At 40.8% G+C, this 144179-nt stretch overlaps 4 protein-coding genes across 4 annotated transcripts; 2 read left to right on the forward strand and 2 right to left on the reverse strand.

The window, feature by feature from the left end:
• Window positions 1-7909: 7909 nt before the first annotated feature.
• ndufs4 (NADH:ubiquinone oxidoreductase subunit S4) lies at window positions 7910-68990 on the forward strand. The gene is given in 7 exon segments (XM_060906678.1): window positions 7910-7961; window positions 7964-8017; window positions 8020-8107; window positions 20124-20199; window positions 66498-66670; window positions 68521-68594; window positions 68780-68990. Coding segments are annotated over 7 exon segments (621 nt in total). The 3' UTR covers window positions 68884-68990.
• Window positions 68991-71680: 2690 nt separating this feature from the next.
• Window positions 71681-79163, reverse strand: fsta (follistatin a). Its single transcript, XM_060907269.1, has 6 exons — window positions 78948-79163; window positions 77156-77347; window positions 75838-76056; window positions 75017-75241; window positions 74379-74612; window positions 71681-72783 (listed from the first exon to the last, which is right to left on the reverse strand). The coding sequence occupies exons 1-6, from the start codon at window positions 79039-79041 to the stop codon at window positions 72644-72646; spliced, it is 1104 nt and encodes a 367-aa protein (XP_060763252.1). The 5' UTR covers window positions 79042-79163; the 3' UTR covers window positions 71681-72643.
• Window positions 79164-94926: 15763 nt separating this feature from the next.
• On the reverse strand, window positions 94927-98647 carry LOC132872446 (uncharacterized). Its single transcript, XM_060907270.1, has 2 exons — window positions 98278-98647; window positions 94927-97908 (listed from the first exon to the last, which is right to left on the reverse strand). The coding sequence occupies exons 1-2, from the start codon at window positions 98420-98422 to the stop codon at window positions 95276-95278; spliced, it is 2778 nt and encodes a 925-aa protein (XP_060763253.1). The 5' UTR covers window positions 98423-98647; the 3' UTR covers window positions 94927-95275.
• A 5870-nt stretch (window positions 98648-104517) lies between these two features.
• LOC132872447 (DNA translocase FtsK-like) lies at window positions 104518-107718 on the forward strand. Its single transcript, XM_060907271.1, has 3 exons — window positions 104518-105450; window positions 105692-106006; window positions 107376-107718. The coding sequence occupies exons 1-3, from the start codon at window positions 104520-104522 to the stop codon at window positions 107480-107482; spliced, it is 1353 nt and encodes a 450-aa protein (XP_060763254.1). The 5' UTR covers window positions 104518-104519; the 3' UTR covers window positions 107483-107718.
• Window positions 107719-144179: the final 36461 nt, after the last annotated feature.

The following is a 144179-nucleotide window of genomic DNA, read 5'->3' on the forward strand; positions in this document are numbered from 1 at the left end:
GGGTACACCCTGGACAAGTCGCCAGGTCATCACAGGGCTGACACATAGACACAGACAACCATTCACACTCACATTCACACCTACGGTCAATTTAGAGTCACCAGTTAACCTAACCTGCATGTCTTTGGACTGTGGGGGAAACCGGAGCACCCGGAGGAAACCCACGCGGACACGGGGAGAACATGCAAACTCCGCACAGAAAGGCCCTCGCCGGCCACGGGGCTCGAACCCGGACCTTCTTGCTGTGAGGCGACAGCGCTAACCACTACACCACCGTGCCGCCCCCTGGATAAAATCAAGTTGACTTATTTCTTAGCAGCATTATTTAACACGATCAGTTGATGGCCGAATGGAAGGAGGCATTCTGAGGAATGCACGCACCCGTGGCTTTACCTGGAACCCATGTTTCAGTTTTCTGAAAGGATTAAAGATTTGTTTTGTTTTAAATGTTTGCTTTGTTTGCCGAAAACGCATCACATCATGGCCTACAAAAACTTGCTATGCAACCTGTGGAAGCATATTGAGGTATATAAATGTTTTATTCTAAGAGAAAGCTTGCAATGAAGCTGTCTGTGCTTTAGAGCTAGTGATAATGTTGCAAAAGTAGCTATGCAGTCTGGTTAGTCAAATGACTTTTTATGGATTTACCCACCAAGTTGCCATCGCCTTGTCCACGACTAACGTTAACACACATCTAGTTAACTTGGACACTGTTAGTTAGCATGTAAACACGGAGTTACGCTAACATGAATAACGTTAACTTATCTGAAGTCCTTTCAGAAATATGTTTTAGCATAATCTTGCCAAATAAACAGAATGTAGAAATCCTTCTTTTCTAGTCGCGTTAGCTACTCAATATTATTTTGAGTTTGAAAAGAGTTTGCTAGCATGTCAGGTGGAGCTTCATTGACTAGCTAGCTTAAAGTGCATATCACAGGTAAATTCAGGAGCAAGATCAATGGAATTCTCCTATTTTATGTTAAACTTGGGTCAAATATCTGTCACATTTTGCATTTTGTGCAATTTTTTTACCTTGCGCAATACCAGAAAAATTCAGTTGAAATCAAGCCATTTGAGGCAAATTGGTCCACCTCTGAAAAAACTTGGCATTTGAATTTCCCGGCAAACATTGATTTTCGTGATGTCGCGTGCGGGACGCCTCCTTCTGAATCCTACGTCAGCGCTGGTTTGTTTATGAGAAAACGACCTGGTGGTTTTCTGCAAATTTCTTCAACGTTATCATGTAATTATTAAAATGGTTAACAGATGTATCGTAGGAGGGTGTAGCAACACCAATCTTGATGGGATTAGTACTCATCGTTTCCCAAAAGACCGGACAACGAGAGAGAAATGGGAGCGCTTGGTCTACACAGGCTGTGCACTGAAACCGTGCAAAGCTCTCGCAGCCTGCTGGCGCTTCCGCAGATAACGTCACGAATCTGGCTCCAGACTCCCTTGGGATTTTTCCAGACGCATTTTGTTATTTTAATTTTTTCTGCTGTAGACAGATGGCCTTGTGCAAAATTACCCTTCTGGACGAGTGTGTAAAGGGACATACTTTCATATTAAAAAAAAAACAAAATTGGTCCAGATTATGCACTTTAACGTTAAACCACCATGATGGCACAGCATGCATTCATTTTGTGAATTCACATTTCTGTCTTTGGTAACGGTATTAGGTTTTGTAAGCGTTGTGGCAATAATACAACAATGCGTTGACAGAAAATGTACTTTTAATACTTAAGTATTTGTAAAAGCAAGTACTTCAGTACTTTAACTTAAGTAAAAATTTGACTCGACAACTTTCACTTGTATCGGAGTAACATTTGACCAGTGGGATCTGTACTTTGACTTAAGTAATGAAGTTGGGTACTTTGTCCACCTCTACATCTCTGTAATGACATTATTTATGACCAGAGGTGGACAGTAACGAAGTACATTTACTTGAGTGCTGTACTTAAGTACACTTTTTGAGTATCTGTACTTTACTTGAGTATTAATTTTGTTGGAAACTTACAGTATGACTTTAACTTCACTACATTTGAAAGACAAATATCATAGTTTTTACTCCACTACATTTCTATGAAGGTCCTTGTTACTCGTTACTATGAAGCAGCTTTGAAAGTGGATGTTTTTTCTTTTCTTTTCTTTTCTAAAACGTGATTGGTTTTTTCGCAGGTGACACTAAGACAGCTGATCAGTAATCACTAGGGTCACATCACATCTATAGACTGTATAAAATCAAGCTCAGTGATTTCTCAGCAGCATTATTTGAACACAATCAGTTGATGGCAGAATGGGAGGAGGTGGTTCTTCTGTGGAATGCACGCAGCTATGGCTTTACCTACAGCCCATGTTTTCAGTTTTCTGAAAGGAATAAAGAGTCGTTTCGTTTTAAATGTTTGCTTTGTTTGCCTAAAACGGAGCACATCACGGCCTACAAAAACTTGCCGTCCAACCTGTGGAAGCATATTGAGGTCTGTAAACGTTTTATTCCAAGAGAAAGCTTCCAATGAAGTTGTCTGTGCTTTTAGAGCTAGCGATAATGCTGCAGTAGCTATGCAGTCTGGTTAGTCAAATGACTTTCTATCACGGGCGATTGCTCTAAGACAACGAGGGAGGCTCAGCCTCCTCTAAAAATGCCCTTATAACTTTAATGTGCGCGTGAGTTTCTCCCCCTCGTGACAGCGCAATGCAGCGCAGCCTCAGTGCACTTCAATGGCATTTGGGAGCTCTGTGCTTTTCAATCTCAAAATGCAAGACGATTATTGGACAAATACTGCGAAAATGCCCGCCTACGGACTCCCACGGACTCCCAGCCTCAGTGGACTTCAATGGCATTTGGGAGCTATGCGCTTTTCAATCTCAAAATGCAAGACGGTTATTGGACAAATACTGCGAAAACGCCCGCCCACGGACTCCGAGCCTCACATGGGAGGGACATGGCAGGTTCCGCGAGGAGACTGGTGATTGGTGAAAGCGGCCGGATATTTTCTTTGATTGACAGCTCATTTCAACTATAGACAGGCAGCGGTGAATCTCAGTTCAGTCCCATGCGGATTCGCAAGTGCTGTGGTGTATTGTAAGAGCTCAGCTTACATTTCGATTTCATTCATTACATACGGTTTCTACCAGCTTTTTTAGTTTGTATATATTTTCATTGTAAATAAAGTGTAAATATAGTGTTGTCAAGTTTGCTATCTTAGTTCCAGAAATTTCGTTTATTTGAGTGACTGAAGTTGAACTTGAGGGGGCTAGTCAGCTAGCAAGAAAGCTGCGCACGGATGCCAAGCGTTGCTGATTTAATTTTGGCGAAGCCATTTGCCAGTCTTCCTTTCGAGGAAAAAATTAAAATTAAAGAGACCAATGCCTCAAATTGACTTTGTGAAAAAGGTAGGGAATAATACTCGTTCCTTTCAGCTCTCCTGGTACGAGAAAGTGAATTGGCTAACAGCAAGTGACCCACATCAACAACAGTAAATAGGCTACTTTAGTAATATGTCATGGATGGACCAAAAATATAGAATCTATTTAAAATGTTTATGCTGAGTATATTATATTGGAATATATATTTTTCTGGATATGAATTAAACACAGCTACAATTTGGAAAACATTTTTAAACAAAAACATAGCCGAGAACATTTCACACTACAGACCTGGATTAAAAGTGAAGGGTTATCAAAATTGTCAATAAAACATTTCTCAGTCAAAATAAGTAAAATATAGGGGAAGTGTCATTGAATGAAATGTGTGGCACCCAGCTCTACTGCTGAGGTTCCTGACAAAGAGCTGCTTTCAATAATGATCAATTTTTAAACAACATGCCACAATTTTAAAATATAAAATGTTAAAATATACCCCTCCCCCCCAACACCACCATCATGTATATTGGACAGTAGGCTAATGGGCCAAAAGAACCTGTTATTTCACAGTTTGTGACCCTGCCAACAATCAGCCAGATCAGAGGCAAGAGTATGGGCAAAATTGATGTTTTTTCTTTTAAAATCTGGAAATATCGTAACCGACCAGCCTCCCCTGTTTGAAAGACTACCAGCCGCCACTGCTTTCTATGGATTTGCCCGCCAAGTTGCCATAAGCTTGTCCACGGGTAACGTTAACACATAGCTCGTTAACTTACTAGCTAGTAAGTTAGCATGTAAAAATGGAGTTACGCAAACATGAATAATGTTAACTTATCTGAAGTCCTTTCAGAAATGCTTTAACATAATCTTGCCAAATAAACAAAATGTAGAAATCTTTCTTTTCTACTAATGTTAGCTACCTAGTATGATTTTGAGTTTGAAAAGATTTTGCTAGTATGTCAGGTGGTTAGGTGGAGCTTTACTGACTGGCTAGCTTAACATTAAAGCACCATGATTCCAGAGACAGATTCATATATGCATGAATACATACACTTGCGCGCACACGAGACCTGTGAGATGGACAGTATTGTACTAGTCAGTCACAACAAATTGTTGGAATATTTTGTTTTGATGTCAGATGATGGCCTTGCATTTTTTTTTTGTCTTGCTTAAAGCAGTGTTGCTGTTGGGCAGTTATTAAGCTTGTGGTGTGGACTTGGGGTTGGATTGTCATTTTTATTTTCTGAGCAAGCTGCATTTACAGCTATTCCACTGTCTTCCTGATTAATATACACATACATGAGTGCACACACTGCCAGAGCTGGGTCAGAACACTACCATGCTGCTCTGTGGGGGTGGGGAGGAGCGTTACAATAAAAAAAAAGACAACAGTTCTTTTTCAGTTCAGTTGTGTTTCATTTTGCAACCCTCTACCAGGTGTTTATTCTACAGGTTCTACAAGTTAGTCAGTAAATCCAGTCGGTTGCTTCAGAGGCATTCGGTTTTGTAAGCGTTGTGGCAATAATACAACGATGTGTTGACAGAAAATGTACTTTTAATACTTAAAGTGCCATTCCACCATTGGATGTATTTTTTTGGCATAAAATACAATATATTTTATGACAACATGACTAGACAGAGAAATCTTTTAGCTTCAAAATGATATATCAAACATAATTTTTTGACAACGACAAGTATATTAATTTTGCGACCAAAGTCACCTACCCTTTTAATTTCCGCGCGGTAGTGAAACGTGATGTCATCTGCAGGTTCCCCTTCTTGTGTACCACGTCACGTGTGACGGGGCACTAGGGTTGCCACCTGTGTCTGACAAAAATCCTGGACATTTCGACCATCCAATCGACCTTTTTGCTTGTAAGCAACGGCGCCCTTCACACATCTAACCCAAGACAAAAATCGCCCTTCTACGCTGAAACTGTATTGCTCTAATTAGTAAAAATGACGCTTTTGCTAGTTATTTGTTTAGTTAATTGCTTTACATAATATAGCAGGTCTTCATTAGCCTGGCAAGCCAGACTAAATGTGAATATTTAGTCTGGCCTCGATCCGTAGACATTTCTGAAGCGGGTAAGAGGAACAAACCGCTGTCTTTCAAACTGTCTCTGTGCGTATAGGCCAACGCTCTGACCAATCAGCGCAACAGTGACTGTGACGTAGTCAGAGTGACAGAAAGCAGTGGGGGAGACCTTGAAATAAATAATTTTTCAAAATGCGTATTAATTAATAAACGTTCTAGATATTAAGAAGTTTGGAGATAATGACCACAAGTTTGGAGTCTGTACCACATACATAACATACACTCATTTTTTTTCCCCAAGTGTTTTTCAAGGGTTTGCTTAAACTGTTTTTGAGAGTTTTTATTTAGTGGTGTTTGGTGAAATAATTTCCCTTAAATTTAAAATAACGGGAAAATAAGAAACAATCAAAAAGTAATGTTTCAAAGCTGTTTATTAATTCTTCGTACTGCACAAACTAGCCCCATCCTTTTGGCTACGAGCGGAGCCAGCTGGTAGATCAGACTTTTGCCATAGCCGGTTGGCAAAACGGCGAAAACTTCCTTCTTGAAAAGGAATGAGCGGAGAGCCTCTTCCTGCTCATGTTTCAACGAAAACTCCAAGTCTAATTCTTCTGAAACTGATTCCAAAGCGGAGTCAAACGCGCGCTGTTCACTAGCCGTAGCCATCTTTCCTGCTGCGCTTTCTCCAGCGTCGCGCAGCTTTGTCGTCACTCCTGCAAAAGCCCGCCCAAAGAATCCAAACAAAAACCTTGCGTTGTGATTGGCGGGCACGATTTGATGCCCGGAGTGTTTTTGTTTACATGGTGCGAGGCTAGACCCACTCGCTAGGCAAAAATATTTTTGGCCGCTAGGCGGGTGGGTCTAGTTTACTAGGCTAGGTCTTCAGTATTTTGGTTTATTTCCAACAGTTTTTGGTTGTGGACAACTGGGGGCAGTAGTGGGCACAGGTAAAAGGGAAATACATAATTAAGTTCTGTTTGTTTGCTTATGTGGAATAAAAATAAATAATCTAATTTTTCATTGTATCTAAGAATACCTGAATGTAACAATGTAAGGTGTAGTGTCAAACAGCTTACCTGATTGCTTAGAGTGTGGTGTGTGCTTTGCTTGTGCTTGCCTGTGCCTCTGCTGCTCTTGGCTAAACAAATACATAGGAGGACATGGAACTGATATAACTGGGCACATACAGTACATACAGGAGTATGTTACTACACTACACTATTTCATTTAATTCACCAAAACCTTACCTAATCTTCCATTTATATTTGGTGTTTTTCTTTGCTGCTGCTATGAGTCCTGGCTGATTTTCAATGAATGTCTTGAACTCAGTACAGGACAACTGAAAGTTTAGCCTGACTTGAAGCTCAGCCTTCACCATTGCAACAGAGAGTCTGTTTCTTTTATCAGTCCAAGCCGGTTCCAGGCTGCACCAACTCTCTGCTGGGCCAGAGGAAAGAACCGCTTACGTCAGTGGGGGGGCGGAGTTGTTAAGACCAACAACAATAACAAGACCATGAAAGATCGCCATTTTTAAGCACCGAGAAGCAGCAGCTGTACAAACGAGAAGTCATCCATTATTATTATTATTATTGTTGTTGTTGTTGCTGCTGCTTCTTCCGTGTTTTTGCTTTGATATTCGCGCCAAGGTTTATGTAAACGTAGCGCCGTAACTGACGTATACAGCGACGTAAGTGACGTATACAGCGACGTAATGACGTATTCAGCGACGTGATGACGTGGCTCCGCTTAGTGGCACTTAGCACGGGCAAGCTATGGAAAAGCAAACTGGTTCTCAGCTGGCTCGCAAGTTGAAATACACATTTTGCCCATCATGTACAAAAAACCAGGACATTCAGTGTCCCGGATTTTTATTTTTTTTTTCCGGGACAGACCATGAAAATCCGGGACAATCAGGAAAAACCGGGACAGGTGGCAACACTACGGGGCACAGATTATCAGCAATGGCGGATAGAACGCGATTTCCACTTGTCGATTGCTGTGCCGATATTCACCATCGACCGTCTCCTTTGGGCATCACTCGCTATTTTCCTTCGCTTCTTTTCCGAAGCTGACAATCGCGTTCTATCCGCCATTGCTGATAATCTGTGCCACGTCACACATGATGTGGTACACAAGAAGGGGAACCTGCCGATGACATCACGTTTCACTACCGCGCGGAAATTAAAAGGGTAGGTGACTTTGGTCGCAAAATTAATATACTTGTCGTTGTCAAAAAATTATGTTTGATATATCATTTTGAAGCTAAAAGATTTCTCTGTCTAGTCATGTTGTCATAAAATATATTGTATTTTATGCCAAAGAATACATCCAATGGTGGAATGGCACTTTAAGTATTTGTAAAAGCAAGTACTTCAGTACTTTAACTTAAGTAAAAATTTGACTCGACAACTTTCACTTGTATCGGAGTAACATTTAACCAGTGGGATCTGTACTTTGACTTAAGTAATGAAGTTGGGTACTTTATCCACCTCTGTTTATGACGATAATATGCGCTTTGGGTTTGTTTTGATGTTTGGAAGAATCCTGTTTTTACTTCAAGTTAAGAAATCGCGTTTGGGAGCTTTTTGGCCTCAATGGGACGCCGTAGAGTTGTGTCCGATCCGGCAATATGGCGGCTTCAATGTCACTCTTGTCGGGTTTGAGCCGAATTTGTTTTCGCCATTCAATCACAAAAACATCACTAAGGTAATAACGAGTGTTTTTAATTACTGTATAATGTGAGTATTTTGTGCAGGTTATTTAACTTGTCAAATAGGATGTGGATATTTAGCAAAACAACAGGCTGCCGTTAGCATAGCATAGCTTCATTAGATTCCGGCTCGTATTTAAATATATTTATTTTACACGAAGTTAGAGTTTAAGTTGTCCAAAATTACTTTATTATTTAGCACGATTAGTATTTGTCTGTTAGGGTTAATTAGTTTAATGGCTCCTAATTCAGTTCTGGTGAGCTAAACGAGCTAGCAAGCGAAAAAGAACAGTGGAAAGGCTACACTAAATAAACAGCTCATATCGTAAATACATCATAAAGAGAAAGACTTTAGTCTCTCCGAGTAAAACAGAAACATAAAACTGCTTTAGGAGCAGCCTTTCAGATTTCCTGCTGTGTTGGGTCACAATGCTGCCAGTTCTTTTCAGGGGAAAGTAGCTAGTGCATGTCAGAAAAGACACCAGATTTCGTCATAACCTAATTTGCATATTAATTGAGCAGTCATGGTTATTTGCATATAAAACATGTTAGGTTATAGTTTTATTAGAATGAAATATTAAATTATTTTTGAGTAGCAGTCATCAAGTTGGGTTGTCGCGCCACAAACATCATCTTCTTGGTATTATTATTCATTACACAACAGCTACCTATCAGGAAGGTTGAAGGTTCTCACAGACCTCCATCAAAAACATGAAGCCCGCTGATCTCGTCTCTTCATACTGCTTGTTCACGCAGTGTCAGGACGACATCGCACACTCGGAGGAAAGCTCGTATCTGCCCATCTCTGCGCACATCAGCTCGCAGACACCCAGGATTGGCTCGTGCCACTGTAATTGACGGGTGAGAGAGTATGCCGCCCCTCCCACCCTGAGAGCACAGCCGGCTTGGGCTTCCAGCCATGGATGGCTGCGGCATCACTGGGATTCAAACTCATGATCTATGTATAACAGGGTGGATGCTTTTCTCTTGTGCCACTCAGGAGTATTATTATTATTATTATTAATAAAAAATCTGAATTCTATCAATAACAGACAATATGAAATAGTTGATAAAGGTAACATTCACAGATGGAGTTACATTGTTTTGATTGCTTGTAAATATGTCAAGAAGAGATTTTAAAATGAAGAACAAGTATGTGGGTGGGACAAATGCTGACAAGTGGTGATTTGGCCACTGGAAACGCTGGCAAGCAGTGATATTTTTGGCCGCTGGAAACGCTGGCGAGTGGTGATTATTTTTTTTGTTCTCTGGAAACACTGGTGAGCGGTGATTTGGCCACTGGAATCGCTGGCGAGAAGTGATTTTTTTCTTTTTTTTTTTGGCCACACTGGAAATGCTGGTGAGCGGTGATATTTTTTGGCCGCTGGAAATGCTGGTGAGCGGTGATTATTTTTTGGCCACTGTAAGAGCTGGCAAGCAGTGATATTTTTTCAGCCACTGTAAGAGCTGGCGAGCGGGGATTTTTTTTGGCCACTGGAAACACTGGCAAGCAGTGATATTTTTTCGGCCACTGTAAGAGCTGGCGAGCGGGGATATTTTACGGCCACTGTAAGAGCTGGCGAGCGGGGATATTTTTCGGCCACTGTAAGAGCTGGCGAGCGGGGATATTTTTCGGCCACTGTAAGAGCTGGCGAGCGGGGATATTTTTCGGCGACTGTAAGAGCTGGCGAGCGGGGATATTTTTCGGCCACTGTAAGAGCTGGCGAGCGGGGATATTTTTCGGCCACTGTAAGAGCTGGCGAGCGGGGATATTTTTCGGCCACTGTAAGAGCTGGCGAGCGGGGATATTTTTCGGCCACTGTAAGAGCTGGCGAGCGGGGATATTTTTCGGCCACTGTAAGAGCTGGCGAGCGGGGATATTTTTCGGCCACTGTAAGAGCTGGCGAGCGGGGATATTTTTCGGCCACTGTAAGAGCTGGCGAGCGGGGATATTTTTCGGCCACTGTAAGAGCTGGCGAGCGGGGATATTTTTCGACCACTGGAAACGCTGGTGAGCGGTGATTTTTTTTTTTTTTGTTCTCTGGAAACGCTGGCGAGCGGTGAAATTGGCCACTGGAAACGCTGGCGAGAGGTGTTTTTTTTTTTTTTTTCTCTGGAAATGCTGGCGAGCGGTGATTTATTTTTTCGGCTGCTGGAAACACTGGCGACCGGTGATTCGGCCACTGGAAACGCTGGCGAGCGGGGATGTGATTCGGCCACTGGAAACGCTGGCGAGCGGGGATGTGATTCGGCCGCTGGAAACGCTGGCGAGCGGGGATTTTTAAAAAATTGTATTTTATTATTTTTTTTAATTTATTTTTTTTCACCACTGGAAACACTGGCTCATTCAAAGTGCAAGTCACTCAGGCTTTAGACATTAGTGGTAAGTTGGCCTCACTGGCTGTCTCAACTCGTATAAAAAGCAGCTCTGATGCGAGCTGAAGAGTTGTATTTGAGTGCAGGACAGTTGCTAACATCTGCTCAAAAAGTAGATTTGTCACTTGGCTCTTTTTTTTTAAACTGCTAATGTTGTCTAAAATCTAATCTAGGCCAACAATCTAGACGAAAACTCTCTCTGCAGCACTGGTTAAAGCTACAGTCCAACAGTTCGGTATTAATGTATCGAAGAATGACCTTGACTAGCAAGTGCCGTGGGTTAATCACTTTTAATCTTCATTTATTCATCGTAAACACTTATCAAATCCGAATTTGTACATTCTAACATGGTCACTAAATCTATATCAATTCCACTTTGAGACACGTTAAATATATAGAAATGTGATTATCTTTTAAGGACTGCGTTTTCATTATTGCTGTGAGAAGTTAGCAGTTGGCTGCTGCTCATTAACAATCTGAAACGTGAGTAATAACGGTCTGGTGTAGCGTTGTTATGGTATCAGTGTTTCACAGTTAGTTATAGTGTATGATTACCTCACAGGTGACTTTTTCAAAATATCACTTAAAATACATTTTCGTCTATTACTATCTTTTTTTAACCTGATCAAGTGCTGTAGTGAATCTCATCCCTTTTGTGTCTGGCTGCAAAACTTTTTGCAAAGTCTCTGCTCTGGGCTCCGCCTAAATTCTACTGCATTAACATTAGGGGATGTGGACTGCACCAAAAACCCTTTTAAGGGGTGTTCACATGGCACATATTTGCATCGATGCTGCACCGATGTATTTTGTTGCGATATATCTTACACCGGTGTAAATTTTGTGGCGCGTTCACGCGTCACAAACCTGCTTGCTAGAGAAAAGCGTGTTAGCACTGGTGCAGCCCCACTTGCGTTCACACGGCAGTTTTTGCGACCGTGCTATACGATAGTAATAATGCGGAAATGAAATATGCGCATGCGTGAAAATGTACTTCCTTTTCCCGGTTGTCATGGCATCACCAAGTGCCGGGAAAACAACGTGGATGAAGACACCAGTGTTGCCAGATACTGCTGACGTTTTCCAGCCCAAAATATGTTCAAATCCGCCAAAATGCACTTAAAACCGCCCAATCTGGCAACACTGGAAGACACGCAGTTCTGTTGTTGTTGATATTCGCCATTTTGGAAGCGCAAAATACCAGGACGCAAATTATGCAATGCCCGTATGTAATCAACTCTCCTCACGCGTAGCGAGTCTACCCCTGTAGCGTTCAGACGTCCCATTTTATATCGGTGCTGCCCCGCAAACTAGCATTTACTCCGGAGTAAATTTCTTAAACCACCTCCCGAGCAGGGTTAGATTTGCACCGGTTTAAGCAGCTTTCAGGGGCTACACCGGTATAACTTTGTACCGTGTGAATGCTCTACCGGGGCAGCCCCGGTGCTACACCGGAGTAAAAGTTGCCGTGTGAACACCCCTTTAGTTGTGTAATCTGCTAAAATGTGTTGCTCTGTCTGCTGCGAGTCCTAGGATATTGGAACTTCTTCATACTTGACAGTGATCAAATGCAGAGAAGACAAACAACACAACTATCTATTTTTATTATGAATGTCATCACAAGATTGGGCTTTCAGTGATTTCGTTGAACTGTTTCTTTTCCTGTGGCAGAATGATTGTCCAACATCTTTAATAGAACAAAAAATCCCAAGAATTTGGTGCACAAGTTTTAATTTATTTAATTAATTAATTTTTGGTTTCATGAAATCAACACCGGGGTCAAAAGTATATTAATGCAGCGGTGCTCAAAGTTCCAAAATGTCTTTCAGTTGGCCAAGGCCTCTTAAGTTCGTGTTAGTGGTCATACTGTACTTGATGACAGTTGGAAACTTCTCTGTGCCAACATTTAAGAGTTTGTTTGACAAGTGCAAGTTTATTGGGAGGTGTAGTCACTTTGCCAGGGTCTGGAAGAAGACCCAATCTGTCACTTCTAGATGAGAGGAAATTGGTTCAGATGGTTAGGAACATCCCAGGAACCAGCACAGACTTGCCATGAACTGGAAGCTGCTGGAACACTGTCTACAGTCGAGCAAGTTTTACATCACCATCGACTAAGAGGCTGCCATCCAAGAAAGAAGCCCCTGCTCCAAAATTGACAAATCAGGTTGTTTGGCCGCAATGACCAGAGGTATGTTTGGAGGAGTAATGTTGCGGCATTCAACCCCGATTACACTGTACTAACTGCTAAGCATGGTGAAACAGAGTATATGGAATAATGAATAAGGACTACCTATAAATTCTTCAGCATAACCTCGATCCCTCAGAGACTTGGACACGATTGGGTTTTCCAACAAGACGGTGACCCCAAACGCACATCAGAGCAGGTTGTGGAGGATAAAGCAGGCTAATATTAAGCTTTTGGAAAAGCCTTCCCAAAGTCCTGACCTCAACCTGATGGAAAATATGTGGACTGGGCTTAAAAGTCAGATCTATGCCAGGAAACCAACAAATTTAATGTCACTTGACTAATTCTGCCAAGAAGAGGGATCAAATATCTAACCAGAATTCTGCCAGAAGCTTGTTGATGGCTACCAAAAGCGTCTGGTCCAGGTGGAACTTGCGAAGGGACATTTAATCAAATATTAGTTGTGCTGAATGTATAATTTTGACCCTGTGTTGATTTCATAAACCCAAAATAAATTAAAACTTGTGCACCACGGTCTTATTTTTTCTGTTAAAGATGTGTGTTGTACGATCACTCTACCACAGAAATAGAACACTTCAAAGAAATCACTGTTGCCATGACGTGTGTATTATTTCTATCCACATTCGCTGGATATGAGCAATCACGTGCTCTGATTGGCTACACTACTACTAGGCTATCAGCTTATATACCGTGAGTAGAGAAAAACAAAATGGTGGAGCGTGTTGCTGAACCAACCGAGGACGAAATAAAAACTTTACTTGAAAACAAAACCTCAAAAATTACCAACAAAAAGCAACAAAATATGGATTAAAAGTATTTGATGGTAAGAACGTATCCTTTTTCAAGAATTATTATTATTATTATAGCATTTTTATCCCCTGCTGGCCAAAAGGCTTGAAGGGTATTATGTCGTGGCGATTTCCATCCGTCCATCCTGAGAAGGGTGCTCACTTTCTGAAATCAACTCCTCTCACAATTTTTGGAGGAATTTTACGAAACTTGGCGGGATTCTTTACAAATTGTAATTTTGTTAAATCGGGTCAAATTTTACCAGAGTTACAGCCCTTGATTAACAAAATTATACTTTGATAATTTCATGAGAGTGTGTTTTCCTTCTGAAATCAACTCCTCTCACAGTTTTGGAGGAATTTCACCAAACTTGGCAAAAGGCTTCGTTATATGTCGGTAATACACACATTGAAATTTTGTTAAATTCGGTCGCATTTTACCAGCGTTACAGCCCTTGATTAACAACCTTGTACTTTCACAATTTCATGAAGGTGTGCTCGCCTTCTGACATCAACGCCTCTCACAATTTTTGGACGAATTTCTCAAAGCTTGGCGAAAGGCCTTGTTATATGACGGTAATACGCATATTGCGATTTAATTTCGTTTGTGAAAATTTTACCAGAGTTTTGACCTTTGATTAAATAACTTGGACTTTCACAATTTCATGAGGGTGTACGTTCTTCTGAAATCAACTCCTCTCATAATTTGTGGAGGAATTTCACCAAACTTGGCAAAAGGCTTTGTTATATGACAGTTATACGCACATTGAAATTTCGTTTAATTTGGGCAAATTTTATCAGAGTTATACTCTTGATTATTAACAAACTTGTACTTTGCCAATTTCATCAAAGTGTGCTTGCTTTCTGAAATCAACTTCCCTCACAAGTTTTATTCCCCTCTGGCCGAAAGGCCCGAAGGGGGATTATGTCGTGGCGATGTCCGTCTGTCCGTCCCAGGAAGGGTACTCGCCTTCTGAAATCAACTCCTCTCACAATTTTTGGAGGAATTTCACGAAACTTGACCGGATTCTTTGTTATATGTCGGTAATGCGCATATTGCAATTTCATTCAAGTCAGTTGCATTTTACCAGAGTTATGGCAGTTACCAGCTGGGGATATTGTGCTCTCAGAGAACTCTTGTTCACAAATTGCTACTGTCATTTCACCGGTTTGTTTACATTCTAAGTGGAAATGATTTTGTCAGACTTGTAAATAGGGCTGTGCGATATATCGAATATACTCGATATATCGCCGAAAATTCTGTGTGCGATACATAAAATTATTATATCGTAACTATCGAGTATTTTATGGTCATCTTCCGACTTGCGTTCGTTTCGTGTTTGTTGCGTTTGTTTAAAACATTTTCCGGTGGTTTCCTCCCTGTCCCTCAGGCAGTAACGTGAGAGGCTGCCTAAGGGTAAAGAAAACAATAATGTCACGCACTCGCCAACCAATCCCGGGCGACATCTCGGTGCTGAAAGGAACTTCCGGGAAGATTTTCTAGTGTCGGTTGTGTTGCCAGATTGGGCGGTTTTAAGTGCGTTTTGGCGGGTTTTGAACATATTTTGGGCTGGAAAACGTCAGCAGTATCTGGCAACACTGCCGGCGGGAAGATTTCCTAGTTCCGGTTTACAGCGCTGACTTAGTTCGTGCAATCGCTGATTTTACATAGGCTGCCATGTAAGCTCCGTCAGTTTCAGCGACAAATTAAAAATGGAAGCGGACGAATTGGTTCCTCAAAGAACTAGTAAGGCCATTATTAAAAAATGTTCTGTTTCCGGTCCACCGGCCGGGTGAGTGCCGTTTGTGCGGGTGAAATTTTTTTTTTAAACGCCAGTTTTTCGACATTTTTTTCGGGTTCGTAAATCTAAAATCGAACTTGACATTTTCTGCATTCCCAGGGCTTTCCAGTAAGGCTCATACTAGCCAGCCATGACAAATAAGTAGCCAGCCGGGGGGGAGTAAACACAAAATAAACTCCTGTGCACGCAGTTCCCAGGATTAAATGTATTTTCCACAGACCATTTATTTATTCACTTTACTCAAATACAAAGTAAAATGGCAGTAAATCTTCTTTCTTTTCTTGTGTATTGCATCATGAGGCGTTCCTGGCTTGTAAATCTCTTATTTTCGGTGCATGACACATTCACGCAACTGAGCATGCGCCGAGTGCGCGCGCACACCGCATGTCGGGGCGCGGATGAGTTCCTCTCCCTTGATCAGCGGTTCAGTTTGACATTATTGTCAGTCCGTTAGATAAACATTTAATTTTATTAAAATCGAAAATTAATATTTAGAGCCTGTGGGCTACAAAAATAGTCATTAAAGTAGCCGGCTGGACTTAATTGTGTGGCCGGCAGCCGGCGCTTGTGGAAAGCCCTGTCGAATCAGCTCTGCACATGCGCCGTGCGGCACAAAAAAATGGCAGCCACCATGAAGGAAGGAGATCCGGAGTTTTCAAACATTTGCTTAAGTGTGAAATCGCAAAATGGTATTCTAGCGAACAGCAAAATAGTAAAGATTCAGAAAAACAAATCATTCAGTGATCATTTTAATAGTGTAATTTCATCCGAACTAGGCCTAACGCTCGATTTAGAACTACAAAAAGTCCGTGTGTCGGACATTTTAAGTACCTTTGTAAAAGTTTTGCAAATGTTGCAGTCAGCATTTAAAATGCTAACTTAAAGTTTTTGTACAAGTTTCAGTTGCTTTAACTGTCATATTTTATTAAATGTGTCTGCTTTTGTAATAAAAAAAAGTACTGAAAGAAAAAGCCAACACAGCATTGCGATTTCTTATCCATCCATATATAATAAAAAAAAAAAATCCCTCCCTCCCGACTGAAATTTTTTTTTGCCCACCCGGTGGACAGGAAACGAATTTTTTTTTAAGGATGGCCTAAGGGGTCAGTCATCTGGCATTTTTTGGATATCGCGAGGAGGACGTGGAACAGCAAATGCCAGTTTGTAAAGTGTGCAAAAAACCCCCCTGTCATCACGAAAGGCAGCAGCCGGAATTATACACATCTGACAGGCAGAGCCAGAAAACATTCAGTTCAAAAGTGTGCAAAGAGAAAAATTATGTTTTGCAGATCTCTCTCTTCTCTCCCTCAATCTCTCTCTCTCTCTATTGTGAATGTTCCAGTGGTTCTCAGTAGTCAGGTTAATAGCTTGGAGGTCTATTTTTTTTTTAAATAATTTAATGAATGAGCACTTTTCTTATTTAGGCTAAATGTCTCTCTCAGTGTTGAGCTTGCACTTTATTGGTTTGAGCTCTGAGCAGCTCTGTATTGTGTCGCCCCTTTGTTGCAATTTTCAAGATTGTTTTTGCAGTTTGTGCCACATCTTTGTTGAATAAAAATAGTCTTATTTCAATTCAATTGTGATTAATCACCAACATGAAAATTTAAAATGTGTTGTTGAAAACCACCTGTAAAGTTAACCAAGAATGTTATTTAATCTGCAGGGATTGTAGTGAAAACAGTAAAGAGTAAAAGTTAGATTTCATGGGGTCCTTTAGAGGAGATTTAAAGGAACAGTCCACCGTATTTCCATAATGAAATATGCTCTTATCTGAATTGAGACGAGCTGCTCCGTACCTGTCCGAGCTTTGCGCGACCTCCCAGTCAGTCAGACGCAGTCAGACGCGCTGTCACTCCTGTTAGCAATGTAGCTAGGCTCAGTATGGCCAATGGTATTTTTTGGGGCTGTAGTTAGATGCGACCAAACTCTTCTGCGTTTTTCCTGTTTACATAGGTTTATATGACCAGTGACATGAAACAAGTTCAGTTACACAAATTGAAACGTAGCGATTTTCTATGCTATGGAAAGTCCGCACTATAATGACAGGCATACTAACACCTTCGGCGCGCTTCGGCAGCGCATTGATACGGAGCTCAGATATCAATGCGCTGCCGAAGCGCGCAGAAGGTGTTAGTATGCCTGTCATTATAGTGCGGACTTTCCATAGCATAGAAAATCGCTACGTTTCAATTTGTGTAACTGAACTTGTTTCATGTCACTGGTCATATAAACCTATGTAAACAGGAAAAACGCAGAAGAGTTTGGTCGCATCTAACTACAGCCCCAAAAAATACCATTGGCCATACTGAGCCTAGCTACATTGCTAACAGGAGTGACAGCGCGTCTGACTGCGTCTGACTGACTGGGAGGTCGCGCAAAGCTCGGAGAGGTACGGAGCAGCTCGTCTCAATTCAGATAAGAGCATATTTCATTATGGAAGTACGATGGATTGTTCCTTTAAATATATCAAGATATATATCGTATATCGTGAAATGGAGAAAATGTATCGGGATATTCATTTTTTCCCCATATCGCACAGCCCTACTTGTAAACAATTACCTGATTGGTCAGAAGTTTTATCGGATCAGGTCCAGGCCTGGGCGGCACGGTGGTGTAGTGGTTAGCGCTGTCGCCTCACAGCAAGAAGGTCCTGGGTTCGAGCCCCGTGGCCGACGAAGGCCTTTCTGTGCGGAGTTTGCATGTTCTCCCCGTGTCCGCGTGGGTTTCCTCCGGGTGCTCCAGTTTCCCCCACAGTCCAAAGACATGCAGGTTAGGTTAACTGGTGACTCTAAATTGACCGTAGGTGTGAATGTGAGTGTGAATGGTTGTCTGTGTCTATGTGTCAGCCCTGTGATGACCTGGCGACTTGTCCAGGGTGTACCCCGCCTTTCGCCCGTAGTCAGCTGGGATAGGCTCCAGCTTGCCTGCGACCCTGTAGAACAGGATAAAGCGGCTACAGATAATGAGATGAGATGAGATGAGGTCCAGGCCTGGAAAAATCTCTCCAGAAGCAATCTCACCGATACGGATAAACTCAGGCCTGGGCTATAGGTATCGTTATCGGTCTGGTCTGAACATCAACCACAAACTGCATGGGACTGATTTATTTATAGTTGTAATTATCATTATCGGTATTGTTGAACCAGGCCTTAAAGATGGGTAAACATGAAATGATGCATTTGAGGTTAGTATAATCTCTGTGGAAAAATATTTTGGATTTCTTGAAGTTGTATTGGATATTTCTTGGAATAAGCCTGCATTATGATACGCACTTTGAGCTCAGGGTGAGATTATACTAATTCACGACTCAGACTTTTTTTTTTTTTTGGGTCGTTTCATGTTGTGACTTCATGTCACTCATATTGCAGCTGAGTAATTGCAATGAATTGTTTGAGCAAAGTACCTTAATTAGGAAACGTTTTCCTTTTTCACCACCACGTTTTTCAAGTTTAGTTTTCACATGGGGCGGCACGGTGGTGTAGTGGTTAGCGCTGTCGCCTCACAGCAAGAGGGTCCGGGTTCGAGCCCCGTGGCCGGCGAGGGCCTTTCTGTGCGGAGTTTGCATGTTCTCCCCGTGTCCGTGTGGGTTTCCTCCGGGTGCTCCGGTTTCCCCCACAGTCCAAAGACATGCAGGTTAGGTTAACTGGTGACTCTAAATTGACCGTAGGTGTGAATGTGAGTGTGAATGGTTGTCTGTGTCTATGTGTCAGCCCTGTGATGACTTGGCGACTTGTCCAGGGTGTACCCCGCCTTTCGCCCGTAGTCAGCTGGGATAGGCTCCAGCTTGCCTGCGACCCTGTAGAACAGGATAAAGCGGCTAGAGATAATGAGATGAGATGAGTTTTCACATGGGGTAATTTCTTTTAACTTGCGCTTGCACATTGAACAATGTATTGCATGTTAAAGACAACATGGTAAATTAAATATATGTGCAGATGAGTTAAAGAGCAGCAGATGGTTTCGTAAGGACTTAAGAATTTCAGGCAATTTCTCAAAACTGAGCTCGACTTTCTTAAATGTGTTCAAGTCCTGATTCTACACTGTTTGCAAAGTTTGCATCTGCAAAAGTTCACTTCATATAAAGACCACGTAGCTGTCTTATTAAACCAAATAATGGCAGCTTGCATGCTTGTGTTGCCTGAAAGGAATCGCTCTCTGTCTGTCTGTCTCTCTCTGTCTGTCTGTCTGTCTGTCTGTCTCTCTCTCTCTCTCTCGCGCTCTCTTTGTCTGTCTTGCTCGCTTGCTCTCTCTCTCTCTCTCTGTCTTGCTCTCTTTGTCTCATGCTCTCTCTGTCTCGCTCTCTGTCTTGCTGTCTTTGTCTGTCTTGCTCTCTTTCTGTCTTGCTCTCTGTCTCGCGTTTTTTCTCTCTCTGTCTCTCTCTTGCGCACGCTCTCTTTGTCTGTCTTGCTCGCTTGCTCTCTCTCTGTCTCGCTGTCTGTCTTGCTGTCTTTGTCTCACTCTCTTTCTGTCTCTCTCTCTCTCTCTCTCTCTGTCTCTGTCAGGAGAGATGTGAGAAAGGTCACTGAAGTTTTCCCTGGCATTAGCTTCTGTTCGTGACAAACCGGCTACCACACATTTTTCTCATGCTGCTGTTCTCGGGAGACTCTTGCTCCAAAATGCTCTGGTGGTAACTGTGGGTCGGTGAGCCGACATAAAAGTGCTGTCTGTTGCTAACTGGCTAATGGGAGCGTGCCAGAAAACCAGCAGACAGAAGTAATAGGAGCGATTCAGCATGCGCTTCTCGCTCCCTATTCTGCCACAGCATTGTGGTCGCCTTTGTTTACTTTAGTGATTATTTTTCATTTCAGTCTCATTTTCCCCCCTCAAACTTCCTGTCTTGCAGGTCAGTTAGCACATCAGGATGTCTGGCGCAGAAACAAGGGCAAGAGTCGCAGCTCATCACAGTGGATGAGAAACTGGTAAGAGTGAACATGCTGTGTTGGGTGTTAATGATTTGTTGACGGGGGGAGTTGATTCAGCTCAGGTTTCATTTTTTTGTCAAGTTTATTTAAAACAAATGTCTGTGGGCAAGACTATATAGGTAGAAACAGCAGTTTTGGTCATATGAGACAGAAAATATCACTCTTTTTGTGCACTCGTGTCCACTGCATTATCTTTAAGTTAGAACTTTTAAAGGTGTTAAGCTTCACATCATTGGCACAATCATGGCATGGATCTGAAAACCTTGTTTCCTGTTCAACATGTCAAGTTATGTGGCATACCAGTACCTTAACAAACCTTATAAACTATACTTACTCAAGCAGAAGCACATTTAATCATGTTCTATTTTTATTATACGTATTTAAAATCAGTTTTTTCTACATTCGGAGCCAAAAATCTCACTTTCTAGTGAACAGTTTTCCATGTACATTCTTATACTAGATTAGAAAGATATTCCAGAAGTTGTTCCCAAAATGTTCATGATTGTTGGATTTATGTTAGATTTATACTTAACAAATAAAACAAACCATCAGAGAATGTCCACAAGTGTCAACGACCGGCGATTTTCTCCGCCTATGCAGACGGTCTGCGCCGGCTACTCGATCCCAGAAAAAACAAACAAACTTGCCTTTCAATGTTCAAATGATTTATATCGTATCTGCTGCCTAGTCTGGTTAACACCAGACCATATCACAAGTGAAATATGGTCCGGAATCCGCCTATTGAATTTCTCGTAGGGGAGGTGTGGTTTACGATTGTCAACGGCCGTTTATTGGACGTTGTGAATGTCTATCATTTGGCGTATACGTAGCCCATGGCCAATCATGGCAGTTCTACCCGGTGACGTAGTTAGAGCGACGAAGAAGGCGAAGAGGCAACTCTTGATAGCATTTTCCTGCTCTGGACCAAGCTGTGCCGCAGAAATCCCGAGATCGCCTGCCTCCTTTACCTGGTCTTCCACCAAGGCAGTCAGTGGCGAGACTACCGCAATGACCGGGGTTTGGCTAAACCCCATCTGCTTAGCCACTAAGGGGGCTAGTTGGTAAATGAGACTTTTACCAAACCCTGTCGGGAGCAAGGCAAAGGCATCTGTCTTCGTGTCAACGAAAGACTGTAACGCCAAACGCTGTTCTTTTTTTAAAACAAACTTTCGCTCTAAACTATTCAGAACAGTGTCTAAAGCTTGATCGAAAGTTTGGTTCGTATCGCTCGTCGCCATGTTAAATGTGATCCGTAAACAGTCCCAAATAAACTACAAGCTTCCATTTGTCGAGTAGTACGCGTCACCGTTTTTCCACCCCTCCCCACTCTCTGATTGGCTCCCTAACTCAGGCGAGCCTTTAGACCATAGTTTCCATGCTGTCTTTTCAGATCGGAACGATTGTGCAAAGCAGCATGGGATTTCCCAGGCTATCTGCTGCCCCTAATTTGCTGCAAATCCAATTATTTCACCATCAAATTGTCTTCAATTCTGATCTAACATTACTTGTCATGTTTGTTGATCGATTCTCACGCTCTGATTGGCTGAGTCGGATCACATGACCACGCCGTAGCGTATGCAGTTATGTTACAGAGCCAGGCAGCATACTACAGAGGGTAACTGAGAAAGCCAAGCACACAGACATCTGGAGGGAAATTTCATACATATTTTGCAAGTATTTTACAGGGAAATGGTTAGTAATTTATTCACCAGGAGGCCTGTAAATTTCAACATTTTCTGGAGGGCATGCCCCCAGACCCCCCTAGTTTCACCGCTGCAAATTCCAGAGCCGCCTACTATTTGGCGGCTAGTTCAGATTTTCTGGAAAACTCTGTGAAGCATATTTTGAGAACAGTTTCCTCAGGTAAACAATAACGATGTTACTGTTCCACCAGACCTTTCTCAAGACTACATTTGCAGTAAAATAAATACGTAAAGTCTAATGCCGCTTTTCCACTACAAACGCGGCTGAGCCGTGCCGTGCTGAGTCGAGCTGAGCGGGGCTATTGAAGTTGCATTTCGACTACAACCGCGCTGAACCGTGCTGGCTGGAAGTGGGTGGACACATTGGGTGGAGTTAGCGAAAGTGGGTGGACGTCACGTGATGTCGTTAAGCAGCGCAAACAGTGACATCAGTGACAGTGGCGGAACAAGTCAGAGCCGGGCCGGGGGCGGGGCAAATGACCGGGCATTTTATTAAAGCTTATCATAACATCATTTTAGGCTACAAAATGTCCGCAACTGCAGTGTTTACCAATTTCAACACTACCGGGTGCAACTATGTTATTTAGTACATCAAGTCCTTCAAACGAACATGTAACTCAGAAACAAAAAACATTAGGATACTGTACATGGCTCATAATAAAACATCAATAGCCTATACTGCGCACATTATTTGAAGGGCATACGAATGAGCGCTCAGAGGTTGCAACGGTGACAGGAAGAGTCAGAAATAAAAGGAGGGCGGTGCAAACCTCACTGAATGCACTGTGTTTACCAATTTCAACACTCCGGGGTGCAACTATGTTATTTTGTACATTAAGTCCTTCAAACGAACATGTAACTCAGAAACAAAAAAACATTAGGCGATATACTGTACATGGCTCATAATAAAACATCAATAGCCTACTGCGCGCATTATTTGAAGGGCATACGACGAGCCTTGCGCTCCGCGAACTCGTCCACGATGCTCTGTATGTCACTGATTCAGTGAGCTTTTAAGCGGTAGTCTCACGACCCGGATAGTAAACAATAAACATGGAGGACATGGAGTCGTTTGTGTTGCTGGTCTTGGTGCTGTGGCTTGTTGTCACCGACAACGCCAACAGATACTGGCAAGAGCGTATAGATGAGGCGAGGCGCATAAGGCTTCAGAAATTCTCGTAATTCATAATTATTCTTCTTCCGGGTTTGCGGTGTTTACAGATCCCAGCGTGCTCGCGGGGCGTGTGTGGGCATGTGAGGACACTCCTCCTCACCAATCAGTGCACAGGGGAGTGTCTGCTCACGCCCCCAGCCTCACTCGGCACGGCTTGGCTCGCTTCAGCCCCACTCCAAAACCGTGCGAGTTTTAGGGGCTAAGCAGGGCTGAAACGAGCTGAGTCGTGCTGGTTTTTGGTAGTCGAAACGCGAGCCGTGTCGGGCTGAAGTGAGCTGAAAAAGGGTAGTGGAAAAGGGCCATAACATCAGCCAAAGACTTGTAAATATACAATTTGGAAAAGGTTACAATATAAAAAAAACCTCTGTCTTACCTTAACTGATCCATCCACATTTTTGACACAAACACATCCATGTTCATGTCAACTTTCTTTTCCAGTGTCAGTTGTTCTGTAAAATTGTCAGTCCAGAGTGATTACTTTAAAGCTAGACGGCCTTTCGATTTCATGAAATCAGTGAAATTTCGTTCCCTCTGAAATGTGATCATTGTGATATATGCTTATTTATGTAATATCTCTCAAAATATCAGGCCATTCTGTGGCTGGGAAGTTATTTAATTTGAGGAGATTCCTGAGCAAATAATGTGCATGAAATCGCTCGCTTCACGCAGTCACGCAGACAGAGGAAGTCCGTGTGTGCATGTGCAGGTTTACTTTGACCGTGCACTGACAGTTCCATCATTCTGTCGCTAAACGAACAGCTGATCACACTGAGGTGCTCGCGAACCGCCGATATTTATTAGTTTGGTCCTGCGTTTCCTTTCCTTCGCAACATAATGTCTTTTCTTCTCGCTTTCTGTTACTGTAGTCGGTCTTTAACGTTTCATTCGCACACTCACGTCCTCCGTTTTTCTCTCCTGTTTCAAATTTGTATCCCACAATGACTTGCGCGAACGGGGAAAGCCCACCACGTCATGCATGACGTAGTATCTTGCAGGGTTTTTTCTAGAAAAATTTAGTATGAGGGCGCTCACCATGGTGAGGGAGCGAAGCGGGGGGGAGATGGTGCCGGTTGTCCCCCCCCGCCGTGCAAAGCCTTTGAAAAATGCTCCAATGGGACATTCTGAGGCTGTCTGAGAGGGAAATTGTAACAAATTGTCTGTCAACATTGAAAAAGAAAGAAGTAATCTTCTTCTGCCCCGGACAGTCTTTGGCTTTCTTCCGTTTCGTGCCGCCGGATGACATCTTTAAATGCCCAAGTGTCAACAAAAACAACTCGCGAACTACTTCTGTCAAAAGCTCCCGCGCCGGTGGGTGAAAGGTCATTCAGTCTCGAGAAATCTCGCTGTACAAGTCAGCTGACCTTGTATGTAACCCATGTCAAATCTCGCGAGAGCAGCCGCGACAAGTAAACAACATGGCGCCTCAGTCTGGAAAACGCCAATTCGGATTGTTTTTGCACCGTCTGGCGGTGTATCTACTATGATTGGAATATTTTTGGAGCAATTATAACGTATTTGATGATCAGACATATTGTCACGTAGTGCTGCTGGGATGTTTTCACGGAGTCGGTAAGGGGGCGCACGCCGAGAGTAAGAGGGCGCAGCGCCCATGTTCCCCCGTTTAGACGAAAGCCTGTTTTGAATTGCTTCATGGTGAAGCAGGAAAAAATCGCGGAGAATTTAGAGCCACATGGCCTTAAATTCATTAATTGTTCTATTTAAAATAACTAATAAAATTGGAAGTCTGTGATTCGAATTCGGTAGCTTTTGGTCCACTAAACAAAAATAACTGGGTGTTGGGAAAATTTCTTTTTATGACCTACACTTGAAAAATCTGAAAGGCAGTCTAGCTTTAAAAAAAAAAAAAAATTCTGAAAAACTTGACTCTTGATTCAACTGTGCAGCTTTTTAATTGTTTTGACAGATAAGTCATTTTATCCAACGTAAAATGTCAACTTTTGTACTTCAGCAGATTCTTCTTCTGCACGCATGAATGACTAACTTTGTATGCGTTATTTGCTCATAAGATTTAACTTCGACTTTGCCATCAGCCCCCATTTTTACTTTTTCATAAAAAAAAAAACCTCATTCTCACAATTGATCTTGACACAAGATGTAAAAACAGTGAAATTGGAAAAACAGCCCAAACGCCCCCGCCATCAGTTAGTTCCTGCTTCGGAATCTGTCATTTTGACTAAATAAAGGTTGACCTGCCTTCCTGTGGGTCATTTAGCACATCAGTGTGGCTTGAGGAACTGGAGAAATGCGACAGAGCTTCACTCGAACCTTTTAGAACAGAACAGTGGCACAAGGTCATGAGGTTTAAGAAGCACAGCTTACCTGGCCTCACCTTTATCACGGCACATGCAGGTTCTTGCCTGATTTAATAGTTGTGTCTTCTTTCTTTCTCTCTCTCCGTGATATTTGTATAACCTTTTATCACTGTTTATGTCTGAGTGGCGTATTAGACAACATTACTGCAGGTTTAAATATAAACTTTACTGTTCTTTGGGATTTTTGTGAATGTTTTAAAATGGCACCAACCCGGACGTAAAAATTAAGTAAATGATGTGTAAAAAAATTAAATAAAGAAATCCGCAGTTGTCTTCATTGACACTTATTAAATGAATAAAAAAAATAAAAATATATGGGGGGGGGAGATAATTAATAAAGTAAATAATAAAAGTTGCCAAGAAGCCAATTTGAAACGTGCAAATTAAAACACAATTATAAACCCAATAACAAAATCTTGTAGAATTTACTAAATTAGACTCATGAAATATGTAAATTTTTGCAAATATTTCCCCATGGTACACCATTAAAAAAAATTATTTTAAATATTTTCTGTCAGTGTGTACCTGTGTACGGCACTTGTGTAAAATAATTTAAAAGCCTTTAATTCACAGGAAAGTGTACAGAAACATTACTGAACAATCTTAAAATGCCCTTTTGTTGATTTTCTTTGTCATTTGCCTAACTGAGGAAAATGACCCTTCTGTAGTGGGTATTTGGGTATTTAGGTGGGTGCATATTGTGTCTTGTATGGTGTCTGAGGTTGCCAGGATGAGGGCTCTCACTTCAAGCTTGGGGCCGCTCCGATTTAAAGCCGATTAAGGGTTCCCGAAAAGAATGGAGTGAAAAGAGAAAGCAGGGGGAAAAATAGACGAGACAGACAGTAGCGAATTCGTCTGGGAGGAAAAGGCTGCGTTTTTCCTGTTGGCTACTGAGCTTTCATACTTATTATACTGAAGATGGAGTGAATAACGTTGGTCTCGGACATGTGCATGCTGAAGTTTCCTGAAACATCAGAAAACACTGTTTCATTATTGTATTAAAGCTAGACTGCCTTTCAGATTTTTCAAGTGTAGGTCATAAAAAGAAATTTCCCGACACCCAGTCTTTTGTTTAGTGGACCAAAAGCTACTGAATTCGAATCACAGACTTCCAATTTTATTAGTTTTTTTTAAATAGAACAATTAATGAATTTAAGGCCATGTGGCTCTAAATTCTCCGCGATTTTTTTCCTGCTTCACCATGAAGCAATTCAAGATACTACGTCATGCATGACGTGGTGGGCTTTCCCCGTTCGCGCAAGGCATTGTGGGATACAAATTTGAAACAGGAGAGAAAAATGGAGGATGTGAGTGTGCGAATGAAACGTGAAAGACCGACTACAGTAACGGAAAGCGAGAAGAAAAGACGTTATGTTGAGAAGGAAAGGAAACGCAGGACCAAACTAATAAATATCAGCGGTCAGCGAGCACCTCGGTGTGATCAGCTGTTTGTTTAGCGACAGAATGATGGAACTGTCAGCGCACGCTCAAGGTAAACCTGTGCATGCACACACACATGGATTTCCTCTGTCTGCTCGACTGCATGAAGTGAGCGATTTCATGCAGCTTATTTGCTCGGGAATCCCCTCAAATTAAATAACTTCCCAGCCACAGACTGGCCTGATATTTTGTGAGATATTACAGAAATAAACATGTATCACAACGACGAAATTTCAGAGGGAACTAAATTTTATGAAATCGAAAGGCCGTCTAACTTGAACAGGCATGGCACTAATGAAAAGAAATCACCTCGTTATCCATGGTGCATAAATTGCTGGGCTGAAATACGTAACTATGCAGAAACTCTGTTCCTAGAAGAAACTGTGTTATGAGTTATATATGAATTAAATCATGTCCTTTGCCCACAGATTTATTTATTTATTTGGGATGATACGGCACCATTCCATTTCATGCGTCCGTGTTTGCTACTTGACTCTTATAGTAGCATGTTTTTAAACTGTGCCATTTACCCCAAGTCATGAATGAAGAGAATTGTGTAGCAAGTTACACGTCAGTGGCTGGCGATGGAAAAGTTGATGAAACAGGGCCATCCTTAAAAAAAATCCGTTTCCTGTCCACCGGGTGAGCAAAAACATTTTCAGTCGGGAGGGAGGGATTTTTTTTTTTTTAATATATGGATGGATAAGAAATCGCACAGCTGTGTTTGCTTTTTCTTTCAATACTTTTTTATTACAAAAGCAGACACATTTAATAAAATATGACAGTTTAATCAACTGAAACTTGTACAAAAACTTTAAGTTAGCATTTTAAATGCTGACTGCAACATTTGCAAAACTTTTACAAAGGTACTTAAAATGCCCGACACACTGACTTTTCGTAGTTCTAAATCGAGCGTTAGGCCTAGTTCGGATAAAATTACACTATTAAAATGATCACTGAATGATTTGTTTTTCTGAATCTTTACTATTTTGTTGTTCGCTAGAATACCATTTTGCGATTTCACACTTAAGCAAATGTTTGAAAACTCCGGATCTCCTTCCTTCATGGTGGCTGCCATTTTTTTGTGCCGCACGGCGCATGCGCAGAGCTGATTCAGTTCTATATTCTGCGCAGAATGCAGGGCTTTCCACAAGCGCCGGCTGCCGGCCATACAGCCGACTACACAATTAAATCCAGCCGGCTACTTTAATGACTATTATTTTTGTAGCCCACAGGCTCTAAATATTAATTTTCGATTTTAATAAAATTAAATGTTTATCTAACGGACTGACAATAATGTCAAACTGAACCGCACTCATTTAAGTTGTGATTTGCACTGTTTGTACCGATAATAACCACAAATTCCCCGCCGACTTTGGTGATCAAGGGAGAGTAACTCATCCGCGGCCCCGACATGCGGTGCGTGTGCGTGCGCACTCAGCGGAGGCAGTAGTGTGTCGGGGCTGTCGGAGGCGACATCGGAGGGAACAGAAGCAGAGATAACGCTTATTTTGTCTCCGGTAAACCAGTCTTCTCTCGTTCAATTACGTGCTGGCATCAAAAGACACCGTTGGTTGTAAATGAAACCAAACTGAGTGGTTTGAGTGTATTTTCATACACAAATGGAGAAATGTTCGCTGAGTGTTTAATTGTGCAGCCCCACTGCAGACCGTTGTCATTGTTAATTCATAGCATGCTCAGTTGCGTGAATGTGTCATGCACCGAAAATAAGAGATTTACAAGCCAGGAACGCCTCATGATGCAATACGCGAGAAAAGAAAGAAGATTTACTGCCATTTTACTTTGTATTTGAGTAAAGTGAATAAATAAATGGTCTGTGGAAAATACATTTAATCCTGGGAACTGCGTGCACAGGCGTTTTTGTGTTTACTCCCCCCCCCCCCCCCCCCCCCCCCCCGGCTGGCTACTTATTTGTCATGGCTGGCTAGTATGAGCCTTAGTGGAAAGCCCTGGGAATGCAGAAATGGCAAGTTCGATTTTAGATTTACGAACCTGAAAAAAATGTCGAAAAACCGGCGTTAAAAAAAAAAAAATTCAACCGCACAAACGGCACTCACCCGGCCGGTGGACCGGAAACAGAAAATTTTTTAATAATGGCCCAGAGGAAGTATGTGTTTTTTGTACTTTGATGACAATCTCTGTAAGAAAATAAGGGTTGCAGTATTTTGTATATGTTACAGTTCTGTTGTTCACCTCATTTGTACATTTTGATGATCCAGTTTACTGTAGGTGATGATATAACTTCTGTGCCAGTTTAACCTTTTCAGAAATATACACATATTCACACATATATATATATATATATATATATATATATATATATATATATATATATATGTATGTGTATATATATATATGTGTGTGTGTGTGTGTGTATATATATATATATATATATATATATATATATATATATACACACACACATTATATATATATATATATATATATATATATATATATATATATATATATATATATAAATAAATGTGTGTATATATGTATGTATGTAAAAAAAATGTATGTATGTATATGTGTTATTTACCGAAATACTGTGACCAAGGTCTTGAAAATACCAACCGAGGCCTCTGGGCCCGAAAGGGAAACCATATTTAGAACAAACCTGCTACAAGCTCGTTTTTGGCTTTCTCCTGAAATGTTTTCTTTTATTTCGTCTTCATCAGGGTAGTAAAACTCGCTTTCACTGTGAACACTGTCTTTATCGCTATCCATGCTGTAAAATTAATGCTATTATATTGAGAAATGCGAAAATAAATGTTGACAAAAAATTGCTACTCTGTTTGTTGTTGTGAATGAGCGAGTTGCCAAAGGTCCGTAACCGGGGTCCGGATTGTAGGATTCTGGACCGCTCATGAGACAATCAGAGTGCACGATTTGATGGAAACCGGACCGCGGAAAAAATAAATCATAATACTTAGAGTTTCAGGATGCACTATATATCATTTTTCTGAGGTTTTAATTAACAAAGACTTGGCAATAGGCACGTAAGTTTGGAGATTTTTGTCCATTAACGCAGTAAGATTTTCATTAAAAAATAGTGAACGTGAAACAGTTCAATCAGAAATAATTGAGTTATTCCATGAAACCAAGTCATACATGAGCTGATAGCCGATTTGGCTATAAGCCATGTACAACGAGACTGAGTGAGTGGAATAATTGTTTTATTCTATCTACATTCACTGGATTTTTGAGAAATAGAGCATGCTTATTTTTTGCAAATTCGATAAATAAATATTTTATACAAAATGTCCAACAAAATCATTTCTGCTTTTTGGCTGCACAAATTGACTTTAGTGTTTGTTTTTTTTGTAGAAAGTGTCGTCTTGCTGTCATGCCGAGTTCTAGAATAGCTTCAGACATTTATTTAATTCTTCCTTTGGACATTTCAGTTCTGTAGTTTTCAAACAACTTTGAGCTTTTGAACCAGTTTAAAAAAAAAATCAACAAATTTTAATGCTTAAAAATGTAGAATGCAAACAAACTGGCGAAATGACAGGAACAATTTGTGAAAAATGTGATAATTCTTGAAAAAAAAGATATGTTCTTACCATGAAATACTTTTATTCCATATTTTGTTGCTTTTTTTGCGATTTTTTTTTTTCCGAGTAGAGTTTTTATTTCATCCTCTGTTGGTTCATCAAAACACACTGCCATTTTGTTTTCCTCTACTTGCGGTATATAAGCTGATATCCTAGTAGTAGAGTAGCCAATCAGAGCGCACAAGTGCTCATATCCAGTGAATGTGGATAGAATAATTTTTTTATATCTCGTCAGTTACTTGTTATAGCATATAGCTTTACAAAGGACTTTAAAGGAGAACTGAAGGCACGTTTTTTATTATCAAAATTCTATTTATCTCATTTTTAAATATAGGAATGCATTTTTGATCGCTATTTTGTCACTGCTATAGCAAGTTATGAGTGTTTGAAATATACTCTGTAATATATCAGTCCGTATGTCAAAGCAATGGCCGTAAACGAGCTTCGTTGAGACCTGTGCGAGACATCGTAGGACGGAAGTAAAACGTACAGCGGAAATCAAAGTGACCAACATCTGCCAACGTTGTCAAAAGATGCGCGCGCCCTCTTTCGAATGCTGACGTAATCAAGCCGGAAGTTGTGTTTGTTTTGATAGCGATCAGGAAAGTTTGAAAAAAGTATGCAGTAATCGTCATTTAAACTCGTTTTTGTGCAATATTTCATTTGGGAAGCAGTTTTCAAAATGGAGGCGCTGACACGTCATGTTTCGAAGTCTCGCACAAGTCTTGTGAAGATCGCGTGGATAAGCGACGCCTGCCGTGGACCAAACGAACTAAATTCAACATGGCTAAAAACCGAATAGGCCGATAAGTATAATATTTAATTGCGATAGGTTGCCAATACTGGGGCGGCACGGTGGTGTAGTGGTTAGCACTGTCGCCTCACAGCAAGAAGGTCCGGGTTCGAGCCCCGGGGCCGGCGAGGGCCTTTCTCTGTGGAGTTTGCATGTTCTCCCCGTGTCCGCGTGGGTTTCCTCCGGGTGCTCCGGTTTCCCCCACAGTCCAAAGACATGCAGGTTAGGTTAACTGGTGGCTCTAAATTGACCGTAGGTGTGAATGTGAGTGTGAATGGTTGTCTGTGTCTGTGTCAGCCCTGTGATGACCTGGCGACTTGTCCAGGGTGTACCCCGCCTTTTGCCCGTAGTCAGCTGGGATAGGCTCCAGCTCGCCTGCGACCCTGTAGAACAGGATAAAGCGGCTACAGATAATGAGATGAGATAAGGTTGCCAATATGAGTCACGATATAAGGTTACTAAAACCAAAAATGTAATTGAATAACATGTTAATTAAGAAATAAAGCAAGTTTAAAAATGACTTCAGTTCTCCTTTAAAAGTACTGAAAACCTGAATATCATGACCACATGTAAAGAAGAAAAGACTACCGTGGTATGCTGTTATTGGAAATTAATCAGTGTTGGACTGGTGTAATGAAGGAGTTACTCACCTGTGATTTCCAAAAAATACTAAATAAATGTCTCTTCATAGAAAACATCTTCTTATGACCAATTTCACTTGTTCTCACACACACACGCTAGTTTGTGTGGCTTGTTCCTGTAGAAATGTTAACGTTAGAATGAGCGCATTAAGACAAACCTGCGATTTGGCTTGCAGCTACTGTCAGAGATGCTGTTAAAGAAAATGAATCGACACTTTCTGACAAACTGGACTCGAGGAGCGCTGTGGTTTCCCTTAGACATGGCTCCATGACCTGGGTCTTCCAAGAAATTGTAAACAGGATTATCTTAGAACATCTTAGAACTTGAACCGTTATCTGTAGCCTTTTCTAAGAAATAGAATTAGGCTCCACGTCCTTTGTGTGACCATATGAAAGTGGAATTTCACAACGGAGTGAAATGTGCAAAGCCAGTGCCATGTGCTCGTGTGAAAGTGCTTGCACATGGAGCGCTTTGTGAGCAGTCGAAACGTGTGGCATATCAAATGATGGCAATTAAAGACCTGCGTGATTGTGGCGAAGTCCTGGCACTCTCTTGCTCTGGTGCCTGCCCTGGCTTGCTTTTGTTCATAATTACTGTTTGATTAAGCATGCTGAGCTATGAGACAAACCGCATGGCTGGCCACCGATATGCAGCTTTACACGGAATGTCTGATCAGTTAACAATACGCACCAAAAGTCCCAAAGCAAGTTTCGTCACATGCTTTCTGTCTGACAAAGTAGGTTTCTATACAGCTGAAAAAAGGTCAATTAATTTTCTATAACGTCAAGGAAGCGATGGTTTGTTGGGTGCTTTCAAAGAAAATAAATTACTGAATGATGGTTTAAGGTACGAATGCACATCACAGGACTGGTATACCTTTTATTAGAGTTCTAACTAGACCAAAATATCAGCGTAGTAGCACTAGTTATAACGGCCGAGGGTTCGGGCCGCCTTAGGCCTCTGAAAGCTCATGGGTTCGACATGCCTGGAGATGCATTCTAGTGCATTTCCTGGCACTTTTAGGCCTCCCTGAAAGTCACTGTTTTTTGGGAATATTAATGACTTTTTTTTTTTGGCCAAAAATTGCTGTGATTTTGTTTTTCATTGAAGACTTATTCAACTATATTGGTGACACATTTATGGAATAAGAATAAAACAACCAGTTGATGTTCACCAAGTGTCAGCTTTATTTTCAGCTTCAGCCATTCAATTACAATCCATGACTATCCAGATCTAACTCTGGGACCGCATGGCGTATAAGCACCTCTTAACATGGATGACACTTTACCACGAACACAGTCAGGAGCTAAACCGGACTAGCATGATCAGTGACAATCGGCACACGGAACTACTCAGGCAGTGATGTACTGGGTGCTTACGTGAACAGGGAGTGGAGAATGTCCAAATATAGAACATTGCCTTGACGCCATGCCATCGCTGCCGCACGAGGATAACAAGAGAAAAGACCACCTTTTCAAGATTGACAAGTCTTTTTATTAGCGTAGTGCCAACTTTTACAGGCATGTCAGCAATATTGTGGGCGTAGCGGTAAGGAAACGCCGTGTATCGGCCCGATACGCTGAAAAGGCCTAGTTAGAACCCTGAGTTTTATAGCGGTAGAGGAACATCATAAAGGCCACTCTGGGTACTTTTTTTGTACCTTGAGGTGCAAAACATCGTATATAGCCATTCATACAGCCGTGGTACAGTTTGTCACTTTCTAATCTCAGCAAAGTCATCATGCTCTTTTGCCGAAGACGTATTGATTGCTTTGTCTACACCAATTTGCCCAAATGGTTACATTTTCCGTCTGTGATTTCAAGTTAACTTAATGTAAATATATTAGAAAGGGCAATTCAGAGCTTCGTTGTTAACTCTTTACCCCTTAAAGCAGTTGCTACAGCCACCCTTGTATATGCATATACTGTTCACCCTTAGAACATATTTACAGGAAAAAAAAAAGTCGTCAAATGTCGTCGTCATTATAGTGCATACACGCCGGCGTCATATGTCATCATTATGGGATATACACGGGGTCGTCATTAAGGGGTAAAGAGTTAAACATGCAACGTGATGTGAGGTTGTAATCCGGCCCACAAATTTACAATCCATGTCCTAAAGTGAAGTTCTGTGTAATTGAATTGATTGGGAACGAGCTAATCTCTTATTCCATTCAGGAGATAAACGGGTCAATAAACGTCGCTACTAACAAAATGTTTAATGGGGCCGTCAATGACGGCGTAGCTCACTTTGGCTCCATCTAGTCCAGATGGAGCGATCTAAAGTGGGCCACTTTGCACAATAAATGTTGCAAGCTATATAATAGAAGCTATATACACCCTAGGAATACCGACCTATTTGCCAGAAAGAATCCAAAATACCGAGGAATTGACCGAGAAGAAGCGATTTTTGTTGAACTGCTCATTGAGGCTTAATTAGTCCCTAACTTACTTAATAATTGTAATTAAGCAACTCCTGTGTAGAAGTTATATGCACCCTAGGTACCCCTTAGCCTGGGAAATCCCATGCTGCTTTGCACAATCGTTCCGATCTGAAAAGACAGCATGGAAACTATGGTCTAAAGGCTCGCCTGAGTTAGGGAGCCAATCAGAGAGTGGGGAGGGGTGGAAAGACGGTGACGCGTACTACTCGACAAACGGAAGCTTGTAGTTTATTTGGGACTGTTTACGGATCACGTTTAACATGGCGGCGAGCGATACGAACCAAACTAACCAAACCAGCTTCTGTCATATTTGTCTTGCACAAACGGCAGTAATCGTTCAGTGCCATTGTTTTCCTATTTTTGTTTTGCCTTCTCTTTCTCTTTCCTTCTCTTCTTCGTCTTCTTCGTCGCTCTAACTACGTCACCGGGTACAACTGCCATGATTGGCCATGGGCTACGTATACGCCAAATGATAGACATTCGCAACGTCCAATAAACAGCCGTTGACAATCGTAAACCACACCTCCCCTACGAGAAATTCAATAGGCGGATTCCAGACCATATTTCACTTGTGATATGGTCTGGTGTTAACCAGACTAGGTACCCCTACCTTCATGGCAGAAAGAATCAAAATCAATGAAGAATTGAGGGAGAAGAAGCAATTTGTGTGGAAACTGCTCGTCAGGGCTTAATTACTCCATATCTTCATTATTAATTGCAATTATGCAAATTTGGGTAGAAGCTATATGCAGCCCAGGCGGACCTACTTTCCTGCCAAAAAGAATAAAACTCGGTGAAGAATTGAGAGGGAAGAAGTGATTTTCGTGAAATGTGAGCGACACCGGATGAACGACAGATGACGCATGAGGGCATAAGCTCATCACCTGTCGGCCAGATGAGCTAATAAGTAATTCTTGATTAGCAAGTGAAAAATTAGACGTACCGTTTGGAAGATTTTCTGATAACATGGTTGAGATGAGTTGTTAATCTCATCTCATCTCATTATCTCTAGCCGCTTTATCCTGTTCTATAGGGTCGCAGGCGAGCTGGAGCCTATCCCAGCTGATTACGGGCGAAAGGCGGGGTACACCCTGGACAAGTCGCCAGGTCATCACAGGGCTGACACATAGACACAGACAACCATTCACACTCACATTCACACCTACGGTCAATTTAGAGTAGAGCCCTGCACTCCCGCGGGAGTCCCGCGGGACCCGCCGCAAAGCAGTGCGGCGCGGGACAAATTTTGAAAGCTCATTGCGGGCGCGGGCGGGAGCAGGAGTGCACATATACGGCGCGGGTGGGAGCGGTGATAAGCTGCAGTCCCGCTAACTAAAAACGTGCTTGAAATAAAATTTATAAATTATTAATTTATGTCTATCATATATAATTTGTGCTGGATATTTTATTTGGCATTAATAAAAACATTTTAAGATGCCTAAATTTGCAGAGAAAGTCAGATTGTCAGATTGAGTGAAAAATGGCATCTTAAACTTGCCATTGATCACCCTAAGGGGAAATTCTTTGATCACTCTAATGACTCGCAGTTTACACCCAGCTAGCAAGAGAACCATGAGTGAATTGATTTACTTGTTGCGTTAGTCTACAACTTTAACCAGAGAGACAGGTTACACAGTGACGGTAGGCCTGACTCAATGCCATCCAAGAAATCCTTCCTGTAATATGCAAATTTGGCTGTCCAATCAGAGGCGGACAAATTTGCATATTACAGGAAGGATTTCTGGGATAGCATTGAGTCAAGCCTACCGTCACTGTGTAACATGTCTCTGATTAAAGCTGTAGACTAACGCTAGCAGGAAATCAATTAATTTCTTTTACTGGCTCTGCTTTGCAGTAAAAAACAAAACAAAACACATTGGTACAAAGCAAGCCCATTCACTTTTTTATGCTGATCAGAGAATTACAGTGGTTTCTCATGTGATAAAAATGTGTGATTTGCGATTAAATATTTTAATCGTTTGATAGCACTAATTATTATTATTAGAGATACTACATGCTGAATTCAGAAACAAGGTAAACAATAACAAACGTGAGCTGTAGATATTTATGCTCAAATCCACTCAAAGTAGGGGGCGGGGCACCATCACGCTGTGTCAAGACGAACTTTCCTGAGAAATAACGCGAACGTCTGCATCATGCGGGATTTGCAGGCGGGAGCGGGACAAAATATGGCAGGCGCGGGCGGGAGCGGGACTGAAAATCATAATTTTTTTGTGGGTGCGGGCGGGAGCGGGACTGAAAATCATAATTCTTTGTGGGCGCGGGCGGGAGTGGGACTGCACAATGCGGGAGCGGGACTGAAAAATCCGACCCGCGCACAGCGCTCGAAACTAACGGTGTCCCGATGTCCCGGGGACCATAAAAAATGTCATCGGTACACAAAATTATCATATCTGGGACAATCCCGGGACAATGGAAAAAAAATAGATCTAGAAAAAAAGTTCTACATTAATATTATTTACAAAGCCGTCACACATACGCAGACATTCACCTAATTTGTCAATTTTAATTTTAAAATGTTAACAGCGAAAAATACATAGTAGCTACACTTTCGATGCACCTGCATCAGTAGGCTACAGAGCAGCGCATTCTGTTCTAGAATCTTCGGCCGGTGTCCGCATTATATGGACTTGGAATGGAATTGCTAGCGCACACGCTGCGCCGACTCTTGCCAGAACAAAAATGCTGAAGTGGTTGAAGCGGACCGACCGCGGGGAAGAAACTGAAAGCCCAGACATAACGTCTCCGGGACCTTCAGGATCCAAAGTGTCATCGCCTGGTCTGCAGGCAACGCGAGCAACTGAATGAACTTAATGAACACTGTTAGACACGTTATAAAATACAACAGGAATGATGTGGATGATATTGACGGAAGATACCGTTCAACAGAATAAGTGAGTTTTCTTGGTGTCTTTCTAGTTCAGAAAGTTTAGTCAGTCAGCAGCACAACTAGGCTCGGACCTGCCACTATGTTGATGGTGCTAACATTTGCACCCGGCAGCGAAAGTTCATAAAAATGGATAACGGAAAGTTCATACAAATGGATAACGGTAATGGTGAAAATGATAAGTTGGCCTTATAAGTGCCAACAGATATTCAAGGTATAAGTAGATGAAATGAACATAAAAGGGGTCTTATTTTCAACTAAAGTGTACTGCAGATGTAGGGAGTTGAAACATTTTCTGAATGAGCTAGTTGGCCCCTTTAAATAAACGGGTATCTATTCATACAGTGAGATCGCCAAAGTTTAATAAACTGAAAATGCAATAACTCTAATTTTGAAGTAGATGATGTATAGGACATGTGTCGCTTGTGTCTTGTGACTTATTGTAAAAATGATATAAAGGGTTCAAAATCGCATAGTTACAAATATAATAGTAACTTCATACGATAATATTAACCACTGGTTATTTCAGAGAGGAAAAAAATGGGGACACTATTGCTTCCATTCGGGACAATACAACACAGAATTCGGGACCACTGGGGGACACAAAGAAAAAAAGTTAATTTCGAGCCCTGCCCGCGCAGACCTCTAATTTAGAGTCACCAGTTAACCTAACCTGCATGTCTTTGGACTGTGGGGGAAACCGGAGCACTCGGAGGAAACCCACGCGGACACGGGGAGAACATGCAAACTCCCCACAGAAAGGCCCTCGCCGGCCACGGGGCTCGAACCCGGACCTTCTTGCTGTGAGGCGACAGCACTAACCACTACACCACCGTGCCGCCCCTGAGTTGTTAATGTAGCTCTTATTGGGATGGATAAATTTATTAGGGATAAAATTTAACGTTTAAAGTCTTGAATTTTCTGTAAAGCTGCTTTGCGACAATGTCTGATGTTAAAAGCGCGATACAAATAAACTTGACTACTATTTAACTGACATTTTTTTGACATTCGGACTAAGTGTAAAATGAGCCTTTAGCTAAAACGTTTTAGAGTACAATACAATGATTTTCTTTGCATATTCAAGCTTGTTAGTAAGCTTGGGGTCAGAATGTCACTGGAGTAAAGAGGTTTAAGGGTCTGGTGGTCACATGGTTGCTTGAACTCGCAACATTCTGATCAGTAGGTAGAACCTTAACCAACGAACCAGTGCTTCTCGGTGCAAAAAGAGACCACACCTACATGAGCTTCAGGTTCTTCATTTTACTACGGATTTGTGCAAACGCTTCAGTTAGGCTGGATTACTTGCCTTGAGATCTGTCGAGCCTCCAGAAACGAACACGTCTGTCTTTATTGAGGCAAACAAGGAAGGCTTGGTGCTGGTTTGTGCCAGCCGTCTGATTGGGATGCAGTCATTGTCCTGTCTGCTTGTCTCATTAACTGAACAATTCCCCTTTGGTGACCGTCAGTGTGTTTGTGCCAGTTGCTCAGACAAAGTTTGTTAATTAACTCGATGTAGGTTTCATTGTTGCCTTGCACTCTTCCGAGACCCTATGGGGCTTGACTCAGTGAAGCAACTTTTAGCAATTTAAATCAAAGTCGCATTGCGTCACTATGAAGCATGTTGAGTTTAAACATTGTTTTGCTTTGATATGAAACTTTTTAGTTTTGTGAAGGTCAGCAAGAACGAGGGTTTTTCTTCTTCTGGTTGTTGAAACTACACACACTGGCCAACTATGGATTAAAAACCTAATAGCCCAGACGTGAAATCTGCTGCCAGGGCTTGTGATTTGTCATAGATTAGAAAGATTTAGGTGGGGTTTACATTAGACCGTATCAGCGGATCATCAGATTAACGTTTTTAAAAACGATTAGCGTGCACACAGCAACGCCAATACACGATTCGCGTGCACACAGCAACGCCAATACATGGATACGCTAATCACATGACTAATCCGGCACGCAAGTTGAAATGTGTCAGTGCGGCTCATCGCTTCCTCCTCAGCGGCTGCGCTCCAAATCACTCCGCCCTGAACAGCGAGTGCCCTCTGGAGGGTGCGCACTCCGGCCCTGCGCAGCTCACAGAGCGCGCGAGTGAAGCGCACGAGCAGTGATTCGGGACTGAGCCGCTGTGCGCAAGTCACTTACCACTTGCAAGTGGAAGGATGGCAAGCCTAAAGACAATCATAACTACACAATGGGCAGTATTTGCATCAGTATTTGCAGTATTTTCATACTTTTATACTCTTTAATGAAAGGTGATACAAGGCGGAAGTCCGCGCCGTTTTTCAGCAGTCGCGTCACATGACCAACGCCAGCGAATCAGGAAGGTGGATGTCACCGTGACGTTGTCCAATGACGACGCCAGCTAGAGCTCAGCACAGCGTATCCGCGTATTCTCAATGTTTACACAGCACCGGACCAGACACGATCTGGATTGAATACGTGGACGCTGGCGGATTCCCGTTTCCCGGCGTTTCCAGGCGTTTTAATGTAAACGGACAGTGCATCCGCGAAGAAAACGAGACAGATATGGTCTAATGTAAACTTGGCCTTAGAATAAGCTTTATATTGGTCATTTTTAGAGGTGTTGTCAGTCACTCAAATTAGTGGAACAACCACGTGGAGATTTAATATAATGAGCAAAAATGAGAGAGCTCAATATTGCTGAGATGCCTGTGGATTGAATAGTTTCGGCTTGTAAGAATTCTGTCAAAAGTGTCGAGAAAATCCAGCCCGTAAAGCAGACTATACTGACCTGTCCTCCCAGCTCTCCCTACTCTCTTTCTCACACACACACACACACACACACACACACACACGCAGACACACACACGTGTGCACACATATCTCAAGTGTCTGTTTTGTCTAAGTCATTCCTCCTACCAGGTGCTGGCGTGAAAATTTCAAGGCTGGACAACTAGGTCAAAGGAAATGGCTCTTTGAAGAGGACCTTACAAGAGGCTTTGTGTATTAGCCACTAAATAGTATTTCATTTACTTAGCACTCAAGAGAAAGTGACCATTAAAGCACCCTTCAGTGCGTGTGCCTTTGTGTGGCCAAGGAACGAAACGTTCTTCAAACATACTGCTTCGCACACTTTTTTTTTTTTCTACCATTCTGTTCTGTGTAAAAATAATGTATACTGGTCTTGTTTTATATTATATTGTGCTTTCATAATCTCTAAATAGGCTAGCTAATGAAAAATTCAGGTGGTAACTAGGGATGTCCCGATCAGGTTTTTTTGCCCTCCGATCCGATACCGATCATTTGATTTTGAGTATCTGCCGATACCGAGTCCTGATCCGATACTTCTTATAATCCATAAAAAATAATAAAGACGAGGAAAGAAACGGATCCAGGATGTTCCTCATTTTTTATTTAACACCTTATTTTAACATCCAACAACTCCGTTAGCAAACAGAGCACTTACGTGAGGCAGTTTGAACAATAAATAACAAATTTAAAAAAATAACCTTAAAATACCTGGCAGGAATGTAAACAAAAAAAAATAAAGTGCCACAGTGCCGGTAATTTGCTTTTAAGAACGCATCTCTCAGTGGTGTACAGTAATTTCAATTAAGGAAATGAACGTTTTTCTTGATGAAAACAAGCATTTCTACCCTTTCAGGTTTGAGCCCGTTTCTTTTGTCATCCAACAACAACAAAAAAATGATCTCATGCTTTGCTTTCCGCTTCGAACTGCTTCCGTGTTCAACTTTGCCGGCAACAGGCAGCCAATAACCAATAGCGTCTCCACTACAAAGTGATGTCATGCCGCACGCGTTGATGTTGCTGTGTTGAGACAAGAGGTCTGGTCTCACTCTGTGCCAACGCATAGCTATTGATGTGTTAAAAATGAGAATATATTATATAGATATATATCCGATCTCTGATCGGGAGGCAATGCCCGATTCCGATCGAGTCTGAAACCATGTGATCGGGCCCGATTTCCGATCACGTGATCGGATCGGGACATCCCTAGTGGTAACTGTATAATTAATGTCATGGTGTGTGTGTGTGTGTGTGTGTGTGTGGTTTTCAAAACAATAAAGAAATAGTTTTGAAGGTCCTGGAACGGGGCGGCACGGTGGTGTAGTGGGTTTCCTCCAGGTGCTCCGGTTTCCCCCACAGTCCAAAGACATGCAGGTTAGGTTAACTGGTGACTCTAAATTGACCGTAGATGTGAATGGTTGTCTGTGTCTATTGCCGCTTTTCCACTACAAACGCGGCTGAGCCGTGCCGTGCTGAGTCGAGCTGAGCGGGGCTGTTGGAGTTGCATTTCGACTACAACCGCGCTGAACCGTGCTGGCTGGAAGTGGGTGGACACATTGGGTGGAGTTAGCGAAAGTGGGTGGACGTCACGTGATGTCGTTAAGCAGCGCACACAGTGACATCAGTGAGCTTTTAAGCGGTAGTCTCACGACCCGGATAGTAAACAATAAACATGGAGGACATGGAGTCGTTAGTGTTGCTGGTCTTGGTGCTGTGGCTTGTTGTCACCGACAACGCCAACAGATATTGGCAAGAGCGTATAGATGAGGCGAGGCGCATAAGGCTTCAGAAATTCTCGTAATTTGTAATTCTTCTTCTTCCGGGTTTGCGGTGTTTACAGATCCCAGCGTGCTCGCGGGGTGTGTGTGGGCATGTGAGGACACTCCTCCTCACCAATCAGTGCACAGGGGAGTGTCTGCTCACGCCCCCAGCCTCACTCGGCATGGTTTGGCTCGCTTCAGCCCCACTCCAAAACGGTGCGAGTTTTAGGGGCTAAGCAGGGCTGAAGCGAGCTGAGTCGTGCTGTTCTTTGGTAGTCGAAACGCGAGCCGTGTCGGGCTGAAGTGAGCTGAAAAAGGGTAGTGGAAAAGGGCCATATGTGTCAGCCCTGTGATGACCTGGCGACTTGTCCAGGGTGTACCCCGCCTTTCGCCCGTAGTCAGCTGGGATAGGCTCCAGCTTGCCTGCGACCCTGTAGAACAGGATAAAGCAGCTAGAGATGATGAGATGAGATGAGGTCCTGGAACGAAATGTACAGTCCAGTGCAAACGTCTTAGGCACCCTATTGTTTTTTTTTTTTTTTGTTCTTTTTTTAAAGGAGAACTGAAGTCATTTTTAAACTTGCTTTATTTCTTAATTAACATGTTATTCAATTATGTTTTCGGTTTTAGTAACCTTATATCGTGACTCGTATTGGCAACTAATTGCAATTAAATATTATACTTATCGGCCTATTCGTTTTTTAGCCGTGTTGAATTTAGTTCGTTTGGTTCACGGCAGGCGTCGCTTATCCGCGCGATCTTCACGAGACTTGTGCAAGACTTCGAAACGTGAAGTGTCGGCGCCGCCATTTTGAAAACTGTTTTCCAAATGAAATATTGCACAAAAACGAGTTTAAATGATGATTACTGCCTACTTTTTTCAAACTTTCCTGATTGCTGTCAAAACAAACAAAACTTCCGGCTTGATTACGTCAGCATTCGAAAGAGGGCACGCACGTCTTTTGACAACGTTAGCGGATGTTGGTCACTTTGATTTCCGCTGTACGTTTTACTTCCGTCCTACGATGTCTCGCACAGGTCTCAACGAATCTCGTTTACGGCCATTGCTTTGACATACGGACTGATATATATTACAGAGCATACAGTGGTGTGCAAAAGTTTGGGCACCCTTAATGAAAATGTCTGTTACTGTGAATAGTTAAGCGAGCAGAAGATGAACTGATCAGCAAAAGGCATAAAGGTAAAGACGAGACATTTCTTTTCAGCATTTTCTGCAAGATTTGTGTATTATTTTTGTTTTGTACAATTGGAGAGTGAAAAAAGAAAAGGAACACCATGTGAAAGTTTGGGCACCCCAATGCATTTGAGTTCTCAGGTAACTTTTACCAAGGTTCCAGACCTTAATTAGCTTATTGAGCTGTGGCTTGTTCATATTCTTCATTAGGAAAGGTCAGATGATGCAGATTTCAAAGCTGTATAAATTCTCTGACTTCTCAAACTTTTAAGAAGAAACCTTTATTCGTCACATGCACACTTCAAGCACAGTGAAATTCATCCTCTGCATTTAACCCATCTGAAGCAGTGAACACACGCATGCACACCCAGAGCAGTGGGCAGCCCAGAGCGCCTGGGGAGAAGTCAGGGGTTAGGTACCTTGCTCAAGGGCACCTCAGCCCAAGGCCGCCCCACGTCAACCTAACTGAATGTCTTTGGATTGTGGGGGAAACTGGAGCACCCGGAGTAAACCCACGCAGACACGGGGAGAACATGCAAACTCCACACAGAAAGGCCCTCGCCAGCCGCTGGGTTCGAACCCAGAACCTTCTTGCTGTGAGGCAACCATGCTAACCACTACGCCACCATGCTGCCTGTCCCTAAAATGAACAGCCATGGGCTCCTCTAAGCAGCTCCCTCGCATTCTGAATAATAAAATAATTGATGCTCACAAAGCAGGAGAAGGCTACAAGAACACAGCAAATTGTTTCAGGTAGCCGTTTCCTCAGATCGTAATGTTATTAAGAAATGGCAGTTAACAGAAACAGTGGAGATCAAGGTGAGGTCTGGAAGATGAAGAAAACTTTCTGAAAGAACTGCTCGTTGGATTGCTAGAAAGACAAATAAAAACCCGTTTGACTGCAGAAGACCTTCAGAAAGATTTAGCAGACCCTGGAGTGGTGGTGCACTGTTCTACTATGCAGCAACACCTGAACAAATATGACCTTCATGGGAGAGTCATCAGCAGAAAACCGTTCCTGCATCCTAGCCACAAAATTCAGCGTCTGAAGTTTGCAAATGAACATCTAAATAAGCCTGATGCATTTTGGAAACAAGTCCTGTGGACTGATGAAATCAAAATAGAATTTTTTTGGCCACAATGTGCAAAGGTATGTTTGGAGAAAAAAGGGTGCTAAATTCCAGGAAAAGAACACCTCTCCAACTCTGAAGCATGGGTGTGGATCGATCATGCTTTGGAGTTGTGTTGCAGCCAGTGGCACAGGGCACATTTCATTGGTGGTGGGAAGCATGGGTTCGAATAAATACCAGCAAGTTCTGGAGGCAAACATCACACCATCTGCAAAAAAGTTGAAGTTAAAAAGAAGATGGGTCCTACAATAAGACGATGATCCAAAACACACCTCAAAATCTACAATGGAATACCTCAAGAGGCACAAGCTGAAGGTTTTGCCCTGGCCCTCACAGTCCCCTGACCTAAACATCATTGAAAATCTGTGGATAGATCTCAAAAGAGCAGTGCATGCAAGACAGCCCAAGAAACTTGTAGAACTGGAAGCCTTTTGCAAGGACGAATGTGCGAAAATCCCCCAGGTAATAACTGAAAGATTATTAGCTGGCTACAAAAAGTGTTTACAAGCTGTGATACTTGCCAAAGGGGGTGTTACTAGGTACTAACCATGCAGGGTGCCCAAACTTTTTTGCTTCGGGCCCTTTTCCTTTTTTGTCATTTTGAAAATGTAAAAGATGAAAATAAAATATTGTTTTTGCTTAAAATATAAAGGGAACGAGTCATCTTTAACTTTATGCCTTTTGGAGATCATTTCATCTTCAACTTGTTTAACTGTTCACAGTAACAGCAGTTTTGAGCAGGGTGCCCAAACTTTTGCATACCACTGTATTTCAAACACTCATAACTTACTATAGCAGTGACAAAATTGAGATGAAAAAATGCATTCCTATGTTTAATAAAATGAGATGAAATAGAATTTTGATGATGATAAATTTGCCTTCAGTTTTCCTTTAATACAAACTTGGTTATACAGGATGTTTCAAAAAATTTGATGTGTACATATCCCAGAAACTACATAGTCTAGGCGATTGAAACTGAACAGGTTTAATGTTGAGCAATATAAGATTCATTCCTCAAAATTTGAATGAGAGATTCAAAGGTACAGTGGTGCTTGAAAGTTTGTGAACCCTTTAGAATTTTCTATATTTCTGCATAAATATGACCTAAAACATCATCAGATTTTCAGACAAGTCCTAAAAGTAGATAAAGAGAACCCAGTTAAACAAATGAGACAAAAATATTATACTTGGTCATTTATTTATTGAGGAAAATGATCCAATATTACATATCTGTGAGTGGCAAAAGTATGTGAACCTTTGCTTTCAGTATCTGGTGTGACCCCCTTGTGCAGCAATAACTGCAACTAAACGTTTGCGGTAACTGTTGATCAGTCCTGCACACCGGCTTGGAGGAATTTTAGCCCGTTCCTCCGTACAGAACAGCTTCAACTCTGGGATGTTGGTGGGTTTCCTCACATGAACTGCTCGCTTCAGGTCCTTCCACAACATTTCGCTTGGATTAAGGTCAGGACTTTGACTTGGCCATTCCAAAACATTAACTTTATTCTTCTTTAACCATTCTTTGGTAGAACAACTTGTGTGCTTAGGGTTGTTGTCTTGCTGCATGACCCACCTTCTCTTGAGATTCAGTTCATGGACAGATGTCCTGACATTTTCCTTTAGAATTCTCTGGTATAATTCAGAATTCATTGTTCCATCGATGATGGCAAGCCGTCCTGGCCCAGATCCAGCAAAACAGGCCCAAACCATGATACTACCACCACCATGTTTCACAGATGGGATAAGGTTCTTGTGCTGGAATGCAGTGTTTTCCTTTCTCCAAACATAACGCTTCTCATTTAAACCAAAAAGTTCTATTTTGGTCTCATCCATCCACAAAACATTTTTCCAATAGCCTTCTGGCTTGTCCACGTGATCTTTAGCAAACTGCAGATGAGCAGCAATGTTCTTTTTGGAGAGCAGTGGCTTTCTCCTTGCAACCCTGCCATGCACACCATTGTTGTTCAGTGTTCTCCTGATGGTGGACTCATGAACATTAACATTAGCCAATGTGAGAGAGGCCTTCAGTTGCTTAGAAGTTACCCTGGGGTCCTTTGTGACCTCGCCGACTATTACACGCCTTGCTCTTGGAGTGATCTTTGTTGGTCGACCACTCCTGGGGAGGGTAACAATGGTCTTGAATTTCCTCCATTTGTACACAATCTGTCTGACTGTGGATTGGTGGAGTCCAAACTCTTTAGAGATGGTTTTGTAACCTTTTCCAGCCTGATGAGCATCAACATCGTTTTTTCTGAGGTCCTCAGAAATCTCCTTTGTTCATGTCATGATACACTTCCACAAACATGTGTTGTGAAGATCAGACTTTGATAGATCCCTGTTCTTTAAATAAAACAGGGTGCCCACTCACACCTGATTGTCATCCCATTGATTGAAAACACCTGACTCTAATTTCACCTTCAAATTAACTGCTAATCCTAGAGGTTCACATACTTTTGCCACTCACAGATGTGTAATATTGGATCATTTTCCTCAATAAATAAATGACCAAGTATAATATTTTTGTCTCATTTGCTTAACTGGGTTCTCTTTATCCACTTTGAGGACTTGTGTGAAAATCTGATGATGTTTTAGGTCATATTTATGCAGAAATATAGAAAATTCTAAAGGGTTCACAAACTTTCAAGCACCACTGTATGTGGATTCCATGAACGATTTCACAAATTTTCAATATTCGCCCCGCCTGAGACACGGCACTGAACGAGGTGCAACTTGTAGGGTTTCGTTCGCAAACGTTTCCTCAGGACACGCCAAACTGTCGTCGGAGGAATCCGCGTCTCCAGGCTTGCTCTTCTTGGGGCTTCGCAAGAGTTTTTCGCGAACCCGCTCGACCGTCTCTTCCGATGCTGATGGTCGTCCAGATCCTTTCGTCCTGTCCAGACAGCCTTCCTCTTTGAGCTTTTTGTGCCGTGTCCAAATCTGCATTGCAGTTGGTGCATTTTTAGAGAATTCTTTCATAAGTGCATGCTGCACAGTCTTGTTCGACTGTGTTCGAGCGCACTCTAGCACACACAACGCCTTTTCTTTTCCAGTGAATGGCATTTCTATACCTAAAGAGATAAAAACAAAAAACATTAAACATAAAATTTTGACCTGTTTCCACACACGCTGTTAAAATTTGAGGTCAACTGAACGAGAATTGGCAAAGTTATTAGATTGTGAAATGATATAAAATTTTTTGAAACACCCTGTAGATTTCTATTTTATGACTTCTATGTCATCGAGTCAGTACAGAAACGTTTTAGAGTCCAAGCATTTTGTATTCCAGCACCAAATTAAATGTTCCAGGAAAAAAAAATGTTTTTATCTGAGCAGCATATACATAAGAGAGCACTTTTCAGATGAGAAAAGTAAACATAATGAAGGCTACTGGGTTTTGGTGTAAAATGAAGACGCGAGTGTGACAGTCAAAGTGTCCAGAAGAACTGTGGCTGGTTCTGTAAGATGCTCAGTAAAACCTACAGCTCATTTCCTTATCAAACTGCACTCACTGTACCTGAGAGTGCTAATTTTTTTTTTAAAGCAAAGGGTCATCTCGCACCAAATACTGACTGTTTGTTTCATTTATTATGGCTTACTGCTTACTTTTTTTTTAAAATGTTGAAATATTGCATTTTATTATTATTATTATTATTATTATTATTATTATTATTATTATTTATTTTTAAGCCATTTTTGGTCTCCAGCATTTCTTTACATGTGCCTAAGACTTTTGCACAGTACCGTATCTCAAGTGGCCCTGTCGGCTTGGGAATTATTTTAGAACATCATAATATATTTAAATTATTCCACGAAATCAAGTCGTACATGAGCTGATAGCCAATGAGGCGCGTAGTGGTGAGTTGGCTATAAGCCATGTACGACAAGATGGAGTGGAATAACTGTTTTATTCTATCCATATTCACTGGATTTTGAGAAACAGTATTTTTTTATTTTTTGCAAATTTGATAAATAAAAACTTTATACAAAACGTCTGACACAATCATTTCCATTTTGTTTTTGAGGAGAGTTTTTATTTTGTCCCCGGTTGGTTCAGTAACATGATCCGCCATTTTGTTCTTCTTTAGGGTCTTTTTGGCGGTTGGCAAACCAATTTAAAGGAGTGTTACTGCCACCGACTGGGCTGGAGTGTGGAACAGGAGCTATTGCGGGGGGACACCTATTCTTTATAGTCATACATTGTTTATAGCCAACTCGGCGTTCCATGCCTTGTCGGCTATCAGTGCATGTATGACTCAATTTCGTAGAATAACCATTAAATATAAGGCCTAGAAAAAAAAAATTGTGTGTTTCGGGTCGTCCGCCCGGCCCTGCTAAAACCTCGCCGACCCTGTACATATTTTAACTAGTTCATTCAATAAAGAACTCAATTTCTAAACAAAATACATAGAGAAAATGATCAACAACGCGACATGCAGTCTGTGTGGACTCGTTTACTTAAGACAATTCACAAAAAAATCCGTTCCGGGCGCTGCCATGTTGATCAGTCACATGACCACGTGTTATCGTGATCACATTATCACTTACGGGAGTTTGTCGAGACAAGAACGAGAACATGGCGACCACCAGTGGCACCATGATTTTTAAAATTAACTTTTTATGTTGTAATTTTTCAATAATTTCGTCCTTTAAATCAAATCTCAATTTAATTCAAGTTTATAATTTACACCACCCAACACAAGATATAGCACACAACCTTAAAACATCCACTGTATCAGAAGACATAGGTCACACACGACCGTCAACAACGGCCCCACATGGAATAGAAATAGTCGAGGATAGAAATCTGGGTGATCTGCTCCATCGGTAAGTATTTTATCAATATTTATTGATTGCAAATTTCACATGCAGTATTGCACAAGATTTAATGCCAGTGCTGTCCCTGCCGTAAGCTGTTTCACAAAAATAGGCCTATCTTGAATGGGCGATAATACAAGTAAATTCTAGGCCTCGAGTCTGACAAATTATATGCAAAGGTCTTTATAAAAACAGCTTTTAAACTGTTGAAACAGATTTTAATTTTGAATATTGAACGTTCAAATTTTGACAGTTTTACATACAGTTTAATATTATTGATCTAATAGTAATAAAGCCATAAGTTCTCTACAATATTAAAGTATTTTTGAGTACAGTATTGGTTTAAAATGTTTACTTACTCTTTAAGTTCATTGACTTTTGTGAAATATTGAAAGACATTCTGAATGTTTGCACTTTACTGATACATGTTTTGTATTAAAATTTCTATATTCTTGAAACTATATTGGACTTTTTTTCTGCAGCATGATTGTAGGAGAAATTCCATGCCAACTGTTCTTGATGCTCAGCTATGGGTCCCCCAAATATTTTTATCTGATTAATCATATTATTTCAGTCTTTAATTTGGTTTATACTTGGTCTTAAATATTAATTTATATCTGACAGACAGATAAAAATATTTGTATTAACCACTCTAGGTGGGGGTTTCACCACCGCTACATGGTTCTCTGTAGCCCACTTCAGCATTGAAATTTTTGAAATTAATTTTAACAGACAAAAGTCATTATTAAAAAGGTTTAGTATCAACAGCAACAAGGACAGATGAAGCATAAAACTGAAATGGTAAATATTGAAAAAATATCTTAACTCTACAGATATAACATCTTATCTCTAAGTTTAAGTTTAGTCATTATTTAATAATTAAATATTTAAAATAATATGGTTGAAAGTCTAAGAGACTGCCCGTTCTTGTATTACACTAGTGTGAAGCCGCATAGTCAACATTGAAAATAAAAAAAATAAATAAAAAATCCGACCATCCTACCCTAAATTTTTTTGAAGGATTGACAGGGGAGAAACAATTTTTTTTTCTAGGCCTAAAAACTATTTCTGTTTCTTTTTAAATACTTGATGACAAAGTGATATATCTGACTTGATGTCCTCCGCCATCAATGCGCTGCCGAAGCGCGCAGAAGGTGTTAGTACGCCTGTCATTATAGTGCGGACTTTCCATAGCATAGAAAATCGCTACGTTTCAATTTGTGTAACTGAACTTGTTTCATATCACTGGTCATAGAAACCTATGTAAACAGGAAAAACGCGGAAGAGTTTGGTCGCATCTAACTACAGCCCCAAAAAATACCGTTGGCCATACTGAGCCTAGCTACATTGCTAACAGGAGTGACAGCGCGTCTGACTGCGTCTGACTGACTGGGAGGTCGCGCAAAGCTCAGATAGGTACGGAGCAGCTCGTCTCAATTCAGATAAGAGCATATTTCATTATGGAAATACGGTGGACTGTTCCTTTAAATTGAGGTCACATTTTACCAGAGTTACGGCCCTTGATTAACAAAATTATACTTTGACAATTTCATGAGTGTGTTTTCCTTCTGAAATCAACTCCTCTCACAATTTTGGAGGAATTTCACCAAACTTGGCAAAAGGCTTTGTTATATGACAGTTATACACACATTGAAATTTCATTAAATTCGGTCGCATTTTACCAGCGTTACAGCCCTTGATTAACAACCTTGTACTTTCGCAATTTCATGAAGGTGTGCTCGCCTTCTGACATCAACTCCTCTCACAATTTTTGGACGAATTTCTCAAAGCTTGGCGAAAGGCCTTGTTATATGACGGTAATACGCATATTGTGATTTAATTTCGTTTGTGAAAATTTTTACCAGAGTTTTGACCTTTGATTAAATAACTTGTACTTTGACAATTTCATGAGGGTGTACGTTCTTCTGAAATCAACTCTTCTCACAATTTGTGGAGGAATTTCATCAAACTTGGCAAAAGGCTTTGTTATATGACAGTTATACACATATTGTTTAATTTGGGCAAATTTTACCAGAGTTATACTCTTGATTATTAACAAACTTGTACTTTGGAAATTTCATCAAAGTGCGCTTGCTTTCTGAAATCAACTTCCCTCAGAAGTTTTATCCCCTGCTGGCTGAAAGGCCCAAAGGGAGATTATGTCGTGGCGATGTCCGTCCCAGGAAGGGTACTCACCTTTTGAAATCAACTCCTCTCACAATTTCTGGAGGAATTTCACGAAACTTGACCAGATTCTTTGTTATATGTCGGTAATGCGCATATTGCAATTTTGTTCAATTCAGTCGCATTTTACCAGAGTTATGGCACAGTTCCCAGTGGGGGATATTATGCTCTCAGAGCACTCTTGTTTTTGGGTTTGTGTTTTTTTTTTTCTTTTTTTTTTTGTATCATTGCACCTAATGCTCTTCAACAAGTTCCTTACTTCCTCAATGAGAATACTTCTAGACCCCATGTTAGTTCTGTTTGTCAGCTCCTGAGCGATGCTTTCTCTGAAGTTTGAAGATTAGTGTCGTCTGTTTGTTTGTTTGTTTGTTTGTTTGTTTGTTTTTTAACCTGTTTGCTGGTGAGCATGCCTGTAATTGACTATTCCATCATCGCATATCCGTCATTATCACTTTCAGCTGAAAGCTGCGATGCTCCAGGTGCGTGTGAGGTCATTTCTCATGCTCTTTGCTAAATATTGACGCACACATATGGTACCATTTTTGCCACATAACGTCTCAGTGAATGCATTCTGTTCCAAAAAGTGCAAACAAGCCAGATGGCTTGTGAGTGACACTTAAAAAGGAGCTCTGTTTCAACACGACACGCCAAGCTTTTTCCATAGACGTTGAATCCAAACAAACAGGTGGCATGTGGCTTATAGCATGCGGAAATGCCTCTTCCCACACACACACACACACACACACACACACACAGAGTCTGCCCCACCCAGACTGCTCAGTGTAACGTGAGAATAGATTTGACCCTCGGTGCCAACTGCACCCTCCTTTCACTCACACAAGTAGTACATGTTGTTTGTTTCTATTAGTGACCCTGTACGTCCGATCTGTTATTAGCGCAGTCCTCTCACTTCAAAGATGGCCAACCAGGGCGCATTGCGCAACAGCCGACGCAGACACAACTCAGCTGGTGAGGTTAAGGGTCGGGTTTTGCTTCCTTTTTGGAAGTCTAATGCTCATTGACTTAACAATATATGACCTAGTGATGAAATCTGTCAACATGTCTGAGAGGTCAATCCCCATCCAATAACATCCTGATCGCACGGGTGCTGAAAGCTCACTTTTCGAGCGTGCACACAATGTGTGCAATTCTACAGATCTTAAGGTTTGTTTAATTGAGGTTTTTTTTTTTTTCTCCTAGTTTCTCTGCTTTTATTTATTTTGTGTGTCTCGACGCCATTATAAACTTGCACTCAATGTGATTTCCGAGATTTCAGCAAATCTGTGAAATGAACGCAGGCCTCAGGGATGTTTACTCTGGATAAACGAGCACAGCTTTTTTTTTTTAAAAGACTCGTTTGCACTTTTTCGGATGAGGACCCACCCCTAGATTAATAACAGGAAATGATCCCCTCCCCCCAGGTGATGAACAAGGGCAAAGTGCTCATGTAATAGTCTGGTATTATTTCCACAGTCTGGCATGGGATAAAACAAATGCTTCAAAACCACACAGAAGAGTTTCACTTATGTGCAAGGCTCAGTGAGTTAGTGATAATTTATTCACTCCTCATTAGGAGTCTTCTGGTGAATTTCCAATAGACTTTGATTTTTTTGTGCCGACTACGGAAGGTGGTGGTGGTTATTTTTAATTCTTTTTGTTTTCCGAAATTGCATTCTGTTCAAGGTTAAATTAACGTACGTGTGTGTGTGTGTGTGTGTGTGTGTGTGTGTGAGAGAGAATGTGGGAATGCCAGTAGGGTGTATTCTAAATCTAAGTTCTGTGAAATCGTTCATCTGAATGCTGATTAAATTACACCTGGGAAAGGCATGAAAGGTTCCACCTGTATCTGATGGGAATGACTCGCTATCTACGTTCTCATATATTATTTTCGACTCTAGAGCCTGGCTCAGAACTTTTGCCTCAGGTCACCGCCACATGCTTTATAAGTCAGATTCCCTCTCCAGCGCACGTAGGCCTGCAATTGCTATCAAGCGGCATACAGTCATGCTGCTGCGTGTGTGGTGCTCCAGAGCACTTGTCTCAAAGGCAGCTGTATAAACTGTACTTCACTAACTTCACGGGCAAGGGAGCCATTTACCTGAGTGTCTGGGACGACTGAAGCTCCTCCACAGGGGGATTCCCACAGCAACCGAGCGTGTCCCAAACACAAAGCTCTTCTGAACTGCAAAACATATGCTTCACCAAATACCTTTTTGATGAGAGACAGAGTACCAGGCGTTTTTAAGAGAAGTATTTAAGACTTTCTAAGAGTCGGGGGGTGTTTTTTTTTGGCTGTTGGAAAGTTAGAATACTAGTGCTGCGTCTAACTAAATTCAGGACATATTTAAAATGTTAGCCCTCTGGCAAGGAGAATGTAAAGTTGTAGTGCTGATTGGAAATTCCCAAACTTATTTTCTCCAGCCATGTTCAGGACGCATATGCCGCTTTTCCACTACAAACGCGGCTGAGTCGGGCTGAGCCGTGCCGTGCTGAGTCGAGCTGAGCGGGGCTGTTGGAGTTGCATTTCGACTACAACCGCGCTGAACCGTGCTGGCTGGAAGTGGGTGGACACATTGGGTGGAGTTAGCAAAAGTGGGTGGACGTCACGTGATGTCGTTAAGCAGCACAAACAGTGACATCAGTGACCTTTTAAGCGGTAGTTTCACGACCCGAATAGTAAACAATAAACATGGAGGACATGGAGCCGTTAGTGCTGCTGGTCTTGGTGCTGTGGCTTGTTGTCACCGACAACGCCAACAGATATTGGCAAGAGCGTATAGATGAGGCGAGGCGCATAAGGCTTCATAATTCTCGTAATTCATAATTCTTCTTCTTCCGGGTTTACGGTGTTTACAGATCCCAGCGTGCTCGCGGGGCGTGTGTGGGCATGTGAGGACACTCCTCCTCACCAATCAGTGCACAGGGGAGTGTCTGCTCACGCCCCCAGCCTCACTCGGCTCACTTTGGCTCGCTTCAGCCCCACTCCAAAACGGTGCGAGTTTTAGGGGCTAAGCAGGGCTGAAGCGAGCTGAGTCGTGCTGGTTTTTGGTAGTCGAAACGCAAGCCGTGTCGGGCTGAAGTGAGCTGAAGCGAGCTGAAGTGAGCTGAAAAAGGGTAGTGGAAAAGGGCCAATAGTGAACAGGAAGTTTGACTTGGTGGTGCAGGTACACCATGCTTTCTTTCACTTCATGTTTCTTTGCATATCAAGTTCAGCAATATTTTTGGGGAAAAAAAACCTGATTTTAAGGAACTGCTAAGTGGAGCAACAGAAAAGATTTGAGATTATCATCAGTTCGAATCCTAACGATGACCCAGGTATCCGTAAGCAGGAGCCAAGAGAGCAAAACCGCCTGTGCTGTCTGAGTACGAGGGGTGGAGTAGTCTTTCTCCACTGTCAGTTTAATTGACACTAGCCAATCACAGGCATATGTGGGCTCCTGTATGAGGAAAAGGGCTAATGGCGCGTTCCTGTGTGTGTTATAATGCACTGTGACACAGCATAAGCGCCAGTTCAAAAAGATGCAGTTGATTTTTGCCTTGACATATCTCAGAAAGAAGCACACGTTAGTGAGACATATATTGGCTGTATGTTTTGGTTCACCACTTGATGACCTTCAGTGTCGCAGTTTACTGGGAAGTTGAAGAGCTCCCAAATATGAAATATAGAGGATATTACATGGTGGTGTGACGATATGAAGTTTGAGTGGTGAACATATTTCACGAGTGAGCATAGCCACCATGTAACATCCATCCATACATCATCTGTAACCGCTTATCCTGGGCAGGGTTGCGGGCAAGCTGGAGCCTATCCCAGCTGACTGTGGGTGAGAGGCAGGGTACTCCTCGGACAAGTCGCCAGATCATCACAGGGCTGACACATGGAGACATACAACCATTCACACCTACGGTCAATTTAGAGCCACCCATTAGTCTAAGCTGCATGTCTTTGGACTGTGGGGGAAACCGGAGCACCCACATGCAAACTCCACGCAGAAAGGCCCCCGTCGGCCACTGGACTCGAACCTAGAACCTTCTTGCTGTGAGGCGACAGTGCTAACCACTACACCACCATGCCGCCCTACCATGTAATATTCTTTATATTATATGAACACATCCGCAAAAGTGGATTGAAATATCGGAGTGAAATATCAGGAAATGTCACCCAGGTCCAGGATGTATTTCATATGAAAAACTTCACGAGTTCTTCAACACGAGAAGACAAACTTCATATCTTCAAACCAACATGTGATTTTTCTTTTTATTATATAGACACATTCACAAACAAAAAGGATCCAAATTTATCAAAAACATTTCATCGATTTCCTCACAAGTGACACTGTGTCCCGGATGTAGTTCGTATGAAAAATAAGAGTGGCATATTTTCCCATTTTAAACACTTGTCCATGTAATATACCATTTTCATACAACTCTGGAAAATATTAAGAGACCACTTCAATTTTTTTTCTTAAATCAGCATCTCCATGTATGGCAGCCATTTCATTCCAGGGTCTGTGCTGAAATTTCAACACAAGCACACACCATTTTACTGAGTGAGGTACTGATTAGGTGATCACCTGAACCAAATCTTATTTTACAAGGAAAGGTATAAAAACCACTGCTGTGGCCATCACTATCCTCTTGCAATAGGACCAGTTTTGAAGGCAAAATCAGTGCTAGTAGTACCTTAGATATTTTGGTATTCCAATTAAATTTATGTATTTAAAAAAAGAGTTAAGAGAAGTTTTGAGTGAGGAAAAGAAGGGTTCAATTCTGGCTTCACTAGAAGAGGGATACAGTAAACGTGAGGTTGCTTCCATCCTCAAAACGTCAAAGATGGCAGTTCATAAGAACAAGATCAAGCAGCAGACATTGGGGACAACAAAGTTACAGACTGGCAGAGGGCGAAAACGACTTTCCACTGATGAGGATGATCATCAACTCTTTTGAATGTCACTCAACAACCATAGGATGACATCAAGTGACGCACAAGAAGAATGGCAAATGGCAGCTGGGGTTAAGTGCGCGGCAAGGATGGTTCGAAACGGGCTCCTCCGGATGGGGTTGAAGTCATGCAAAGCTAGAAAAAAAAGCCCTTCATCAATGAGAAGCAAAGAAGAGCCAGGCTGAGGTTTGCTTAAAGACTTATAAGGTTTGGACCACAGAGGACTGGAGTAAGGTCATCTTCTCTAAGGAGTCCAATTTTCAGTTTTTCCCCATCACATCGTCGCTGAATAAGTTAGACCAAGACCTGGAGAGGCCTACAAGCCACAGTGTCTCTCACCCATTGTGAAATTTGGTGGCAGATGGGTGATAATCTGGGGGTGCTTCAGCAGGGCTGGAATGGAGCAGGTTTTTTGTTCGTGAAGGACGCATGAATCAAGCCATGTACAAGGTTATCCTGGAAGAAAACTTGCTTCCTTCTGCTCTGACAATGTTCCCCAACTCCAAGGACTGGGTTTTCCAGCAGGACATTGCTCCGTGCCACACAGCCAGGTCAATCAAGGTGTGGATGGAGAACCATAGGATCAAGACCCTGTCATGGCCAGCCCAATCTCCAAACCTCCACGTGATTGCAAGTAATCTATAGACAGCTACTTGTTCTTCTGTAATTGTGTTGGTGGTGGTTGATATTCAAGTTGAATGTATTACCGCCATGTACTGTTTGGGTGGAGATTGGAGACAATAAAGTTACAGACTAGCAGAGGGCGAAAATGACTCTCCACTGATCAGGATGATCATCAACTCTTTTAAATGTCACTCAGCAACCATAGGATGACATCAAGTGATGCACAAGAAAAATGGCAAATGGCAGCTGGGGTTAAGCGTGTGGCAAGGATGGTTCAAAATGGGCTCCTCTGATTGGAGGAAGTTTTATTGAAAACCTCTGCAATGTGATCAAGAGGAAGATGGATGGTCACAAGCCATCAATCAAAGCGGAGTTGATTGAATTTTTGCACCAGAAGTGCAGGGGTGGAGCCAAGGGGTGGCCAGTGCTGGCCCTAAATTAATCTCTGGCCACCCCTCCGGCCACCCCAGCACCGCTTTGTTGGCAACTTTTTTGCAGAACTATGTCTGTATGCAGTTGTTCCTATATGGATGCAATTCAACAGCGCGCACTCAAACCTGTAGTTCTCCACCCAAACAGTAGGTGGCAGTAATACACTCAACTTGAATATCAACCAACACAATTACAGAAGAAGAAGAAGTAGCTGTCTATAGATGACTTGCAACCACGTGATCAAAATGTGCTACATCATGAGCGCCTGCCATGATGGCGGATATACAAAGCGACTAGGATGGCAGCCGCTGAAAGCGTGTCTGTAAACTATGCTGAATTTTCTCAGTATTACCACGATTTGCACGGTCGAGCGAAGATAGATGTGTGTGGTTTTGACCCATATTATTTAAAAAAGTCAGGCTTTTCTGGAGATAAGATGCTTCTACTGATCATCGAGTACGAATACAGGTCATTTCGTCCAAAGCCTTTGTCATACGCACAATCAGTTATTTTATATTTCAGGTATTTGTTTGTTCGAAAAAAAAGGAGGAATCCTCAATGTAATTTGACCGAAGCAAAACACATGATTGTAAAGCAAATGAGTGCCATAGTATGGATCGTGCTAAATCTTTAGGCGCCGAGCAGCGCTCTCGCGAGGGCTTCGTTCACGAATCCTGAGCCGAGGCGCAGTCCTACCAGGCTCTTTCCAAGGGAGAGGCTTAGAGGGAGGTGCCTGTCAAATTTGGCTTCGCTGCGAGCTCCGTTGGCTGAGTTATTAATTTTTAAAGCCGGCTGGATCATGCTAAATCTTTAGGCGCCGAGCAGTGCTCTCGCAGGGGCTTTGTTCACGAATCCTGGGCCGAGGCACGGTCCTACCGACCTGAGACCATGCTCTTTCCAAGGTGGAGGCTTAGAGGGAGGTGCCTGTCAAATTTTGCTTCGCTTTGAGCTCCGTTGGCCGAGTTATTAATTTTTAAAGCCGGCTGGATCATGTTAAATCTTTAGGCGGAGAGCAGCGCTCTCGCGGGGGCTTTGTTCGCGAACACAGGAATACCTGAAATATAAAATAATTGATAGTGTGTCTGAAAAAGGCTTTGGATGAAATGGTCATTGGTCGAAGTGTCCTGATCCTGTCGTCTCCTCTCTGTACTAAGCCTCAGAGTTTCCTTTTTCCGAATCATGGACGGAATTCTCAAAAATTGGAATGTGCCATGGTCATGAGTATAAGTACCTTCTCTTTTTTTTATTCTTTTTTAAGAGTTTTTTTTCCCTTTAATCAGCTTATTAATATATTAAAAAGCGTATTATGCAGGTCTTCATGATGTAATTCTACATGGCAGTCACTGCCTGCCCGAATTAATGAGTGAGTGACCAAGAAACACCACTAGACCTACAGCGACTTGCCACACAGAAAAATAACAGGAAGAAGATATCAGTTTATGTGCCACCCCTGTGTGAACATTGGTCTCAGTCTGGCCACCCCTAGAAAAATTGTCTGGCTCCGCCACTGCAGAAGTGGCATAAAGTCACCCAAGAGCAATGTGAAAGACTAGTGAAGAGCATGCCAAGACGCATGAAAGCTGTGTCAGGGTTATTCCATCAAATATTGATTTCTGAACTCATCCTCAGTTCAAGTGTTAGTATTGTGTTGCTTAAAATCGAGTATGATCTTGATTTCTACTCAAGGTCTGAAAACACTTCATCTTTTTTGTTATTTCGACCAGATGTCATTTTCTGCAACTAAATGCTCCAAGTGACAATATTTTTATGTGAAATTTGGGGGAAATGTCAGCAGTTTATGGAATTAAACAAAAATGTTCGTGTTCCTCAAACGCGTCCCTATAAATAGTAAAACCAGAGAAACTGATAATTTTGCAGTAGTGTCTTAATTTTTTCCAGAACTGTTTTTATTTTTATTTTTCTATAATAATAACTTTTTTCTATCCACATTCACTAGATATGAGCAATCACAAACTCTTATTGGCTACTCTTCTACTAGGCTACCAGCGCATATACCAAGAGTAGAGAAAAACAAAATGGTGGAGCACATAAAGTTAGCTATATCACTTTATCAAGTATTTAAAAGAAACAAAAATGGCTAAAAGAGTATGGTCCCGGGGCAGCACGGTGGTGTAGTGGTTAGTGCTGTCGCCTCACAGCAAGAAGGTCCGGGTTCGAGCCCCGTGGCCGGCGAGGGCCTTTCTGTGTGGAGTTTGCATGTTCTCCCCGTGTCCGCGTGGGTTTCCTCCGGGTGCTCTGGTTTCCCCCACAGTCCAAAGACATGCAGGTTAGGTTAACTGGTGACTCTAAATTGACCGTAGGTGTGAATGTGAGTGTGAATGGTTGTCTGTGTCTATGTGTCAGCCCTGTGATGACCTGGCGACTTGTCCAGGGTGTACCCCGCCTTTCGCCCGTAGTCAGCTGGGATAGGCTCCAGCTTGCCTGCGACCCTGTAGAACAGGATAAAGCGGCTAGAGATGATGAGATGAGATCTTAATTTTTTCCAGAACTGTTTTTATTTTTATTTTTCTATAATAATAACTTTTTTCTATCCACATTCACTAGATATGAGCAATCACAAACTCTTATTGGCTACTTTTCTACTAGGCTATCAGCGCATATACCAAGAGTAGAGAAAAACAAAATGGTGGAGCACATAAAGTTAACTATATCACTTTATCAAGTATTTAAAAGAAACAAAAATGGCTAAAAGAATATGGTCCCGGGGCGGCACGGTGGTGTAGTGGTTAGTGCTGTCGCCTCACACCAAGAAGGTCCGGGTTCGAGCCCCGTGGCCGGCGAGGGCCTTTCTGTGCGGAGTTTGCATGTTCTCTCCGTGTCCGCGTGGGTTTCCTCCGGGCGCTCCGGTTTCCCCCACAGTCCAAAGACATGCAGGTTAGGTTAACTGATGACTCTAAATTGACCGTAGGTGTGAATGTGAGTGTGAATGGTTGTCTGTGTCTATGTGTCAGCCCTGTGATGACCTGGCAACTTGTCCAGGGTGTACCCCGCCTTTCGCCCGTAGTCAGCTGGGATAGGCTCCAGCTTGCCTGCGACCCTGTAGAACAGGATAAAGCGGCTAGAGATAATGAGATGAGATGAAATGAGAATATGGTCCCCCCCCCAAAAAAAAAAATTTAAAATCTACTTTTCCACACTCCAGCCCAGTCGGTGGCAGTAATGCACCTTTAAGTTTGTTTGCCAACCACCAAAAAACCCTAAAGAAGAAGAAGAAAATGGCAGTGTGTATTACTCATAGACATATAAACATAGACGCCGCATTGAGCTGGGTGGCCCGTTGCTGGGATACGTCAGAGTGTCCGCCATATTGGATGTGGCAAATCTTCCCCGTAAACCAATGCAAGTAAATGGACTGAACTTCATAAAGCCCCTTTCTACAATAATATTTAACTCGATGCCTTTTATTCACCCATTAAGACACACACGTAGGTATATATTTGGGAAACAAACAGGCATCAAAACAACACGTATAACTTTTAATGTGATGGTTATAAATAGTGTGCGAAATACCCTGTACACTGCAAACTAGCGACAGATACGCGATAGATAGCTCAGGTAAGCTAATCAGTCAGCATACCGTAGCAAGCTACCAAAACCTGAGGCCACAATAACCAACCTACAAGACTGAATATGATAAATGATGGAAATAGTGGAAAAACTGGAAATAGTGAATGAAAATAAAAATTTACTGTTTTATTTATTGAGTCACCACACAGACCTACTCTCGTTGAATAAAGTGAGCTGAATGACCGCCAAACTGAGTTCGGCCAGGTTCTAACGTCATACCAAAACAAAATACATCACTGATTCCTTCACATTCAGAAAGGTTAAAAACATTCATCATACGTTCAAAAATGTTCATCATAGTGTGGCGCTGTATTATCTAATTCTCACTGCTTATAACTATACACCTACCTGGTGGAGATGAGCTGGGAAACTGAAGACTGAAGGAACAGCTCCCTCTCTGATCCTGACTGTCTGACCTGTTCTGTCAAAATCCTCCGTTCTGAAGTGTTCACTGCAGAGCATGGATGACGGAGTAGCAGAAAACCCTTCCCGTCGCACAGCTGTCTCCCACTGCTTTTTCATGTCTTTATTTTTGGGAAACCTACATAGTATGTGAAAAGTTAGCTAAGCAACTAACAACAATCAGCGTAGTTACGAAGGAAATACTTCGTTGTTTGGAGACAGGTTTCACCGAGCGGCTATTATGCGCGAGACTTCATATTAGCCACAAAGTCAGAAAAATCTGTTCGTAAAATTACGTTATAATGACCAAATACAATGAAAAGTATTTTTCCAGTCTCACCTGTGAAAGGTAATCCCATGTGATCTCGTTTGGACGGTAAACCTGTTGGTACAGTTAAACGCAGCACATGAATGAGGCATCTTTATTCTCGGCTACTGTCTAATAATAATAATAATAATAATAATAATACAACTTTATTTGAAGCGCCTTTCAAGATACCCAAGGACACTTTACAAAGAGTGTAAAAATTGTAAATAAAAGTCAAAGTAGAACTAGTTAAAAGGCACAAAAGCATGACGCAGAATCAACAACAAAGTAAAAAACACAGATGATGCAGCAATACAATTAAAAATAATAATAAATAAAAATTATTAATAAAAATAATAACCTCAATCATTCAGCATTATGATGAGAAAGCAAGGGTAAAATGATAAGTTTTGAGCATGGTTTTAAAAGATGAAAGGGAGGTGCATTGACGCAATGAAAGTGGGAGGCTGTTCCAGAGTCTAGACGCTATACCAGAGACGGTTGAAGAATCTCCACTTTGCCACATCCAATATGGCGGCGAGGATGATGTATGATTCTACGCAGAATGCGGCATCTATGGTATTACTGAACCAACTGAGGACAAAATAAAAATACTCCACTTGAAAACAAAACCCCAAAAAATACAAAAGAAAAGCAACAAAATATGGAATGAAAGTATTTGATGGTAAGAACGTATCTTTTTTTTTTTTTTCAAGAATTATCGCATTTTTCACAAATTGCTAGTCATTTCGCCAGTTTGTTTACATTCTAAGTGGAAATGATTTTGTCGCATATTTGTATAAAGTTTTTATTTATCAAATTTGCAAAAAATAAAAATGCTCTGTTTTTCAAAATCCACTGAATGTGGATAGAATAAGTTATTCCCCTCAGTCTCGTCGTACATGGCGTATAGCCGACTCGGCTATCAGCTCATGTACGACCCGATTTTGTGGAATAACGGTTTACATACAGTGGTGCTTGAAAGTTTTTGAACCCTTTAGAATTTTCTATGTTTCTGCATAAATCTGACTTAAAACATCATCAGATTTTCACACAAGTCCTAAAAGTAGATAAAGAGAACTCAGTTAAACAAATGAGACAAAAATATTATACTTGGTCATTTATTTATTGAGGAAAATGATCCAATATTACATATCTGTGAGTGGCAAAAGTATGTGAACCTCTAGGATTAGCAGTTAATTTGAAGGTGAAATTAGAGTCAGGTGTTTTCAATCAATGGGATGACAATCAGGTGTGAGTGGGCACCCTGTTTTATTTAAAGAACAGGGATCTATCAAAGTCTGATCTTCACAACACATGTTTGTGGAAGTGTATCATGACACGAACAAAGGAGATTTCTGAGGACCTCAGAAAAAGTGTTGCTGATGCTCATCAGGCTGGAAAAGGTTACAAAACCATCTCTAAAGAGTTTGGACTCCACCAATCCACAGTCAGACAGATTGTGTACAAATGGAGGAAATTCAAGACCATTGTTACCCTCCCCAGGAGTGGTCCACCAACAAAGATCACTCCAAGAGCAAGGCGTGTAATAGTTGTCGAGGTCACAAAGGACCCCAGGGTACCTTCTAAGCAACTGAAGGCCTCTCTCACATTGGCTAATGTTCATGAGTCCACCATCAGGAAAACACTGAACAACAATGGTGTGCATGGCAGGGTTGCAAGGAGAAAGCCACTGCTCTCCAAAAAGAACATTGCTGCTCGTCTGCAGTTTGCTAACGATAATGTGGACAAGCCAGAAGGCTATTAGAAAAATGTTTTGTGGATGGATGAGACCAAAATAGAACTTTTTGGTTTAAATGAGAAGCGTTATGTTTGGAGAAAGGAAAACACTGCATTCCAGCATAAGAACCTTATCCCATCTGTGAAACATGGTGGTGGTAGTATCATGGTTTGGGCCTGTTTTGCTGCATCTGGGCCAGGATGGCTTGCCATCATTGATGGAACAATGAATTCTGAATTATACCAGTGAATTCTAAAGGAAAATGTCAGGACATCTGTCCATGAACTGAATCTCAAGAGAAGGTGGGTCATGCAGCAAGACAACGACCCTAAGCACACAAGTCGTTCTACCAAAGAATGGTTAAAGAAGAATAAAATTAATGTTTTGGAATGGCCAAGTCAAAGTCCTGACCTTAATCCAATCGGAATGTTGTGGAAGGACCTGAGCGAGCCGTTCATGTGAGGAAACCCACCAACATCCCGGAGTTGAAGCTGTTCTGTACGGAGGAATGGGCTAAAATTCCTCCAAGCCGGTGTGCAGGACTGATCAACAGTTACTGGAAATGTTTATATGCAGTTATTGTTGCACAAGGGGGTCACACCAGATACTGAAAGCAAAGGTTCACATACTTTTGCCACTCACAGATATGTAATATTGGATCATTTTCCTCAATAAATAAATGACCAAGTATAATATTTTTGTCTCATTTGTTTAACTGGGTTCTCTTTATCTACTTTTAGGACTTGTGTGAAAATCTGATGATGTTTTAGGTCATATTTATGCAGAAATATAGAAAATTCTAAAGGGTTCACAAACTTTCAAGCACCACTGTATGAGTCATGTTACGGTATATCATCATTATGGAATAATTTTGCCAGGTAAAATACCTGGGAATGCTTTCTATCCTATAATTTTCTTAAAACTTCAGAACAGGGAGCAGCTGGTGGACCACAATCCGGATTCAGACCTTATGAAGAATTTCAGGGCATCCAACTAAGTACTGAAAAATACTCCAGCAGAACTTGTAGCAGAATATATAGCCATGCATTAATCGTTAATGGGAACTGTGACTGCCATTCAGTCATGTTAGCTTTTCACCAAGACCTTTTTACACGAGAACTTTTAATTTGTTCTAATTCTAGTGAAATTCCCAGAGAACTTCGAACGCTGTCCCAGAGCATCTTTGCTCATAGTCTAGACGTCCAGTAAGAACTGGGCTCTACCTGACTTCAGGTGCCTCCCCCCCTCCAAATTTCCCTGACATGCTTGTCTCCTGACCAGCTTGCCCCTCGGTCTCGGTGTGAAAGGGCTCCCATACGCTTTATTCGTAGAGGTGTCAGAAATATAGACACGCTTTTATGTGACGAACACTATGCCAGCTTTCCTCCCCCGCTCTTAAGCCTGGCATTCTGTCTGCATACCAGGGATTGTAGGGCCCCGTGAATAGTGTCAAACTTCATAGTGCTCATTTTGCTTCCTGTACATGGCTGGAGAAACGTGCAGTGTTTCCCCCCCTCCCTTTGTGGTTCTTTTTTTTTTTTTTTTTGCACACCGAATTTTTTTTGTCCCCTCTTTCTCTTTCCTAAGAAGCACCATATTTAAGCCACCGTCTCCTGCTTTGTGCACGGGCCATTGTGCTCTCGTCTGTTGCAAGGATCACCCTCCTAGTTTTTGTTGCCTTAATGTATGCAGGCATAAAAGTCTAGACTACGCTTTTTTTTTTTTTTTTGTACATTGCAGGGGCAGCGAAGTGTTCTCCCCCCCCCCTCCCCAATATGCACCTTCATCTGAGCACAAGTCTGAGCGTTGATCTGTACGTTCCTCTTCTTGTCAGCAGTTTATGCGAATATAAATGCTCGCTGGAGTGTGTTCTGTTAATTCCACAGACCTCATAGTGACGTTTGGATCGGCAGATCAACTGTTAATCAGATTCTGGATGTTTTCGCTTTTACTTTTGTCTTTCTGTTGAGAATCAATGTAACACAAACTGTCACAATTTAATTATAAGGAATTTTTGGACTGAAACGACTTGTGAAAATGCTCAAGACATGCACTTTAAACTGATCCTTTTTATTAAATTGAGCTTTTTCCATGTTTAACGTTAGGGCCGGAAAACACCGAAACAGGTTTACTGAGAAACTCAATTTGGGTCCTCCCCCCATTATGTTTACTTTTATTATTATTATTATTATATGCCCAAAGGCAGAACGATAATGCAAGCATTTATTTTTGTATTGATTCCAGGCTTACTCGATTATAAGTGAATAAAATGACATATGATATGAGAGAACCTTGTTGATAAATCTCACCTTGTCTCTGCCTGAAGGAAGCCTTATGGTACTGTATTTGGCCATCTATTATTCAGTCTGTCTAAATGCCAAAACTCTGCTCCACACCAATTTGCGAGTGTGTCTTTTGTTCAAGGTTCATGCTAAAGAGGCGCTTTTACAGTGAACCGACAGGCAGATGACGGACGCTGATCAAAATTTGATTCTTTGAAGTTGTAATGGCCATTGAAACGTGTGAAGGAAAGCTGAAAGGGGAGCTGCTTCTGAGGCTTGGAACTTTGGGTGGCTACCGGTAGCATGCTGTGTGTGTGTGTGGCCGACAGCGCAAAGCTCACTGACTAATTCCTCGAAAACTCTGCTCGCAATCTTTCAGCAGAATCCTGTTACTCATAAATGCGGTCGGTTAAGATTGCTTTCAGAGCATAGCGTACTCGTAACTGGTTGAAAGGAATTTTTTTTAATTATTTATTAATTTTTTTTTTTTTAAATATTGATTCCAAACAAAACGATATATTTTAAAATCGATGGCGTTTTGTCAAGCGGTGAAATTACCATTGATAAAATTGTATTAAATGACACAATATAATTTGTTTTTGTTGCTGTAGAAGTATGGGTATTTTTATTTATTTATTTTTTCTCCCCATAAATAATCCAGTTTGTTTCCTTTCTCAATAGATGAGCTGTTTTCACTTGTGAGGAAGTGTTTTCTCTTCACTCTTAACACCTTGAAATCCAGGTTTCTGGCCTGTGACAGAAGCCCTGTGGTGGGGAAAAAAAAAAAAAAATCACAATAGGCCGTCTCGCAGCATTTCAAGTGTGAGAAATTAGCTTGTCTAGACAAAGTGCGCATCTACATTCAAAAGGAAATATTTGGGCTTTTATGCCCTTTAGGTGTAAGTGTGTGAGGCCTGCCAAGCTCTTTAATGCTGCTGCTTCTTTTTTTTTTTTTTCTTTCCTTCTTGGCTGCCTACCGTGAGCTCAAGATTACATTTAACCAAACATAGACTATGGGATATCTTCCCAATCATGTTTACCTTCGAAAAAGTGTTTGAACACAAATAATAACTTATGAAAAGTCTCTCTCTCTCTCTCTCTCTCTAGGACATCACAGCACTAACCGGTGTTCCAGAGGAGCACATCAAAACTCGGAAAGTGCGCATCTTTGTACCAACTCGCAATGCCATGCAGTCAGGCGTCCAAAACACCAAGAAGTGGAAGATGGATTTTGATACGCGTGAGCGATGGGAGAATCCTCTGATGGGCTGGGCCTCGACGTAAGCTCATATCTCATATTTAAGATCCAGTTTGCTCTTCACATCTTTGGTACTCAGGAAAAAACATTCAATAAAACCTTTTTATTTATTTATTTATTGGGAGGCGATTTTTACTTCTACAGCTTGTTTCTGTAAAATGCATGCCACTTTTATACCTATGTATACAGCGGAGTGTGAAAGTTTGTGCACCCTTATGACAAGTTGCGTAGAGAAAAGCCTAAAACATTTTGCATATTCAGCGTGACAGATTCCCTTCATAATCACCAGTAACACAAATAGTGCGAGTTAAGATATTAAAGCTAGACTGCCTTTCAGATTTTTCAAGTGTAGGTCATAAAAAGAATTTTCCCCAACACCCAATTATTTTTGCTTAGTGGACTGAAAACTACTGAATTTGAATCACTTCCAATTTTATTAGTTTTTTTTTAAAATAGAACAATTAATGAATTTAAGGCCACATGGCCCTAAATTCTCCACTATTTTTTTTTTCCTGCTTCACCATGACCCAATTCAAGATACTACGTCATGCATGACGTGGTGGGGTTTCCCCGTTCGCGCAAGGCATTGTGGGATACAAATTTGAAACAGGAGAGAAAAATGGAGGATGTGAGTGTGTGAATGAGACGTGAAAGACCGACTACAGTAACGGAAAGCGAGAAGAAAAGACGTTATGTTATATACGAAGGAAAGGAAACGCAGAACCAAACTAATAAATATCGGCGCTCAGCGAGCACCTCGGTGTGATCAGCTGTTTGTTTAGCAACAGAATGATGGAACTGTCAGTGCACGGTCAAGGTAAACCTGCGCATGCGCACACACACGGACTTCCTCTGTCTGCTTGACTGCATGAAGCGAGCGATTTCATGCAGATTATTTGCTCGGGAATCCCCTCAAATATTAAATAACTTCCCAGCCAAAGAATATTTTGTGAGGTATTACAGAAGAAATAGGGGTGGCACGGTGGTGTAGTGGTTGGCGCTGTCGCCTCACAGCAAGAAGGCCCCGTTCGAGCCCCGTGGCCGGCGAGGGCCTTTCTGTGCGGAGTTTGCATGTTCTCCCTGTGTCCGCGTGGGTTTCCTCCGGGTGCTCCGGTTTCCCCCACAGTCCAAAGACATGCAGGTTAGGTTAACTGGTGACTCTAAATTGACCGTAGGTGTGAATGTGAATGGTTGTCTGTGTCTATGTGTCAGCCCTGTGATGACCTGGCGACTTGTCCAGGGTGTACCCCGCCTTTCGCCCGTAGTCAGCTGGGATAGGCTCCAGCTTGCCTGCGACCCTGTAGAACAGGATAAAGCGGCTACAGATAATGAGATGAGATGAGATTACAGAAATAAACATATATCACAATGACCAAATTTCAGAGGGAACTGAATTTCACCGATTTTATGAAATCAAAAGGCCATCTAGCTTTAACAGTGCTAAATATTCTCTAATACAGGTTGGACATCCAGGTTTTGCCTTTATAAATGAGTTCGACTCTTTTCATATACATCAAACAGCTTTTTATCTTTTCTCAGTTGTAGTATTAAGCCCCACCATCTGCATTTTTTTTTTGCTCATATAATTTGTCACAGATAGATGTCATGGACTGCTTTCAGCTCTGAAGTCTCCGAGAGTCAAATCCAGTTCCTTCAAATGGTCTTTTTTGCCTTATTGTTGCTTAACATTCATTCACGTTTCAATTGAACTAATCCATCCTGTAAGTTGGTGGTGTCATTTGCAGGCTTTTACACTTGACTCTTTTATATGTGCCTCTGCCTTATTCATGGAGTGCCCCCCCCTCCCCTTGGCCCCAGTTTTGGGAGTACCCCCCCAAAAATCTGGTTAATTTTATTATTTATGTTCTTCAGGGCTGACCCTCTGTCCAACATGGTCCTTACATTCAGCACTAAGGAGGATGCTATTGCATTCGCTGAGAAGAATGGTATGCAATCTGTTTTTTTTTTCCCCCCCTTGCATTATGAGGTTGAACTCCCCAAAAAAAAAAAAAAATCTGAGAAGGAAGAAATGTGTTGCTTGAAACAAAGTCAAACACTATCAAGCAGATTTCCAGTGCTATAATGTAAAATATACTGAACGTGGTCACTCGTTCATTGTTTGTTTCTGCAGGATGGAGTTATGATATAACAGAGAAGAGAACACCCAAACCGAGAGTGAAGTCATACGGCGCAAACTTCTCCTGGGACAAAAGGACTCGGAGGTCCGCCAAATAGACGATCGGTCAGATTTTTTCAATCTGTTCACGATCTCTTTGGTTCTGTGACATATTGTAAAATGTACCTTTACAGAAATCTAATAAAGCATCCTGCAGTAATTCAGACCTGTCTTTTTAGCCATGTCTATTAAAGTTTATTAGGTGGTGATCTTTACGAGGTACTTGCACATAAAACAAATAGGAAAGTCCTTATTTTGAGACAACTTCTGAACAGCACTTGACTGTACAAGGGTTTTATTTTTAATAACTGAAAGTTGCTAATGTGAGTCCTGGGTTCCAGACAGTTCCAAAGATTTATTACATCCTTCCTTTTGCTAATTTGAAACATCTTTAAACTTGTACACAGTGTATGGTCAACTCTAGAGGTTTGGCAGTGAACAGCAGAGCCTATAAAATGAATCGCATACACATTACATACTGAGCTTAAAGATGTGGCTTTATTTTTTAATTTTTTCAAACATTCCTTCAGTCTTCAGTTTTCAGTTACTGATTTTATTTTGGTCATGGTGGCAGGGAATCCGGGTCACTGTGGGTGAGGTGGGAATACGGCCTGGATCCAGATGCCAGTCCATGACAGGGAAACGCGTGCGCACACACGTTCACATCAAGGAGCAGTTTAATGCAGCTAATGCACCTACTGCCTTATTTTATGAAGGCCGGAGGAAACTGGAGAACCCAGAGGAAACCCATGGAGATATGAACTGGGGACCGTAGAGCTGAGAGGCGGCAGTGCTGTCTGTGCTGGCCGGGAAGTGTTCTCAATCTTAAACTAGATAGACACTGTGACCTAAAGTACTTTGCGCTAGCTGTTACAAACCTGGGATGTCTGGTCACCATACCCTATAGATTTGGAACGGTAAGAGATAGAGAATGACGCTTAGTGAGGAAAAGTTGCGCCCTGAACAAAAAAAAAAACCCGATTGAAAAAATCCTGAAAATTGGCAGAGTTATAAGAGACTGGAAAAAAAGCCCGTTTTTCATGGATCATTCCCGATCAGTGATCCAGATCAGCACCAAAAGTCATAGCAACGTAATTCATCCCGGAGGTGTTATTCATGTGAAATTTGGTTGAAAACTGAGGGAGAAATGGCATCCCAAAAATGTTAGATTATTATTATTATTATTATTATTATTATTAACAACAAATTATAAAGATCCCGAGTGAGAGTAACAATTGCACCAGCACTGCTAGCACAAATTAATTTCCTTAACTTGGTGCAAAACAGGCGGCACGGTGGTGTAGTGGTTAGCGCTGTCGCCTCACAGCAAGAAGGTCCGGGTTCGAGCCCCGTGGCCGGCGAGGGCCTTTCTGTGCGGAGTTTGCATGTTCTCCCCGTGTCCGCGTGGGTTTCCTCCGGGTGCTCCGGTTTCCCCCACAGTCCAAAGACATGCAGGTTAGGTTAACTGGTAACTCTAAATTGACCGTAGGTGTGAATGTGAGTGTGAATGGTTGTCTGTGTCTATGTGTCAGCCCTGTGATGACCTGGCGACTTGTCCAGGGTGTACCCTGCCTTTCGCCCGTAGTCAGCTGGGATAGGCTCCAGCTTGCCTGCGACCCTGTAGAACAGGATAAAGCGGCTAGAGATAATGAGATGAGATGAGATGGTGCAAAACACTGGTTTCAAAACTATTGGCACTTCCACAAATAACAGCCAATGACCCTTTCTTTCCATGAACAGAATAACACCACCCTGTCATGAACAATTGTAAAAGCATCAGTGGTGTAAAATACCATAGTGTATTTTACCATGGGTCGAGGAATTTTGCTTGTATACAGTCTTTTGTTGCTGAACATGCAAATGGAGTTCCTGGCTAAAAGTTTAGTCTAAATTTCCTGGGTTGCTCTTTTATGCAACACTTCCAAACAGCTGCATTTTAGAGAGATGGTGTCTGATGGTTCATTCTGAAACTATGCACCTTCTTGGTGTCTTTAAGAAAACCGCTTACTGTGCATGGGGACAGTACACTTTTGGACTTGGTTGTGGTTAATGAATTTTTTTTTTATTTCTATATTTTTCCAACCATTATCTGACAACGCTCATTTGTCTCATTTGAGATGAAAGCTTCCTGTTTTTCCTCATGGTGATGGATGACCAAAGGATTTAACATGTGTGAAACCTCAACTTCATATTTAGTCAAAAGCAACAACAGGACTTCTGGAAACTGTATTGTAAAAAATAGACATAGATGTAGGTACTGCAAACGTTCTGCCAGATATTTTATGTAGAAAAGTTCTCATGAGTGTCGCACAGTGGTTCAGCGGGTAGCACAGCTGCCTCGCATCTCCAGAGTCCCGGCTTCAATCCTGAGCTCAGGTTACGGTCCATGTGGAGTTCCTGTGCGTGTTTCCTCCGGGTTCTCTGGTTTCTTCCCACTTCCCAAAAACATACTTGTAGTAGTTGGACTAACCATCCTAAATTGCCTCTCTGTGTGAATGCGAGCATGTATGGTGCCTTACATTGGACTGATGCCCACCTGGGATAGGCTCCAGATCCACTGAGACTCTGACAAAGATAAAGCTCTTGAGAATGAATTTTGTTGGAGAAATGCTAATCAATCAGTGTCCTTCCAATTGTTCAATTCATAACATTCATTTTATAACCATTGGTAAGGGTGCCAATAATTCTGGAGCTGGCTGCAATGCAAGACGCACTCATTAAACTGGTGAAATGTATGTACAGGAGTTCCTGAAATACCATTAGAGCGTGTTTAGGGGTTAAAATCCATCCGAAAATCACATTGAAAGTTAACAGTTTACATAAAATAAAACAAAATAAATCTCCAACTCCTCAGGATAAAATCACATTAATTTTATTTTTTTTATGGTTTCACTCTTCATATCTGTACAAATACCATCAAACTTTATATATACATATGACATTTACATTAAAAAAATACAAAACTATATATTTATAACTATCTTGTGATGTCAGAAAATAAAAATGTACTTTTAAAAATGACAAACAATACAAAGTGATAATGTTCAATATGTTGATACTCAGTCCTACATCACATCAACTCCGACGGAGGTGTTACAGAGCAGAACGCTGGCCATGAACTCATAAATGGATTAGCGGCACTTTAAAAAAAAAAAAAAGACGATGTTGAATAGCTGAATACATAAAACTAAGACACGACACCAAAATCTGAAAAATCATGAAAGACTTTTTTTTTTTCAGTTTTTATCTTGAACTGGCTCATGAATGAAATCTTAGCATTTTGCACGGTATAGTGGTGAAATCCATTTGGTCAATTTGAAGAGTAAACAAAACCAGAAACATGTCATTTACATTTTAAAGAGTGACAGGTTTTTTTTTTTCTTCCCAATAAATAAACACACAGGCTGACATGCAGGTAAGTGTGAAATAATAAACATCTATGATAGTAGAACAGATAGCGAGCGATAAGCGGATTTATACAGCAAGGGGAATGCAATTTACAACTTGCAGAAGACTTGCACACTTTACACTCGATAGCGTTCACAATAAATAACACTGCTTCTCTTTGGACAAATATAGATAATAATAATAATAATAATAAAACCAAGTGAACACAAAAAAAAACATGATCAAGATAGTACGTCAGACATTGTAAAGGTATAAATTATGAAACACTGCATAAATAAACATCTATCAGACCGAACTATATGTATACTTCCTTTTTTTTTTTTTCATCGAAAAATAAATTAGCATACACATTTGTACAGTGTGGACATGGTTTTCCTTGCCACAGGACTTTTCCCTCTGGCTGATGGCTGTTTATCCGTCCAGAATTGGTGATAAATGGATATAAGCCATGTAGTCCTGGTCTTCTTCTTCATCATCGTTATCATCATCATCGTTATCATCATCATCATCATCGTTATCATCGTTGTCCTCGTCCTGGTCTTCCGTAATGGCTATATGGGAGAATATACGGTAGCTGTTGTATGAATAAAGACCACAACAGCGCAGAATCTAAGTGAATGTTTGTCTTTTGTTTTTCCTTCTGTGATGACCATCTAGAGTGTGTGTGTGTGTGTGTGTGTGTGTGTGTGTGTGTGTGAGAGAGAGATATATGCATTTGTGTTTTGGCCACAATGCAATTCTACTCTCACACTTAATTACATAACAAGCTTTACGTAATCGTAAGGGGTGTAGGGAGGTGTGTGTGTGTGTGGTGGTGGGGGATCATTGGCTCAGTTCTAATTTCTCAGATTCCTGTAAGAGGACAAAACAAAAAAAAGTGCTCTTGCGTTATAGGATTGGCTCTTATTGGTTTCCGTTTTCCATTTCTGACACCATGCACGAAGTTCGTCCCATGCTCTAGACCGACCTCAGCAAACCAGTCACACTTTGAGGTATATCATTCGAAAGAATTCTTTACAATGGGAAATTGAAAGGAAAAAAATAAAAATACACAGACAAAGCAACAGAACAATCATAAAACAAACAAACAAAACAAAATATGCAGTCCATTATAAGGACTTGGAACCATATGTGTGATGTCTCAAAGATGTTCCAGATTATGAATCTTTAGGCAAACTGGAGTAACTGGTGAAAAGATTAGTCAAGTGTTTCTCTGGTTCCAAGCCCTCAGTATATCCTGGTAAAACAAGACATTCACAACAAAGCTACTGAAACACTATTAGTGGTAAATTAGAAAAAGAATTAAGCACTGTTTTCTGCTTTGTCCTGCAAAACGCTGCAGCTTCCATAAGGTGATCGTAAAGTTGGTCCTTTATCGATTGTTAGATTGCGTTCCCCGAAACTGGAATGTCACAGATATGACAATTTGGTTTGATGGCCGTAATCCTCCTAATAGGTAGTTTATTTACTGTATAATGTACAGAAAGAAAGAAAATAAGGGGGAAAAAAATCTATGAATTTAAGCTTTAAACACCAGTACCAATGTTACAACCACCTTATGCTTGGATGCTACTATTTTTTGACCCTCGTACAGATTGGCATAGATGTTGTATGTCATGGTGACATAGTGCATTTTGATATGATTGATTACAGCCAAAAGCAAAAAAAAAAAAAAAGACAATAGTAAAACAAATTACATGATTATCATGAAATTAGTATTATGGATTTTACAAGCTGGTGTGATTTGATATTGTGTCGTCTCTAAAGACTGACAAAAAAAAATAAAATAAAATAAAAATTAGGCAGCCTGCTTGGGTAAATGATGGCAAATTTGAGTGGGGCTCAAAAGTTACAGTGCGTTATCTCTGCAAAAATAGTCAGCTCAGATACGTATTATTGTTAGTTGTATGAATTAGTAGCTACTCTTCAGTGATTTTACACAATAGTCATAAATGAGTGTAACTCAATAAAGCCAGTCATGCACTTCCGATGTTGAGTCCTCTCTTAGATCTGGACAGGAGGTTGGGTTGCAATGCATTTTACGAAGAAAGCAAGGGGACTGATGCTGGAAGTGTGTTATGGTGGCATTGGATTGTCTTTGTCGTTGTTGTTGCTGTTGTTGTTGTTGTTGCTAGGCGTTACTTACAGTTGCATGATCCCGAATGCTTAACCTCCAGCAGCACGCCCATGGAACATGCAGCCTGCTTCATGGCACACGTGCTCGGGTACGAGGTGTTGTCGCTTGCACACACGACCTCGTCCGTGCGACTCTCGGGACACATCTCATCCTGGCAGAGCACGCACCGGCCGCGTCCCAATCGCTCATCCCACAGACACTTCTTCCCTCCGCTGCACTGGATATCATCGCACGATTTGGCCTCTGGAAAAAAACAAAACAAAAAAAAAAACAAAAAAAAAAACGGAATATAAACCGTTTTTATACAGATGACGACTGGACTCATGGGAACCGCAAAAACAGAAAACAGATGCTTTGTTTTGGATCTACATCACATGAGGCAGAAGAAGGGACGAGCATGCTTGTTGTTTAACAGCGCTCGGGAGGTAGAGGTTGCACAAAAAAATGAGTTACACTCGATTTGTAATAAGAGAGACAGGCTGATGTGGCCAACATCTGCAAGCAATTAGACACCCACGACTTTTCTGTGCAAAATAATAATTGCAAGCCATTGTCATGGGAGTAAGAAAGGTCAGGACTGGTTCGGAATGTTGGCGCTAAAAGAATCTGCTCTCGAAACTTTAGTATTTTTCCACCATGTCACTCACTGATGCATTTGCCCTCATAGGCCACGCCAATGGATTTGCCCTGCAGGCACGTGGCTCTCCGTAAGTGGCAGGCGCTGGCGTAGACGATGCCGTCGTTGCCGCACAGGTACTGGTCAGGTGATGTCACCTCGGGACACACGCGGTTGCACGTGACGCAGTAGGCGTTGTTGGTCTGGTCCACGACGCACGTCGAACTGCCAGGGCAAAGCACATCACGGCATGTCTCTGGAGGAAAGAAAATCAGAAGGTAATCTTGGATAGATTTTTTTTTGTGCTTTTCCCAGTTCCCCCTGAGTGGTGGTGCATGAGCTGCCAAAAATCTTGAAAATCTCTTTTGTATATCAGCACTGGTTTGCATTAAAGAGTTGTTAGTCTTTCATTTTTTGTGGCTTCAAAGTCATAGGTTCAGAGTAGGACCTTCAGACTGAAACTGGAACATTTTCAGCTCATCATTCATTCATCTTCAGTGGGTGTTGTATCCTGGTTTGGGTGGGGGTGAATTCAGGGGACACTGGGCATTAGGCAGGAAAACATCCTAAATGGGATACCAGTTCATTGCGAGGCACCACCCCCACACCCAGGCAAGGGCAACTTAAAGTCACCCACTTTTTTTTAGGAGGTGGAAGGAAACCAGAGAGCCCTGAGGAAACCCCTCACAGATCGTAACCTGAGCTCAGGATCAATCTGTGGACCCTGGAGCCATGAAGCAGCAACACTACCCATTGCACCAACCATGTATTTGTTCATTTTTAATAATTTTCTGGTTGTTTGGCATTTTTTCTCCCCCCCCGTTAGTTGAACCTTGCTCATAAAACACTCACTTTTGCATTTGCCCTGGTACTGCACCTCCAGATCTGGATGCCCTCTACACTTGGATTTCAGGAGTGCGCACTCGTCACGGTACGTTTTTCCATCCGAGCCGCACACCGGTCCCTTCCAGGTGATGTTGGAACAGTCAGGGGCGCAGATGCAGCGTGGCTTACTCCTCCTGTTCATCTTACACTTCTTTCCAGGGCCGCAGTCCACATTCTCACATGTCTCTAAAATTCAATGAGGTGGAAAAAAAAAAACTCATTAGATTCGGTCATGGGGTGGATCTAGTTGTGTGATCTAATGGCAGCGAATCATTTACAGAGACACCATTTTATAGAAATAAGTCAAGCTTATATGACTTTACAATCTTTTTACAATCTCATGCATGGCATTCAGTCATGCAGGGAATTGTTAATGTCCAGCAGTAGCATTTTATTTTATTATGGTCGGGTTCTTGCCAACCATGAGTTGGCTTAGTGGTTAGCGTGTCCGCCTCTTGACCAGGAGATCGTGAGTTCTACTCATACCAAAGACCATTATAAAAATGGTACCTACTGTAATACAGATGTGAGTAGGGGAGTCAAACTCTTGTGGTTACCAGAGGACTAGCCCGTGACTGTAACCATAGCTGTGTAGGCGAGAGACAGAGGGCTATGGAAATGTAGATTGGTGCTGCACCCATGTGCCTCAAAGAGCTGGTTAGTGCTGGGAAGACCAGATTCTGGTGTGGAAAGGACTTTGATTTTGGGTTCTTGCCAAATCTGATTAGTTGAGGGTTTCGGCGCCTTGTTCAAGGGCGCTTCAGACAATCCTGCTGATTCAGGGAATCGAAAGGGTCCCAAAACTATTTATGGTACTATATATTCCCATGGCTTCCTCTTTTATATTTATAGCATTTTATAGTGGCAGGAGTTTTGTTATATTGTTTTTCCATTAGTCAGAGTCCAGACACTTTGTAGAGTTAATCAGTGATCAGAATGGACCTGCTGAGAGACTAAACACATGGTGTCGGCCAGGGACTCTGAAAAGGTTCCTTGGAGAAATGCTTTAAGGCAGGGGTGTTCAATCTTATCCACAAAGGGCCAGTGTGGCTACAGACTTTCATTCCAACCAAGTGGGAGCTACACCTGATTACACTTGTTTAATCAGTTCATCTTGGTCTTCAACCAACTATCAAGGGTGACTCCTATTTGGCTGGAACGAAAGCCTGTAGCCACACTGGCCCCTCATGGATAAGATTGAAGACCCCTGCTTTAAGGTGTCTTGCTGCATGAATGGGTTAGTAAGACGGTTTGGTTTTGGGTTTGACTGTAGGGCCACTCGCACCTTTGCATGGCATGCAGTTGGGAGCCCCTCCGTTAAAGATGGTCCAGCGGAACAGGGTACTATTCGGGACGTCCTCCTCGGTCCAGTAGGTTCCCAGTCTCCCGCTCCTGCAGCACTCCTCACGGCTCATGCCTGGCATGTAGAGCACCTGGCAGCGGCCGTTCTTCCCCTGGTGGAGCCAGCAATTCCCAGCTGGAAGAAAAAAAAAAAAAAAAAACATAGGAGGGTGGGGTGAAGGTGGGAGGGGAAAGAAGAAAAAAAAAAAAGACAGCCAGTCGCATTAAAGTCTGAAGCCGCTGACCCAGACACAACACGTGCAGTCTGTATCAGCCGCGCCGCCTACCGACTCACCAGGGTTGCCAGATTGGTCCGATTTACCTACTTGTAATGCAAGCGCGCTTCAAAACATCTCACTTTAATATACATTACTGCCTAGTATCAACTGTTACTGAAATAATAAAGATAATTTTTTTTTAAATTAGCAAGTGTATTCAGCACACTGTGATGAAAATACGGCAGGATGACGCCCAATCCACACACACACACACACACACACACACACACACACACACACACAATATATATATATATATATATATATATATATATATATATATATATATATATCCCTCATAAAAACGATGATTTATGTAGTCTGATAGAAAAAAAAATCCTCCAGACAAACTCACCAGTTTGTCTCTCTACATCCCAGATATTTATTTATTTATTTATTTATTTATTTTTCTGATCAAACAGGAGTAATTTGTCTTTAATGAGGTTAATACCGCCCATTTAAACAATGTGAACAGAACAGCAGTCTAGACTCCAGTTCTAGACTCCATGCGCGCGCTGTGTGTGCGTGTCTGCTCTGCTCTCCTCTCCCCATGCACTGTCTCACCTCCTGTCTTCTTCTCCTGAGTCCTACACCCGACTGTTTATCCTATAAGATCACTAAATAAGAGCGATTTCAGTTCCCATCCGTAAACAACAGCATTTCTGGATCAATACCCCTGACTCTGAGTGCTGTTCCTAATACAGCTCAGACACGCTACCCTAATGCCCTATTTATTTATTAATCTAGCAGCAGATCTTGTGCCTCGGGGAGTCCATGCGCCAGACAGTCCAATTAAAGCCTTCAGTCCCAGCAGGCTTCATCAAACTTTTCTGCACAGGATCGCATCACTTCACGACTGCATTCAAGCTGAGCATCACATAAGACAGAATCACAAGTCTTCTTCTTCTTCTTATTACTACTATGATTATTTTTCTTCTTTTTAAATTAGCAGTGTCTGGATGATTTGCATTTTGAATGACGTCTGTTCAGGATCTCTGAAATTAAGCTGCTGATGTCTATTGAATCATTTCGAATTCAGATCTGACATGCTTGCACATGATGTTGCTTGGAGCTGAGGTTCCTCCAAATGGCGCTGTGCATGTGTTCTATGCCCTGTGTTTTCTTTTGATCTTTTAGTGCATTGGACCTTAAATCAAGCAAAACTTTATTGTGCACACACTGGCCTAAGATCACCTTTATCTGCCCAGGAGCCGACAGAGATGTCCTTTTCATCCTGGACACATCAGACATACACCTGTCTCTCTCTCTCTCTCTCTTTCTCTCTCTCTGACCAGCATAGAAATGCATATTTTAAAAAAAAGCATGCCCAAAACTTTTACATTGCATTACTTTTAGAACATGGCACATAATTTGCCCTGAACTGATCCCAGGAGAAAACAAAAAAGCAGACAGTGACATCTTCAGACATGACATGGAGAAGTTAAAAGGTTAACTCACCTTGCACTTTTTGCTCTTGAATGAAATGACAGAACCACAGGAGTAATAAAAGAGAGCCCGGGCGGAGCTGAAGGCGCTTTAGCATCCTCAACATGATCGAGGGGAAAAGTGTTAGAAGACACGCAAAAATAAAAATAAAAACCAATAACCTTCTTTTCTTCTTAGGAAGGCAGAGCTGAATGAAGGCTCGTGAAGGCTATGGATGTGTGCGCATGAGTGTGATCCACCTCTTTTTAAGTGTTTAAGGGGGTCTCGGGCCGACTGGCTGAGTGGGCGGAGTTTTCCTCACTGGGGGCGGGGACAAGGAGTGGTTTTTTTTTTTTTTTTAAATCCTGAAGTTTTCTTCTTCTTCCTTCCTTCCTTCCTTTCTTCAGCCCTAGTCAGGTGACGTCTGCTTGAAACTTTTTTTCTTCCCTTTCTCTAAATCTGACATCAAAGACTTTTACTAGATGATAAACTTCTTGGCGGAAGTGATGTGGATGGATACAGATCTTCCAAATAACTTGGACAAAGAAGTTGTTAGGAGCCAAAGTGCTCTTCAGGTCAGAGGATGGAGAGACTGATGAATGTATAAAGTAGCCACATTAAAACGTAGCTAATCTACCAGCATTAGGATAATAATGACCTGGTAATGGATATGCTATTGAGGCAGTGGGGGGGGAAAAGACAAAAGAAAAGTACAAGACGTTTTTGAGCATCGGATCACTTCGACCTAGTTTCCTATTCTGTAATTTTAATACTAGCCTGGGGTGACTAACATTAAAACCTTATTACAAGTTGTAAACTTTGGGTTTCTCATGTGACAAAAAAAAAAAAAAAAAAACACCCCAGAAGGCTGAAGTTCAGATAAATAAAACTGCCCTACATATTCAAAGAAATTAAGTGGAAATGTCAGGAAATAAAGTTTACTTTTATTTATTTATTTATTTATTTTTTAAAGTTTCCCATTTGGTCCTACACTGCACTTTTACCTGCTATATTCACTGCCATAAGAAACTCTGCTGGTACTTCCTCCAGAAAACTGCAGCATTGTGTTTACAAAACATTGGAATTTAAATATGAAGAAATTTCATATTAAAAGTGACAATTACTGAGATTTAACTCGACTTAAACATCATGTTCAATTTCCTAACAGCCGCTGGGCAAAGCTCCCACACTTCATTTTCACAGGAGCCTTCAGCTCTGCAGTGTTGTGGTTGACCAACCATTCGGAGAAGACTTTTCTGGTGAAAGTGCGACCTCTTCTGAAAGATAAACGCTACTACAACAGGACGTGCTACTCCACTAAAGAGGAGAATAGTCTAGACACAGTATAATAATATAATAGGTTAGATAGTACGCTGTAACAGTGATCTAATTAAAACTTTAACCACCCAAAAGAAAAGAAAGAAGAGCTTCAGGGGTTCTGAAAAATAACTGGAACAGTAAACCCTAAAATTGACGTGTTTCTCAAGCCGTGTTAGAGACACTATATTTGCTTTTCTGAAGAAATTAAACAGTAAATGCAGGACAGAAATAAGGAAGGAAGTCAGGAAAAGACATGAAAGAAGGAAAGAAAGAAATGTAACGAAGAATTTATTCTTTTGAACTTTTGTTGCACACACACACACACTGCTCTCCACTATTATTGAAAACCTGTGGGGTGAACTGAAGAGGAGAGAGCACAAGAGAGGGCCGAGGACCCTGGATGATCTGGAGAGACTGGGTGGCGCAGTGGTGTAGTGGTTAGCACTGTCACCTCGCAGCAAGAAGGTTCCAAGTTTGAGCCCAGCAGCCGACGGGGGCCTTTCTGTGCGGAGTTTGCATGTTCTCCCCGTGTCTGCATGGGTTTCCTCCGGGTGCTCCGGTTTCCCCTACAGCCCAAAGACATGTGGTTAGGTTAACATGGGGGTGGTCTTGGGCCAAAGTGCCCTTGAGCAAGGCACCTAACCCCTAACTTCTCCCCAAGTGCTGTAGCATAGCTGCCCACTACTCTGGGTATGTGTGTGTGCTCATTGCTCACTTGTGTGTGTATATGTGTGTGTGTTCACTGTTTCAGATGGGTTAAATGCAGAGGAAGAATTTCACTTTGCTTGAGTGTGTATGTGACAAATAAAGGCTTCTTCGTCTTCTTCTTCTTCTTCTTCTAAAATGTTACAGGAGACCCAGTGCTGTTTTACTGGCAAAGGGAGGTGGTACAGAGTATTAAATGTAGAGGTGCCAGTTATAGTGGCACATGTATTTTTGTTGAAAATAGTTATTTCTTGATCAGAGAATTGTTTTTCTCTGAATAAATTAATTTCAATTAAAGGTTGGATTTTTCTCATTTTTTTTCAGTGTGAGATGAAGCAACTTCACCAAAAGGTGGATTTTTTCTAACCCTTTTCACTAATCTTTACAAGGAACACTGACGGCCAGAAATTATTCTTATGTATTTCTCTCTCTCTGTGTCTCTCTGTCTGTCTGTCTGTCTCTCTCTATAAGTGCCCAGTATTCACTGGATAGTCTCTGAATCGAATGCAATCCTGATCAGGATAAAGTAGTTATGGAAGATGAAATGAATGAATGATTGAGCAAAGAGAAAAAAACAGAAAAGTCAGACAAAAGGAATAGAATTAAATAAATAGAGGGTGAATAAGAGAATGAGAACATTTGAGCAAAACAGAAAAATTGAAAAGAAAAAGACTGAGAAGTGAGAAATGAATAGCTGAGTGAATGAATAAATGCAAGAGTCAGGGGTAAATTGTTGAACTATCTATAGTCCAAGTGTAAATGTCTAAATGTCCAAAACAATCCTACCATTCAAGACAAACATTTCATATCCTCCTCTCATCCACACCATCACATACTTGTGCAATGTTCAAAACTTCAGTACATTGGGTCCCAACACAGTGTGGTGATTTTTTTCCTGTACAATGTTGTGTTTAGTGCTACAGGAGGGAAAACCACCAACATATGCCCATCACTTTATTATAGCAGCTTACTCCATGCTTTAAAGCATGGGGTCTCAACTCTGGTACTAATAAGAAGTCCCTGTTCACCATGTTTACAGCTGTCCCTGCTCCACACCATCTGATCCTGCCATACAGAACTGATGAACTGGATCCTGAATGCTTGTTGTAGAATTTGAAACTGTGCTGAATTGCAGCTCCACAGAGCAGGATTAGAGCTTAGTTCTAACCAAAATTTTGGTACTTTTTAAAAATGTTACATGTCCAGGAGTTGAAATGGGGAAAGTGCAAGCATCATGGTGCTCCCTCATCTGTGTTTTATGTGAACAGCAAGCTGAACCAATCTAATATACAGTGTCTTGCAAAAGTATTCATCCCCCTTGGTGTTTGTCCTGTTTTGTTGCATTACAAGATGGAATTAAAATGGCATTTTAGGGGGTTATCAGCATTTGATTTACACAACATGTCTACCACTTTAAAAGTGCAAATTGTTTTATTGTGATACAAACAAAAATTAAGATGAAAAAACAGAAATCTGAAGTATGCATAGGTATTCACCCCCCCCCCCCCCCCCCCAAAAAAAAAAAAAAAAAAAGAAGTTAATTTATAGAGCCACCTTTTGCTGCAAGTGGCATCTAGCCACTGGGATTTTATTTTTGATCATTCCTCAAGGCAAAACTGCTCCAACTCCTTCAAGTTAGATGGGTTGTTTTTGATACAGCAATCTTCAAGCTATGCCACAGATTCTCAATTGGATTGAGCTCTGGGCTTTGATTAGGCCATTCCAAGACATTCAAATGTTTCCCTTTAAACCACTCCAGTGTAGCTTTTGCAGTATGTTTAGGGTCATTGTCCTGCTGGAATGTGAACCTTTGTCCCAGTCTCAAACCTCTGGCTGACTCAAACAGGTTTTCCTCCAGAGTTGCCCTGTATTTAGTGCCATCCATCTTTCCTTCAGTCCTGACCAGCTTTCCTGTCCTTGCAGATGAAAAACATCCCCACAGCATGATGCTGCCACCACCATGCTTCACTGTCGGAATGGTGTTCTCAGGGTGTTGGGTTTACACCACACATGGCATTTCCCATGATGGCCAAAAAGATCAATTTTAGTCTCATTTGACCAGAGAATCTTCTTCCATGTGTTTGGGGAGTCTGCCACATGCTGTTGGGCAAACTCTAACTGTGTTTTCTTAAGCAGCGGCTTTTTTCTGGCCACTCTTCCATAAAGCCCCGCTCTGTGGAGTGTACGGCTTAAAGTGGTCCTATGAACAGATACTCCCATTTCCACTGTGGATCTTTGCAGCTCCTTCAGTGTTATCTTTGGTGTCTTTGTTGCATCTCTGATTAATGCCCTCCTTGCCCGGTCTGTGAGTTTTGGTGGGTGGCTTTCTCTTGTCAGGTTTGTAGTGGTGACATAGTCTTTCCATTTTGCTATAATGGATTTAATGGCGCTCCCTGGGATATTCAAAGTTTAGGATATTTTTTTTTTTATAACCCAACCCTGATCTATGCTTCTCCACAACTTTGTTTCTGACCTGTTTGGAGTGTTCCTTGGTTCTCATGTTGCTTGCTTAGTAGTGTAGCAGAGTCAGGGTCCTTCCAGAAGAGGTTGATTTATACAGACATCATGTGACAGATCATGTGACACTTTGATTGCACACAGGTGGATCTTAATCAACTAATTATGTGACTTATGAAGTGAATTGGTTGGACCAGCTCTTATTTAGGGGTTTCATACAAAAAGGGGTGAATACTTATGCACACTCCAGATTTCTGGTTTTTTTTTTCCCATCTTAATTATTGTCTGTGTCACAATAAAACCGCAATTTGCACCTTTAAAGTGGTAGGCAATTTGTGTATATCAAATGGTGCTAACCCTCCAAAAATCCATTTTAATTCCAGCTTGTAATGTGACAAAACAGGACAGACACCAAGGGGGATGAATACTTTTGCAAGACACTGTAATTTGATGCTAATTTAAACAAGAACATGGTACAGTATAATGGTGATACTGATGATATCATTCACTGATAATTTTCTTTCCTTGAATCTAAAGAAATGAGTATTCATTAGTTCTTGTTTATATAGTGCATATTGTACATTTGCTCAAACTGAAAAATGTGTTCATTTAGCTAATTTTAAGGCTTTAGTCTATTGTGGCTCTTTGCCAGAAAGGAGGTATTTTGATACAATATTTATGTCAAGAAATTTTAAAACACATTTCCATGATGTTGAGAATACCTTGCACTAGTGCATCTCAAACAATTAGAATATCATGAAAAAGTTCAATATTTTTGATCAATTATTTAAGAAAGTGAAAATGTATTATATTCTAGACTCATTACACGTAAAATGTTTGAAGGATTTTTCAGTTTTAATTTTGATAATTATGGCCTACAGCATAAAAATCTCAAAATGTTAGAGTAGTTCATTTTGAGTTTGAGTAAAACGGTATCACCACCACCACACCAGGTCGAGCTAGCTCGGCTTTCCATGACACGCTCAGCCCACTTCTCTCTGTCGCTCATGGCAGTTGCCAGTTCGTCTGCCTGGCAGCCTGTGTCGTCAACCAGTTGGTCGATGTAGGTCTTTTTAGGTCGACCACGTGTTCTTCTTCTGTGGGTTGGTCTCCACAGGATGACTTCAGCAGCCAATTCATTTTTGCTGCGCCAGCAGTGTCCGGCGAAGCGTAGCCGCTGCTGCTGGATAGATGTAGTAATGGGTGGTATGTTGCCATATAGCTCTTTATTGTTGGGATGATCTTTCCAGGATTGATTGAGAGCGGTGCGAAGCATGCGGGTATAGGCACCGTCGATCTTTCTTTCTAGTTTTGATGTCAGGGTCCAGGAGGTAGAGCCATATAAGAGGACAGTTTCCACAGTAGCTCGAAAGAAATTCCTCTTTAGATAGTTAGGGAGATTTGATTTCCAGATTTGGTCCATACCATTTAGGGCACCCCAGGCTTTCCCAAGTCTGATGTTCACATCCTGTTCGGTCGATGCAATATGACTACTGAGATACTTGAAATCATCTACCTGTTTAACCGAGTGGCCATTTAGGCTTTTCACGCCGTCAGATGCATTCTGGTTTAGGGATATGAATTCAGTTTTCTCTGGATTGACATGTAGTAAAAAAATTTAAAAAACGGTATAAATGCTGTGTATCTTTCAGTCTAGTTCAGTACATGCAACCACAATCATGAAAAAGACTGCTGACTTGACAGTTGTCCAGAAGACAATTATCAACACTCTCCACAAAGAGAGTAAGCCACAGAAGGTCATTGGTGAAAATGCTGGCTGGAAAAGGTGCACAAGCAAGAAGGATGACTGCAGCCTGGAGATGATTGTCAAGAAAAGTCGATTCAAGAACTTGAGAGAGCTTCACAAGGAGTGGACTGAAGCTGGTGTCAGTATATTAATAGCCACCATGCACAGACGTCTTCAGGAAAGGGGCTACAACTGTCACATTCCTAATATCAAGTCCCTCCTGAACCAGAAACAACGTCAGAAGCGTCTTACCTGGGCTAAGGAGAGAAAGAACTGGGCTGTTGCTCAGTGGTCCAAAGTCCTCTTTTCAGATGAAAATAAAATTTGCATTTAATTTGGAAATCAAGGTCCTACAGTCTGGAGGAAGAGTGGAGAGGCACAGAATCCAAGGTGTTTGAAATCCAGTGTGAAGTTTCTGCAGTCTGTGATGATTTGGGGTGCTGTGTCATCTGCTGGTGTTGATCCACTGTTTTATCAAGTCCAAAGTCAATGCAGCTGTCTACCAGGAGATTGTAGAACACTTCATGCTTCCATCTGCTGACAAGCTTTATGGAGATGCCAATTTCCTTTTCCAGCAGGACTTAGCACCTACCCACAGTGCCAAAACTATGACCAAATGTTTTTCTGACCATGATATTACTGTGGTTGATTGGCCAGTCAACTCACCTGACCTGAACCCCAGAGAGAATCTATGGGGTATTGTGAAGAGGAAGATGAGAAACACCCGACCCAAAAATACAGACAAACTGAAGGGCACTATCAAAGCAACCTGGGCTTCAGTAACACCTCAGCAGTGCCACAGGCTGATCGCCTGCACTGATGCTGTAATTTGTGGTAAAGGAGCCCCAACCCAGTATTGAGTATATAAATGAACATACTATTCAGAAGTTGGACATTTCTGTGTTGCAAATCCTTTTTTTTTTTTAATTAATCTTCTAATAATTTGAGATCCTGGATTTCACATTTTTCATGACCTATAAGCCATATTTATCAAAATAAAAAAGGCTTGAAATATTTCACTTTATGTGTAATAAATATAGAGTATATGAAAGTTTACCTTTTTGAATTAAATAGTGAAAAAAATGAAGTTTTTCACGATATTCTAATTGTTTGGATGCACTAGTATATTGAATGGAGCTCTTCCTATATCACTGGCACCCACAGAAGGGACTAAAAGACTAAAAGAGCATGAAATCAGCCAAAATTAAATAACATTTAAAATTGCCCCAGTATAAAAACAGCCGGCTTAGTGTAGTTAGTTGCTATACATAGCTCCTACACTTTAAAGTTAATTTGTCACATGATTGGTTATAAAAGGATCATGCACCAAAAGCTCAGTCTTTGCAAGCAAGGATGGGTCGTGGTTCAACCCTTTGTGCCAAAATTCATGAGAGAATTGTTAGTCAGTTAAAAAAAGAAAATTTTTCAACACAAGATTTTAGGTCTTTCAAAATTTACAGTACATAATATTGTGAAAAGGTTCAGGGAATTCAGAGATATCCCAGTGCGTAAAGAGCAAGGTCGGAAACCACTGCTGAATGTACATGACCTTCGAGCCCTCAGGCGGCACTGCCTGAGAAACTGTCATGCTAATGTGACAAATATCCTTCTGGGAACCAAAAAAAAAATTGTGTCTCTCAATTTCTCTTTTGTTGTGATTTCCTTACTACCGTAGGTATTTCCCAGCAACCCTCCTAGTCACATGATATATCATTGGAAAGCCCAGGATGTACTCTTTACATGACACCAGGATTCAAGTGAATAGCTTGAAAGAGTAAGAGGGTGTGCACGTAAAACAAATGTCAACTACAGAGAACACAAGTCTATGGGTTGGTTCTCAGGAGTATAAAGCCACATGGGCTCGGGAGTACTTCTGAAAATTGTTGTCACTTAACAGAGCCTGCCGCTGTATCCAGAAATGCAACCTGAAACTATTACACAAGGAGGAAGCCATTCAATAATTCTATGCAGAAATGACACCAATTTCTCTAGGCTCAAACTCATATCTGATGGACTGAAAGACAGTGGAAATGTGTACTGTGGTCAAATGAGTCCACATTTCATCTTGTTTTCAGGAAAACCAGATGTCAAAAGTTCTCCATGCCAGAGGTGAACACGACCATCCAGTGTGTTATCAGAGAAAGGTGCAAAAGCCAGCATCTGTGATGGTATAGGGGGCATCAGTGGCACGGCATGGGTGAGTTGTATGTGTATGAAGGTACCACTGATGCGGAGGTGTATACTGGGATTTTAGAGAGACATATTTTGCCATCAAGGCGACGTCTCTTACAGGGAAGCCCATGCTTATTTCAGCAGGACAATGCCAGGCGTCATTCTGCATGGGCTCAACAGCGTGGCTTCATACACACAGAGTGTGTGTGCTTGACTGGCTTGCTGTGACCATGGACTCAACAGCGACCACAGACTGTTGAGAAGCTGAAGTTGTGTATCAAGCAAGATTGGACAAAACTTCCAATTGTAAAATTGCACCAATGAGTATCCTCAGTTCCCATCAAGTCCTTCCCCTTTGTGGCCATAGGGCAGCGCTGATCCCCGTTTCCATAGCCCTCGGCCTCTCACCTATTACATAGCTAGGGTTACAGTGGGGGGCTGGTCCTCTGGTAACCGTGAGAGTTTGACTCCCCACTTGCATCTGTATTGCAGCGTGTCTTGCCAGATGGCAGTAGGTACCATTTTTATGATGGACTTTGGTATGACCCGACCGTGAGTAGAACTCACAATCGAGAGGCGGACACGCTAACCACTAAGCCAAATCATGGTTCCCATATGATTAAAATACGTTACTAAAAGGAAAGGTGATGTAACAGAATGATAATAATGCCTCTGTCCCAACTTATTTTGAGTGTGTTGCAGGCATCAAATTCTAACTTCGTTTATATTCACAAAATTTTCGATTTTATGGCATTTTGGAAAATATCTCAACTTTTCTGTAAATGGGGTTTGTAGTTTGTGAAAATGTCCTCTCATGAGAATAAGGGTTTCAGCTGTTTATCCATGTGCAATTTCAGGGAAAAAAATGATACAAAGATAGTCTAAGACTTACTGTATATCTCATGATGCAGTAGACTAGTGAAAAACTGAAATATGGTAATTGTAAATGTAACACATTGCATTTTCTCTCATATTAAAGGAGCCGGTGGCACGGTGGCATAGTGGTTAGCGCTGTCGCCTCACAGCAAGAAGGTCTGGGTTCAAGCCCTGTGGCCGGTGAGGGCCTTTCTGTGCGGAGTTTGCATGTTGTCCACGTGGGTTTCCTCCGGGTGCTCCGGTTTCTCCCACAATCCAAAGACATGCAGGTTAGGTTAACTGGTGACTCTAAATTGACCGTAGGTGTGAATGTGAGTGTGAATGGTTATCTATGACCCTGTCCACACTAGGGATTTTGTACCGATACGATACCACTTTCGTACCGCAACACCTGTCCACACTAGCAACTATACCGGTACTGTAGCGGTATAACTGTATCGGTACGAAACCCACAAATGTATGGGTTTCGTACCGGTACAGTATCGGTACTGTAGTGCTTCGCTGTAGTGTGGACAGATGAAGCGGTCTGTATCGATACAAATATAATGCGCATGCGCAAATTCACACACCTCAATCGATGTCTTCGCTGAATAAAATAGTGAAGAACGGAGATTCGTTTTCTTTGTTTCTTTCTCAACTGCCTCGCGCGTTTTATACGATTTGACTGAATAAATGACTACCAGAAATACAGACTGTACATTGACAACAAAAAGCACACACACGTTGTTTCATCCGCCATATTCTCGGAAGGAAGTTACTCGGAAACCACGGAAACATTTCGCGCACGCGCATTTCAACTACCGTGAAAGAAAACCGCAAACATTTCTCGCTAGTGTGGACAGATGCACTAAACTGTACCGGTATACTTTGTATCGATACAGTTATACCACTATCATACCGGTATATATGTGAACACAGCATATGTGTCAGCCCTGTGATGACCTGGCGACTTGTCCAGGGTGTATCCTGCCTTTCGCCCATAGTCAGCTGGGATAAGCTCCAGCTTGCCTGCGACCCTGTAGAACAGGATGAAGCGGCTAGAGATAATGAGATGAGAGATGAGATTAAAGGAGCCTGTGTCTGAGGTTGTGGCAAAATTCGTGTGATGCAACACTGACATCTAGTGGCACATTTGGCCTGGTACACTTTTTCACCAGTTAATTCCCGGTTCTCTGTGTTAGAACAGAGAATTGACCAAACAAGCAAACATAAAACCAACCAAGCAGTTTGTCGTGTTACTGAGAATCTGTAAATCTGTCCATTCTGAAGGACTTTCAACACTGGGAAACTTCAAATAAATATTTATATATGACTGTTACTGAGGTATAAGAAGAAAAAGAAGACTTGATTTGTCACATGTACGCTCATAGCACAGTGAAATTCCTCCTATGCACTTAACCCATCTGAACCAGTGAACACATGCATACGCACACAAGTGAGTAGTGAGCACACGCACGTGCGCGCACACACACACACCCAGAGCAGTGGGCAGCTATGCTACAGTGCCCGGGGAGCAGTTGGGGTTTAGGTGCCTTGCTCAAGGGCATTTCAGCCATGATACAGAAGGAGGTGAGTGCTGTTCATTCACTCAACTCCCCTCACATTTTTCTTGCCAGTCCCAGGAATCGAACCCTTCAGGCCATGACTGCCCTCAGGTAGTGCTGATACTGGAGACTCCTTTCAAAAGCCTAGACTAAATAGATTCCCAAACCATGCTGCTATTCTTTAATTAAATCAATCAACGCCTTGCGACCAATTAGATTTGAGAATTCCAGAAGTTACAGTATGTTACGATGCTTAACATAGTTTTCATGAAAAATATAAATGAACAACAGCAATAATAATACTGCACAAATTCAGCTATACAGTTTTTAAAAGCGCCTAACAACTAAAACAACTTATTGAATATAACTAATAATAATATGTAAAAGTAAATATGCCAGGCGGCACGGTGGTGTAGTGGTTAGTGCTGTCGCCTCACAGCAAGAAGGTCCGGGTTCGAGCCCCGTGGCCGGCGAGGGCCTTTCTGTGCGGAGTTTGCATGTTCTCCCCGTGTCCGCGTGGGTTTCCTCTGGGTGCTCCGGTTTCCCCCACAGTCCAAAGACATGCAGGTTAGGTTAACTGGTGACTCTAAATTGACCGTAGGTGTGAATGTGAGTGTGAATGGTTGTCTGTGTCTATGTGTCAGCCCTGTGATGACCTGGCGACTTGTCCAGGGTGTACCCCGCCTTTCGCCCATAGTCAGCTGGGATAGGCTCCAGCTTGCCTGCGACCCTGTAGAGCAGGATAGAGCAGCTAGAGATAATGAGATGAGTAAATATGCCTATATAGATACAACATTTTACAGAAGTAATTTTGAAACTAGACTGACAATGCCTTTTATAGAAGCACATACCATTATTTACCAATATGGTGATGAGCAAATTCTCTGGAAGACCCCCCCCAACAAAACAAACAAACAAACAAACAAACAAACAAACCTAATGGCAATGCAGTTAATACTCCAGATTAAACATCCAAATCTTAGGCAGACTGTGCCTTGTGATGTACTCACCCTGCCCTTGAACAAGTACCTACACCATTTTACACGGTGTGGATAACTGCATAAACAAACAGGTGTTCCTATTAAACTGGAAAGCAAGTGTATTGTCTTTGTAAATTGTATTTTGGTTTAATGGGATTAGTTGGCACAAAAATGCTAGCAAGACTGAAATGCAGTGTGATTGAGAGTTTGCAACCCCCATAAATAAATAAAAAAACAAATAAAACAAACAAACAAACAAACAAACAAACAAACAAACAAACAAAAAAACACAAAGCACCCACACATATTCCTTGAATGACTCAGAACTTTAGTATCATTAAGTCAAGGGAGCTGTCAAAGCAAGACAAAGTTCTTAAGAAGTATCAACTTGGGGTTTAATCCACAAGCACACCCTGAACTTCGAACAGCCTGCAGAACACCGTTACATTCTTTCCTAAAAAGTCAAGTCAAGTCAAGTTTATTTGTATAGCGCTTTTAACAATAGATCGTTTCGCAAAGCAGCTTTACAGAATTTGAATGATTTTAAACATGAGCTAATTTTATCCCTAATCTATCCCCAATGAGCAAGCCTGTGGCGACGGTGGCAAGGAAAAACTCCCTCAGACGACATGAGGAAGAAACCTCGAGAGGAACCAGACTCAAAAGGGAACCCATCCTCATTTGGGTGATAACAGACAATGTGATTATAACATTTTTAACAGTTTTAACATGAAGTCAGTTTTGTTGATGTTATAAACTCTTCATTGATGGAAACTTGAGTGCAAAACTGTTCATGACAACTGTAGTCCTCAGCCATAGATGCGTTACTGAAAGTATTTTTATAGCGCTTTTAAGAAGAGACATGGTCACAAAACAGCTTTACAGAAATTTAACGACTTTAAACATGAACTAATTTTATCCCTAATCTATCCCCAATGAGCAAGCCTGAAAAAAAAGAACATGGCACGACTGAGACTCTATCTAGATGAAGCTGTACATCAAATGCCAGTGACCTAGTAAGGTGTCATTAGAAAAAAAAAACCTTAAAGGTCTGTAAAAAAATGAGCAGTATGTTGTTGTTCTCTGTAAGTGACCTGCATTTATATTTTTACAGCTTTTAATGTTTTGCAGTTTACACTGACCTTTTCAAATCAGTTTGTTTTCTCTCAGTAGATGGCAGCATTCAACCACAATTAAATTTCTTTCACTACAGAGCCTTTAAAAACATATATTTAATGAACTGTATCATTTAATTTCTTGTATTCTGGCATTGAATTGAATTGAACTGAATTTATGACTGCTTCACTGCTCATTGTAAAAGTGCTATCTATGTGAATAACTGTAAGGTGAATAACATAAGAACATATTTTGCAAGGACATCTATCTATCTATCTATCTATCTATCTATCTATCTATCTATCTATCTATCTATCTATCTATCTATCTATCTATCTATAAGAAAAAACAGATTTATCGACATGAACCTTCGAGTTGGGTGGATCTGTTTTTCTGGTTGGAATATGAGCTGAAGCAGGTTGGGGGCGATTTGGACACCATGTCGGCCTGATGCTCTGCGACTAGACTTACCCACAGCATTGATCAGTGAGCCAAAGCATTCCCACAACGCTCCACAAGGATCCCCTTTCACTGGAAACGCCAGCTAAAATCAATCACCGTCAGCTGCTTGCTGGACACGGTCAATACAAGAGGATGTTGCCACTAGAAACAACGTCTTCAGAAGTTTTTTATTCTCTCATTCATTCATGGCACAGAGGTTTGTTTATTTCAAGTCCAAAAACCCCTGATGGTTATAACAATGATTTCCTAGGATCATTTGTCAAGTACATTTAAATATTTTTGGAGCCCTAAATGGTTTTGTTCCCTGAGGTCACGTTTATCATGATTGAATTCATAATCACAGCTGTGGTTTGGATACAATAGGATTTTACTTTATAATACACTGGAGCACATGTTCCACACAGTGTCACAGTCACAGGTTTATACTGGATCTCAAGAACGTAGATTTGGTATTAACATTGGTGGGGACAAAAACCCAATGCCAACCCCCAGTGGTGCCAACTTCAGGTCAACATTAGCAGGTCACAATATTTTGCTCCATTGTGTTCCACCAAAAGAGCATCCATCATCAATCCAAAGTCCAGACTTTTTAGTGTGAAGTTCAGAACTGTAGTAATTCATGAATAATTATAATATGCTAATTCATTTGATTAATTGCAAATCTTGCATGCGATGATTAACTTATTCTACCAATTTGCAAATGTGTTTTACAAGCGAATAACGCATTGACTGTCAGGAAGGTGTATGTTCTTTTCCCCTCAGAAATGGAAGTAAAACACATACGGGGCCTTAAACGCTGCGTTCCATGAGGCTGGCAGGGGGAGTCGGCTCTCTTCTGTGTGATCTTTAACTAGTTTTAGAATGCTAGTTTAAGGGGCTGATGACACGAACATGACTCTATGCAATTTCTTAAATAAACTATACAACATGGCAAACATGTTAGATTTCTGTTATAATTACGTGAAAAGAAGCTGTTGTTACGCGAATATCCAACTTTTAATTGCACAGCGCAAGAAAACTGGGTCTGTGGCTCGCGGCCATGCTGTGACATCCCAGAGGAAAAGAAAATTTAAAAAGAGATCTCAAAAATATTTCATTTACTTCTCCTAGACAACTATGAGATCTGTGTGACACCAAACTGAGACTAAGGGTTATTTCTCCTGTGTCTCATCTTTTTCTCCAGAGCAATAAGATGCACTAAATCTCAATTTAGTCTCCTTTTAAGTTTCAGACGAGATCTCAACAAGCTCTAATATAATTCTCAGAGTTTCTCGACTTAGATCAATGTTTTGGTTGTTTTTAATCATGTTGACTTTATTGTAAAGCTGCTTTGCGACAATGTTTATTGTTAAAAGCGCTGTACAAATAAACTTGATTTGATTTGATATTGTAATCCACATGATTTTTTTAAAATTATGTATTACTGTACTCAGAATGAATTGATTGAAAATGTATGATTGTAGGCTGCAAAGACCTTCTGCTTTTATATTAATTATATTTTCTATGAATAATTTTAAGTATTCCAATGCATGTAATTCAGGTTTTTTTTCATGAACCACATAAAAGGCAGGCTTTCGTCTAAACCGGGGAACAGGGGCGCTGCGCCCTCTTACTCTCGGCGTGCGCCCTCTTACCGAAATGCCGATTGAACCCCAAGTCACACTTAGGCCATGCACTTGTATGCTACTGCACAACATGCAATCTCTCAAAACGATCTTTTCTCCGTGAAAACATCCCAACAACACCACGTGACAATGTGTCTGATCATCAAATACGTTATAATTACTCCATAAATATTCCAATCATAGTAGATACACTGCCAGACGATGCAAAAACGATCCGAATTGGCGTTTTCCAGACTGAGGCGCCATGTTTGTTTACTTGTCGCAGCTGCTCTCGCGAGATTTGACATGGGTTACATACAAGGTCAGCTGACTTGTAGAGCGAGATTTCTCGAGACTGAATGACCTTTCACCCACCGGCGCGGGAGCTTTTGAGAGAAGTAGTTCGCGAGTTGTTTTTGTTGACACTTGGGCATTTAAAGATGTCACCCCGCGGCACGAAACGGAAGAAAGCCAAAGACTGTCTGGGGCAGAAGATGATTACTTCTTTCTTTTTCAATGTTGACAGACAATTTGTTACAATTTCCCTCTCAGATACTCAGAATGTCCCATTGGAGCCTCAATTTTTCAAAGGCTTCGCACGGCGGGGGGGGACAACCGGCACCATCTCCCCCCCCCCGCTTTGCTCCCTTGCCATGGTGAGCGCCCTCATACTAAATTTTTCTAGAAAAAAACCTGAAAAGGTAAAATAAAAACAGTAATTTATTGGTAATTTGAGAGCAATAAAGTTACTATTTCAACAAAGTCCAATATCAGAATATAGCACTTTTTATCACTTAAAAATACTACAACCACTACCATTGCCTCCAATAGCGAACACATTTGTGAAAATAGTTAGGAAAATAACTATCAAAACAGTAAACAGAAAGCCACACTTTTGACATTTGCATTGCGGAAATTTATTTTACAAAATGCCAACAAAAACCAGTATAACAATATGTTTCACTGGACATCTCAAAAGCAATAATCTAACAATATTAGTACATGGAAGATTGCACTTATCACAGTCTTTCAAGATCATAAAACTATATTAGCATCCAACAATGTAGCTTTTAAGACCAAGAAAATACATTTCAGCTGTATCAAAGTTTAACTGCCAAAAACTCAGACCATTAGTGGCGTCAATGTAGTATATTCAGATGTCTGTATCTTCTCATGTTAAGCCCCAAAGTGACCTATTTGTGTGGCAATAGATTAATAAAACTATTGAGATCACTGACATTTGTCTTGGTATGGCATCACAATACTATCTGCCCATCAACTTGAGACTTTACATTTTCAGTAAGGAATTTCTACTAGTTGGAAAAATCATGGGCTCTTCTGTTCACAATAAGATCATGTCTTTGAGTTCATAATATGTTTAGTCCCTTTCAAGTTTGTTAGGGAAATGTGCAGCAAACACAATACCAGGCATTGAGGACAAATCAATGAACATCAACTTTCCCAAAATACTTTCAAGTCCAACTACTGTCCTTTTTACAGGAACTTCCAAGAGGCTCACAATATGGAAACATGTCCCACCTGTCAAAGTGTCCCTTAGAAGATTTATGCCTGCAACTGCAAATTCATTCACAAATACAAGATTTATCTCATTTTGACCTTCACTGGTTTCTTTGTAGGAACACAATAATTCAATCTGGCCATATTTGATCTGCATACCATCACAAAATAACACTGTGGAATTGTTCCGTCTTTTGGCTTTGACATACTGCTTGGAAGTGTAAACCGTTTTCCCTATTTGAGCTCTGTTATATGCCTTGACAACATTAGTATATAAAACCTGACCAAGAAACTGTTCCAGAAGAGACATATCATCAGTCTCAAGACATCTGTTGAATGATGCCCCTATCATGGCCACACTATTGACAATATTAGTAGCTTGATAACTAATGCCATTTGTCATTCTGGCCAAAAACTCGGTAGCTACTGTGTTCAGCTTTATGTTTTGTGTGATGCTAGGGAGAGATTGTATAGTCTTTACAGCATTAACCATTTGGACAGGTATATTCTGGGTCCCATGTATAAGACGAAGTAAGTACCCATTTTTGTCTTCAAAGTGAAAGCAAGAGTGTGTCCACAGAGGTCCAAGAGCTCTTACACTATCTGCTAAATGGACAAGTAAGTGGATATTGGCTGTCATGTATCGTTCACCATAAAGTCCACTCATTTGAGAACAGAAATTCCAAAGTAGTTTTTCAGCATGATCTATTTGCACAGGGGTTATTGTCTCCATCATAAGAATGAAGATCGCTTCACTAAGGAGCAGGAAATGGTTGTAGTACAGGCCTGCAAGAATGCCCCGGAATACAACTGGCCCGAAAAACAGCAAAATGGACCGATACTCAGATGCTTTAAAGAACATTCTGTGAGAGGACACAGAACGAGGAAATCTGATCAAAAATGGCGGTCTTATTTCTTTCATGCGTTTGTCAACTTCTCTGACTGACCTAACCATACTGAATGCACATCGGGAAAACTCTGTGGAAAACCACAAAAACATCAATAGACGCATTACTCCCAGTAGTACAGAGTGCATATAGTCTATACCTGTACCCAAGACCAAATCATAGTTTTTTAGTCTACTGAGAAAGGTAGGTCCCTTCACCCCACGTACAATGCTGTTGGAATCATAGGCCATCTTGGCATTATCTACAAACCCCTTGTGGGTACGAGGCGGGCCTTTTGGATCTGTCCTCTGGAAAGGAAAGGCATGGACATGACCTCTTTCTCCTGTCTTTACTGTTTGACCTGGCTGTTCACACTTTAGACACCCAAACTGTCCATTGAATTGAACAGTATTAAGTACCAATGCTTTTGCAGGCAAATCGCAGGTCCCTGCAATGGTAAAGGCTTTGCATATGAAAGGCTCTTGAGCTCCTGCAAACTGAACAGAAATTCCATCTCTTTCGATTTTGTTCAGAGTGTCACATAGTGGTTCAAGGAATGTCAACATTGACGGCTTTGAGTCCCCAAACCAAAGACCTGCAAATATCATGTTTTCTCGTTTAGTGCGTTCAACAAAGTTTAACTCGTTTATGACACAATAAAAAGGCCACACAGAAAACTTTGAAGACTTAAAAATGGGTATGCCATCAGTGTTCCACATTAAAGAAATGTTTCTGGAATCACTGAGAGGCCCATTACAAGTAGTCAATTTCTGATAGGCTTCTCCATCATATATGTCCTCAATACTGTCATGACACTTTTTATGTCTATTAAACCTGAACATAAGTTTTTCTTCAAAACCTTCCTTAGCAAACAATCTCTTCACCTGTGCTTCAATGGGAACCTCAATGAAATAGGAAGTTGACCCCTCCATCAACACATTGGCTTCACAGGTTTTACACTGGTTCTCTGTACTCTCAACAGTCATGAAGCATGCACTACAGTATTTGTGCAAAAGCGGAGAGGAGGAATCATCAAAAAATTTCTTAAATTTGTGTAAATTCTGAAGACATTCAGTCTGGATATCAGAGGGGCAGTGCAGAGAGATTAGTGTAAGCAAGTCACTGAGAGCTTTTCCTGTTATTTTGTGTCTATTTGCAAAAGTCATTATGAGGAGAAGACTCTCTGCAACAGAAATTGGCGCATCTCTGTAAATTGGACGATCTCCAGTGTTTGTAGGGCTTTTGGGTTCTGTTCCCTCCCCTTGGTTTAGCTCTAAACCATCCTCAAATGATAGGTCATCATCAAATGACAGGTCATCGTCAAATAACACATTTTCATCTAAAGTCCCTTCTTCAACAAATTCAGGTAGGTGATCAACAAATGTATCTATGTGAAAAGGCTGTTCAGGCTCTGATTCAACATTAAGTCCAGAGTGATGCATCTCACTTGTGTGTCCATTGCACTGGGATGGATGGTTGGTGTTATGGAGGTCACACAAATTTGTGTTCGAAGAGTCTTCCAGATTCGCAACGTCATCAGCTTCCAGATTAGCGGAACTGGTCTCTTGCTCGGTGCGGCAGTCATCTGACCTCGAGTTTGTTGATTCTAGAAAAAAAATTCCCAATGTATTTAGCAAATTTTTTTTCTTATAGCAATGACTCATTTACACCAATTGTTGAAAAGCAGTATCGGCGCATTTATAGCTTACTAGACTAGACATGTTTATTTTTCATTATACTTCTGCTAAACACATTACTAATTACTAGATTATTAAAGTGTTATAGTCACCTGAGCTGCCAGTAAAACCTTGACTAACCAAGTGAGGTTCACAAGTCTCACATAAGTAACAGTGATTTATTGGATACATTAACTTTTCTTTGAAATAACACTGCAGTCGATCAAAATTTAAAGCTTTACAACATGCAATTTCTTACATGTCTAACAGAGTTGTTTACATTTTTGCACATTCGTTACCTCTGTTCTCCAGTCCTTGTGTGTCCGGCTGAAAACAGAGAATAATACATTTAACATATTTAATACTTGCATGCAATTTTATTAGGCATACCTGGGTAAAATCAATGCAGTATATGACAAATCCTGCTATAAATCCCCCTTTCATGTGGATTAAAATGTTAATATTTTATTGAATCTGTTTGAGAGGTGATACTTCAGTGTCAAAACTATAAGTAAATTACACATATATTTACATGTACTGTGTACCGGAGGTGGGCTGATTATTGACACGGCCGATTACCAGATCTGATATTAACCATTTATCTGACTATCTGCATCAGTTAAATCATTTAGATAAATTAATTAAAAAATGTGGTGCTTTGGCTCTGATGCTTCATACAATCTGTAAGGTAAATAAAAACTACAGTAATCAGATAAATGTAGTGGAGTAAAAAATAAAATATTTGTCTCCAAAATGTAGTGGAGTGGAAATATTAAGTGGCAAGTTCAGTACCAACACAATGTACTTATATCCAATCAATGATTGGATATAAGTACATTTACTCAAGTGACAATAAACAAATAATAAAATGTAAATTTCCTTACCTTTCTTCTGTATCTTTTGCAAATATTTTGTTGGCTCTTCACTCTTCTCCTCCAGCGTGAGTTGTGCCTCTGTGCCATTTTCAAATGAAAATCAAACGAGTTGCATTTGGCGCGAACAAGTTGTGAACTTTTAACCCAGTAGATGATGCAGCCCTAACGTCAACATTTCATTGGGAGAGAGCGCCATCAGTCACAAATGCTGCATCATGATTGGTCAATTGACATCGGTCTGACTGACGTAAAGTCTTACGTTATGGTTGGAGTGCGGGAAGGAGAGCTGGAGGAAGAACCGTTACGGGACGTAAAAGAAGGTAAGCGACATCTTTGTCAAGCGTAATTTGGGTAAAACTTTGTAAAAATTTAGATGGCGTGTGTTTATGTTGGTTCAGATACTTTTTTTTTTGAAGAAACTGGTCGGCATATGTAGCAAATAGTGAAGCTAGCTAGTGAGGCTATAGGCCTCACTAGCTAGCTTCATGTGCTAGCTTCATGGCCACATGTGGCCATGAACTTGTTATGATTAGCTAACATTAACTGGTAACTTATTGCGGTAATATCTTTATGTAAAGAATATGCACTTTGGGATTATTTTTTTTCACAAACAGTGAAGTGAGTAATACTGAACTCCATTGAAAAAAACTTCAAATTAACACAACGATGATTGTGATGGATCGCCTGCTAGCCGGTCATTTAAGTTACATTGTTACCGAAATTAGTCCATATTTACCTACAAAATATGTGCCGAATTACATTGAAGTGGCTAATGAATATTATTTTTTCAGTATTATCCATGTTGTTTATCCTAAGACTGCTCTAAACAAGACTTGTTGTAAATGGTGTCTGTTTATAAGGGAGCAGGCAGCTGGACAGAGTTCAGTATCTCCAGCACACACCTCCAGCGTTTCAGAGCAGGTCATACTGCTTATTGTTTCATGACTTAAACATAATTTTATATACTTATTCATGTGTTAATTCTTCAGATTTCTGTGGGTGGTTAATCATATTTAATTTTATATATATATATATATATATATATATATATATATATATATATATATATATATATATATATATATAAAATAATTAGCAAACAAGACAGCAAGTCTGATTTGGTGATCAAATCTTACCATAAAAGTATGATTTTTGGCAATTAAGATATTTGCATTGGAGCCTCATGCATATTTAAAGTGCTTGCTGTGGCCAAAATTGTAATGTGTTGAAATTTAAGAGGATATGTCCTCTTAAAGACCATGTTTTTCAGTTCCTGAGTTGTCTGATATGGTTACAGTAACACATCTCTGTATCCAAATGTTTCAACAAGATGCTGTACCAAATTATGAGATATGACATGATAAAACTAAATAAGACATTGAACCACCTTTTTAAATAATTAAAATGTATTATACTTTTATGTATTTAACAGAATGGATGGCCCAGCAGGAAATGCCAAAAAAGAGATGCCCAAAAGAGTGCGATACCCACCGAAGAAGTTGCGTTTTTATGAACCAGACCCTGGCTCACCCAAAGATGACTCCGATGGTAATTATTTCACTACACGGCTTAGCTAATTTTTGGCGTGATTGTCATTTCTAACTTACTTTGGACACTATAATAACCAAAATCTTTGACAGTCTCTGGTCTCTTATAACTGGGATTATTATTATCAATATATTGGCAGCTTCAGCCACAAACATTGATTTACAGGATTTTTTTTAACTAAATGTCAAGAAAGGCGAGAGTAACCCCCACTTGAAACTGTATACATTTTAGTGACAGAATTTTACAACTCTATTGGTCAAATTATCACTACGTTTGGGGCTGGGAAATTGATTTAAAAAACGTTATTTCTAGGGGTGCAACGGATCAAAAACTCACGGTTCGGATCGTTTCGCAGATCAGAGTCACGGATCGGATCATTTTTCGGATCAGCAAAAAAAAAGACAAAAATAACTTTGTCTTTTGTTTATTATGTAAAACACTTACGGTCGAGTTAGTACATGGTAAAAGTAATTAGGAAACGTAACAATAGCACTTTGTTTATTTGCAGAGATGAGAATTTTCCGTGGAGCCGCGGAATTCCAAGTTTTTCCCGCTGAAAATGTCATTTTTGTGAAACGTGTAAATCCGTTGAGAAAATTTCGGGGGGTCGGCGCGAGGCGAGGCTTGTGGTGGCACAAGCAGGCAGGACCGACCGCCCACCAGCATCTTTCGCAGGAATGAGAATTTTCCGCCAATTGGCGGATTTCCGACTTTTTCAGACCAAAATGATCGTTTTTGAGATCGATGTAAATCCTTTGAGAAATTTTCGGGGTGTGTGTGTATGGTTAACGATCTGTGGTCACCTTATAACGCAGACATCCTGAGTCTTCCGCATATTGATAGCGGCTCCCTGATGCCCGCAAATTGGAGAATATCTCCCAGAATCTAGAGCAAGCGAGCAAGAGCGTGCATGCGCAACATTGTCTACCTCGCGCATCTTAGAATGTGCGCATATGACAGAGTGCGAGAGAGAGACTGCGTGTGTGCCTGTTCATGTAGCGCATGCTAGACAAAGAGCATCCTGATTGGGTTACTCAGCAAAATAAGCCAATCAGCTTTCAGTATGGGCGGGCTTTTATCCCTTTTCTTGAGGACCGACGTTTTCAGTTGAGTCAGTGCAGCCTACAGGATCGGCATGGCAGAGAGAGCGCGCGCCCCAAAAAATGAAAATACAAAACCCACTTCACCTCAGATTACACAGAAGAATCTCCCTGTCTAATAATCTCCCTGTCTAATAAGGGTAGAAAATAATGACAGTTTCGCACGATGTACTGTTTGCAGCAGTGGTTTCAGCATTGCCCATGGTGGCTTAAATGATTGTAAAGGACATGTTGAGGTGAGGAGTGTCATTTCATGTGCATTATATTTAGGTCTACAACAGGCTGGCATGAAAAGACCAAACTTACTGAAGATTTCCGTAAAGTAACAATGTATGAATATACATCATATATATCACATATATATATATATCAAATACACGTCATATATAAGTGTGTATCTTTTATAAATGGGGTTAGCTTATCTAATGTAGCATGTTGGGGAGAATTATAGTATCATATCTATATTTCTGATAAAATTTTAGGTATGATACCGTGTATAACTTATTGCTCATTTCATGGGGGGGGATTGTTGGCGTGTGCCGCGCGGGAGCATCTGCCCAAATTTTTTAGGCCGAGATGAACTTATAGTTTTTGATTTAAAAAAAATTTCCAATATGTAATGCCCATTGTACATGCCTGTTCTTTAATTCAAAATCACCATCTTGATTTTCAGATTAACCATATGGTATCTGTATTACATTACGCAACATCCTGTCCAGATAAAACCTAGTTAGTACACACAGCAGTTGAAAGGGAAGTGATGAGTGATGTTGAATGTTGCCTGCTTAATATGCAAGACCTCCTGCTACCATGATAACATCAGAAGAAAGCTTCAGAGAATTATATGATAGAACTTTTCTCTGGTTTGCACTTCATTGTAAAGTATTAGAGTATTCAAAGACATGAATAGCTAAAGTGCAGAAATATAATACTGTTGAGCTCGTTTATATTAAAAGGTGCATTGATTTTTTTTTTGAAATCATCAAATGTGAATTGATTAAAAACAAGTCTCTTGTACCATATTAATCATTTTCACCTGGTAGTCCACCAAGTAGGGGAATTTATTTCCAAATAAATTGCAACTATTTGCTGATAAAATTAATGGTTTTGGGGTAATAAAAAAAAATAGCCAAAAATCATTAGCTCCCGCCCCCTGGGCCCCCACAGGGGCTCTGCCCCTGGGCCTCGCTGGGTGCTTGCGGCCCCCAAACCTCTGGCTTTTTTCAGACTTTTTAAATATTTTTCATTCTCATCCCTGCTTTCGGCAACGCTCATCGCAAAATTAGTTGCAGCTGTGATAACGGAAATTGTCATTGCTTTCTTCAATATTTATGCTAACGACAACTCACGACGATTTCCGGCAACGTTTTGGCGCTAGTTTCATCTCACTTCTACAGTTCACGGAGAAACAAGCTATACGTACACGGTTTTGATCACTTCTTAAGTTCTAGTTATTTTGGTTAGTTTTCAAAGTTATTTCGCCAATATGGCGAAAGTTTTGGACCGCAAAAATGAGGATCGTACCAGGGAAATTGAATGGGATAAAGAACTGTTTCCGATGGGCATGGCTCAATAGTAGCGTTACCGTGCAGATAGGGACACAAACTGTGACGACGTGCCTGACGGAACATATCCGAAATGTGGACGTGCCAGGAAAGGTTCTGTGTATTCTGTGCTCAGATACGATCAATTATGGAAACAGAGGAGCTAGAAACATCCAGGAGCACATCAAAACAAAAAAGCACAAAGGTACGTTTTACTTAAATTGTCAAAGATAGAGTCAGGAGGAATCTAATATATCGTTACGGTTACCTCCATTATCGCTCACGATATATATTTATTATCTTAAAGTTTATAAACGTTTTAAACCATCATTGAATTTGAAAACATTCATATATAAGGCACACCCCCCTTTGAAACCCCCCCCCCCCCCCCCCCCCCCCCAATGCACGCTTTGCGTGCGTTATGTCTGCCCTTGGCAGACATTTCAGAATTTTTTAAATGTCCCATTCTCATCCCTGTATTTGATTTATGACCAGTTATGGTCACAATTCATAAATTATCGTATTATCAAGTTATTGATTAATCATATAGGGTTAACAAAACCTCGGGGCACCACCTTCCTGAAGCTATGTCCTTGGGAGGCGAAAGGAATCTCCTAGGAAGCTTAACAATAATTGTATAACCCAAATTAATCAATATTACAAGATAATAAAGTCTCGTTATTAAAAGCAGTCTCATAAACTTTAGTAGTCTCAATTCTCAATGGTAGGATCTATAAGAGTCAGTCAAAGACATATAAATTTAGATTTTGGTACAAAGAAAGCTAGGTTATTAAAATAACACACACAACACAAAGTAAACAAAGAGTACGATCTTAAGTTGTTACAGCCTAACCTCAGCAGCGGTGTTATAGCAGTCCTGACATCGGTTCTTCGTCTAGCTTGATCGTAGTTACTTCTTCCTGCACCATGACTAAGGTTTTAGCAGCTGCTATCTGGCTTTTATCTACAATTTATGTTGGCGGACTTACAGGCATGTCTGCTTGAGGAAAGGTGAGGAAACATGCAACCAGGTGTTTGTTTACCTGGAGGAGGCGGACATCTTGGAGAAATTAGTAGAAATAACCGCATGCATAGAATCTTGTTGATGTTGTTGATAATAAAATCCATACAATAATCATTAAATAATGAAATAGAATAAAAACAAAGTGAAAAGATAGAATACAGAGTGCATGATTTAAATCAAATACATTGTTATTGTAAAGTGTCACATGAGTGAAGAAGTGTGAAGCAATTGCAAAAAGAATAAAGTTAATGCTAGTTGAAAGCTAAAGTGAAGAGATGAATTTTTATCTTTGCTAAGGTCTAAGAGGATTAGAATTGAGACCAATAAGATATAGTAGCATGTTTAAGTAAGATTGATTTTTAGCCTGTACTGGTTTACTCAAAATCTCCTTTACTTACTCTATGTTCATTTTCAGGACTTTTTGTATTTTTGACCTTTGAAGATGGATACATGGCAAAGATATTTAATGTCTGTGATATACTAAGCAAAGATGATAAACCCACTGCCTGCCTTAGAGATCTGAAGCCAGGGGAAGAAGTACTTGCAAGATGGTCCAACAGCAAGTTCTACCGCACCACAGTGGACTTCGTTGGAACAGATAACAAGACAGTGGATGCCAAGAAGGCCACAAAGAAAGACATGAAAAAAAGAGATGCAGCTGCTCAAAGATTCTACAACCTTCCATCACTACCTCAAGCAGGTCAGTCCACCTCTGTACAGGATCATCCAAATACTGTGGACCACAATGTCATCCAGCCTCCAACTACCTGGCCAGTGTACCAACCTCAACCTATCGAGTCATCTTTACCTATCCAGCCACAGCACCAGCCTGTAACTGCCTGGCCACAGTACCAGGTTCCAGTTTCCCAGTCATCACCACACACGCATCCATGTTACCAGCATCCACCTATCCAGCCACTCCACCAGTATGCACCCACTCTGTCTCCAGTCACACATTGTTCCAACCTTTCGCAGTATCCAAAGCATCACCAACCTCACACGGCACTGCCCACATCTTCAGACCTGTCACAACAACCTGTTTTGGTGGATTTGGATCACCGAAGACAGCCACCAGCTCCTACTGTAACACCCAAAGAAAGCTTTCTCAAAATGTTGTACAGTCCTAATAAAAACCAAAAACCTGCTGTTCTTGGGGACCAGAGCCAGCCTAGTACGTCTGAACATGAGACTTCTTCAAGCTCATCATCTGCAGATACTTTAATCATCGAGCGTGATCCACTTCCAGAATATGGAGAGCCAGTTTTCAGTTTGCCTGAATCAAGAGAAGACAGATCATGGAAGCCATGCAGGGCATGCAAGCCAGAGGTGGAAAAATTAGTGGAGGAGAAGGCCAAACTGCAGGATGTGCTGTGCGGTATAAGTAAGTACATTTTGTCTCTCTGTTGCAGTTAATTGTTCCTTTAACACTATTACTTTTTTCTCTCACAATTTTCCTAATGTACCAAATTAAACTAAAACTTAAAAGCTTTTAACAATTTGGTAAAAATCTTTGCCCATCATGAAATCTCTTGATTTTTTTTAAATAAAACTAGTCTCTTCCTTTTCTTTAGTTTATTTTTGCTGCTGTGTCCCTGTAAGGTAATTCATATTTTGTGTCACAGGTGGTGAGCACCTCGAGGCATTAAAAAGCTTTCTGAACAAAGTGGAACAGATCCAACCTCAGGCTGGTGTTGGGGCTCCAGAACACAGATCTGGGAAGCAAGAGCTGTATCCAGAAAGTGGCCTATTCGTGTCTTCTACCCGCCTGGCTGCAATACATGCAGAAGCAAAGAAGGACTGCCTCCGATTGTTCCATCTTCTTTTTGATGAGTTCTTTACTGCAGCAGAGTGCCGAAATGCTGTGGCCTTTGGGAAGCACGGGAAGGTGCCAGATGGGAAGACAGTCCTGGATAAGTTCAAGGTCAATGGGATTCTAAGTAAGTACATTGCTTATTGTTAACAATTTATGGAAATATGGAAAGGTTGTGGAAATCCATTATTAAAAATACATAACAAAGAAGCACAAATTATTTTCAAAAATGAATTTGTCGTAATTCTACTTTTTATTTCTAGTTTGTTTCCCTTCTTTCTTCTGCCCCTTCTCACATTCATCACAATATCTGGCCAAATTTGGCATAGTTTCTGATGTGTTGGAACCCCATGTATCACATAGCTACATTTAATGTTTTGATTGTTTCAGTGACCTCACAGTTTTACTGAATTTTCTCATGTGAACCATAGAGATATTTCAATGTGAATTTTGTGATATCGGGATAAAAATAGCTCTCAATACTGTAGGGCTGTAACAATACACCCAACTCACGATTCGATTCGTATCATGATTTTTGACCCACGATTCGATACACCCACGATTTTTTAAAATGTTTTTTTAAAGTAGTAAATTTGACTTATTAACATTTACTTACTTACATTAACTATTTAATAACAAATAATTCAGACCACTGCAGAGAATGAGTAATATGTATGCAAAAACGAACAAATGTATATCCAAAGATTGTTTTATTTCTCAAAATAATACTGTTGAGCCGGAAGCTCTGGTTTTTTTGGTTCTGAAAGTCATTTTTTCAAATCGTGTAAATCCGTTAAGATTTTTTTTTTGGGGGGGTGTAGGGGTGGCTGTCTCTCTCTCATAGGGCCAATGATTTTCTGTGATCGCGGAAAACAGATGGAAATTACGGAATTTTTATAGTGAAACATTGCTCGCGTGTCAAAGTGTAACTGCCGCAGAAGGCTTCTGCGTAACTGCCGCTAACGCCCAAGCAGACATGCCTTTCCGGTCAAGGCAGCTTTGTCGGTGATTGTGATTGGCTTGTGGCACACCTAGCCAGCCAATGAGCTGCTTGTTTACAGATTCACTCCCCGCGTCGCAACCAGAATGGCGACCGCTTAAAAGAAACGAATGCTGTGGTGGCCAAGGACGCCATATGGTTGCCAGTGGCGAGTGTGGACGTTGCGTGACTCGCAGAAGATTGTCGCAGGTCGGCGAAAAAACGACTTACTAATAGATATAAAAAATAAAAGTAATTTAAGTAAGTTTAAAATGTAATTTAAATAAAAAGTAAAGTATTCATAAATTGAAGTTTGGAAGCACCTCTGTTTTGAGGCTGAGGAGAAGTTTGAAAGGGTGTACCGTGATTCTGCCTTCTTGTATCTCGACATGGATCGTGGCTCTGCATATCGCGATTTCAATACGCATATTGTTACAGCCCTACAATACTGTCATCATAACTGCTGTTACATTATGAAATTTGTAATTTGTGCTTTCTTTTCTGTTTTTTCTTGCAGCTTACATCATGCGCTGTAGTACCCTGGATGGATGGACACCTGTGGAGAAAAGTAAGGTCAAAAAAGCCTTCATAAACAAATGCCGCATCAGGGCCACAACACTGTAAAGTATTGGATGTGGCACACTGAGACATTTGTTGAAATGACCATGTTCAAAAAAAGCCCCTGTATACAAATGCTGCATGAGGGCCTTAAGACTCTAAAGTTGTTAAATGTTGTGCAATGTGCACTGTTGTAAAGTTGTGCTGATACTGCTTAAAACACTGGAGACCTTGTTACTGTTTTAAAAACATAGGTTTACTGAAAAGGGACACATTTATTGTTCAGGTTTTATAATGACAATGTGAGAATAGCATTTGCTGTCTTTTAATGTTAACTTTATTGTAAACATTGTTATTGTTAACATTATTACAGCTACTTGAAATACTCAAAATACTCCGTCATTGTACTTAACAATTGAGTCCTGCTGTTTTGAATTTGAATAAAGATTCAGATCATTTTATTCATTCAGCTCATTTGCTTCATTCAGCTCATTTGCTATAGAATTATAAAGCCTGATGGTTTTATATATATATATATATATATATATATATATATATATATATATATATATATATATATATATATGAGGTGTGCGTGTGTGCGCGCCATATTGCTCCATAGTAGCTCCAGTATTGCTCATTTTCTTCTCCAAGAAGAAATAAAGGAGCCATTAAAAACACTGAATTGAGATTAGCAAGGTATCTCCCTTAAGTCTCAAGTATGACTCCCTCTAATTACTCTGTCTCACCTATTGCTCCTAGTGAATTTTAGGAGAAACATATGAGAAACATTTTAGACAAAATAGAAACTAAAATGAGGCTGAGATGAGAATCTGAAATTTGTCTCCTGAGCTATAGAAGAGCAAGCTTTGAGCAGTAAAATTTTCCTCTGGGATCAGCGGAAGAACACGCTGCGGTTCACTGGCTGTTCTACTCAATGGAAATGGCGCATGAAAACGCCGGTGAACTCTCTAGTGCTAGCTCTTCCTCTGAACAAAAGAACAACCAAATACTGGTACTTTAAGCAGTGATCGTGATGGCATGATTTTATCTGATTTTAAATAAATGAGATTGATAATAATGTGAATGTTCACAACTAGTACATACAAACACTGCAGCTTCTGATTCAGCAGCTGCGTCATACTCCGCAAAAACATCAGCAAGAACCTACAATATAAATGGAAATGCAATACACTAAGCTCAAATGACTTTTGGAAATTTTTCTAAATTTTTTCTACATATTCTTGAAGTCGGTCATCGGGGTACTTGCTACCGTTCCCTAACAACGCATGGCAAAGGGTAAAGTGTAGTGTTGCTACGAGTACTTGCTAAAGCCTCCGGTGGAAGATCCTCGATGTGCTGATAAGACATACAGTTCTATATAGCACACAAGTGTCACGATAATCACAAAACAGATGCAAATTGTTAAAATACCTAATTTTTAAGCAATCATGTATTGATCTCTTCCGAATAGAATCTATGATAGCCTACCCTCTTTACCCTTTGCCTCTCGTTGCTAGGCGGCAGCTACATGAAAGCCGCAAGCTTTCACAAGCAAATACATGACTGATATCACGCCGACTTTATGATTACATTTATGATTATCATGAATGTGTACTCTATGATGTGTACTCTATGAGCGCTCTGGAGCGAGTCGCTTCCAAGATGGCTGCGCAGACCGCATGGTTACTATTTTTAGCATCATGTCGGAGCACTCTATAGCTCTACGTACCTTTATCTTATGTCGTTTCTCAACACATGTTCTGACAGGAGGACTGTCTTTGGAGGAGTCGCCTTGTCCCAGGCGACTGCTGGATCCGGCATAGCTACTAGTAGACCCCTTCCGGAATACTGTAGGCACTGCTGATGGTAGTAACACACGTTTGTGCTGAACTGCACACCCAAGAGATTCTTTTAAGCTGGGAAGGGTGTCAAAACAATCCAAATCGAAGTGTTCAGAGCACAGGACGGATGTTGGTGAGGGCTCCTACTTGTCATGAGTGCGCCTGACTTGCTTCACCCACTTCGCATGCAGCTCGGGATCTCTGGGAAACTTGAATAAACTTACCCCATCCTTGTGGGTTTTGGAGCAAAAGTTGGCAACACAACGCGAAGGCATAATAACTATATAACTATATATATATATATATATATATATATATATATATATATGTATAATATGTATAATAATAATACTAATAATGACAAACTGAACACCTGTCGCATCAACAACAAACTGGTAAGTGAGGAGGAAGATTCTTTCGCTGACGTCATATAGCTCCTCCTCCTCATTCGTCTCCTGGGTGCTGCAGCCCCGTCAAATTTGCCCAAATAGCCGCGTTTTTTATCATAACTTGTAAAATAGGTGCCTTCGTGAATTAATATATGGATCATCGGGAATTACTTTTTATGTTATGAAACATCGCCAAAGATGTCAAAAACGTGTCATCAGCACTTTAAGCTAATATGTGATTGATCTAACGGTAAAACAGGACGAGGGCACTAGAACTTTTTTGACACGTTGAAAGGTTACAATTTTACTTGGCAGCAGAATGTATCTGAATTCTGATTGGTTGTTGTATCTGATTCTGATTGGTTGTTGTTATTTTATTGCCCTTTTCTTGCCTTCTTGAGCCCAGAGCGGAGAGGGGAGGGAGAGGAGGGAGTGACAGGGTTCTACAGAGAAAAGTTTTTAGCCTACAGCTTTCAAATGAACCCCCTCGAAAACCAATCAGTTCAGCGTATGGATGTACTCAGTATGTGACGTTTTCAAAGGAGAGGCGGGAGTAACCAAAAATTTCTGATCAAGAAGGCAGAGGCTGTTTTGCTGATTACGTGAAAATGTTTGATTTGATTAAAAGGTGTCTGGGCCACGAACAATGTCCACATCACTATTGGGTTGTTGTTTACATGTGTCATGTTACCCGAACTCGGTCAGGGCTCTGCAGGTCTTAACTGAAACGCTTCAAATTCAGGGTTAGCGGGCTGCTAAAGTTTGCAGGGACTTCACAAACAAGACTCGGTGCAATATTAGCCAACATTAGCACAATTTGATATGATTTAATAATGTCTGTGTGACCTTAATGAACACCAGTTGTTGTCAGTATCAAGTCGGATTGTTATTTGCATGCCACACAAACTTAGAAAAGTCATATTCGTATGCTGTCGTTTTTACACACTGAATACGAACTGTTGTTAACTCATTCATTTTACAAGCTAATCTAACGTTACATTCCTCAAGGACAGTTTGCTAGCTAGCAGCCGCTCACTGCATTGCAGCCGCAATTGCTAATTGACACGGTAGTCAAACGTGCTTGCTGTTTTCGCGACCATGCCCCCAGAGCGGATATTCATGAGCGAATTTTGCGTGGTGTTTCGCCCAGTGGAAACTGACAGTAACCATTTGGGTACTGCGCACAGAGTGTGATATATATATAATTTTTTTCCTTCAATCAGAAATATTGGTAGGGACATATCAGCTGTCGTTTGATATTGGTAAGGACACGTCCATATTGTCCATACCCAATTCTACACCTATGCTGGATCTCATACTGCTGAGTTGTCAATGCTTGTGAAAAAGATTAACTTTTGTAGCTTTTCTTCTGATTATATTTCTATGAAATCGAACAAGTGTATTTTCATTTGTGAGTGCACTATTATGACATTTTGGCTGTATGTTAATCGTCATACAAATAATTGCGAGTGATAAATCAGTCTTTTTGTACTGATGTCATACTCCATATACAAAGCTACAGTGGATATAAAAAGTGTACACACCCCATTAAAATGACAGGTTTTTCTGATGTAAAAAAAACGAGACCACGATAAATAATTTCAAAACTTTTTCCCCTTTAATGTGACCTATAAGCTGTATGATTAAATTGAAAAATAAAAAAAATCTGTTCGGGGGGAAAACATAAAAAAAAATACAATAAGCTGGTTGCATAAGTGTGCACACCCTTAAACTAATACTTTGTTGAAGCGCCTTTTGATTTAATTACAGCATTCAGTCTTTTTGGGTCGGAGTCTATCAGCCTGCCACATCTAGACTTGGTAATATTTGCCCACTCTTCCTTGCAAAAGCGGTCCAAATCTGTAAGATTGCAAGAGCATCTCTTGTGTGCAGCCCTCTTCAGGTCACCGCACAGATTTTCAATTAGATTTAGGAATGGGCTCTGGCTGGGCCGTTCCAAAACTTTTTTGGGGTCATTGTCGTGTTGAAAGATGAAATTCCTCTTCATCTTCAGCTTTCTAGCAGAAGGTTTTGGGCCAAAATTGACTGGTATTTAGAACTGTTCATAATTCCCTCCACTTTGACTAAAGCCCCTGTTCCAGCTGAAGAAAAACAACCCCAAAACATGATGCTGCCACCACCATGCTTCACCGTGGGTATGGTGTTCTTTTAGTGATGCACAGTATTGTTTTTATGCCAAACATACCTTTTGGAATTGTGGCCAAAATGTTCAACCTTGGCTTCATCAGACCATAACACATTTTCCCACATGCTTTTGGGAGAGTTGTATTTTTTTTTGCAAAATTTACCCAGGCCTGGATGTTTTTCTTTGACCCCACCTCATAGTCCAGACATATGGAGAATACGGGAGATTGTTGTCACATGTAGTACACAACCAGTACTTGCCAGAAATTCCTGCAGCTCCTTCAGTGTTGCTGTAGGCCTCTTGGCAGCCTCCCTGACCAGTTTTTGTCTTGTATTTTCATCAGTTTTGGAGGGACGTCCAGTTCTCGTTAATGTCACTATTGTCCCATATTTTCTCCACTTCTTGATGACTGTCTTCACTGTGCTCCATGGTATATCTAATGCTGTGGAAACATTTTTTGTACCCTTCTCCTGACTGATACCTTTCAACAATGAGATCCCTTTGATGCTTTGTAAGCTCTCTGTGAACCCTGGCTTTTGCTGGAGGATGCAACTGTCTGAACTTTATTTGGGGTTAATCAGAGCCATTTTAGTTGATGGCAGGTGTTTACCTAAAAAGACTGAATGCTATAATTACACTACCGTTCAAAAGTTTGGGGTCACCCAGACAATTTTGTGTTTTCCATGAAAAGTCACACTTTTATTTACCACCATAAGTTGTAAAATGAATAGAAAATATAGTCAAGACATTTTTCTGGCCATTTTGAGCATTTAATCGACCCCACAAATGTGATGCTCCAGAATCTGCTCAAAGGAAGGTCAGTTTTATAGCTTCTCTAAAGAGCTCAACTGTTTTCAGCTGTGCTAACATGATTGTACAAGGGTTTTCTAATCATCCATTAGCCTTCTGAGGCAATGAGCAAACACACTGTACCATTAGAACACTGGAGTGATAGTTGCTGGAAATGGGCCTCTATACACCTATGGAGATATTGCACCAAAAACCAGACATTTGCAGCTAGAATAGTCATTTACCACATTAGCAATGTATAGAGTGGATTTCTGATTAGTTTAAAGTGATCTTCATTGAAAAGAACAGTGCTTTTCTTTCAAAAATAAGGACATTTTAAAGTGACCCCAAACTTTTGAACAGTAGTGCAAATCAAAAGGTGCTTCAACAAAGTATTAGTTTAAGGGTACACTTATGCAACCAGCTTAATGTACCGTACATTTTTAATTTATTTTTGTTTTTCAATTGAATTGTACAGGTTATAGGTCACATTAAAGGTGGGAAAAGTTTTGAAATTATTTATCGTGGTCTCATTTTTTTTACATCAGAAAAACCTGTCATTTTAATGAGGTGTGTACACTTTTTATATCCACTGTAGTTCAAAACTGGAAAAAAGAGAACAATTTTGTTTTTTGTAAATCCATATATTTTTCATGGAAACATGATTGTAGAAGCTAGAAGTTAATCACAATTAGTTTCGAGAGATATACCCTACCCTGGAGCACAATTTCTCGATGAAATGCTCTGTGCAATAACAGACACGATGAAATCGAGGCTGTTAGGAATTCAGTGTTGTATGTTGAACTAGAACGGTTTAAGATATCTTCTTCTTTATTTGCCTTGTCTGGAGCAGACATTGGTGATCATGATCCTCCATTTTTCTCGGTCATTTGAGGTCCTTATGAATGTGTTATTGTCGAGGCTATTGTCAGTAGCCCAGTTGTTAAGGCTCTGCACATATCTTATTCTTTGCCTTCCTCTGCTTTTCTTTTCATGGATCTTACCCATCACACTGAGTTGGTCTAATCCTCCTTTTCTGTTTACATGTCCAAAAAAATTCATTTGTCTCTTCCTTATTGTTTCAGTTAAGCTCCTTTTTACTCTCGCAAGGATTAAGACTTCTTGGTTCATCTTTATCTCCTTCCAGGATATTTTCATGATTCTTCTGAGGAACCACATCTTTGCTGCTTCTAATTTCTTTTTGATGTCACTGGTAATTGTCCAGTACTCACATCCATATAGAAGTACTGACCAGACATATGCCTGTAAAACTCGTATTTTGGTATCTATTTTGATGTTTCTGTTTGTCATTATGGACTCTAATTTCTTGGAAGTTTCCTTTGCCATTATGATTCTCCTTTTCACCTCTGAGAAATGTTTCCCATCTGATGTTAGCGTGTATCCCAGGTATTTGAATTTGCTCACTTACTTAATCATTTCTTCTTTAATGCTTACTGTACAAGGTGGAGGCTTTGCTTTCTTGGTGACAATGATGCATTCTGTTTTCTTAATGTTTAGTTCTAATTCTTTAGCTTGACTTTCCTTCGCCACCAAGTCAAGTAGTGTTTGCAGGGTTTAAGATATACTTTTATCAAAATGGCACCTTCAGCAGTACTTCCTATAACATAAACTTTCTGATTCGAGCTGGATGACAGTCTGTGGATTTGAATATTTTGGAATAAAGGTCATTATACGGTATTTCTTGAAGACCATGTGACTATTATAATGTCATTCTTGAGAGCTGTGAACCATTTTGTTGCCATAAATGCAATATATACTGAACTGATGTACTGTATCTGTTCAGTAATATTTGTGGAATTCTCAAAGAAATGCTTTTATTTGATAATTGTTAGTATTCACTGCATCACAAAGCAGAGGTGATTCTAGAGTCTGTTGTAGCCCCAAGCAAAAATTTCCAAGGGGGCCCTTCTGACCAGTGTTCGTCACCAATATGTTATAAATAATCTGACACCAACGAAAAATGTATGAAACCAAAGTTTTTTAAATTCCAAATGTGAAAATACAATGGTAAAGAACAATAAAAACAATAAAAAACAAAATAAATAAGCCCTCGGGCCCCGACTCTTGGGGGGCCCCAAGCAGTTGCCTCACAAGCTGCGTGTCTGTCGCAAAGTTATTTTTGGTCCATAAATATTCATTCAAATGTATGCCATATATATTTAACAGTTATTCCACAAGATCGAGTCATACATGAGCTGAGAGCCGAGTCGGCTATATTCCATGTACGACTAGATTGAATGGAATAACTGTTTTATTCTATCCATATTCACTGAATTTTGAAAAACAGAGCATTTTTATTTATTTATTTATTTATTTATATTTGCAAATTTGATAAATAAAAACTTTACACAAAACGTCTGACAAAATCATTTCTGCTTAGAATGTAAACAAACCGGCGGAATCACAGGAGCAATTTGTGAAAAATGCTGTAAAAGTAATTCTTGGAAAATAAAAAAGATATGTTCTTACCATCAAATACTTTTATTCCATATTTTGTTGCTTTTTTTGTATTTTTTGGGGTTTTGTTTTCGAGTAGAGTATTTATTTCATCCTCGGTTGGTTCAGCAACACGCGCCGCCATTTTCTTTTTCTCTACTCACAGTATATGAGCTGATATCCTAGTAGTAGAGTAGCCAATCAGAGCGTGTGATTGCTCATATCCAGAGAATGTGGATAGAATAAATATAGATAGATAGATAGATAGATAGATAGATAGATAGATAGATAGATAGATAGATACTGTAGATAGACCTTTATTGCCATGCACAATATTTATTATATACAGCCTTTATTGTAATGCATAAGTACAGTACAACGAAATAGAGAGAGAGAGATATTTTGACATGCATGTAGAAAAATGAAGAGAACTAAATGAAAGATAATTTTCATCTCTATGACATTCCCTCTGTTTTTGATATATATTATTCTTTTTCTGCTAAAAACTTAAATTATAAGATTATATATGGTACAGCATTTTATAATACAATCAATACTATAAATACAATTATACTGTAATGAAAGCAATCACAACATCAATAGGACATCCGTTGCTTAATATTGAGTAGATGTGTTACATGTACTGCTTCACTTCCACTATAAACCATAAACTAAATGTAGTAGAAAGTTGAAAATGAGGTCTAATCTGTGCTGTACTGTGCTAGGAGGCAAAGACGCTATTGTGTTGGTCCACCGCTGTCAATCCCCCTCAGGGTGCATTATTGGGTCAAACCAGGCTGAGCATTTTTTGCACTTTGGAAAATATCGACATGGAGCTTGGGGTTGTACCATTGATTTGAATTTGATGGGAGAGAGTGGGTGGTTGGTGCACTGGACCGCCACTGTATTGCCGTGATTAATTATAAAGCAAATGTTTTTTAGCACAGCTGGCTGACTTGCACTACAGGCTGCAATGGTGGAGAGAAGAGAGAGAGAGAGAGAGAGAGAGAGAGAAAGAGCATACAAAGGGAGGGGAGAGAGGGGGGTATCGGGAACAGACTCAGCTCTGGCTGGTTGCGTTTAGCTGTGAGGGAAAATGGATGAAAAACATTAGCCATTCGTGCACTGCAGAGTTTTGACAGCTCCTGCTCCGGGGCTCCTGAATTTACGAGCCATTACTCAGGCCCAGTTGTCGGAGCTAGTTGGTGCATTATGTTCCGTGTCATCTCCTATTTGTCTGAACAGAACTGACGTCCATTGAGAAAGCCTGTTCTGCTCCACAAGTCCACTGCCTTGTGCTCAGTCACTGACAGAAGTATGGAACAGTGACATTGTTGTTTCTCTTTTTCTTGTGCATTCAGTTCAGTTGATGCAAAACAAGACCTTGTGTTACACATACACTTTCCAGATGGGGCAGACTAAATAATATGCTCTAGTGGTCTGATTTGGGGGAGTTGTATATCAGATATCCTGCCACTGAAACTATTGTTGTAGTCGAGTTAAATTCTACAGAGGTGTTCTATTTTATATTAAAAATTGCTGGGTTAAAAATATATAATAATTTAGGTCAATTTGGAAATCCAACATGGACTAACCTACTGTGGGTTGTCTTAAACCAGGGAGGTGGAGTTAGGATGTTGACCCAGCATGCTAGTTTTTTTTTTCTTTAATCTAAGAACAAGAACTTAAAACTAGATAGAGACTGTGAATAAAGTCAGAGTAATTTGCACTAGATGTTACAAACTGGGACATCTGGTCACTATAGATTTAGGACTCCATCTTTGGATCCCTATAGCTCCGGAACAGTAAGAGATAGAGCATGATGCTTAGTGAAAAAATGTTGCGTCCTGCCGCCCTGAAAAAAAAAAAAACTACCCTGATTGACAAAATCATGTAAATTGACAGTTATAAGTGATTGAAAAAAATCCTGTTTTTCATGGACCATTCTAGATCGGTGATCCGGATCAGAACCAAAAGTCATAGGAATGTAATTCAGCCCAGAGCTATTCTTCATGTGAAATTTGGGGATGATTGGTTGAAAACTGAGGGAGAAATAGCATCCTAAAAAACATTAGGATAATAATAATAATAATAATAATAATAATAAAGTAGAAAGATCCTGAGTGAGAGTAACAATTTGCGCCAACGCTGCTCGTGCAAAATTAATTACGTTCCTGGGCTGCAGAATCCCACGTTTTTCTTTTCATACTGACACAAAAGAAGCTTCAGACAAAAAACACATTGTGTGAAATCAGTCTTACTCGACTAATATCAAATTTAGGACTAGAGTGAACTCTACTCCAATGCTACAGAGGAAATGCGAGGTAATTATTAATCAGCTACTAATGTTAAGTAACATTAATAGTTATGCAGCAGCACAAAATTAGGTAGTGTAATGCTGATTGTAAAATGAGATCATCAGTGACGGCGTAGCTCGCTCTGGCCCCATCTAGTCCAGAAGGAACGATCTAAAGTGGGCCACCTTGTGCAATAAATGTTGCAAGCTATATATACTATATACAGGTATATATAAAAGCTATATACACCCTAGGAATACTTACTTATTTGCAAGAAAGAATCCAAAATGCAGAGGAATTGACTGAGAAGAAGCGATTTTTGTTGAACTGCTCAGTAAGGCTTAGTCCCTAACTTCATTAATAATTGTATATGCACACATATATAGAAGTTATATGCACCCCAGGTTCCCCCAACCTCCACGCCAGAAAGAATCAAAATCAGTGAAGAATTGAGGGAGAAGAAGTGATTTGTGTGGAAACTGTTCGTTAGGGCTTAATTACTCCATATCTTCATTATTAATTGCAATTATGCAAATTTGGATAGAAGCCATATGCACCCCAGGCAGACCTACCTTCCTGCCAAAAGGAATAAAAATCGGTGGAGAATTGAGAGAGAAGAAGCAATTTTTGTGAAATGTGGACGCCGCCGGACGGACGCCGGACAGCACATGATGGGATAAACTCATCACCTGTCAGCCGGATGAGCTAATAATTATGTAATAATTTAATCTAATCTTAAAACATTTTTTGCAAAAATACAGTATGATCAATTTGTATCATTTGTTATAAGACGCCAACTTCAGCCATTTTTCTCCTCAAATATTATGTTAGCATACTTTTAATCAAGCTAAACTACACGTTAAAAAAACCTGACCTCCAAATTACAATTTCAGACGTTTCAACGAAAGTATAAGTTAAAGTAAAATGTAAACACAGACGTCTTACACTTGCAATTGATTTCTTTTCTGTCAGACTTTCTCCAGAGAAGCAGGTCCACATCCCCAACCCAACATCATCACTTCTACCCAACTACCTGACCCAACAAGTTAACCCAGCAACTGAGTTGTAAAAAATCATCAATTTTAGCATGTCCAGACAGGCTAGACTTAATCTTATGACTTGGAAAACATTACGCAGTCTGAGCATCCTTATCGTTCAATGCAAGTCCAATATGGAATCTTGAATCTTGCATCTTGCTTCTCAAATTTTTAAATTTTAGTCTTAATCATAGATCAATAATAAGTGGCAGAAAATAGCTTTCATAACTTTTAAGATAGAATCATGTCCATGAGTGCAATGCTGCTGATGTTTACTTATCTCTCAGAAGGTCAATGTATTGAGAGCCTATTGATCTCCAGCGTGTGACAAAAGTGGCAGCTTGATGTTCCATTAAATAATCAATGTGGTAAACAGACTTTTCTCTCTTTTTTGAAGGCTAAACGCCCCACAGACTTCAAAAGGTCAGTGTTTGTTAGTTGATCGGCGAAGCGATTAATCAATCAATAAGAGCTTAGGCTTCAGATCTGTGATGATGCAGGATGAGATGATGCAGCCATCTATAAGAGAAAAGCTGCTTACTGCAGTAGCGTATGCGATGTTAGTCTTTACGATCGCACACAGAATGGCGGCACCAGCTCAGATGTTCTCATGAATAAATCATCAGTAGTGTGGCTTGTGGCATGATGAATTCTTTATTCGCATTGCTCATCAACTCAAACATTGTGATCAGAAAGTTGCACTCCACTCTCAGTGGAAGATGAAGCAGGTGGTCAGGACATGATTTTGTACAGTAACATTTCTGATTCATAATGAATGCAGTCTAATGGCTGGAACTGATGTCTAGAGTGCTATAGAGGGCCATTACAGAGGCCAAACTGTTACTAATTAGCGTTTGGAAGCGGGACTGTGATATATTACACTGTAAGATATGCTCAGACTTAATTCATTTCATTAAGAAAGATCGTTCCTGATGTCACCACATGGGACATTGTCTTTGCTTGAAGGTTTTTCTTTCATATTACAGGAATGGTTGCAGTGATTATCACTTATTTTTCATTCATGTCACAACTTTTTCGCAAATGGAGAAATCGGATGAGGTGCGAAAGAGAGATTTATTTTTTCTGAGAAGAAACTCTACAGTTAGAAAGAAAAGCCATCCTTGTCATTATCAGCAGACTGACTGCATTACCAATACTCCATTCATGAACAGTTAACAGTTATTCCACGAAATCGAGTCGTACATGAGCTGATAGACGATGAGGCGCGTAGCACCGAGTTAGCTATAAGCCATGTACAACAAGATTCAGTGGAATAACTGTTTTATTCTATACACATTCACTGGATTTTGAGAAACAGAGCATTTTTATTTTTATTTTTTGTAAATTTGATTAATAAAAACTTTATACAAAACATCCGACAAAATCATTTCCGCTTCGAATGTAAACAAACTGGCGAAATCACAGGAGCAATTTGTGAAAAATGCAATAATGATAATTCTTGAAAAATAAAAAAAGATACCGAGTTAGCTATAAGCCATGTACAACAAGATTCAGTGGAATAACTGTTTTATTCTATACACATTCACTGGATTTTGAGAAACAGAGCATTTTTATTTTTATTTTTTGTAAATTTGATTAATAAAAACTTTATACAAAACATCCGACAAAATCATTTCCGCTTCGAATGTAAACAAACTGGCGAAATCACAGGAGCAATTTGTGAAAAATGCAATAATGATAATTCTTGAAAAATAAAAAAGATACATTCTTATCATCAAATACTTTTATTCCATATATTGTCAAGTCAAGTTTATTTGTATAGCACTTTTAACAATAAACATTGTCGCAAAGCAGCTTTACAGAATTTGAACGACTTAAAATATGAGCTAATTTTATCCCTAATCTATCCCCAATGAGCGAGCCTGTGGCGACGGTGGCAAGGAAAAACTCCCTCAGACGACATGAGGAAGAAACCTCGAGAGGAACCAGACTCAAAAGGGAACCCTTTAGTTGCCCCAGTCTAAGGCCTCACCTTTCCCCTTGTGGAGGTTGAGGATGAAGCTCTTCTCCCACTCACTGGGCACAGTTCCATTACTGAAAACCGCTTCAGCCAGTTGCCTAGTCAACTCACTACCCTCCTCGGCTGGAGCTTTTGTTGCTTTCTTTTTGCATTTTTGGGGGGTTTTGCTTTCGAGTAGAGTTTTTATTTCGGCCTCGGTTGGTTCAGCAACACGTGCTGCCATTTTGTTCTTCTCTACTCACGGTATATGAGCTGATAGCCTAGTAGTACAGTCGCCAATCAGAGCATGTGATTTTCTCTATTCACGGTATATGAGCTGATAGCCTAGTAGTACAGTCGCCAATCAGAGCATGTGATTGCTCATATCCAGCGAATGTAGATAGAATAATAATTGATATAAAAACACAAGTGTTTTACATGACATTCAATGACTATTTTTTTTTATTCAAGTCACTTTAGAGATCATCAAACTACTGCACAGTAAAACCAAGTTGAAAACATTATTTGAGTAAAAGCAGAGGAAATATTTCTCCAAATACAATTTAAAAGTTTTGATGTAAACCTATTTTATGTGTTCTGAACTTCTTGGTGTATTAGATTAAAATTTCCTTTCATAAAAGTGTAATAAATAATTTAATGTGTAAGTTTAACCTAAAAACCTGAGTATTCAGCAAAGGTGGAAAGTGACGAAGTATAATTACTTTATCACTGTAATGAAGTCGAAGTATCAGCACTTGCTCTCTACTTGATCTGTTCATTCACTTCATACTTTTGACTTTTATTTACATTTCATCAAAAAGCTTCAACTTTAACCAATCTAAACTTAAACAGATGTGAAAGAGGTCTCAGAGAAAAGAGACCTAATACACATCACGGTTATCTATCTGCTACTTTGCACACTTTGTATTTATCAAGGCAGTTTGTATTGTGACAGCTAGCTATTAGCATTTAGCTAGTTTGTATGGTCCGATTTACTGCATTATTATGCTTTTGTATTTGTAAGATGTTAGTCTTAGATACGTAGAATGATTTACATACATTAGTAAAACAAACATTATGTCAGTTTTGAAGAATTGCAATCTTGAACAGTCCAGTTTTTGTGACTCCATGTCCACTGGAGACTCAGATTCCTGTTCTTGACTGACAGGAATGGAACCCTGCTGTTGTAGCCCATCCACCTCAAGACTCATTGTATTGTCAAGTCAAGTAAGCTTAACAGAAAAATAAAGACTTCAAACCTCTGAGCTAATTTTATCCCTAATAAATTTATTATCCCTGATGAGGAAGCCTGAGGCAACGGTGGCAAGGAAAAACTCCCTCAGACAACGAGGAAGAAACCTTGAGAGGAGCCAGACTCAAAAGGGAACCCATCCTCATCTGGGTGATAACAGATTGCATGATTTTAAATAACTTGCTTCTATAACTGTGCCCTATATAGCCACAAAGTACAACTGTGTAACCAGGAAATTCATTATAGTTTTAGCATGAAGTCTGTTTTGTTGACGTTATCAGCTGTTCATTGATGGAGATTTGAGTGCAGAATGTTCATGATAACTGCAGTTCTAAAGTCATTATGTCAAATGTAGTCCTCAGCCATCATAGCAAAATTGTAAGTCCCTAGAGCCATCTTTGAAGTATGACTTCTGACTGTCCATATAAGGCCAGCCTCCACAGTAGCAATGTAGCCATGACCTAATGGTTAAAGAAGCAGTTTTGGGACCAAAAGGTTGCCAGTTTGGTTCCCTGGACCAGCAGAAATGGCTGAAGTGCCCTTGAGCAAGGCACCTAACCACCAACTGTTCCCCAGGCTGCTCTGGGTATGTTGTACGTCGCTCTGGATAAGAGTGTCTGCTAAATGCCATTAATGTAATGATGTGATGAGACTCCAGCCAGAAGTAGGGCATCAGGATGGATCAGGCAGGTCTGAAGAGCAGGAGAGACCAGCATCACTGCTGTTGTGGATTCTGAAATACTTTTCTGCTCACCATGTTTGTAAAGGGTGGTTATTTGATTATCGTACCGTACTGTATTCCTGTCAGGTTGAACCTATTTGGCCATTTTCCTCTAACCTCTGTCATCAATAAGGCGTTTCCACCCACAGAACTGCTTCTCACTGGATACTCCCCCCACCACTACCATTCTGTGTAAACTCTAGAGACTGTTGTGTGTGAAAATCCCAGGAGATCAGCATTTTCTGAAATACTCAAACCAGCTAATCTGGCACCAACATCTATGCCATGGTCAAAGTCGCTGAGATGTTATTTTTTCCTCATTCTGATCTTTAATGTGAACATTAACTAACACTCCTGAGCTGTATCTGCTTGATTTTATGCACTGCACCACTGCTACATGTTTAACTGATTGGATAATTGCATGAATGAGCAGGTGTACAGGTGTTCCTAATGGTGAACGGTTCCTAATGGTGGACAGTCAACCCCCAGGATGATGAGAGTGGGGGTTGGGGCCCTCAGGAGGATATTGGCTCTTGAGTCCTGCTTTCAATTTCTTCATTATACCTGAGTAAATATAGCTTGTTACTATTAGGTTCTTCTTGAGGAAGCAGTGTTAATGTGTGACTGCAGAAATTTCGCTCTGGTTATTTGTGTACATGTTGTAGTTCAAGCTTTGTTGACACAGCCAAGCTCCAGTCTACAATTGCTCTCCCCACTGCGAAGCAAGAAACAGAGCGCTAATCTATAATTAGCTTGCTGGCTAAAGTAAACAATTAAAGAACAAAACACACACATGGCCCCCTGCGTGACGCTACTCATTAAGAACTCCGACTGCTTCAGTGGTTATTATTTAATGGAACTGAAATTTCTCTGATTGAAGTTTGCCATTCTTGACATTTCTATGCAACAACCCGTAGTGGGGCACGTGCTGAAGCAAAGAAAATGAATAAACTGTGTAATTAAAGAAATTAAGTTTTGCTTGGCTAAAGCAGGATGGAGACTTGGCAGTGCTTGTTCATTAGTAAATTGTTTCCTCTTGAATAAAAGAGAGCAACAGATCAGCTGCAATATCCAAGTCGACCAAAGGGTGGCAAGAGTGACCTGTTTCAGAAATACTTAGCCAGGTGAACGAGAGCTGGACATCTCTATTGTGCATCATTGGATTTCCAACAGTTCTTTTGCAGGCATGTCTTTTGGGTTTTTTGGTGATTGGACATACTGTCCATGCTACAGAAGATCAGGAAGCTGGAACTGTTCCTGTTTGGTTCTTTCTCAAATGAAAGCCCTCTGGTGTGGGATATCAAATAAAGGATGAGTTAAATGTTCTCTGAAAGGAACAGCTGCAGCTGAAGACCAAACTTGTAGATATATTAAAAACACAACAACATATAATTGAAAAGGAGGAGTGATACCTCATGTGTGTGGTTTTTTTTTAAATTCCTCTGCCTTTCCTGTTGTATTTTGTAGTACTCTATGTAACTACTCTAGTACTCTATGTATGGCCTGTTCATGATATACAGTAGTAGCCTAAATCTATGAGCAACAGCTGTGCTTATTTAATAATTTATCAAACACAAATGCAATTCTGTCAAATGTCCTTATTTTGTGTATAAGATTACATCCTTCTTAAATAATAAAAATATTTCAATTTTGGCTCATTTATGTGACGCGGTAAACCTTTGATACACCAATGGTTCTATATCATTAAGGGTTCTTAGTTTTCAAAACCGGTTTCCTCTTTGATCGTGGAGCACTCTGAATCTTTAGAGTTCTCATCTCATCTCATTATCTCTAGCCGCTTTATCCTTCTACAGGGTCGCAGGCAAGCTGGAGCCTATCCCAGCTGACTACGGGCGAGAGGCGGGGTACACCCTGGACAAGTCGCCAGGTCATCACAGGGCTGACACATAGACACAGACAACCATTCACACTCACATTCACACCTACGGTCAATTTAGAGTCACCAGTCAACCTAACCTGCATGTCTTTGGACTGTGGGGGAAACCGGAGCACCCGGAGGAAACCCACGCGGACACGGGGAGAACATGCAAACTCCACACAGAAAGGCCCTCGCCGGCCCCGGGGCTCGAACCCAGGACCTTCTTGCTGTGAGGCGACAGCGCTAACCACTACACCACCGTGCCGCCCTCTTTAGAGTTCTAGATTTCACAATTTTCTGTCCAAGTATGCAGCATCAACAGCATACACTTGAGTATAAATGGTGTTTCTTTGTCTTCTTTATTTGGTACTGGGGGTGTGCAGACTTTTGCACAGAACTACATTTGACATTTGGACAGATCCACATGGATTGTTTGTATCCATTAGCAGTGGTTTAGCAGTATTGAAAGCAGTTCTTCTTGGAACCCTGTACTAATAATAAGGAAACACTTTATTGTAGGGTTCAACACAAGGGTAGGTGCAGAGAGATAACGTAAAAGGTAATCATTTTTAAATACACTCCTAAGTGTGTATTTTAGAGAACTTCACCAAGTCAATCAGACAATCGTCTTTTTCTGATCTTTTTTTTTCTGATCGTCTTTTCCTAATCTTTTTTTTCCAGAGAATTCATGTGTTACTGAGTGAACAACTGAAGTAGATGATGTATGAACACTGATTTCTCAAGGAGCTAAAATTGACCTGCCTCAGTGTGAAATAATCTTTATTATTACACATACAGGACACTTTTTGATTGAATAAAACGCGTTCTATTCCCTTCTAGCGGGTTTCATTCATTTGGTTTGATAGCATGCAGTAATGTTAGCATATCGCTTATCCTATGTGTATTACGTCACTCTACCCAATGGAGAATAAGCATGCAATATTTTTACGATACTGCACATTGTCAAGACAACATGACATCACATGTCGGAGCGTGAATATCCTATGAGAAACTTTTCTGCTGTGCATGCGCACAACTGTTTCTTTGTTTGCCAGGAAAGAGAAAGATGCATTGAACACTTGAAAGACTACCAACTTCATTAGATATTCTTCATGCATATTTACAAGAGAAAAACATACTAACAGACATAAAAAAAACTGGAAAAGAGATGTAAAACTTCTGCACTAGCGAGCGACTGCAACAATTTGTAAACCAACATGGCCACCAGGTTTGCTTCATTAAAAAGTTAGATTTTGAGAAAATTTTGGCTGCTAGGTTGTTCTGTTGTGTGTAGCTGTTGATGTTGATTTTAAAAGTAACAAAGTAAATTTCACAGGGAAATGAATACTTAAGTCTGATGAAAAATACTGTAGCGAGTGTGCGTGGAAGAAGAGTCTGGAGACAGAAATCTTAGTTTCTACTTGCTCTCGACAGTACTGCTTTATTAGCATTCGCTAACACTACTGATGAACGCTACACCGGCTGGAAGGTGACTTCACTGCTGCGCTAACAGCGCTAACTCATGGATAAGCTAGCATTGGCCTTCGAGAATGCTGATAAGAAGAGAATGTGTATGTATAATAATAATAATATTGGCTGGCTTTTTTTTTCGTGGTATATCAGATATATTCTATTCAGCTACTCCCTTCGACTCGTTCAATCTCATGCTAGCTGAATGGAATATATCTGATATACCATGAAAAAAAGCCAGCCAATATTATTTAAATATACCACAGTGCTCTTGAATTCTTGATTCTATCTGATTAGAAAGTGTTGATTAATTTTCCATAACAGCAGCTCTGACATCAGGCCCGGCTGCAAAGTTTATATTAATGCACTTGTTCTAATACTTTAGCGACTAACAGAGCATCTTCTATAGCAGACACTCAACATAATCTAAGACTATTCATAAACAGATTAAAAACGTACCATGATTTCTGTAATGCTAGTGCAGAAGTTTTACATCTCTTTTCCAGTTTTTTGATGTCTGTTAGTATGTTTTTCTCTTGTAAATATGCATGAAGAATATCTAATGAAGTTGGTAGTCTTTCAAGTGTTCAATGCATCTTTCTCTTTCCTGGCAAACAAAGAAACGGTTGTGCGCATGCACAGCAGAAAAGTTTCTCATAGGATATTCACGCTCCGACATGTGATGTCATGTTGTCTTGACAATGTGCAGTATCGTAAAAATATTGCATGCTCATTCTCCATTGGGTAGAGTGATGTAATACACATAGGATAAGCGATATGCTAACATTACTGCATGCTATCAAACCAAATGAATGAAACCCGCTAGAAGGGAATAGAACTCGTTTTATTCAATCAAAAAGATTTCTGTAATGAGATGTTGATTTATTAATTGAAAGGAGTCTCCAGTGTCAGTGCTTTGTATCAGCAAATTTTTCACCACAGTAGACTGCTTTGCACTTTTTCCTTTCTCAATAACATGACAAACTATCTTATTAACATCAGGAGAAAGGGAAAAAAGAGGCTGATCTGATTAGAGAATGGCTGTTTATAGCTGCTATAATGTAAATGGTAACAGGAGCTAACTTGTTATGTGGACGTTTCATAACTTTAAGTGTAATTATAAATGGATAAAAAGTATTCTTTAATTAATAAATTTTTTTTTTGGCAAACTGCTGTATTAAAGGTAGACTGCCTTTCAGATTTTTCAAGTGCAGGTCACAAAAAGAATTTTCCATGACACCCAGTTATTTGTGCTTAGTGGACCAAAAGCTACTGAATTCGAATCACAGACTTCCAATTTTATTAGTTTTTTTTTAATAGAACAATTAATGAATTTAAGGCCATGTGGCCCTAAATTCTCCGCCATTTTTTCCTGCTTCACCATGACCCAATTCAAGATACTACGTCATGCATCATGTGGTGGGCTTTCCCCATTTGCGCAAGGCATTGTGGGATATAAATTTGAAACAGGAGAGAAAAATGGAGGACATGAGTGTGCGAATGAAACGTGAAACACTGACTGCAGTAACGGAAAGCGAGAAGAAAAGACGTTACAGTATGTTGCGAAGGAAAGGAAATGTAGGACCAAACTAATAAATATCGGTGCTCAGCGAGCACCTCGGTATGATCAGCTGTTCGTTTAGCGACAGAATGTTGGAACTGTCAGTGCACGGTCAAAGGTACAGTAAACCTGCGCATGCGCACACACATGGACTTCCTCCGTCTGCTTGACTGCACGAAGCGAGCAATTTCATGCGCATTATTTGCTCGGGAATCCCCTCAAATTAAATAAATTCCCAGCCACAGAATGGCCTGATATTTTGTGAAATATTACAGAAATAAACATGTATTACAATGGCCAAATTTCAGAGGGAATTAAATTTCACGAATTTTATGAAATCGAAAGGTCGTCTAGCTTTAAAAAAGAAATAAAATACTTTGGAGCATGCTGTTATAGGAAAACAGGGAAATAATCCATATCAAGGTGGTAATGGATGACATCACCATATACTGTTTTATTCCTTATAGAACTGGATGGATGAATAAGTCGAAACCTAAATACATACATTAACACAATCATTTTTTATACAAAAAAACAAACAAGAACAACAACGAAACAAAAGAAGGCAAACCACTGACAGGAGAGAAACTGCGAGAAATCCCTTTCCATGTAACCACAGCTAATTGCCAGCATCCTGTTCTGTCCTTAAAGGTATATCTCTACTTCCTCCTGTTTAGCCACACTATTAATGACTCAACACAAATCACAGAAAAGCTCTTGGGTGTGATGTTTCCATCCCGCCATGTCCTTGATGAGAAGCGCTGAAGGTTGACTCCTGTGCACTTTTACAGGTGTAATGCATACGTGGTCAACCTCACAGGAGATTTCCCATAAGCCTTACACAGCCAGTGAGTAATTCATCTGATGACAAACTAAGTACAAGTCAAGGATTGTACTTGCCACCAGGTTAGCTTTTCTTTGATAAGGGCAATCTATGTGTAATATCAACTTCAAAGCTGTGGCACAGATCCCAGTACCTGTTGCCTGAGGGTAGATTTGTATCTCCATGGGCCTATAATTTTCATCTGATGACACACAGATCCTGATTCACTTGGTCATTTATTTACTGATGAAGCAGAGGAGGAAGGAGAAAGAGCTTTCAAAGCTTGATAGCTTTACTGGAAAAACTCTAGTGTATGTAGGGTAGTAAATGAATACCAAAGCTGAGCAGTATTTAATGTTGTGGTTGAAGAATTCATCACGTACTGTGTGATTATTGCAAAACAACACCAAGCATTCTTTGACGTGCAAAGGATTTTGAAATATATCCTCTGTACAGATGATCAATTAACCATACTGTGATCAAGATGAAAGACCAGCATGCTCCAAGGTAAGAGGAGAGAGAGAGAGAGAGAGAGAGAGAGAGAAAAGAGTTTGATACCAGCAGATAGCCGATATCAATCTCACTAGCCAAGAATTTCTTCCAGAGAAGGGCTAATCTTTCATCACATGCTTTTTCTTTCCTTCCCTCCTCACCAGCATGCCTCCATTGTACAGCAGAGAGATAGACAGACACTGAATATGATGAGAGCTGGTGGGGTCCTGCTGTCACTCTGTACAATGTAAAAGTGTGTGTGTGCACCCGTGTGTGTGTGTGTTAGAGAGAGAGAGAGAGAGAGAGAGAGAGAGAGAGAGAGCACTTACCACAAGGTCATGGGGAATGCTTTGAGCAGAGACGATGCTCTCTGGGCAGACCTTTACCTCAACCTGCAATCACTCTGAGATTCCACGACCCCTCCTGCCCAGCCACTAGGGTGGAAACACTATTCATCTAGCAATCTCTCTCTCTCTCTCTCTCTCTCTCTCTCTCTCTCTCTCTCTCTCTCTCTCTTTATTCCTTATTCGCCTCATGGCCAGATGCCAGCTATGTTTCAATAGCAGGAAAGAAATATAAGAAGATTCACTATTGTGTTGTCTCAAGCATCGATAAGAATCAAGAGCAAAGGAATTGAGATCGTTCAATTGTTAACACCTTCAAAAAATATGGTGGTGCTCTGTGTAAAAAAGGATTAACATGATGAAACAATATTAGGGGATGAGAAAAATGCTCTGCTGCTACGTTTCATTTATTTCCTTTTGAAAGAATGAAAAGGAACAGAAAAGGAAAAAAAACAGTCTTACAAGTGTATTAAAATGATGCAACACTGTAGTGTCCATTGAAATTGCCATTACTATTAGTACTACTACTACTACTACTACTATGCCAATATCAGTGGATTTTATTTGTTCTGAGAAAGGTCTAATAATAATTATTCCATCCACATTCACTGGATATGAGCAATCACGCGCTTTGATTGGCTACTCTATGACTAGGATATCAGCTCATATACCATGAGTAGAGAAAAACAAAATGGCAGAGTGCATCAAGTCAAATATATCACTTTGCTATCAAGTATTTAAAAGGAACAGAAATAGCTAAAAAAATATAGTCCCCCCCCATCTCCTGTTCCATACTCCAGCCCAGTTGGTGCCAGTAATACACCTTTAAGGTGGTTTGCCAAAGACCAAAAAAACCCTGAAGAAGAAGAAAATGGTGGAGCGTGTTACTGAACCAACCGAGGACGAAATAAGCTTTCTGATTCATGCTGGATAACAGTCCATGGATTTGAATATTTTGGAATAAAGGTCATTATTCTATCCACATGCACTGGATATGAGCAATTGTGCACTCTGATTGGCTACTCTACTACTAGGATATCGGCTGATATACCATGAGTAGAGAAAAACAAAATGGTGGAGCGTGTTGCTGAACCAACCGAGGACGAAATAAAAACTCTACTCGAAAACAAAATCCCAAAATATACAAAAAAGCAACAAAATATGGAATGAAAGTATTTGATGATAAGAACATATCTTTTTTTTTCAAGAATTATCATTATAGCATTTTTCACAAATTGCTACTGTCATTTCGCTGGTTTGTTTACATTCTAAGCGGAAATAATTTTTTTCAGATGTTTTGTATAAAGTTTTTATTTTTTGAATTTGCAAAAAAAAAAAGTTCTGTTTCTCAAAATCCAGTGAATGTGGATAGAATAAAAGTTTTTCCACTCAATCTCGTCGTACATGGCTTATAGCCAAATCGGTGCTACATGCCTCATCAGCTATCAGCTCATGCACAACTCGATTTCATGGAATAATTGTTAAGTATTGACAGGTCATTATTAATAATAATAATAATAATAATAATAATAATAATAATAACAACAACCAAGATGTGTTAGGACTAGGACTGTTTTGGCCTCTAGAGGCCGCTGTTATTTCCTTTTCATGTCGTGTTTATTTTGGCCTCTAGAGGCCGCCACTGTTCCTGTGTTTGTGTTAATTGCCTAATTATCTTCACCTGTGTCCTTAATTAGTTTGTCTATTTATACCCCTGAGTTCAGTCCTCTTGTTACGGAGTCTTTGTGCTGTTATGTTTATCTCCAGTTTCCTTTGTACTGTGTTTTTTGATCTTCTTAGCTTTTGTATTTTTGCACTTTGCTTTTCTTTTGTATTATACTCTTTGGTTTTTTTTTTTTTTTGTCTTTTGTTTTGCCCTGTATATAGTGTATATAGTTTAAATAAACCTTTTGATTCTTTTTCTACTTCCGCCTCACGCCTCTGCATTTGAGTCATCCCCCTGGTGGCCTAGTGGGGGTTTGCTGGATTATCACACCAACGAACCAGGTTCGAATCCCAGCAAAACCCTAACAGAAAGACTCCGTCATGACCGACTCAGCAGAGGCTGCTTCAACTGTCTACCCGGCCAACCTTCAGGGAATTATGGCAGCTTTGACACGCTTCGGAGCGACCATGGACGCTCATGGACGTACACTCACCAGCCAACGTGAGGCCCTCGCTCGCCACGAGGAACTGCTTCAGCAAATTGGGAAAACCCTGGCACAGCTGACATCTCTGCCTGCATCTCCTGCTCCTGATCCAGCTCCCACTCCTGCTCCAGTGCCTCCTGCAATGCTGCCTTCTTCACCTCGCGAACCCAGCCTTCCTGCACCACAGAGGTATGACGGCAAGCACAGTGAGTGCCGAGAGTTCCTTACCCAGTGTCAACTCACCTTTGAGCTTCAGCCTACCACCTACACTACGGATCGCCGCAAGATTGCCTTTGTGATAACCTTATTAGCTGGTAAGGCGCGAGCCTGGGCTACTGCTATCTGGCAAAGACAGGGACCTGAGTGCTTTGATTTCCAGCTGTTTTCTGAAGAGATGCTTCGGGTCTTCGATCAGGCAGACATCAGTACCGACGCAGCCCGAAAGCTCATGTCCATCCGGCAAGGAGGAAGCGTCGCAGATTACGCCATCTCGTTCCGAACACTCGCAGCAGTAAGTGGATGGAACGAGACTGCCCTGGTGTCAGCCTTCCACCATGGTCTGTCTGACCCCATCAAGGACGGTCTGGCCTCTATTGGATGCCCAAGTGACCTCGAAACCCTCATCTCACATGCTATTCGTCTGGACAACAGGATGAGAGAACGCCACCAAGCCTTGAGCCCCCCCAGCCTCCCTACCTCTACCTGGAGACCGTCTACCTCCTTCAGTGACTGTCCAGAACCCATGCAAGTGGGTCGTACTCGCCTCTCCGCATCTGAGAGGGAGCGCAGAAGGAGGGACAAGTGCTGCATCTACTGTGGCAAGCCTGGTCACTTCCGAGCATCATGTCCTGAACTCTTGGGAAAAGGACCGCCCCGTCCAGCCGAGGGAGGGTTGTGACGGGGCCTACCCTCTCTCCCGGACTCCCTGGCCAAGGAATCTACATCCCGGTCTCCATCTCCTGGGGTGAGTCTGTCCACTCTTGTCAAGCTTTGATAGACTCAGGGGCGGCTGGGAACTTTATGGATATTCACTTCGCCCAAAGCATCAATATTCCGACTGCACCTCTTGAAGTCCCACTGTCTGTGTCTGCCCTCGATGGCCAAGCGTTAGGTGATGGAAGAGTCACCCAAGTTACTTCTCCAGTTTTCCTCCAGTCTCAAGGTCACAAGGAAGAAATATCCCTGCACCTGATTCCTTCACCTGAGTTCCCAGTTATTCTAGGCCTTCCTTGGCTTACTCGCCACAACCCTTGCATAGACTGGGTAACAAGCCAGGTTGTGGAATGGGGCCCTGCATGCCATGCCTCTTGTCTGCTCTCTAGCTCTCCTGTGTCTCCTGCTGAGCCCCCTGATCTCATCGAGTTATCTCAAGTTCCCACAGAGTACTGGGATCTCAAGGAGGTATTCAGCAAGAGCAGGGCCGCCGTTCTTCCTCCGCACCGGGCCTACGACTGTGCCATCGACTTGCTCCCTGGGACTACCCCTCCTCGTGGCAGACTGTTTTCCCTCTCTCAGCCAGAACGCAAGGCTATGGAGGAATACCTCAAAGACGCCCTGGTCTCTGGGTTCATTCGACCCTCCACCTCACCTGCTGGTGCCGGCTTCTTCTTTGTCGGCAAGAAGGATGGGGGGCTTCGACCATGTATTGACTACAGGGGCCTGAACAAGATTACTGTGCGCAACCGATATCCTCTTCCGCTGATGTCCACTGCTTTCGACCTGCTCCAAGGCGCCACCGTCTTCACCAAATTGGACCTACGGAACGCATACCACCTCATCCGTATCCGACAGGGAGACGAGTGGAAGACTGCCTTTAACACCCCGTCTGGGCACTACGAATACCAGGTGATGCCCTTCGGACTCACCAACGCACCAGCTGTTTTTCAGGCCCTAATCAACGACGTCTTAAGGGACATGATTAACCTATACGTTTTTGTCTACCTCGACGACATCCTTATCTTTTCCAAGACCGTGCAGGAGCACCGCCACCATGTCCGCCAGGTTCTCCAGAGGCTACTACAGAACAATCTGTTCGCCAAGGCCCAGAAATGCGAATTTCATGTTCCCGAGGTCTCCTTTCTGGGATTTATTGTACGGACAGGCCAACTCCAAATGGACCCTGCCAAGACCCTGGCCGTCCGGGATTGGCCTACTCCCAAGTCCGTTAAGGAGGTTCAGCGGTTCTTAGGATTCGCTAACTTCTACCGCAAGTTCATCAGGAACTTCAGTTCTGTGGCAGCACCCATGTCAGACCTCACCAAAGGGACAGGTGGATCTTATGGCTGGTCTCCTCAGGCAGAAAAGGCGTTCAAAGACCTCAAGGACCGCTTCTGCACGGCACCCATTCTGGTTCTCCCGGACACCTCCCAACCATTCATCGTGGAGGTGGACGCCTCGGACAGTGGTGTCGGCGCGGTGCTCTCTCAACGTTCGGAAGGAAAGCTGCACCCCTGCGCTTACTTCTCCCACCGCCTGAGTCCTGCTGAGTCCCGGTACGATGTGGGGGATCGAGAACTGCTAGCGGTCAAACTGGCCCTTGAGGAGTGGAGGCACTGGCTGGAGGGAGCACAACATCCATTCCTGGTTTGGACTGACCACAAGAACCTGGAGTACCTCCAGCAAGCCAAGAGACTGAACCCTCGACAGGCTAGGTGGGCCCTGTTTTTCAGTCGGTTTGACTTCACCCTCTCATACCGCCCCGGCTCCAAGAACACCAAACCTGACGCACTATCCAGACTGTTCTCTGCCACTAACAGGGAGAATGAAGTCGGGCCTATTATCCCTGTGTCCCGGATTGTGGCCCCTGTCCGCTGGGGTATTGAGGAGGCTGTCCGACGAGCCCAACGCCAGGACCCCGGTCCTGGGACGGGGCCACCAGGCCTCTTGTACGTCCCACATCAAGCCCGGGCCAAGGTTCTCCAGTGGGGTCACTCTTCCCCTCTCACCGCCCACCCGGGAGCTCGGAGGACCCTGGACTTCCTGAAAAGACGCTTCTGGTGGCCTAACATGGAGAAGGAAGTAAGGTCATTTGTCCTGTCCTGTGAGGTTTGCACCAGAACCAAGAACCCACGACAGCGTCCCCAGGGTCTCCTGCATCCTCTGACCATTCCCCGGCGTCCCTGGTCCCACGTGGCAGTCGACTTTATCACGGGTCTCCCTGAGTCACAAGGTAACACGGTCATTTTGGTCTTAGTTGACAGATTCTCCAAGGCCTGCCGCTTCATACCACTGTGCAAACTCCCCTCTGCTCTTGAAACTGCGAAACTTTTGTTTAATCATGTCTTCCGAGTCTTTGGTCTTCCACAGGACATCGTCTCAGACCGAGGGCCCCAGTTCTCCTCCCGAGTGTGGCACGGGTTCTGCAAGGTCATCGGAGCCACTGCCAGCCTCTCCTCTGGGTTTCACCCACAGTCCAATGGTCAGACGGAGAGGCTCAACCAGGACCTGGAAACCACCCTGCGAGGCCTGGCTATGGATAACCCGACATCGTGGAGCACCTGGCTGCCATGGGCGGAGTACGCCCACAACACCCTGCAGTCATCGGCCACCAAGCTGTCGCCATTCCAGTGCCAATTCGGGTTCCAGCCACCTCTGTTCCCGGACCAGGAGGAGGACGCGGGGGTGCCCTCGGTCAACCAATATGTGAGACGGTGTCGCAAGACCTGGAGCAAGGTCAGGAAGACCCTCATACAGACCTCCAGAACCAACCAGACTCAGGCCAACCGCCATAGAAGACCTGCACACGCTTTCCGCCCTGGGCAGCGTGTTTGGCTGTCCACTAAGGACCTTCCACTGCGGGTGGAGAACCGCAAGCTTGCTCCTCGCTACATTGGCCCCTTCAAGGTGGTGCGCAGGGTGAACCCTGTCTCCTACCGGCTCCAGTTGCCCCGGACTCTGAGGATCAACCCCACTTTCCATGTTTCCCTGTTACGGCCCGTACTGACGTCTACGTATGCCCCTGCCCCTAGGAACCCCCCACCCCCCCGCATCTTCCAGGGGCAGACTGTGTTCACTGTGAATCGCCTGCTTGACTCCCGCCGGGTCCGCGGCGGGTTGCAATATCTGGTGGACTGGGAGGGCTATGGTCCTGAGGAGCGCTGCTGGGTTCCTGCTCGGGATGTCCTTGATAAAGAACTATGTCGGGACTTCCATTCGGCCCATCCGGATCGCCCTGGGAACGTCAGGAGACGCTCCTAGAGGGGGGGGTCCTGTTAGGACTAGGACTGTTTTGGCCTCTAGAGGCCGCTGTTATTTCCTTTTCATGTCGTGTTTATTTTGGCCTCTAGAGGCCGCCACTGTTCCTGTGTTTGTGTTAATTGCCTAATTATCTTCACCTGTGTCCTTAATTAGTTTGTCTATTTATACCCCTGAGTTCAGTCCTCTTGTTACGGAGTCTTTGTGCTGTTATGTTTATCTCCAGTTTCCTTTGTACTGTGTTTTTTGATCTTCTTAGCTTTTGTATTTTTGCACTTTGCTTTTCTTTTGTATTATACTCTTTGTTTTTTTTTTTTTTTGTCTTTTGTTTTGCCCTGTATATAGTGTATATAGTTTAAATAAACCTTTTGATTCTTTTTCTACTTCCGCCTCACGCCTCTGCATTTGAGTCATCCCCCTGGTGGCCTAGTGGGGGTTTGCTGGATTATCACACCAACGAACCAGGTTCGAATCCCAGCAAAACCCTAACAAGATGTGGATGCCAATATTGTTGCCTTCTTCTTCTTTCTCTTCTTCTTTTTTTTGCCAATATATAAAAATCCAGTGTAAAGCTGTAAAGTTTTCTCCAGAGAGAAAATAAAATATCCCATTGCTTTGGTGCTTAGATACCAATTTTACAATTATAACACATTTCATTAGCACACGTCTATCCAGTATTTAGTAGAAAATGAATTAAATGCATGCAGTTCAGTACTGTGTGACACTACATAATAAACTCTCACTGCTGAGAAATTAATGTAAATCTTTATATCATCACTTATATGTTTACTGTATACAGTACCAGTAAAAAGTTTGGACACACTTTCTAATTCAATGATTTTTCTTTATGTTTTATTAATTAAAGGTCACTTCATGTCTTAAAGTAATGATGGACATCGTTTCTCTTTACTTAGTTGAGCGGTTCTTGACATAATATGGATTACTACAGTTGTAGAATAGGGCTATTTACTGTATTTTTATTATTTACTATTTACTGTTTTGGTCTCAAACATTTCATTAGCGCACTTCTATCAAATATTTAGTAGAAAATGAATGAAATGCACGCAGTTCTGTACTGTGTAACGCTACATTGTCTTTAATCAAAATTTTTGGTGTCACATTAAAATTGATATTATTATAAAAGCTCTACCTTCAAACACTTTTAGAGAAACATAAAAGTGTTCAGACAGTTCTATCTGAATCATCAGGATGAATTTACAACACGCTGTACGTGCTTTTAACATACAGTACCAGTCAAAAGTTTGAACACATCTAATTCATTGGTTTTCTTTATTTTTATTAATTAAAAGACACTTCATGTCTTAAAGTAATGATGGATGTCATTTCTCTTTACTTATAGTACTTGAGCCGTTCTTGACATAATATGGGTTACTACAGTTGTGGCATAGAGCTTTTTACTGTATTTTTATTATTTACTATTTACTGTTTGATCTCAAACGCATTAAGAAGGCAAGAAATTGCACTAATTAACTTTTGGTGTGGCACCTGTTAATTGAAAAGCATTCCAGGTGACGACCTCATGAAGCTGGTGAAGATAATGGCAATAGTGTGCAAAGCATCATCAAGGTAAACGGTAGTGACGTTGAAGAATCTAAAATATGAAACATTTTCTTTTTTAACGCTTTTGTTTACTACATAATTCCATACATGTTCCAGATGTTATTTCATAGTTGAGGTCTTCAGTTTTGCTCTACAATGTAGAAAACACAAAATACAGAAAAACCTATGAATGAGTAGGGGTGTCCAAACTATTGACTGGTACTGTACGTGTAGATGTTTTAAGTAATTATATGAACTACTATTAAATAACATGAAACATTACTTACATTAATTAGCCACGTGCAATGTGTTTAATCAACTGATCCTTCCATTGTCCGACTGCAGATCAGCTCGCAGACTGTATGAGAGCACAGTTAAATCTTTAAAAATGACATTTTTACAGTTAAATATCTTGCCAATGAATGCAGATTTTAAAAAGTGAGATTTCTTGTAAGTTGGATCGTAGGAAATAAAAGAAAGGGATATATGATTCAAAGCTGTGTCATATGATTTGATTTAGAAGTCAAAATTTCTGGATGTAAACACAGGACATTTTCAAATATAAAGTGATTAAATGAAGATAAACTTTGGTCCTCCCAGAATGACGTTCCCTGGACCCCTGTGTGTGCTCTTAATCCAGTAGCCCATGAAGGCCTCCAGCACAGATTAGTGGTGTTAGCCTGCAGCAATTTCAGCCTGAAAGCAGATCTCTTGCTCTCTCTTGTACCCTGTGTGTGTGTGTGTATGAGTGACCCCAGCGCTGAGATGTGGATGAGTGCCATATGGTCGAAGATGGCTCCCAGAGCGAAATCTGTGGCATCCAGTTCCTCACAGACAGCTGGTCGCTTCAACATTTTTTGGGTGGCCATTGGGGCCAAAAAACATGTGCCATTGTTCGTCTGCTAAATGGTGCAGATATGGATTAGTGTGGTCTCACAAAGCTGTGGATATGAGTGTGGAAGTGGAAATAAAGCCTGTGAAATATATGAAATCCTATTCGTTGTTTCAGATTGATACTTTTGCAAAAATGACAGGTTGTTTTTTTTATGCAATGAATGTGCAAAAGTGCTATCAGATCAATATGCATGTCAACAGAGAGAAAAAAGGCAGCGATTTAGAACAGGATAAAATCACCAGCATAAAAGATATCAAGTACAACCCATTAAGGAAGCTAAGGGCCCTTAAAACAAACACAAACAAACAAAAAATCCAAAATCCAATCTCTGAAGACTCATTGAAGAGTTTCTCAGCAGGTGCAATCGTAAAATTTTACATATATAAAATGATGCGTTGACTCATATATGCCTTTCTTTTTTTTTCTATGATCCAACTTCCAAGAAATTTCACTTTTTAAAGTCTGAAGCCATTCATCTACAAGATATGTTACTGTAAAAATGTCATTTTTAAAGATTTAAGTGTATAGACATATTGCAATATATTTTGTGCTCTCATACTGGCTGATTTAGATAGATAGATAGATAGATAGATAGATAGATAGATAGATAGATAGATAGATAGATAGATAGATAGGATATTACATGGTTGCACGGCGATATGAAGTTTGTCTTCAAGTGGTTAAGACAAAATTTATGTTATTATAAGTTTTATAATTTTTAATCTTCTCATTTAATCTTTTATAACATTTATCTTCTTTTATCATTTATCTTATATGGATACATTCACAAAAAAAAAAAACAACAACCACAAGTTAATCAAAAGAATCTTAATTTTGAACCGGTTCACCACGTTGACAACACGCGTCTAGTCAGCAGAAAAACACTGGGAATGACGTCATCAGAGTTAATATCGAAAAATATATCGCTCAGATCCGCAATGTATTTTGTATGAAAAATGTGAGTTTTTCAACACGAGAAGATAAACTTCATATCTTCAAGCCATTGTGTGATTTTCTTTTTATTATATACACCCTCACAAACAAAAAGTACCCAAATTTATTAAAACAATTCATCAGTTTCCTCACAAGTGACACATAAAGATTTATGTCACGGTTTGGAATCTCCATGTTCCAAATGTAGCTCGTATGAAAAATACCCGTAGCGTATTTCCAAACACTCGTGTCCATAAACTTAAATTAAGTGAAATATTAATATTAACTTTTACTTTAAAATCACCAATATATTTCTGTCACGCCTTTAACATTTCCTGATGCACATTAATGGACACTAATAATAGATGTCTGAGATTTAACATTTAAATCTGTTCAACGCACCAGATACTGATTTAACATTTATTTTTAACAGAACAATTCATGATAACATCATAAATTTTAAGTTTTGAGGCATTTCTTGTTGTTTAACTAATTAGTGAGGCAGAATTAAGAAGTTTTGAGAAATGTGTCATATTTACCCATTAAAAATCATAATATTCATAATGCACTCAATATCCAGATCTTTACATGAGAAGCAGCAAATTACACCACACATCCTGAAATCCAAAGCAGCATTTGATTTTCTTGAAAAGTCAAAAAACAAACAAACAAACAAAAAACCTCTCACTAAAAGCTCGAGATAACAGGAAGAAACACGATGTCTATTCCATTTGACAAAATTATCGCAAAGACTCCTTTTTTCATTCATTTTGCTATTACATCATTGGTGGAGTTTGTATTGTGTACAATCTTCGTATGAACTTCTCTTGCTTAATTGTTGATGCCGAGTAAAAGTCATGCTTTTCTCCAATGAATATTCCTGATGATCATATTCCAGAAGACTTTTCCTCGGGGGCTAATATATCTCCTTGTTTCGAATATGTTTGTCTAGTTAATGCTAACACCTTCCACTACAAACTGGCCTCAATCCTTAAAATCCTTCACAGAGCTGTAAAAGCTATGAATGACATCTAACACCAGAGGTACACTTCAGAAATGAAGATGTTGTGTCTCAGCAGCTTGTTGCCAGTGAAAGCAGACAGGTTGTGTGAACACTAACCCAGACATATGCATGTAATTCCAGTCCTGCAAATGCAAGCCATATTAGGGACAGGGGATTAAGATGTAACCCAAGAGGTCTCTGAGCACGGCTGAAAGCGCTGCTAAAGGGTGAGATGGCACTATGGGATTTTTCCCATCACACTGTCATCAGGGTACTTTAAGGGGAACTAAGCCAAACTTTGGAAAATGCTTTAAATCTATTCGGTGACACTTTTAACGAAGCCCGTATTCATAAATCATTATTACAATGCTTATAATTCTTTGCAAGTTGGTAATTATTCCTAGTAAATTCTAATAATGCCTCAGAAAGCTCTATTAATGTGCTATAAATATTTTGTTGACAACAATAATCATATTGTAATACAAGTGCCAGTATTCATTATAACTCTCTGTACTGTACTGCATAATGTTTATAACTAATAATGACCTATGTACTGAAAAGATTTCATTAAAACGATATTGCTTTTCTTTTGCGTAATTAATTGATTATTGGATATGGAGTACGAAGTTAATTATTAATATGAGATGTAGTATACTGACTTTAATTATAACCAGATGTAGGGTTACCTTACACACATACAGTGCTGTGTGCAAAAGTCTTACACACCCTATTGTTGTTGTTTTTTCCATGCAAACTTTGTTATAGATTTCTATTTGATGACTTCTACATTATTGAGTCAGTACAAAAACATTTTACAGTCCAAACATTCGTTTTCCAGCACAAAATTAAATGTTACAGAATAAAAAAAAGTTTGTATCTGAACAGTATATTACATAAGAGAGCACTTTTCAGATCAAAAAAGAAAACATAATGAAGGCTGCTGGGTTTTGGTGCAAAATGAAGAAGTGAGTGTGACAGTCAAAGTGTCCAGAAGAACTATGGCTGGTTCTGGAAGATACTCAGTAAAACCTACAGCTCATTTCCGCATAAAACTCCACTCACTGTACCTGAGACTACTATTTTTTTTTTAAAGCAAAGGGTCATCTCACACCAAATATTGACTTTGTTTCATATATTATGGCTTACTGCTTACTGTTTATAGTATTTTTTTTTAATGTTGAAACATTTCATTTCATTATCTTTTAAGCCATTTTTGGTCTCCTGCATTTCTTTATATGTGCCTAAGACTTTTGTACGGTACAGTACTGTATGAATACACACTTACACATGAGAATACTCAATCATATGGGCAATGAATTATGCCACTAGCTGAGGACGTGGACTTTTCCCCAAAAAAGGTAAAAAGTTGGATCTAAAGAATCGGATGGGTTACAGCTGTACCGGTAAGATGGCCTGCTCCAGTTTATAAAGATCTTGCAAAAGAATAATTCAGTGAACATCTCTAAGAAGAGCTTGCCAGATACATCTGTTTGGTTTTATTTTTGTTTTATGAGTTAAGAGTACAGTACTCTGTTTTGCATTTTGAGAAAGGGGTTTATTATTTGTATGATCTTGAGAGAATTTTAGTAAACTAGTATCAAAGAAAGAAATTGGTCTGAGATTTTTCTTCATATATTTTGGAAGATAACACTTCACCATAGAACCTATCCTGAGAAAAAATCCTAAATAGGATATTTATAAAGTAACGGTAATACAGTATACTTAGACATTACCAGTTTGTTTAAAAATATATAAATAACTGGACATGATCATTGAAAATTTGTATTATTGAGAAAATTATAGGGCGGCACGGTGGTGTAGTGGTTAGCGCTGTTGCCTCACAGCAAGAAGGTCCGGGTTCAAGCCCCGTGGCCGGCGAGGGCCTTTCTGTGTGGAGTTTGCATGTTCTCCCCGTGTCCGCATGGGTTTCCTCCGGGTGCTCCGGTTTCCCCCACAGTCCAAAGACATGCAGGTTAGGTTAACTGGTGACTCTAAATTGACCGTAGGTGTGAATGTGAGTGTGAATGGTTGTCTGTGTCTATGTGCAGCCCTGTGATGACCTGGCGACTTGTCCAGGGTGTACCCCGCCTTTCGCCCATAGTCAGCTGGGATAGGCTCCAGCTTGCCTGCGACCCTGTAGAAGGATAAAGTGGCTAGAGATAATGAGATGAGATGAGATGAGAAAATTATACAAACACATTGTGATCAAACGTTTGAGACAATTATCAAAAATGCTTTTATTTTGCATGCTTTTCGAATATAATACAAAAAAAATTCATTCCAAATTACAGTACTATGCAAAAGTCTTAGACATATGTAAAGAAATCCTGTTGACCAAAAATGGCTTAAAAAATAATGAAATGTTTCAACATAAAAAAAAATACTATAAACAGTAATCAGTAAGCCATAATAAATGAAACAAAGTCGATATTTGGTGTGAGGTGACCCTTTGCTTTAAAAAAAATAGTCGCCTCAGGTACAATGAGTGCAGTTTAATAAGGAAATGAGCTGTAGGTTTTACTGAGCATCTTACAGAACCAGCCACAGTTCTTCTGGACACTTTGACTGTCACACTCGCTTCTTAATTTTGCACCAAAACCCAGTAGCCTTCATTATGGTTTCTTTTTTAATCTGAAAAGTGCTCTCTTATGTAATATGCTGCTCAGATATTAACTTTTTTTCCTGTAACATTTAATTTTGTGCTGGAAAACGAACGTTTGGACTCTAAAATGTTTTCCTACTAACTCGATAATGTAGAAGTCATAAAATATAACAAAGTTTGTATGAAAATAAATAGGGTGCCGAAGACTTTTTCACAGTACTGTATATTATCAGCATATAATAACTATACAGTGGTGCTTGAAAGTTTGTGAACCCTTTAGAATTTTCTACATTTCTGCATAAATATGAGCTAAAACATCATCAGATTTTCACACAAGTCCTAAAAGTAGATAAAGAGAATCCAGTTAAACAAATGAGACAAAAATATTATACTTTCCCATTTATTTACTGAGGAAAATGATCCAATATTACATATCTGTGAGTGGCAAAAGTATGTGAACCTCGAGGATTAGCAGTTAATTTGAAGGTGAAATCAGAGTCAGGTGTTTTCAATCAATGGGGCGACAATCAGGTGTGAGTGGGCACCCTGTTTTATTTAAAGAACAGGGATCTATCAAAGTCTGATCTTCACAACACATGTTTGTGGAAGTGTATCATGGCACAAACAACAGAGATTTCTGAGGACCTCAGAAAAAGCGTTGTTGATGCTCATCAGGCTGGAAAAGGTTACAAAACCATCTCTAAAGAGTTTGGACTCCACCAATCCACAGTCAGACAGATTGTGTAGAAATAGAGGAAATTCAAGACCACTAGCCTCCCAAGGAGTGGTCGACCAACAAAGATCACTCCAAGAGCAAGACATGTAATAGTCAGCGAGGTCACAAAGGACCCCAGGATAACTTCTAAGTAACTGAAGGCCTCTCTCACATTGGCTAATGTTAATGTTCATGAGTCCACCATCAGGAAAACGCTGAACAACAATGGTGTGCATGGCAGGGTTGGAAGGAGAAAGCCACTGCTCTCCAAAAAGAACATTGCTGTTCATCTGCAGTTTGCTAAAGATCATGTGGACAAGCCAGAAGGCTATTGGAAAAATGTTTTGTGGACGGATGAGACCAAAATAGAACTTTTTGGTTTAAATGAGAAACATTATGTTTGGAGAAAGGAAAACACAGCATTACAGCATAAGAACCTTATCCCATCTGTGAGACATGGTGGTGGTAGTATCATGGTTTGGGCCTGTTTTGCTGCATCTGGGCCAGGACGGCTTGCCATCATTGATGGAACGATGAATTCTGAATTATACCGGTGAATTCTAAAGGTAAATATCAAGACATCTGTCTATGAACTGAATCTCAAGAGAAGGTGGGTCATGCAGCAAGAAAACGACCCTAAGCACACAAGTCGTTCTACCAAAGAATGGTTAAAGAAGAATAAAGTTAATGTTTTGGAATGGCCAAGTCAAAGTTCTGACCTTAATCCAATCGAAATGTTGTGGAAGGACCTGAAGCGAGCAGTTCATGTGAGGAAACCCACCAACATCCCAGAGTTGAAGCTGTTCTCTACGGAGGAACGGGCTAAAATTCCTCCAAGCCGGTGTGCAGGACTGATCAACAGTTACCGCAAACATTTAGTTGCAGTTATTGCTGCACAAGGGGGTCACACCAGATACTGAAAGCAAAGGTTCACATACTTTTGCCACTCACAGATGTGTAATATTGGATCCTTTTCGTCAATAAATAAATGACCAAGTAGAATATTTTTGTTTCATTTGTTTAACTGGGTTCTCTTTATCTACTTTGAGGACTTGTGTGAAAATCTGATGAAGTTTTAGGTCATATTTATGCAGAAATAGAAAAAATTCTAAAGGGTTCACAAACTTTCAAGCACCACTGTATGAAAAGTTGAATCTTGGAAATATTTACATACATTTCAGACTTTTGTCCCTATTTTGATTTAATGACAGCAGGACCTTGAGTCAACTCCACAAGTTTGTCCAATCAGA

Source organism: Neoarius graeffei, chromosome 24 (assembly GCF_027579695.1).
Source record: "Neoarius graeffei isolate fNeoGra1 chromosome 24, fNeoGra1.pri, whole genome shotgun sequence".
Lineage (NCBI taxonomy): Eukaryota > Metazoa > Chordata > Actinopteri > Siluriformes > Ariidae > Neoarius > Neoarius graeffei.

What these genes read in the sequence shown, in the direction of transcription:
- LOC132872446 (XM_060907270.1), bottom strand. Translation starts at nt 98,422, where the DNA reads ATGAAAGGGGGATTTATAGCAGGATTTGTCATATACTGCATTGATTTT. An exon ending in ACAAGGACTGGAGAACAGAG is followed by an intron (nt 97,909 to 98,277) that starts GTAACGAATGTG and finishes TTTTTTTTCTAG; the next exon opens with AATCAACAAACTCGAGGTCA.
- LOC132872447 (XM_060907271.1), top strand. Translation starts at nt 104,520, where the DNA reads ATGGCAAAGATATTTAATGTCTGTGATATACTAAGCAAAGATGATAAA. An exon ending in GGATGTGCTGTGCGGTATAA is followed by an intron (nt 105,451 to 105,691) that starts GTAAGTACATTT and finishes TTTGTGTCACAG; the next exon opens with GTGGTGAGCACCTCGAGGCA. An exon ending in CAAGGTCAATGGGATTCTAA is followed by an intron (nt 106,007 to 107,375) that starts GTAAGTACATTG and finishes TTTTTCTTGCAG; the next exon opens with CTTACATCATGCGCTGTAGT.
- fsta (XM_060907269.1), bottom strand. Translation starts at nt 79,041, where the DNA reads ATGTTGAGGATGCTAAAGCGCCTTCAGCTCCGCCCGGGCTCTCTTTTA. An exon ending in CAACTGCATGCCATGCAAAG is followed by an intron (nt 76,057 to 77,155) that starts GTGCGAGTGGCC and finishes ATTGAATTTTAG; the next exon opens with AGACATGTGAGAATGTGGAC. An exon ending in CTATGAGGGCAAATGCATCA is followed by an intron (nt 74,613 to 75,016) that starts GTGAGTGACATG and finishes GTTTTTTTCCAG; the next exon opens with AGGCCAAATCGTGCGATGAT.